A 108,609-nucleotide genomic window follows, 5' to 3' on the forward strand; every position below is an offset into this window, starting at 1 on the left:
CAAAAGAAAGGCGCTAAGCAACTCAGTGAGACCCTGTCTGTAAATAAATACAACATAGGGCTGGGGATGTGGCTCAGTGGTTGAGTGCCCCTGAGTTCAATCCCTGGTACTCCCCCCCACCAGCAAAAAACAAAAACAAGTTCTGAGCACTCCCAACAGCAAGAAGGCCAGAGAGGCTGAAATGTAAGGAGTGGGGGCAGGAGTAGCAGTCCTGCATACTCTACCTCTCCCCTTGCAGCTAAGCTTCTTTAGGGAGCAGGCCAGGCCATTTTTGCTGCTTCCATTCCAGGATATTCCTTTTGCATGTACTGTACTGTTTGCTGCACTCATTGCACTACTGAAACTGATAAGGTTACCAGTTGCTTCACATACTTCCAAGGTCAACAGGCACATTTATTTCTGATCGTATTTGATCTAACTGGCACTTGATCCAGAGGCAGCTCTGCCACACCTGATTGTGCAGGTTGTGCACTGCATAATTCTGGGAGTGTGGAGTGCACTAACATCGTCTACATGAGTGATGCTTTGCAGTGCTGTGCAGAGCAAAATCTTCATGGCCTTATTAAGTGGCCCTGCATTGATGACCACTCTCCTCTAAACTTCCCCCACTGCTATTCTTTTCCCAGGTCTTTCCTGTATCTGTGTCTATCTGCTTCATGAATATTGTTTTTAAGAGCTCAGTTCTTGTCCTTCTGCTTTGCATTAGCCACCCTTGGTGGCTGCATCCACACCTGTGGCTATAAGTGCTGATGACAGTCCAACCTAGTTCTCTACCCCAGGCCTTAGATACACTGCACACTTCCTAGTTCTGTCCCCAACATGTGGGTGTTCCATGGCACCTTAGACTCACCAGATTCAAAATAGGAATATCCTTCCAAAAATCTCATTTCATGTATTTTTGGAGAGGTATGGGGAGAAACCAGTGAGTGAATCTGGATTCTTATTCTTCAGTAACCCTAAGGTCACTCAGTTCTTCAGGATCTACCTCCTCAAAATAGCTCACAAGAAGTCTTCCAATGTTTATAATTTCCTTAAGTGCTTTTGTTTTGGGGCTCATCATTGTTCTTGGATCACTATGAGAGCTGCTTTCCCCACCCACCTCATTTCGCTCACCCCCAACTCCTCATCATCTAAACCAATGTTCTTAGATGTGACATGGGGTCTCTTACTTCTCTAACTTCTCACAACTGTGCAAGACATTCAGAACTTTAATTGATGCCTGTTGAATGAATTGCACGCAAAAGTGTGGATCGAAGAACTAGGAAATGCCAAAATAGCCCCTCCTTGTTTGGAGCTAATGTTTTGATTCTCCCCAAGTTGGAAAAGACGGATTGAATTCTTGATACCTTACTTCCACAAGAGAAAGTGCCCTTGTGAAGGGAAGGCTTTGGTAGAGGAGAGGACACTGTCCTGCTGGGTGCAGTGGTGCACACCTGTAATCCCAGCAAGTGGGGAGGCTGAGGCAGAAGGATTGCAGTTCAAAGTCAGCCCCAGAAACTTAGAGAGAACCTGTTTCAAAATAAAGAATGGGCTGGGATGTGGCTCAGTAGATTCAATCCCTGGTACCAAAAAAAAAAAAAAAATGGTGTTTTCTTTTGTATTTTTTTGATACCCGGTGATTAAACCCATAGGTGCTTAACAACTGAGCCACATACCCAGACCTTAAAAAAGTGGTAGACAAGCACTCTACCACTGAGCCACAACCCCACCCCCACCCCCTTTTTTTTTTTAAATTTTGAGACAAGGTCTTGCTAAATTGCTTAGACTCTCACTAAATTGCTATGGCTGGATTTTTTTTTTAAAATTTTTTACTTAGTTGTATATGGACACAATACCTTATATTTATGTATTTTTATGTGATGCTGAGGGTGGAATCCAGTGCCTTACACATGCTAGGTGAGTGCTCTACCACTGAGCCTCAACCCTATCCCCATGTGGCTGGCTTTTGAGCAGGAAGGATCTTCCTGCCTCAGCTTTCTGAGCCATTAGGATTACAAGCATGTGCCATCATGCCCAGTGCACTGGAATAAACCTTGAAATGAGTTAGAAACCTTGTTCAGCTACTCAGTACAGAAGGGAGAACATAACTCCTGGAAAGGGACTTCTGAAGAGGGTGGGATATATCCTTAGCAGAGGATCCTTAGCACCCAGGGCTCAGGCTTGAGCAGTCACACGGTAGTGGGAAGCTAGCTCTGTGTAGGAAGCCCTGGCTCTAAAGACAAAACTGCAGTTCGGCAGCAGAGCTTCCATGTAGGTAGTGAGGGGACCCTGATGCTGAGTTCCAGGGCGGGGGCAGCATGTTAAGGTGGTGCAGGAGGAGGAATCATCTTAGGTATGAATGATCAGTGATGGCCTTGACCCTTGATCACCAGTGGCACTGCAGAAGCCATAGATCTCTGAATGAGCTGCTTTCTGGTGCCAGAATGCTGCACTTGTATTGGTCCTGCTCTCATTTGCTCAGACTAGGAAGAGAGAGTATCAGTGCAAAATTCAGCTATGGCCAATGGATAATAAATCAGAAGAGGACTTCAGCAAATGGTGCACTCATGCATATACACACTCACAAAAGGAAATTCTCAATGCCAGTAGAGCACAAATGGTCTTCTAGAATGAATAAACATGATTTCTTAATTAAAAAATTCATTAAGACAAAAAGTGAATAATGAGAATCATTAATGTTCTGAAAAATAAAAAAAATTACACATATAGAACAAATGTCAATTGAGGTAAAAAAACCCAAACAGACAAGGGATTAGGAGAACAGATCTGGGAAACCGTGTGCACAGAACAATAGACATTCCAAAGGAAAACGAATAGCTGGGCCGCTGGTGGTGCATGCTTGTAAAGCCAGCAATTCCCGAGGCTGAGTGAGGCTGAGTCAGGAGGAACTCGAGTTCAAAGCCAGCCTCAACAACAGCGAGTTGCTAAGCAATTCAGTGAGACTCTATCTCTAAATAAAATACAAAATAGGGCTGGGGATGTGGCTCAGTGATTGAGTGCCCCTGAGTTTGATCTCCAGTACCAAAAAAGAAAAAGAAAACAAATGAATTAAATAAAGAATATAAAATGCTTTTGAGCTCAAGGCTCGATTGAAAAGTTATACTGAGTTTCATGCAAGATTAGAAAAACTGGGCTCCCTAGTATCAGGATATCAGGGTTCTGGAATAGCAAAGGCTGTGTAGAGACACCTACCCCCCAGAGCAAGGTGGGCTTAATTACCATAATATATGGTAAGCCTGGGTTGGTAAATAGGCACCTTGACTCATTAAGACTATTGTGATGGGTTAATAGACCATGCTGTTCCCAAGAGTGAGAAAGGTGGGCAGCCAATGAAGGCATCACGAAAGGCTGAAGTCAGCACCACAATGGAAAAAGTGACCCTTTGCCCAGATTCAAGATCTGGACCAGTTATTGATTGAAGGGCAGGCTAGCTCTCTTTGAAAAGAACCAATAGAATAGAGGAAGAAGGGGATTGAGAAGGAGAGATGAGGGGAGGGCATGTAAAGTACTGGGGAATGAAATTTATCAAATTATGTGATGTCCATGTTGAATATTGCTTCTATGAATAATTATAATACACTAATTACAATAATAATGAAAGAAGGGAGATCAGTAGAGTCGGGCCAGAAGACCAGGGGAGGGAGGAGGAGTGGGAAATGTTGATCAAATTATATGCCTGAACTTGCGATCCTCCTGACTCAGCCTCACTCAGCCCCTGGAGCTGCTGGGATTACAAGCATAAACCACCAGCCTGCCCAGCTATTCATTTGTTTTCCTTTGGAACGTCTATTATTTTGTACACAAGGTTTCCCAGATCTGATCTCCTAATCCATTTTTTTTAACCTCAATTGACATCTGTTTTTGTTCTAAATGTGTATTTTTTTTTAGAACATTAATGGTACTCATTATTCACTTTTTGTCTTACTGATTTTTTAACTAGGAAATCATGTTTATTCATTCTAGAATGAATATGGCATAATGTAAATATGGCAAAATGAAACCCACTTGTGTATAATTATAATACACCAATTAAAAAAAAAAGAACCTGTGATACCACTAGGATATTCAATAAACACTCCTCAAATCTTCTCTAAAGAGACCTATGGCCATATAGCAGAGTAACTGACTGGGAAAGGAGATGCCCAGGTCTTCAAGGAATCTAAAAGTCCATTTTGACCTTGCTTAATATAGTAGGGACTGAATGGAAGCCAGGAAGTTAATAGAATCCTGACTCAAGTCCTTCTTAGTGTGGTTGTTTCTTTCAGCCTTTAGCTTTTTCTGATTAATACAATGAGTTATTACTAAAAACATTGTTCTCTTTCAGTTTCCCAGACTGGAAACCTTAATTCCCAACTCTCCCTCACTCCTACATTCCATCCGTGATATCAGAACCTTTCAAATTCATTGTTTAATGTTACTATGTAGCTTTTGCTATATATCAATAATAGATTTAACCTAACATGTCACTTATAAAGCACAATAAAGAATGCTATCAATATAACAATAAACAAGAATGTTATCAGTAACATTGAAACTGTGCTTCCCCTGTTTGTCTCTGTGCCATTTTCTTCAGAAGTCACCACTCTCTTGCTTTTTTATAAAATACTTTTATTATACATGTATACTTCCCACATTTATCTTTGAGTTTTCTAAAAATGGCACTATTCTGTTCTTCCCTGGATTTGCTTTTATTTATTTGAAATATTTCAAAGACTCATTCATATTTTAATGTACAGCTGCAGTTCACAAATATACCACGAATTATTTGTTCTCCTATTGGTAACATTTAGGTTGTTTCTATTTTTGGCTATGATGAGCAAATCATTGCTATGAATATTTTTGTAGCTGTTGCCTAGTGCACATGTGCAATAGTTTTTTTGGAATATACTGAGGGATGGAATTGTTTGGTAGTATACCAATTGTTTGGCTATGTACCAAGGGGAGGCATTGTTAATATTTAATTTATTAGGTGATGAAGATTTCCAGAGTGAGTATGCCAATTTCCATCCCTACCATCAGTGTATAAAAATCTCCATTGTTATATATCACTCTGACACCTAGAACTATTGAGTCCAACTTGTTATCTGACTTGGTATTGTTGGACTTACTAATTTTTTCATTCTAGTGACTTTAGAATAGGTTTTTTTTTTTCATGTGTGATTTTATTTTATACTTCTTGAATTCATAGAGACTGAGCATCCTTCCATGTTTATTTCCTCATAGACCACCTTATTTCCTCTTTATTATTGCCCTTTTTTATTGAGTTGTGATTTTGTTACTAATTATTAGAATATTTTTATATATTCTGGATACTAATCCATGTGAATTACAAATAAATTCTCCCAGTTTGTGGTTTGTATTTTCATTTTCTTATCATTTTTTTATTTAAAAAGTTTAATATAGCTGAATTTCTTACTCTTAAAAAATGATTATGGCTTTTTTTGTGCATATATCAAAAAGTAAAAGTCCTTGCTTTTTTCAAAGTCATAAAAATACTATCCTATTAATTATTCTGTTAATTATTTAGCTCTTACATTTAAAACTTTAATCCATGTCAAGTTGATTTTTATTTATGATGTGAGGTAAGAATCTATTTTTTATACCTCACATTTTTTCATATGGGTAATTGTTACAGAATTATTCATTGAAGAACTTTGCCTTTTTCTAGTGCTCTGCAATGCCACCTGTATCATTTATCAAGGGTCCCAGGGTTTCTGGCTTTTTCTTTTGTATCATTTATCTTTTTTTTCTATCTTTGTGCCAATACCACCCTGCCAGAGTGCTCTAACTTTTTCATAATCCTTGGCCTCTGTCAGAGAAAATATCTTCCCCCCAGTTTATTCACTTTCAGTTAAACATTCTTTTTAAGCATATGTGTGTGTGTACACACACACACATTTATTTGCAAAGAATTTATAAATTCCATGAAAAAGCTGAATGTGATTTTAATTGGAATTGCATTTAGTCTGTAGATCAATTTGGGGAGAGCTGGTATCTCTACAATGATTCTTTTTTTTAAAATGTTTATTTTTTAGGTGTAGATGGACACAACACAATGCCTTTAATTTTATGTGGTGCTGAGGATCGAACCCAGGTCCCACCCGTGCTAGGCATGTGCTCTACCGCTGAGCCACAATCCCAGCCTCTCTACAGTGATTCTTATCTTCCATGAAACTTGTATATATATCTTTCAATATACTTAGATCTCTGTTATTGTTTTCATGTAAAGTTTTATAATTATTAAATTTTTTTAGGAATTTATATGCTATTATAAATTCTGTCTCTATTATATGTTAAGGTTGTTTCTTTCTGGCATATGAAAATGAAATAGCTTTTCTGTATAATATTTATATTCAGTTTCTAAATCCTTTGACAATAAATTCTTTTGGATTTTCTACATGGACAATCATATCACATAAAAACAATAGCCTTTTTACTTTGTCCTTTCTAACCCTTATATCTATTGTCTAACTTTTTTGTTCTTTTGTTTTTTGTGATACTGGGGATTGAACTCAAGGGCACTTAACCAATAGGTCACATCCCCAGCCACCCCCCCCACCTTTTAAAAAAAATATACTTTTTAGTTGTAGATGGACACAATACACCCATTTATTTATCTTTATGTGGTTCTGAGGATCAAACCCAGGGCCTTACACATGCTAGGGGAGTGCTGTACCACTGAGCCACAACCCCAGCCCCAGCCCCTCCCCAGTCCTTTATTCTACTTGCTCAGGTCATAAGTCCCTTATCCTGAGGAAGTGCTGCCACTTTGGGCCATATCCTTTTGTTCTACTCTGCGCTTAATGCTAGTGAAGTTTTCTAGTAATCTGAAGCTCTTATCCCTTGATCCTTGCCAAATAACTTAATTCAAAATGTCACAAACATAGTTTGGGTATGTAGCTTGGTGGTAAAGCATGTGAGAGGCCCTGGGTTCAATTCCCAGTATTGGAGAAAACAAAAATTGTAACAGAAATTCATTAATATGTCATAAGGACACTTCCTGCCTCAAGTTGAGCTAATGTATCTAGCTTGTGTTTTTTTTTTTTTTTGTGGGGGTGGGGTGGAGTGGGTACTGGGGATTGAATTCACTCACCACCGAGCCACATCCCCAGCCCTATTTTGTATTTTTATTTGAGACAGGGTCTTACTGAATTGCTTAGCACCTCGTTAAATTGCTGAGGCTGGTTGAACTCATGATCCTCCTGTCTCAGCCTCCCAAGATGCTGGGATTACAGGTGAGCACCACTGCATCTGGCTAATGTAACAAACTTGATAAAATAAAAACTTAAGAGAAAAATAGTAAACAATGTTTCTTTATAGTTTGAATATATGGGCTTCATCAGTTCAAGAAAATTTTGTGCTTAGTCCCCTAATAACATCTGGCAACTGCTAATAGGCTGCAAAACCTGCCAATACCACTATTATATATTTACAGTTCTCTTGCTTTTTGATGATTCTCAAAGCCAAAATATCCTGATTTTAGGGGCTGGGATTGTGGCTCAGTGGTAGAGTGCTGGCCTCACATGCATGAGGCACTGGGTTCGATCCTCAGCACCACATAAATGTAAAATAAATACATTGTGTCCCCCTAAAACTAAGAAATAAATATTTTAAAAAAATCCTGATTTTGTACCATGTTAGAAGCAAGCACAAATCAGATAATCTCCAAATTCAAACAGAGGTGAATGCCAGTACTGTCTCATTTCACTTTAATTAGCCAGTTCAATACACCATTTTTTTTAGTTTAAATTAAAAGCATAACCTAAATTTCTTTGTTTGAACAAATGATCCAACAACGATGCAAATATCATATGCATATATTCCTATAAGAGGAACCAAAGTGCTTGGAACAGTTAACCTTGGACAAACAGAAGATGGCGCCATGATTCCTGGTTGTCATGTCCTGCACTGTTTATCTCCTTGATAACCGCCATTATTTTTCTGCCTTACCTTGAACTCAGAGGTATGGAGCCAGCCAACCAGGGACTGAACCTCTGAACCCATGAGCCAAAATAAATGTTCCTCCTCTCAGTTGTATTTGTTAGGTCTTTTTGTCACAGCAACACAAAACTAACTAAAACAATCATTATATACAAATTGAAATAACAAAGTTACTGCCTTCTCTATTAATGACCTATTTGCTCTACTTTTTCTTTTTCCTTTTTTTTTGAGACTACATTGCCAAAATGTCTTGAACTCCTGGGCAGAAGAAGCAATCTTCCCATCTCAGCATCCTGTGTGCTAAGACTACAGGCATGTGCCACTGTGTTCTCCTCCACTTGTGTGTATGTGTGGAGGGAAGAGAGTAGGGAGCTCATGAAAATCAAAGTGACATCTGTTGAGAAAAGGGACCAAGGGGTAGGAAGGGGGAGGGTAGAGGAAAGTGCTGGGAGTAATATTGGCCATATTATATTATTCTTTTGTGTGCGTGTATGAAAATGTAACAACAAACCCCATCATTATGTGCAACTACAATGCACCAATAAAAACATGAAAAGGAAAAAATAAAAGTGAGGTCTTTAATGCCATAAAGTGTGGGTATGAATTCCAGCTCCACCATTTACTAGCTGTGTGACCTGGGAAGGTTACATAACTTCCTTGTGTCTCAATTTCCTCTTCTGTTAAACTGGGGACTCTATGCCATGAGTTTTGTGAGTATTAAAGGAGTTAATGCATGTAAAGTATTGGTATGTAATATATTATATTATGTGTTATTATTAATGTTGATGCTGTTAATTCTGTTCCACTTCCAACACAGGTTGGGTATCCTAAACATATGGAGTTGATGAAATTTCCAGTATAAATTCAAATTCTTTATGATCTTGTCCATAAACTTTTTCCCATAGGAGTATGCTTCCCAGTTTGTAATGTTCCACTATTTCATTCCAGCAGGAGGTTCTTGACATCAGAGGTTCTCATGGTTTTTCACTCATGGACCGGAAGATTTAATATGGCAGATATGTCCACTCTCCTAATATTGATATATTCAGTACAGTATCAATAAAAATCATAAAATGTTGTTTTCATAAAATGTAACAAATGTATTCTAAAATTTATATAGAAATTCAAAGGATTAAGGATAGTAAAGATGTCCTTGGAGGACATAGTGGGAGGAAAGACTTATACCTATTCACTTTGTTATAAAGTGATTGTAAGGAACACAATGTGGCATTGACCGGAGGTGGATAACAGACCAAAGAAATGGAAAAGACAACCCAGAAACAGAGGCCCTGGGCTTTATCCCTAGTACTGGAAAAAAGAAAAAAAAAAGTACCAGGCACACAGTAAACTTTAAATAAATGTGCTCTTAATTTCACTTTATGTTTCTTAAAGTAATTTATACTATTTTAGAAAATTAACAAATATATAAGCCGAGTGTGGTGGTGCACGCCTGTAATCCCTGTGATTGGAGAGGCTAAGACAGGAAGATTGCAAGTTCAAAGCCAGTCTCAGCAATGGTGGGGCACTAAGCAACTCATTGAGACCCTGTCTCTAAATAAAATACAAAATAGGGCTGGGGATGTGGCTTGGTGGTTGAGTGCCCCTGAGTTCAATCCCTGGTACAAAAAAAAAAAAAAAAAAAAAAAAAAAAAAAAAAAAAAGAAAAAAATAATTTAGACATGAATTCCGATATTTTGAAATTTAAAATTGCCAGTACCTGAAATTCTTTTTTTAAATTTTTTTTTAGTCAAAGATGGACACAATATCTATTTATTCATTTTTATGTGGTGCTGAGGATCGAGCCCTGTGCCTCACACTTGTTAGGCAAGCACTCTACCCCAGCCCCATGAAATTCTTTAAGAAAAAATAAAAAGATGAATGCATTTCATGATGAAAATAAGTGGATTTTTTCATTATAAGACACCATAAAGGGAATTAAAGGGCAAGATAGAGTTATTTGCAGTACATGGGAACCACCATTTGACCCAGCTATTGCCCTTCTCGGACTATTCCCTGAAGACCTTAAAAGAGCGTACTATGGGGATACTGCTACATCGATGTTCATAGCAGCACAATTCACAACAGATAGACTATGGAACCAACCCAGATGCCCTTCAATAGATGAATGGATAAAAAAAATGTGGCATTTATACACCATGGAGTATTACGCAGCACTAAAAAATGACAAAATCATGGAATTTGCAGGGAAATGGATGGCACTAGAGTAGATTATGCTTAGTGAAGCTAGCCAATCCCTAAAAAACAAATACCAAATGTTTTCTTTGATATAATGAGAGCAACTAAGAACAGAGCAGGGAGGAAGAGCAGGAAGAAAAGATTAACATTAAACAGAGACATGAGGTGGGAGGGAAAGGGAGAGAAAAGGGAAATTGCATGGAAATGGAGGGAGACCCTCATTGTTATACAAAATTACATATAAGAGGTTGTGAGGGGAATGGGAAAATAAACAAGGGGAGAAATGAATTACAGTACATGGGGTAGAGAGAGAAGATGGGAGGGGAGGGGAGGGGGGATAGTTGAGGATAGGAAAGGTAGCAGAATACAACAGTCACTAATATGGCATTATGTAAAAATGTGGATGTGTAACCGATGTGATTCTATAATCTGTATTTGGGGTAAAAATGGGAGTTCATAACCCACTTGAATCTAATGAATGAAATATGATATGTCAAGAGCTTTGTAATGTTTTGAACAACCAATAAAAAAAGAAAATGATTTAAAAAAATTTTAAAGAAGATTAGTTGCCTTTTCTATGATAAATCTTTTTAGCTAATATTGGGAGATTGTTCCTGGGAAAGGAGAACAGTAGTTTAAGTATGTCATTGACCAATTTGTGCTTTCTTGGAGCAGGAGGCCAAATATGGGAACATCTGGAAACCATGTCATATGTCAAACGGACTATTTCCAAGGTGTGTAATTTAGAATTAGGTTTTTTTTTTCTAAATAATTTTTTTTCACACGTCTGCTGCATAGAAATGGGAAGAGATGAGTTCTGAGCTCCAAGGGGCAAAATGCTTGACTAAAGGATGGAGGTGCCGGGGAGGTTTGTGGTCAAGCTGAGTTGTCAAGCAATTTCTTCTTTGCAATGCTTTCAGGGAATGAAGAGATGGTGTTTGTAGAGGCCCTCAGTCTTTGTGTCTATTCCTAAATATGCCAGATCTCTTTAGGAACTGGAGGTTAGAGAAGAGGCTGTTCATCAGCATTATGCTCACAAGGATGTTTCCTCATGGTTCTGTTCAATTCCATCTTGGTGAGAGGCACAAGGTTTCCCTTCATGCCTCAAAACATTCAAGACTGTTGAGTTGATGGGACAGATAGAGTATCCATGTCCAAGGACATCTTGTCCTTGAGAGCCTTCAACTGTGGCTCTAAATTCTTTCCTGCCACTTTGAATGGGCCTCTTCTTTCCAGGCCCTTCTTCCTATCCACTTCAAGTACCTCTTTATTTTTCTCTTGTTCTTCTCCCTCCCTCATCAGAGAGGTAGATCAACAGAAATGAGTCTATTGAGGTATAACTCTCTTCATCTTCAGTAGGGTGAATGTTCCCTTCTTTTTGTTTCTAATTCCGAATATTTAAAATAATATAAGCGGAATAAAATTGATTTTTTTTTTTTTGGTGATGCTGGGGATTGAAGCCAGGGCCTAGTGCATGCAAGTCAAGCAGTCTACTAACTGAGCTATATTCCCAGCCCTTGGAATAAAATTGATACCATTTACATGATCTGGTAGATTAATCCACTAATATGGATTAACTAGGTGGTAACTGCAGGCAGGTAAAATGTGGCTGGAGGAAGTAAGTCACTGGGAATGTGCCTTTGGGGTTTATATTTTATCCCTGGTGATCTTCCTGGCTCTCATGTACTGAGCTGGTCCTTCTGCCATGATGTTTTTTGCCTTACCTTGGCCCCAGAGCAATCGAATTGGCTGACTCTGGACATAACCTTTGAAACTGTGAGAAAATAAACTTTTCTTCCTCTGAGTTGTTTTTGTCAAGTCTTTTGGTTACAGTGCCAGGAAGCTGACTATTAATAGAGGCCTAGTTCACAGTCCTGGAAATTCAAGAGTATTGCACCTGCATCTGCTTAACTCCTTTGAGGGTCTCATGGCAGATGGCATCACAATGGTGGGTCCATGTGTGGAACAGAGGGAGAGGTCACATGGTAAGACAGGAAGCAAGAGACTGGGCAGAGGTCAAGCTCTCTCTTTTTAACAACCTGTTCTTAGAGATCTGACCCACTCCCTCAAGACCACACTGTTCTGTACACAAGGGTAAAGCCCCTTGTGTACAAGGTCCCACCTCTTAAAAGTTCCACCATCTCTATACCACCACACTGGGGACCAAGCCTCTGGCACATGAACCTGTAGTGGACAAACTATGTCTACACCTAAGCAACTGTCTTGTTCATTCCCATATTTCCAGGTCCCGGAACACAGAGAACATGTTATGCTCGAATTCAGGACCCTCAAAAGACTACCAGAGACCAAGATCGATGTAAGCAGCAAAGAGTGTTTATTGCGAGCTAGCTCGGTCCTCCGCTCACACACAGCAACTGGTGATGCTGAGAGGCCCCGAGCCCAGGGTTTGCAGCAGTTTTATACACTCTTTGGGGAAGGCAGGGACTTCACATACATCATAGCATCTCTTAGCAAATCATCACATACTGGAGGAAAATCATAAAACAACTCTAAAACATGATTAGCACATTCACTGGCGGGAACAAGTTGGGCGGGGTGATTGGTTTCTACAAGAGGGGATTCATTTGAACTGATTGGTTTAAGCCAAGAGGGGTGTTCATGCTGAACTACATGGTTTCCCAACATCATAAACTACTGGGAGGGTCATCTGGAATCCCAGGTATTTCCCTGTCTCATGCTGATTGGTGGCTGCTAGAGCTATGGGTCTCCACCTAGCCTGTCTGAGTCAGGGACACCTGGTGCAGCAGATCTCTCCTGTTATTTGTAGATAAACAACTTAGCAGGGTGGAATGTGCCTAGGAGTGCTCTGTGGGTCTTTCCAAGGACAAAGGTCTTGCCCCTTCCTTGGACAGGCTTTGCTCTGAGGTAGAGGCTGGTTTTTCAAACACTCTATAGATATTTGCTCAATAAATGAATAAGTGAAGAAAACCAACTCTTAATTGCTAGGCCCTTTCTTAGATGTTAGTGGTGAAAAAATTAAGTTGGTCATAGTGACTTAAAAGTCTGATGCTCTTACTTTAGGAACGAGGCCAGCTCTAACGTCTGGGGAAAAGTCAGTTTAGCATAGATGATATAGCTTCAAGGTTTACAGCAAAACAACTAAATTAGCAACATTTTAAAACATTATATAGATTTTTTTTTTTCACTCAGAAAGAATATTTAGTTGCTAAAGAGCACCAAATTAAGTAAGACTTCTTATGCTGTGAACTCAGAAAACTGGAGAGAATAAAAGGAAAAATTCTCATCTTCTAGCACTTGGGAACTCTTAAATATTTTACCTCCTTAGAGCCCAGACTCAAGGGTGAATCCTAACTCTGTACTAACTACAGTCCCTGGACTACTCCTTAACTTGTCTGAGCCTCAGTTTTTCTCATGTGTAAGTGGGGCATACTAATCCTCAAGTTGCTCTGCTGTTGTTAAGATTAAGGGAGCTCAACATAAAAAACAATCACCATAAAGCCTGTCACTTTGTAAATGCTCAATAAATTGCAGCAATTACTAATAATGGTCACCAATAAATATTAACTCCCTGACTTTGTTTCAAGTCTCTTGGGCTTCTCTAGTCTTCCCAGTTAACTCTGGCTTCTCAAAAGAGGGACCAAGTTCAAACCTGATTGCCAAGATTGTGCTGGCTGACAATAGTTGGACTCAGGAGCTGGTTCATTTCCTGGGACAGGTGTTGCCTTTGTTCAGTCTCTACATCAACCCACTTATTTTCTGCCACTCTTATAGCACATGCATGTGCACTTGTACGTGTGCGTGCGTGCACGCACTCTTACAGGAGAATTGGTAATAGTGAGGAAGTACATTTCTTATTAGTTACCAGAATCTTTTTGGTATTACCATACTTGAGGTGCTGTGAATGTCCATTTAATTTCTTTTTTGAATAACGAATTTCTTTCCACTTTGAGACAGTGGTTATTAAGTTATAAATACATCAGGGAGGACCAGATTTGCTGAGCCACTGAGCCTCCTGGGAAAATCCTTAGAAAACCTTATAGAAATCTTATAGACACACACACACAACAGAGAGAAGAGGATCCAGAAACCTGACTTGGATCCTCTTCTCTCTGTTGTTACCTTTCCCATAATTTATTGTGTAGAATGCTTTGGTGGTCCCTGTCTAGTCTCTGCAGCCTCCTTCAAGATTCACTTAAGATGACTCTGCTTTCACAGCATGAAAGACCAACGAAGCCATTTTTCCTAAACAAAAGGGCTCTTTCTGTGTCTCCTCTCCATCATTATGTCATACAGTGTTGCCATACTTTCTAACTAGCTATTTTTCTTCCTGTTTTATTCCTCTGTGGTTTTAATCGAAAAGCAGCCAAATGATAAATTCATTGATAAGCTTCCTGTCTCCTCTGGTGTGTCTGATTAAGACTCACTAAGAGGCCCCATGTCTCCACCTGGTAATATGCTGTGGTTGTCTTGTGTATCTTTGGAGACACAGAGAGATTTGCAGCATGTATACATTTGTTGGAGATAAACTGCTTCTGTCTTTGAAAACTGGAATTAGCTTTAGTAATTCTGAAATCTGATGCCTTTGAAATGAAAATGTCAACTGCTTAAATAATGTTCTCAAGACTAGTTTTTCTTACATAATTTCCCTGAAATGTCTGGCACAGTGACATTCATTCAATCAGTAAACATAAGGTAAGTATCTATTAAGTTAGAGACACTGGGAATATAAAGTCATATCTTTCATAATGTTTAGGAGAGTAAGAGGCATATACATAAACAATTTAAGAATCCTAGGCACAAGGGAAACAGTGTTGTGTTAGTCAGCTTTTCATCCCTGTAGACAAAACACCTGACAAGACCAACCTAGAGGAGGAAAAGTTTATTTTGGCTCACGATTTCGGAGCCTCAGTCCATGGTGGGCTGACTCCATTGCTCTGGGCCCAAGATGAGGCAGAACATCATGGTGAAAGAGCATGGAGGAGAAGCCCTGCTCTGCTCAAGGCAACCTAGAAGCAGAGAGAAAGGGAAGGAGGAGCCAGGGAGACAAGATACAACCCCCAAGGAGCCACCTCCTCTAGCCGCACCCCTCCGAGTGACCAGCACAGTAGTCCTTTCAACTATTAATCCATCAAATGTGTTAATCCACTGATTAGATTACAGCTGTCATATAGAATCGTTCCACCTCTGAACATTCCCACATTAATACAAGAGTTCACATTCAAACCATAACTTGTAACACCTCATTCCAAACCATAACAAGTGTCTAGGAGGTGAGATGGGGCATAAGGGCGGTAAGGAGGTATAGTTTCCTTTAGTTTTGGGTCCTGCCAGAGCCTCAGCTGATGCCTGTAACCAGCAAGGGTATAGTGGGCAATGCCCATATTAGGAAGGATCAACAGTAAGGGTAAAAAGAATCTGTTTACAGACTTTTTAGATGTGAAAGAGCAGATGCTCACAAAAATGCTTATTTTGGGTGTTTTTAAGCAAGTTTTCAGGCAAGACTTTTAAGTGTAGAAAAATACCACATATGGAAGACATCACCTATGAGGGGTGTCTCGCTTTGAACTCTAAGTGCCAATTGTTCGTGGGCAACCTTGGGCTAGCTGGCCCAAATCAGTTCCTTTCTTATTTGAGGTTGAGCCATCTTCTGGGCTAGAGAAGGAACTCTGGTGGTTCTAATCTTGGATTTAAATACCTTTAGGATCACCAACCACAAGAACTCAAAATTCTTTGCGGTTGGTTAATAACATAATAAGCTTCTGACCAGAGATGGTTTAATCATGCAACTAAAGCAGCACAATCTTCGTGGCCCCTCATTGCAGCAGCTGCTTCCTAACACAGGGAGGAGCCCTAACACTGTGTTCACAAGGTGTATGCTTTTTGTAAACTGCAAAAGGAAGCTGTTTTAAATTCTGTCAGCCAAGACGCTTCTTTCTTTCCACTCCAGTCTCCTCTCTGCCATGCTTTCTCTTGCACTGGAGAAGGTCAGATTAGTCAAGCCATTTTTTAAATATATATTTTTAGTTGCAGATAGACACAATACTTTTATTTTATTTATTAATTTTTTATGTGGTGCTGAGGATCAAACCCAGGGCCTCACATTTGCTAGGCGAACTCTCTACTGCTGAGCCACAACCCCAGCCCCCAAATCTCTTTATTTTGTTTACTTATTTTAATATGGTGCTGAGGATCAAACCCAATGCCTCACATGTGCAAGGCAAGTGCTCTGCTACTGAGTCACAACCACACCCCATGCAATGTATTCTTGATAGCAATGCTGTCAATTTTTTCCTGCCTTGGAGAAGTTTAATTTCACACTTTAGAGTTCTGTGATTGGTGGGATGGGATGGGGGAAGATGCTGAACGCTGCTTTTTTTTTTTATCATGCATTACTACCAGCTAGCACATATATTACCTCCTAATGCCAACTCATGTAATCCTCACAAGAATTCTGTTTGTTAGGTTCTATTGTTACTCTCACTTTATAGACAGGCCACGGAGATTCAGAGAATTTAAGAAATTTGCTCAAAGTCACTCACCTAGAGTGTGACAGAGCTATGGGTCAAGGTAGGGTGGATCTGGAATCTGTTCTGACCACCAATTGCAGTGTACTCTCCCAAGTTCACCATGGGACCCAGCTAAGTTGGTGTCCTCTCCAAAATCTTCTCTTTCATATATTTAATGAGGTTGTACAATGACATTTCCTTATGTGTCAAAGGTCTTACCTTTATCAAAGGAGCGAAGGGATCGCTGGACTCTGGCAACCATATCTATGTCTCACGTGTCTAGATGAATGTGTTTTTGATGATGATATAGAATCCAAAACTGGGTAAGAAATGGTAAACCAGGACCCCAGGAGGACAGTATCACCTCTAAGTGGCTGAGTAGATCTTCATCCCAGCTCCAGCACCTGGGTTCAAATTCCTGCTGGTTTTTTTTTTTTTTTTTGGTACTGGGAATTGAACCCAGAGGTGCTTAACCACTAAGCAACATCCTCAGCCCATTTTATTTTATGTTTTAAAATTTGAGACAGGGTCTTGCTAAATTTCTTGCTAAGTTGCTGAGGCTGGCCTTGAACTTGTGTTCTTCCTGTCTCAGCATCCTGAGTCACTGGGATTACAGGCATGCTCCACCATGCTCAGCTAAAATTCCAGTTTTATAATCAAATATTATAATTAACATGTTAACATTATAGCTATAAAGGAGACAGGGTTCATGGATGGCCAGCTTAGGGGTGCAAGGAACAGATGACAAGTTAGATGATTCTTAGAAAACTAATAGGTAATATTAGAATATATAGGGGGAAAATGCATGTGTGCAGTTGTTTTTTCTTTCTTTTCATTTGTCTGATTCTCAAAGAGAAAGACATGGGCCTGGCAGTAACGGAGAACCTGTAACTGCTGACGGGGACAATGTGGGCCCTACTTGTGGGGAGTGGAACAAGGCTCCTTCAGTGTGTGTCCCACTGGGAACTCCAGGTGGGGGATGGGTCAGTCATGAAGCTGTCTCCAACTCTGGTGGGGATCCTCTATATGAGTGTGTGTCACAGATGCTTCCTTCCTATAGCTCTCTGCTTAATTAAGTGCTGGAAGCCAGGGTGAGTGCCCTTGCCAGCAAAAAGCAATGTGAGGGCAATGTGCAAGTGCTGGGAAAACTGGAGGGAAATTGTGGGACTCTGCCCTGGCTCCACCTCTAATCCAGTTCCTAGCAACTGGGTTCGATCCTCAGTTTAAATAGTAAATGATGGCTGACTCTCCCTCTGGAGATGGTCTGCTTTCTCCCTTGTATGCATCTCTGATCTCTGCTTTTCTAAATAAACCTTTGTCTGTGTCTTCCAAAAAAAAAAAAAAAAAAAAAAGGGAAAGGAAGCCAGGAAGAGGATGCCATAAGATGGTTTGTGTGTACTGCAGTGGTACATAGTGGGGACACTGAGTTTGAGAGGGTTTGAAGAATAGGGTGGTAGCAGGTGTTGGTAATGTCATTTTTTTTGAGGTGGAGGGGGGCTTACCTTGCATATCCTTACTTCCCTTCTCACTCTATATCTAGAGGAGCATCTGGAGGTGTATTATTTTTTTCCCATTGCTATAAAAATACTTGAAGCTGGGTTCTTTATAAAGAAAAGTTTATTAAGCTCACAGTTTTGGAGGTTCAAGAGCATGGCACTGCTGAAGACCTTCTGGCTGCATCACAGCATGGCGGATGGCTTCGTGGTGTGGGTATGTGTGAGGGGGAGAGAGCAGTCATGTGGTGTGACAGGAAACCAGAGAGTGGGGAGGGGTCAGTCTTGGTCTTTTATTACAAACCTCTCTAAAGAACTAACCAGGGTACTGTCAAGAACTAAGTGAATCTCCTCTGAGGTCAGCACCCCCACTGACCTAATGGCCTCCCACGAGGCCTCACCTCTTCTCACTTCTTCTTCATGTTATTGCACCGAGGCCCAGACTTCCAACACATGAACCCTTGTCAGACAAACCACATCTAATCACTGCGGGCAGGCAGTCTCTCTGACCAAAGGAAACCAGAGTGAAGCAGCACTGGCCAAACTGGGCATATGTTCTACCTGGCTTTGGCCTTCCGCCTCACCCAGCCAATCTTTCATTTTTGCCACCCACCCTTCCTCTTGGTGTTGGAACTAAATGGGTAGGTGCTGATGGTTTTGGGCAGCATCTGCTCCCCTCTCCTTTCTTTGTCTCCAAACCTACAGCCAACCTTTAGTAAAAGACTTCTACTTCTTTTGGTCTGGGGATGTAGTTCCTGTAACTTGTATTTTGCTTTTTCTGTAGCAAGGGCTTATAATACAATTGTGTTCTGATTTCTACCAGACCAAATTCTCAATATATAAAGGGGTTAATTTGAAAAGAAATCCCAGATTTTCAAAAGTATTTATTTCGTTCTTCTTCCTCCTCCTCTTCTTATTCTTTTTTTGGTACTGGGAATTGAACTCAGGGGTGCTTAACCACTGAGCCACATCGTTAGCCCTTTTTATTTATTTAAAAAATTTTTTTAGTCGTTGTTGGTACAATATCTCTATTTATTTATTTATTTGGTTGCCGGTGGATCTTTATTTATTTATATGTGGTGCTGAGGATGAAAGGAAAGTGACCACAACACTCAGAGTGACCAAGAGAGCTTTATTGTAGCAGTGCAACAGAGGAGAAAAGAGAGAAAGAGAAGAAGAAGAAGAAGAAGAAGAAGAAGAAGAAGAAGAGAGAGAGAGAGAGAGAGAGAGAGGAAAGAGGAGAGATGGAGAGGGAGAGAGCAAGAGCAAGAGAGAGAGAGAGCACACGCGCAAGAGAGACAGAGAGAGCAAGAGAGAGCAAGAGAGAGAGAGCAAGAGAGAGAGGGGCCCAGCAGGAGGGAGTTTTTATAGCCCAAATCTAATGGAGTCTCTGGGTCTGCAAGCTGCCTTGTTGGCACAAGGGGGTTAAGAGCTTGGCCTTGAGCAAGCAAGCAGCGGGCTGAGTGTTCAGCCTTGAGCAGGGGGGCGAAGTGCTCAGCCTTGAGAGGGGGTGGGGGCTTGGGCGTTTGGGCTTGAAGCAAATAGGTGATAAAGAACCAGACAGAGAGTTTGAGTGACCAGGTCATCCTGGAGCTAACTTTGTTTGGCATGCCCTGCAGACAGCTTACTCAGCCTGTCTTGCACCTAACAGAGGATCTAACCCAGTACCTCACAGGTGCAAGGCAAGTGCTTTACCACTGAGTTACATCCCCAGCCCCCTTAGCCCTTTTTAATATTCTATTTAGAGACAGGGTCTTACTGAGTTGCAAGTGCCTTGCTAAGTTGTTGATGCTGGCTCTGATCCTCCTACCTCAGCCTCCCAAGCACTGGGATTATAGGCCACCACATCTGGCTTATTTTCTTAAGACCCCCAAATCCTGTTTTGGTATGCTAGACCTTAATGTTGACTCCTTTCTCTTTATTTCCTGGAATAATAAACTCTTTTCTCCCAATGTATCATTTGGTAACTGTCTGAAAAGGGGAATTCACATAAAACAAAAATGCAATAAAAACAAAGGATTTAGAATATTTAAAAATCCCCTCATATAGCTGTAATGGAAAGCTCAGTCCTTGTCCCTAGTGCCAATTAATGCCAATTTAATAATGAGGACACAGTTTTGAGAAAAAGGAAAAAGAAGTTTTATTGCTTTGCTAGCAAAGGAGAAACACAGGGGACTCCTGTCCAAAACACTGTGACTTTCCCCATCAGGAGGGACAGAGGGGGTTTAAAGGAACCTTAAGGGTTACATATTAGGCAAGAGACCATCCTAAGATGTTTAAGTGTGAAATAGGTATTAACTGTGATTTTAAAAAAGGGAAAATCAAAAAGAACAAACAACAATAAAACAATTAAAAAAAGAAAAAGAAAAACCAGGCAAAATTATACTTTGGCTCCTTCAGCTTCAGAAACTTGTCATTGAGGGTGCTGCCATCTTGTGGCAATCCTATAAATTGCACACCCTTGCAGCCTAGAACCACTAATTCTATAGACACAACAATTACAAACTTGTGCTTTCAGACGTTAGACAAGTCCACTAATAGATTGGATTACAGTTTGACCTTGAATATTCTTTGTAATAATTAAGTCTTTGAGCTTTTGGAACTCAGAAGTAGAACCAGTAAGGGGCTATGTAAAAACCCTATGTTACTTGAGCCCTGGGAAAGAGGGCAGAGGTGGGGATAAGGCAGAAGTCAACACAAGAATCTCCTTTGCTTAGACACACCACACTACGCACCCCTGACTGATAGTGGCCTAGGCCTGGAGTGGGATGAAAGAGGCAGGTTTATTTTTTTTATTTTTGGTACTGGGGATTGAACTCAGGTGCCCTGAGCAACATCCTCAGCACTATTTTGAATTTTATTCAGAGATAGGGTCTCACTGAGTTGATTAGTGCCTCACTGTTGCTGAGACTGGCTCTCTACTTGTGATCCTCCTGCATCAGCCTCCGGAGCCGCTGGGATTACAGGCGTGGGACACCACACCTGGCTGAGACAGGATTCTTTTTTCCTCCTTCAAGATGAATCAGCAGTTCAGAGGAGAATAAGTAGATTTTCAGGTACCTAACTACATGGCCATATGATTAAAATACAGAGTTTTTGTCATTTGACTAATGGAATTTATATTTCTTCAAATAGAATAATAATAATTACATTTCTGGGTGTGTATTACAAGAAATTCTGAAATATGTACAAAATTGATGTGAAAAGATTTTTATGATAACTCTATTTATATGAAAAAGAATATAATGAATTTCCCTTTCTACCTTCTTCCTTATTCTCATTTTCTTCTTCCTTTTCCTCTCTGATAATTACTGACCAATTGTTACCTTGAGGAAGCTAACTTTTAACATGTTCTTATTTTCAAAAGGATATGAGATGTCTACAGACTACCACTTATCAGCAAATTTAAAACTTAAATCAGAAGATTTGGTAATGCACTCAAACCCTGAACACTTGATGCAGGCTGATTCAGAGAGAGCAACTCATCGTCTTGGTCCAGGGATGAGCATGAGACCGAAGCTGGGCCAACCAATGTCTTCTTCCGGATTTATTGAACTGGAGCTGGAAGAGAGAGCTCTTTACCTTTTGGGGCAAGGAGGAAAGAGAATTGGTCTGCAGTAGGAAATGTGGCAGCCAGTCAGGAACAAGGGCCACTTGGCAATGGCTATTTCTAGTTTCCTTGGCATTACAGGCCAGTGAGTTGCCCCAGTCCCTTCAAGTAAGTCTGGCATTTAATTCATCTGCCTACAGGTGGGTTTTTGACCCTGGCAGCTCAGAGTTCTGATAGATAAAAGGGGTAGGACAACCTGATTTCTCCTGTCAGTGTTATCATCGGACAGCAAGCTTTTGCAGTTACCCTTCATTAGTTGCCGCAGTCTGGCTGGGCACAAAATCACGAGCCACCACACAGCTTGTAGATTCAAACAGCAACTCTTTATTCCCGAACTCACACCAGCCGTCTACAATCACGTTCTGGGGAAATCCACGTTCTCTGCCCAAATCCACTCCCACTGGGCTTCTGTCTCCCAAAAAATACTGTCTGAATCCCGTGAGAACTCAAGGGGAACTCAGGCAGCAGGATACGCCCTATTCCCAGCAGGAATAACCTTAAACCTGGAACGCCCTAAACCCGGATTATCCTAAACCGGGAACACCCTAAACCCGGATCCGCCCTGGTCCTTGAGCAAGGTCACCTTAGATGCAATGTCACTGCAAAATGTCCTATTTCCACTAGTCCTTCCACTAAGCAACATGGGGTACGCTGGCAAGGAAATTGTCATACCTACTTGGCTAATGGCTCCCAGCAATTAGTGATTTTCTTCTTTCTATTGGCTTTATCTTCTTTCACTGAGAAAAGTATGTGTAAGACTGTGATTTATTTTATTTATTTTTTTTTAAAATTTTTTATTGTTGGCTGTTCAAAACATTACATAGTTCTTGATATATCATATTTCACAATTTGATTCAAGTGGGTTATGAGCTCCCATTTTTACCCCATATACAGATTGCAGAATCACATCAGTTACACATCCATTGATTTACATATTGCCATACTAGTGTCTGTTGTATTCTGCTGCCTTTCCTATCCTCTACTATCCCCCCTCCCCTCCCCTCCCCTCCCCTCTTCTCTCTCTGCCCCCTCTACTGACATTCGTTTGTCCCCCTTGTATTATTTTCCCCCTTCCCCAAGACTGTGATTTAATATGTTGTGTTCTTCCTAAAAGTGTTTAAAGCTGAATGCTAGTTTTAAGGTTTGAATGGTTAGTCAGTGTCAGTTTGAAATATTCCTTGACCTCAGTACCAGTTCTTTTTTATTGTTCTCATCTGCTAGAACAAAGAGGGTTTTTCTTCCATCTCGAGGTCCAACCTCTCCCTCTCATTCTAGATCTCAATTCCCTTTACCTGAATCACCAAGTTCTGGTAACTATGACCACACCTCCCCCTCATCTGAAAAATCTCTTCTCATCTTCATCATTAACTCTTACTTTCATGTGTGTTTGGTGCAGGGGATTGGACCCAGGGCCTTGCATATGCTAGACATGTGCTCTACCACAAGCTACATCCCTAGTCCCACCTGACTCCTACTTTTTTTTTTTTTTTAAACTCAACTCTGAGATTAACTTTTCTTAGGAGCTATGGCAGAAACCAATAGTGGTCCTCCAAATGTTGTTTCCTCTTCATTCTTTACTATCAGAACCCCCTTCCTGTTCAGGGGCAGCAACATGCCCAGTCAAAAACACTGTGCTTGAATCCCAAAACTCCTTACCTTGAGATTGGTCCCAAGATACAGTTGACTCCAACAAACAGCAAGCGGAAGTCACAGGATGTGAGTTCTGAAAAAGAAGCACTCAGCTCACAGCACTTTGCTGTTCACCCCTCCCCTCTCTTTTCTTCCTTTCTGGAATATGCTTATGCTAAGAATGGCAGGGAAGGCAGAAATAAGCTGCCCAGATCCTCAACAACTTTCGGAATAGCTATACCAGTCCTAGGCTGTCCACATCCTGACTTGTTATGTGGACATAACAAGTTGTTGAACTAAAAAGAAAATATCAGTTGGACAAGTTCACTGAAGTCAGGTTCTGTTACATTCAGCCAAATGCATTTCTAATTGAGAGAAAGGGTTTGCACCCCCCCCCCCCTTTTAGTGCTTGTAATGTAAGTTCACTATTTGTATGCATTTCAGTCTGCTCTACTGATTATCATGCCCCTGTGATCAGGGGTCTGATCACATCTTAATTTTGTCTCATGCAATAAATGACATCTACTAGTTGTTGAATCAATGCTTATTGAATAAAATGAATGAAATCCGAAAGGACACCCTAGAGGGTTCTCGCATGGGATTGATTTTCCCTGCAGAGGGTATTTGGCAACATCTGATGACATTTTTGATTGTCTTAACTGGGAGATGGAAGTTACTAGATTTCTTAGACTGCACAGGGCAGCCCTTCACATCTGAGAATAGTCTGGTTCATTAATGCTGAATTGAGAAGTCCTGCTGCATGGCAGTGCACCATTAATATGTATGTTATGGATGGGAGTTTCTCTACACAAACTGCTCTCAGAAAGTCAGGGAGAGGTGAGGAGATGTTCTGCATATCCACACAATAGCATATTTCTTCACTCTATTGATATACAATTTGTGGGGCTGGGGATATAGCTCAGTTGGTTAAGTATTTTCCTTGCATGTACAAGGCCCTGGGTTCAATCCTCAGCACTGCAAAAACAAACAAAAAACAAAAAACAAAAACAAAAACAAACAAACAAAAAAAACCCAAAACAACAACAACAAAAACACACAAAAACCCCACAATTTGTAATGTGATAAGTACCATTTGATATTTAAAGTTGGAGGCTGGAGGATAAAAGGATTTTCCTTTCTTTCTTTCTTTCTTTTCTTTTTGGTACTGGGGATTGAACTCGGGTACTTGACCACTGAGCCACATCCCCACTCCTATTTTGTATTTTATTTAGAGACAGGGTCCCACTGAGTTGTTTAGTGCCTTGCTTTTGCTGAGGCTGATTTGAATTCACAGTCCTCCTGTCTCAGCCTCCTGAGCTGCTGAGATTACAGGCATGCACCACTGTGCCCAGCTATCAATAGAAGGATTTTCTTTCTTATTCTAGGAAGAAAATCTTTCTCTAAGCTAGGATTATGCACTTATTTTTTTCTTCTGCTCAGGGCAGAGGATGAATGCTGAAGAATGCCTGGAAATGCTTCTGAGGTCATGACTGACCTGAGAACAGAGAATGTGAAGCAGTTAAGGAGGTCACAGGAGCTTGAATGTGAAGGAAAAGAATAATCCTATCAGCAAAGGTTAGAGGTGGCCCATTTTCCTTCCAGGTACGTTGAACTGGTCAGGATTCTCCAGAGAACTAGAATTGATAGGATACACACACACACACACACACACACACACACATACATGAAGGGGCTTGCTTTGTAAATTGGCTCACATGATTATAGATGCTGAGAAGTCTCATGATAAGTGATCTACAAGCTGGAGAACCAGGTCAGATAGTGGTAAAAATTCAGTTTATGAAAGTGAGAGAACCAGATGGGGGTTAGGGATAGGGGCTATGTAAATTCAGAATCCTGAGTGATACTGATTCAAGTGCTAAACTTTGCTGGAAACATCCTTGAAGCCACACCCAGAAATAACATTTTTTTTCTAGCTATGTGAGCATCTCTTAGCCTAGTCAAATTGACACACAAAATTGACCATCACATGCTGCTCTTGACCTGAAATTAGTCTCTAGGTCTTCATGTCCCTACCCATCATTGGGAGGAGGCAAAATCACTGCAAGTTTACAACCAGAGAAGGGACTGGAAAGAGAGAGGAGACTGGGTCCTAGGGGTAGGTGCCACCTCCTACGTAAACCAGGCACTCAACCCATCAGGCCGATGATATCTTCTCCTTCTTTCTCCTGGAGTTTAGTTCATGGGGTTTCTAGTCACTTTTAATTCTCACATTTTGTTTTCTTTCTGGGTTTCTGCACCCAACAATGGGTCTAAGTTCTCAAGGGAATGGTTATTTTAGCCAGCAGGGCTGTTTTGACCAAGACTTTTCCTGTCGTAAATCACCTTAGTGACAGGTAAGTGGTTGGGAAGAAAAGGTGGTATATGAAGAGCAGCATTGCTAATTCTGTAGTGCTCTGGGCATATGCAAACTTGCTGTGGACCCCATCCTCAAACGAGCATATCAGTGGCACTTCACAAGAGCATCATCAGGTTGACATGGATGTCCAGGGCTGGGGCAGGGAGGGTAGACTAGATAGATGTTGCTGTGGGGGATTGTGTGCAACTAGAAAATCCCCTAAGGTAGTTCAACAGTATGAAGTGATCCAGGCTAATATGTGGATATGTGTGAAGCACCCTTAGGGATTTCCTGAAATACAGAGGCTGTGGAACTTTTTAGGATGAGGAGAACTTGTGTTGGGCGTGTAGAAGATTCCCCGCTGAAGTTAAGTTTCTGACTCGGGAGAACATCTCGGAATCCCTTATCCCTCCCCCTCCTCTCCAAAGGGGGCCAAGCCAAAGATCGACAAATTCAAAAGTTTTCCCAACCAATCCCCGCAGGACACAGCGTCTGCTTGCTGTTCCTGAGTCACCCTGCCAATCAGCACCTGCCACGTCACCTACCAATTCTTCTTAAGCCAAAGCTTGCAAGCGGACGCTCTCTGCCCTCTTCCTCTCTGCCCTCTTCCTCTTTTTTCTCTCCTCTCTCTGCTCTCTTTCTCTTTTGCTCTGCTCTCCTCCTCTCCTCTCTCTGCTCTCTGCCTCTCCTTTTCTTCTCCTTCGGGAAGCCCCCCAATAAAATCTCTTGGTTGAATCTCTTGGGTGAGTCACTCTCCTTTCAACTTGGATTAATATGACTCAGGTATGATGTGAATATCTCTAGCCTCTTACTTAGATGTCTCCATTTCTCTCCAGCCCAACTATTACTCTCAGTGTCTAGATAACCACCAACTCTTGCCTGACAACCACCTCCCCATCGTGCTGCTCCACTGTGTCCCCCCAAGTCCACTCCTGTCATTGCTGCAGAGTGATTCTTCTAGACTGGGCCTCCTCAGGTCAGTTCCAGCTTAGAAGTCTGCAGTGCTCAAGATGACACCCAGCTCTCAGCTCAGGAGGACTGAACTGTCCTCTGCTTATTTGCTGCCTAATTGTTCATCTTTCCCTAGCTCATACTCTATGATCTAGTCACATGAACATCCTATACCTTGGAATATGACAAGATTCTGTTCTTATTTTGGAACTTTCTCCTCTTTCTACCCTTTCTCACATGACTGTGTGGCACATCATTATAAAATAAGAACAGATATTTTTTTTGTTTTTTTTTTCCTTTTTGGTAATGCTGAGGATTGAACCCAGGGCCTTGTGCATGCGAGGCAAGCCCTCTACCAACTGAGCTATATCCCCAGCCCCACATAACTGGGAATTTTTCTATGAATTTCCTTGTTACTTAGGGATATCTCATCCACAAACCTCCTTTTTATAGTGTTTTTTTTTTTTTTTTTTTTTTTTTTTAGTTTGTAGTAGACATCCCACTTTCCCACTTTATGGTAGGAACTGTGTTTGAAATTGTGTCAGCTATTCCTTGCATAAGATGGATACTCAATAAATATGTGTTGAGTGAATCATTAAATAAAGAAAAGAGAAGCCAGGCTGGATTACAAAAATCTCCTCTTCTAAAACCCAATGAAATGAATATTAAATGAAAGACTAGCAAAGCATTCACCAGCAGCAAACAAACGAGGAACGAAGGCTAACCCAATGCAATCCACTCCACAAAGGTAGATAACACAAGAAGCGGAATGTTCTGAGCACAGTGTGGGACCCTATCTATCCCATCTAAGGAGTTTAAAGATATTAAACATAATTATTTACAAAGACTTTAGAGTTTTCACTAAACCTCATTTGGTAGCCTTATCATTTACCTCTCCCAACTGGGCATAGGAAAAAATGGCTGCTGAGGAAAATAGTAAAAATGTACAAGAGAGCAACTGGGCTTTTCTTTGACTAATGAAATTGAAGGAATTGGAGTCCACCCTGAAATCTGTGAGCCAGAGGGAGAGGGAAGGACTGCTATTCAGATGGGTCAATAGAGTGGAGCCTTTTTGCTTTTTGACCCAAATTTGAAAGTGAGCCTCTGCAGGCAGGCTTGTTGGCTTCAGAGGGACCTAGATCAGTAGTGGTTAAGACCAGCTAGTAAAGATTGAGAGGCATCTTTGTGTGGGGTGGGGGTATAGCAAAATGGTCCAGCTAGAGTGGGCTGCAGGAGTGGTGGCCCCAAACACAACTCTGATTAATCTAGAAGGACATAGGCTGGTCCCCTGCACCCACCTCAGATTCTGGAGCATGAGAGAACATGAATGGGACCTGAGGTTTGTAGCTACCTGTGAAGGGTAGCTCTATATTTTGGGACTGATGGCATAGGATCACTCCTTGTGGCATTCTTCACTAGAACCATGAAGAAGATGGCAGCTTCAGTGTCTCTCTTGCTCTGTTTACTCTTTTCAACAAGTTCAATAATGGTTTTGTTCTCTTAGACTCTGGATCCTCTGAGGATGTATGCCCCAGTTCACTAAAATACACCCCTCAGTAATTAAATTTCTAAATTGTCTTCCAATTCTTAGCACATTTTATTTCACATAGAGCAAGAAACTCAAGGAGTAAAGGTATTGATAACCTGAAAGACAGGTATGGTTGAAGAAAGAAAAGTAACTAAAGAGAATAGAATTTCAATATGTAAGAGTTCAGAGGGAGCAGTTACCAGGCACGAGAGGGTCTAGGGAAGGGCCATAGGTATGAGTTGATGAACTTGAGTTTCCTCATAAACTTCAACTCATCAAGCAGGTATCAGCTTGAATATCTCTTCTGAAAAGAAGTTTCCCTTACTGGGTTTGCCCTCCCACTTACCCCCCCTCATTACAACTTCTCATTACCCACTGTGTTTTGCCTTTATTGCTTTTTTACACGTATTATTAGATAATTTTTATATCTGATGTTTTGTATAACATCTTTCACCGCAAGCTAGATTGTGAACCCCACAAAGTTAGAGATAGGGTCTTTTATTCTCAGCCTCGGCACAGTCCTTATTCGCACCTGTGTAAATGTGCTAAATGATGGCTGTGTTGAATCCTGTTGGTGTGTTATGCATGATGCCCTGAAGCTCACGAATTTGACCCCAGTGAACATTCACACTTTGTGAGTACTTGTTATTTATATCTTCCCATGGTGTAAGACATAGTTTACTAACATTTTATGTTTTACATTACATTAAACTTTAAAATGTTTTGTAAATAGTAAAATAATTAAAAATAAGAAAAGGATGAGTACATGCATCAGAGATAGAAAGGATAAAATGGGTTTGGGGGGTCAGAGTTCATGATATACCAAGGTATGAATTAAGAGAGTTTCCAAAAGGTCAGGAGGGCAGAGGCAGGAAGAAAAATGGTGCCAGAGAATCAGCCATTTGGAAGGAGCAAATGAGAAAGAGGTGAAGCCCAGGGACTGGTGTGGGATGAAGAAGAGGTTGGGGAGGGCAGGAGTCCATGGACTCTATGATCCACAACCACCAGCCCAGCTTTCAGGGCAGGGACCCTGGTCCTGGGCAGCTCTACTGAGAGGAGATTGGATCTTTAAATACCCAGTAGATATAGCCCTATCCTCATCTGGATCAAGCCCCAGGTGACGTGTGTGCTGCACAGCATGGTCTTATTGGCTAAGAAAGATCCCCGTGGGGCAAAAGTTAGATTCTGTCAACCTGCTCCTTGCCCTCCATGCCTCACTGTTATGAGCCCCCTCTGTGCTCCAGGTTCTTGGCCTCAAATCATTATGAGAATGGGACAAAGACCCCCTGCCATCACCTAATGATTCCCACCCTCCCCACTCTGAATTCCCCTGTGGATTCTTAAGCTATTGGCTCCATTGTCTGCTGACTGGTACTTACTCTCATATTTCCAGCCTCCTCATGGTTCTCTGCTTGGGCCGTGAGTTCAGTCATAACATCATAGACATCATCAAAGACATCCTCCCATAGTCCAAAGGGATGAGGGTAACTGATTTGCAGCACTCTGACCTTGAATGAACCTGTAGCCTGAGTCAATCAGCCAGAGAGTTTGGCCCTTGGGAGCAAGAAAGTCACTCATGCTTTTGAATGCAGCCTTTCTGCTCTGGCCCTGATCTTTTCCGGGACCTGAGAAACATGATGTCAAAGGGCTGCTTTGCTCATATAAGGAGATATTGAAGATTCAGAACCTAATTGGCGTTTGAGCTTCAGAAAGTGGCAGACGAAGTGTCCCCGAGCACCAGAAATGGTAAAAGGTCTCTCTATTGGCTCTCAGTAAGGAGGATGTAGGGGATGTGTCTGTGTATTCCCCTCCCATTGCTGTAGACCTTGTCAGTATCCTGATGCTCACAGAGTTATTTTGCAGCTGAGGCTGTGACTTTGATGACAGGGGAGGCAGGATGGCTTTAAGCAGATATCTCATTCTCCAGGGACTATGTTTTCTCTTTAGCACCCTGGTGGGTGCTCTAGGTAAGACTCACCTCTCTTTTCTGGGGCCAACAGCAAGTGAGTGAATACCTTGGTTAAGGAACAGGTCTCTGGAGTGATGCAACCAAAGCTTCAATGTAGATCATATGTGTATGACCAAAAAGGAACTACTGTGATTGTGAATATTGGTCAGCTGGTAAGAGTGACAGGTTTTTGTAGAGAAGTGATATTTGATTTTAGACTGAGCTCAGTCAGTTTCAGTACCCTCCAATGGCTTCCTTTCTCAGGGAGCGTTTGTTTGGTCTCAGTGGCTCCCAGTTACGTGAGAAGGATCAATGACTGGCCCCAGCTCAGACTCCGGGTTGCCCCTTGCACACTGCATCACCTGGCTGTTTTTCTGATGCTTTGTAAAGGACTGTTCCATCAGGATGTCTATGTTTTATGTATTTATGCTCCTTTGGGCTGTGTGCTTGTATGTGCATGAGTGTCGTAGGTGTGGGGTGTGTGTGAGAAGTGTGTGAAAGCTTTTGTGAGGGAGAAGCGGGGCCAGAAGTGGTTCAATTGGTTGGTATGTAAAGTAAACGGTGCTCACCCCTTAAGGGTTGTGTGTGTGTGTGTGTGTGTGTGTGTGTGTATGCGTGCATGCGTGCTACTGTATGAAGATAGGCAGAGGTCCTCATGTCAGCTCTAACCGGATTATAGATAACCTTGCACCTGTCTGCCTCGTTCTGGCTCCTCTCCTTCAATTCTTCAGTCTCCTCCGCTGCAGTATAGAGCACAATTTTTCATATCTCAGTGCAGGCTCTGTGAGGAGCTTTGCCTTTGGCTTCATCTCATTCTCACCATGTCTCCTTTGTAGAAGCACCTCAGCTGTAAGATGGGACTTCTTGTTTATAGAGATGAAGTGACAGAGCATGGATTACATAAATTTCTTCCATTCCCTGCCCCAGCACTTGTGAATTATTTCCTGATCTTGCCTGGGTCCTGGCTTTGTTGCTTCCCTCCCCTGGATTTTCTGTGTTCTGTGGGGTACATTTTCTCTCTCATGCGTTCCTCTGTTCCTTTCTGTGCCGAGTCTTTCATTCAGAATGACTGCAGGCTAGGGATTGGGCTGCAGAAATTCTAGGATTTATCCTGGAGGAATAGCTCTTTCAGATTTGGGTATGTGTCCAGGCTGAGACAATTTTTTTTTTGGCTTTTTGATAACAGGGATTGAACCCAGGGGTGCTTAACCACCGAGCCACTTTCCTAGCCCTTTTTATTTTTATTTTTATTTCAAGAAAGGTCTCACTAAGTTTCTTAGGTCCTTTCTAAGTGGCTGAGACTTGCAATCCTCTCGTCTCAGCCTCCCAAGTCTCTGGGATTATAGGCCTACACCACCATGCCCAGCTGACTACTCATTTTTTTTTTTTGCACATTAAAATATTTTATTGTCATATTACAATATAGACTATTAAAGACTAATAAAGACAATTTTGATTCAGTCACCACATGACTGAAACTCTATACTTGCCTGTGTTGGACATTTTATTGTTCTTGCTATTATGAAATAGTTGCTCTGAACTTCCTTGTATTTAAATGTAAGGATCATTAATGATTGTTTCCCATAACAATACGCTGTTATAGTTTGGATATGAAGTGTCCCCTAAAAGCTCCTGTGTTAATGCAGGAGTGTGGGAGGTAAAATGATCGGATTGTGAGAGCTGTAACCTAATCAGTCCATCCTAGTTTGAAAGGACTGACTGGGTGGTAACTGTAGGTGTGTGGGGCATGGCTGGAGGAGATGAGTGACTCAGGTGTGCCTCGGAAGGGTTGTTCTTCCCTTTGACCCCTTTTGTGTCTTCCTCTCTCTCTGCTTCCTGGCTACCATGTCCTGTTCAGTTTCTGCACTATACCCTTCCTATCATGATGTTGTGCCTCACCTTGGCCCCAAAGCAATGGAGTTGGCTTGGCCATCTGTGGACTGAGACTGCTGAAACCATGAGCCCCAAATAAATGTTTCCTTCTCTAAGTTGTTCTTGTCAGGTATTTTGGTCACAGCTATTCAAAGCTGACTAAAACATATTCTTAAAGTAGAATCACTGTTTTGTAGAATGTAAATAATTTTAGGACTCTTGATTCATGGAGATTGTCTGTCAGACATGTTTATTCCAAACTTTACTTCCACTAACATGGTATTAGTATTTTTCACAGATCCTCATCAATATTTTTTTAATCAAGTTTTAAAATTCAGTTTATTAGGCAAAAACTGGTGCAAATTAACTAATTTAATTATTAATTTGTGAATTACTTGCTAATGACACTTATCCTTTTTAGTTGAGATGTTTATCATTTTTGTCATGATTTATACTGGAGCTCTTCATTCTACTACTATTTCTTCTTTTTTTAAAATTTTTTATTCTAATTTGTTTTATATGACAGCAAAATGCATTAAAATTCATATTATACATATAGAGCACAATTTTTCATATCTCTGGTTATATGAAAAGTAAATTCACATCATTTGTGTCTTCATACATGTACTTAGGGTAATAATGTCCATCTCATTCCACCATCTATTTTCTTGCCCCCTCCCTTCCTCTACCTCCCTTTGCCCTATCTAGAGTTCGTATAATCTTCCCATGCTCCCCCTCCCAACTTCACTATTAATCAGCCTTCTTATATCAGAGAAAATACTTGGCATTTGATTTTTTGGGATTGGCTAACTTTACTTAGCGTTATATTATCCAACTCCATCCATTTACCTGCAAATGCCATGATTTTATTCTCTTTTATTGCTGAGTAATAGTCCATTGTGTTTATATACTACATTTTATTTATCCATTTATATACTCAAGGGCATCTAGGTTCCACAGTTTAGCTATTGTGAATTGTGCTGCAATAAACATTGATGTGGCTGTGCCCTGTAGTATGCTGTTTTTATGTCTTTTGAGTATAGACTGAGAAGTGGGATAACTGGGTCAAATGGTGGTTCCATTCCCAATTTTCCAAGGAATCTCCATACTGCTTTCCATATTGACTGTACCATTTTGCAGTCCCACCAGCAATGTATGAGTGTGCCTTTCTGTCCACATCCTTGCCAGCACTTATTGTTTTTTGTATTCTTAATAGCTGCTATTCTGATTGGAGTGAGATGAAATGAGTGAGAGTAGTTTTGATTTGCATTTCTCTAATTGCCTGAGATGTTGACCATTTTTTCATATATTTGTTGATTGATTGAATATCCTCTTCTAAGAAGTGTCTGTTCAGGTCCTTGGCCCATTTATTGACTGGGTTATTTGATTTTTTTAGTGTTAATGTTTTTTAGTGCTTTATATATCCTAGAGATTAGTGCTCTATCTGATATGCTTGTGGTAAAGATTTGCTCCCATCCTGTAGACTCTATTCACCTCATTGATTGTTTCTTTTGCTAACAAGCTCTTTAGTTTGGAATCCATCCAATTTATTAATTCTTTATTTTAATTCTTGAGCTATTGGAGCCTTATTAAGGAAGTAGGGGCCTACTACTACTATTTCTAATATAATAACAGAAACAAGTCTCTGTTATGTAAGTGTATATAATTATAGTAGTATAATTGCATCCACTTATACCAACTCATTTAGTTGAGTGCACAACAATCCTTTGAGATAATAATGTGTTTTTTTTTTGTAATCTCAAAAAACTGAGGCAAATTAAGTTAAATCACTTGCTCAAGGTGAAATGGGTATAAGTGATATAGACAAGATTTTATTCTATCTTCTTTTCTTTTTTTGAGTCTGGATTTAATATAGTCCATGTGTTTGTTAACTTTATGCCACTATGATAAAATAACTGAGATAATCAACTTAATGTGGGAAAATTTTATTTGGTTCACAGTTTTGGAAGTTTGAGTCCATGGTCACTGGTCCTTTTGCTTTTGGGACTGTGACAGAAGCACATGACAGAAGGAAACTGTTGACCTCATAGTGGCTGGGAAGCAAACAGAGAGATAGGAAGGGTCCAGGGTCCCAGTAGTCCCTTCAAGGGCACATTCCCAATGAACCTAACTTCTTTCCTTTAGGATCCACCTCCTAAAGGTCTCCCTTCCCATGTACTGCAGGCTGATGACCAACCCTTTAGCATATAATTCTTTGGAGGGGGGACATATTAGATCCAAACTATAACATTCATAATTCCAATCCCTTGATAATCCAAGACTCTTTTTTCCTATAGTTTGCATACTTTTATTTCCTGGCATTTAAAACAAAATTGAAATCAGATCTATCGTTTATGTGTTCCTGTAGTATGGGTTTTGGTAATTACACCATTTTGGTGGCAATTAAAATGTTTCTTAGTCCCTTGTAGATTTTGCAAATTGGTAGCTGGTCTAGAGTCTTGATATACTCATGTAACACTCAACCATATTAAAATTCACAGCACATTCTATCCATGCAGAAGACCCCTTTGGAGCTCTTCCCAGTCATTTCATCCCTGCCATAATCTCATTTCACTCACCAAAGCATATTTCATATTTAAGTCTTACCATATTTAGTTTTTCCTGTTTCAGAAACCTTTTCAAATGGAATTATATACAATATAATCTTTTGAGACTAGCATCTTTCATTTAGATAATGTTTTCAGACTCATCTATCTTATTAATGTATGTTGAGCACATCCTTACTCCTTTTTTTCCCCCTGCTAATTCTTGGTTTGATTTAATCTTTCTTTTTTTCTTTTGTAGTTTTAGATGGACAGAATGCCTTTATTTTATTTGCTTATTTTATGTGGTGCTAAGGATTGAACCCAGTGCCTCATGCATGCTAGGCAAGCACTCTGCCATTGAGCCACAACCCCAGCTTAATCTTTTTTCTTATGTTGGATGCTTAGTTAATTGATTTGGCCTTTGGTTTTTTGGAATTGGCTTATTTCACTTAGCATGATAATCTTCAGTTTCATCCATTTATCAGCAAATGCCATATTGATAATTACTTTCTTATAATAGCATGATTTTTTATTGTAATGTTTGTTGTTTTGTTTACATATCTAAGAAACTACTGTCTATTTCAATATCACAAGTATTATTTTATGTGTTTTTTTTCCTAAGGATTTTATAGTTTTAGGCTTTACATTCAGTCTATGATCCCTCTGACGTTAATTTTTTATATCATGTGGTGAGGAGTTCCAATTTCTGTATTTTGCATATGGATATTCACTTTTACCATAATAATTGGTTGGAAAGACTATTCTTTCCCTATTGAATGGTCTTGGAACACCTGACAACTTTTTCTCTAATTGTTCTTTCTCGAGATTGTTTTGGTTGTCCTGGTTCACCTGCATTTTTATGTGAATTTTAGAATCTGCTTGTCAATTCCTTCACAAAAGAAAATTGAGATTTGCACAGGTATTGTGTTCATTCTTAGATAAATTTGGCTAGTAGTGTCACTTTAACAGTATTTAATTATTAATAGTCTTGAAATTCATGGACATGAGGCACTTATTTTGGTTTTCTTTAATTTATTTCCATAATATTTTCTGTTTTTTTAGAGTACAAGTTTTGGACTTCTTTTGTTAGGTTTATTCCTAAGTGTTAACTTTTTTTTGATATTATATTAAATGAAAAATTTCCTTTAATTTCATTTTTAATTACTCATTGATAGCACATGGAAGCTCAGTGGATTATTATGTGTTTATCCAGAACCATACAACCTTTCCAAACTCAGTTTTCAGTGGATTGCTTATGATTTTCTATATATAAGATCATGTCTTTGAATAGAGAAAGTTTTGCTTCCTTTTTCTCGGTATAGATGTCTTTTATTTCTTTTGCTTGTGGATTGCCCTGGCTATAATCTCTAGTACAAAGATAAGGATTCTCTTTTTTTCAGATCCTCACCAACTTGTGATGTTTTGTCTTTTTCATATTAGCCAGCCATTCTAACTGGAGTGACTGGGATGAATTGATATCTCTTTATTTTTTTAGATAGGAGATTCATTATTTCTGCAGTGACATTTTTATAGTTGAATATAAATTAAATATCTTGGTGCTTGCCCACCAAGAGATAGCTTGAATAACCAAGACTTCTGTTACCAAAATCTGTTTGTTGTGTTTTTTTTTTTTTTTTTTTTTTGTCCTTTGGGTAGTTTAGTCAGAGGTAAGACATTTAACTGGTTCACGACAGAAATGCCCACTCCTTGGTACAGGTTTTGGAATTTTTCCTGCTTTAAGCTCATTTATAATTTCTTCAATATCCTTAGGTTTGAAATCCTCATGGTAGTTATTATTTATCGGTGCATTTACACAGACCACTAAACATTCCACCGCTATAAGAGTGAAACGTTTTTTGAGTGTAGTCTCTCCAACTTATTCCAAGCTTCTTCTAAATGGCCTCCAACGTGCTCAGTTTCAAAGTATGCAAGGTGTGGTAGTGCAGACCTAAATGTGATGGTTTCCAACGGGCTTTCCTTTGTACATGGTATAAAAAGTCGCTGCTTCATATGTTCTCCTTGAGGTACTTGTAAAACTTCTGCAAACTTGTTCATAGCAGAGATGGGGAACCACACATTCTGCCTTTGAGTTAAATCCAGGACTGGAAGCAGAGTTGCTGCCCTTGTGTATAGTTTTTTTTTTTTAAACAATTGCCTCTATCCTCTGGTGTGAAATCAAATGGAGTATCTGGGTTATTCTCAGGAATCTCTCTGTGTACACATAAGGGTGGTCCTCTCGCACCATTCTGCACAGCTGTCTTGTGAAAATTCCTTATATGTCCTCCCCACGGGGTGGTGAAGCCTGCCCCCAGCCTGGAGCAACAAGGAAAAGAGTCTTTATGGTTTTGACTTGCATTTCCCTGATGATTAGCAATTCATGGTTCTGTAACTCAATGATTTCCCAGTTTTTCTTCACATTTAGCTTAATTTTTTATATTATCAGGTCTTTAATGTATTAAACAAAAACTTTTAGTATATTTTATTCTACTTTTTATTTTTGGCAGGAGAGATAGCTTGAATAACCAAGCCTGCTGTTACTGAGAAAAGTCTTCTGGAACTTTCTACAGTAAAGAAAACATCTATTTCCATGTCTGTGTCACCAGCTAGATATAAATTCCACGAAGGCAAGAACATTGTCTCATTATGTTCTGCACTTCTAGCACTTAGCCTAGGGCCTGCCTCTTTAACAGATAATTTTAGTATTAATAAAGTAGTTTTGTGTGAACTTTCAGAATCCCATTCATGTCCATCTCAATGTCAGATTTAAAAAAAAAAACTCTCCTAGGTTGTCTCCTATTCTACTATCTCCTAAACCTCTTTCCATTTATCTTTATTTTCTTTCTCAAATGGACCTGCCTAAGATCCATTTTTCTTTTCTTTTTTTTTTAATAGTGCTGAGATTGAACCCAGGGCCTTGTGTATGCAAAGCAAGCACTCTATCAACTGAGATATATTCCCAGCCCTCCCTAAAATCCTTTTTAAGTTCCGCATCTTCCTAGAAGTTTCCCTCTTTTGATGTTTCAATTGTTTTCAGTGCAAGCACACAAACCCAGGCTGAGGCCTGAGCAGTGTGAATGGGTACAGTAGAGACCAAATTCTTGCTTAGATTTAAAAAAATTCTCATTTTGCTGATCCTAATGGATATGATTCTCAGGAAAACTGACTTCTCCATTCCTGGCAGGGAAGCAGAAACCTAGGCTACTGGATAAGAAAGTGAGATGGCAAGAGTTAAGTTGTTTGGATCCTCGTCCCAGGCTAGATTAATGCAACAGGATTTTTGTCAGCCAGAAGTCTTATTTGGATAAAACAATTGAGGCAGGAATATAAATCTCTGTTATGCTGTTCTGCTACTCTGGAGAAAGCCTTTCAATTAGTTATGTATTGCCCCCATACTTGACAGTTTCTGGGGGTCAGGAATCTGGAGATGGTTTAGCTGGATCATTTGGCTCAGGGTCTCTCATAAGTCTGCAATCATTTAAATTTTATTTTATATTGGTTCTTTTTAGTCCCACATAACATTAGGATTCATTTTGACAAAATTATAAAAGCATGTAATTTGTTCTAATTCAGTCCCCAGTACTTTCCCTTCCCCCCCACCCTCTCCCTATTCCCTTTCTCTTATTCTACTAATCTTTTTGCTAATTACTTATAGTTTTTTAAAAATAGTGTCTTATGGCCAGTTGTCATGGCTCAGGCTTGTAATCCCAGCAGCTTGGGAGGGAGAAGCGAGTTCAAAGCCAGCTTCAGCAGTTTAGCGAGGTGCTGAGTGCTGCAGTCCAGCTGGGCAAAGTAACCGAGAGGTGACAAGTAACTGTGAAGGTTGAAGCAGGAACTGCTTTATTGCGGAACAGCAATATCTTACTGATTTACATAAAGCATGACTCCAAAAGCATCATCCAATCATAGCATTGCTCCCCTACAGATACAGCAATCAGCCAGTAAGGAGTCCCCACCATCTTGATGGCTCGGTGGCATTGCCTCACAAACCACTCCTCCTGGCAAACTTCCAGGCGCCATCTTGACTTGGTTGTGGCCTCCAACATCTCCCGCTTTTTGTTTTATTAAACAACAAGTATGTGGTTTAGGGACCGTGCCTGTCTTAGGTTGTCCAATACTACATATGGTCCTTACCTGTCATTGGATGGTCTGACCTCAAATCGTCAGCGTTCTGGCTTAGGTTGGTACCATTGTAATTGGATCTTACCCGTCTTTGACTACCGGCCCAACATATTTAGCCATACTTGTGGATCTTGCCTTTTCTAGGGCCATGATGGCCTGTTTAATGACCATATGGTTTCTTTTTGTTGTCTGTGTAATCTACACAAACACCATAAACAACCTGCCACAAGCAGAAGGAGGAGGATACAAAATGCCACAATACCAAGCCATTGACGGCTCTAAGTGAGAAGCCCTTGGAAAAATTGTACCACTGATGACACCGTTGGCAAAGACACCCTGGTACTATTAAGAGTTACAATTTGTTGTCTCAATAGATTAGTTAAATTTTGAAACTTTACATTCCATGTGCCATTAAGCATGGCTCCTAGTTGTCTGGAAAGATCTGCTGCTTGAGAAATATTATCATAACGCATAGAAGTGATACACAGTTCAGGTAAGTTCTATAAGTAGCTTAAAGCAGAGGAATCCATTAATATGTCTATTTCTTATTGAAGTAAACCGACTCTTTGGTTGAGCATCAGAATTCCATTTCTAAGATGATCATTAATAATGTTTTGTGTTTGTAAAGCTTGTGCTACTTGTTGAATTACATTCTTTATTGATGCAGCAGTTTGTACAGTTTGTGTGATAGCTATCGCAGAAGCTGTAGTAGCAGCTGTGATGATGGCAGCTGTAATTCCAAAGTTTCGTTTGGTTCTCAGTAATACTGGAAATTCTTCTATTTTTGTCTTCACTGGCACTGGGATGAAGGTAGGAATTCTGGCAATGATACCTGCATTCCAGCAGGCACCAAGAAAACAATTTTTCTGAACAATTTAATACATTATCCTGAACAGAATTATTAGATATAATGAAAAGGAAAGGTGAAAGTAAACAAACAGGAGTAGGTTTGAAATCTATATATTTAGTCTTATTTATCTGTACATTGGTCTCAAATGTAGTACTAGTATTATAATTGTAAGACCCATTAAACATTGATCCTCCTTTTATAAATCCTACAGGTGAAATATCCATACAAGCCCTTTGTCCACAAAGTGACCAAATATTAAATGGATCTGATGTAATGGCTTGACTAGGATTTTGATAAGTAAAATTGTTTCCTTTAAATGTTTCATTTGAAAAGGTGTTAAATCTAGGAGTAAATGTAAATCCAGGAGTTAAGTAACGGGCGGAACCTCGTTCCAAGCAACCTGACCATGTTGGTGGCCAGGTTTGTTCTGGGCTCCAACATTGCTGAGCCCAAGATTTTTGTACTGGCTCAGTGTGAGTACTCTTGCTACTAAACCTAGGAGTAACTCCCGTAATACCAGTTACATTACCAAATCCAGCATAGGTATTATTTATGGGCCAGAACTTTCCTACAGTTAGATTCCCTAATCTAATGCAAGGCTGGGTAGTATTAATAACTGTGCAATCCTATCTCCTGGTGATATTACTGAGATAACCCTTGGAGAACTAGCTATAATTTTTATCTCACCTTCATAATCGGGATCAATTACCCCAGGACTTATCATAAGTCCTTTTAGTGTAGAAGAACTGCATTCTAATAATAAGCCTACTGTTCCTTGGGGAAGAGGTCCTTTTACCCCTGTGGGAATTATTTGAACTCCCATCTCTGGAGTTAGTACTGCTCTGGTGGAGGTGCAGATGTCCAATCGTGCGCTCCCTCTGGTATATCTGCTAAGGGAGTTAACGGATAATGTGTTCTGGGCACTACCCTGATGGTGTTGCTGGGTTCCTTCAATGCCCCGTATATTTGTGGTTGTGGGCTCCGGGGCATTGGGCCCCCCTGTCTGTTTTTTGGCAACGGAGTACCCTCTACAGTAGTCTGAGAATGGCATTCACTAGCCCAGTGTTTTCCTCTACAACATTGTGGGCAAACACCTGGTATTTTTTTTTTTTTGATCATCTCCAGTTTTGTTACTTGTTTTAAACCCTCCTCCTATGGGGCAACTCCTTTTAAAATGTCCTGCTTGACCACAATTATAACATGTTTTTGGCCTGGCACCTAAAGCCTGTTGTACTCCTTGGGTTACTGCAGCTGCCAAAACTTGCCCCTGTACCACTGACTCATTAATATCTCTACACAATTTAATGTATGCATTTAAGTCTTTATGTTTCCAAGGTCGAATAGCCTCCCTACACCATCTATTGGCTTGTTCATAAGCTAGCTGTTTTATTAATGGCATTGCTTGTTCTACATCCCCAAAGACTCTGCTTGCTGTTTGCATAAGCCTATCCACAAACTCTGCGTGTGTAAAGCTCATTGGCTCCTTGTATCACCTTAGATAGCTGACCTTGTAAATCCCCTTGTCTTTGTAGGGTTTTCCATGCCTTAACTGTGGCTGAAGCAATCTATAAATATATAGCAGGATCATATCCAGCTTGTTGTTGTTGACCCTCATAAGGTCCTTATCCTAGTAACATGTCTAAATTTCTCTGTGGATACCTGGCTGCTGCATTTTGCTTGGCAGACTCAACACACAATTCCTGATTAGTAACTTTCCATAACAGATATTGTCCTCCACTTAGCACAGCTTTGCACATGCTAGCCCAATCTGCTGGTGTCAAATTTAAACTTGCAATGGATTCAACCATGCTTACGGTAAAAGGGGCTTGAGGACCATAGGCTGCTACAGCTTCTTTTAACTGCTTTACAGTTTTAAAACCCAAAGCCTGGTGATATTGTTGCCCTTCCACATCCTCAGGTACAGGGCATGCTAATCTTCGAGGTCCTGTCTCAGGATCCCATCTATCAATTGCAGAAGGTGGGGGGCCACCCAGCATATGTTGTCCCCATATACATAGGTGGAGCTGTTGGTTGAATACTTACGCCCTCTGGTGATAGAAAGGGGTTAGTAGCAGCCTTTTGTTGTAACTCCTCCCCTGATAGTCCCTCCTCTTCTGAACTTTCTTCCCCTTTCTGACTAGCTCGAGAGACTTCCTCTTTTACTTGGTCTAAGATGTCTTCTTCTTCCTCTATTATAGTCTGAACTGAAGGCTTTGGACTAAGCAAACAAGATCGTATCAACGTCCATAATGTAATGTGCCAACTGGCAGAGTTCCTGGGCTTTTCTTTTCTATCTTTTTTAAATCTTCACCATGATGGTCCCATTGTGGTATATTTAACAACGCCTCCTCTAAGAACCATGAGCTACATTTTTGTATCGTGTCAACATATGCCCTAACTGTTCTTGGTTTTACTGGGGTGCCTCCTTCCTTTAGCAATTTACTTAACACCCTTTCGGTTTGATTTTTACTAACTTCTGATCCCATATTTTCGTAACAAAGACAACACAACACGCTAAGATAAAACGAAACAAAACCACACTGTATCAATTTTTTCTATTTTCTTGAAATGGCCATCTGTCCTTTTACCCTGTCTACTCCTCAGGGGCGAGCAGCTTTCCTCCCGTCCTATCTATTTCTAGGGACAGGCAGCTTACCTTGTCACTTACCCCCGAGCATCCCAGAGTTCCCTGTATGGGCCACCACTTGCCACAGTCCAGCTGGGCAAAGTAAACTGTGAAGGTTGAAGCAGGAACTGCTTTATTGCGGAACAGCAGTGGTATATATATCTAACTGATTTACATAAAGCATGACTCCATTAGCATCATCCAATCATAGCATTGCTCCCCTACAGATACAGCAATCAGCCAATAAGGAGTCCCCACCATCTTGATGGCTTGGTGGCGTAGCTTCACAAACCACTCCTCCTGGCAAACTGCCGGGCGCCATCTTGACTTGGTCGTGGCCTCCAACAGCTGAGCAACTCAGTAAGACCCCATCTCTAGTAAAATACAAAATAGGTCTAGGGATATGGCTCAGTGGTTGAGTGCCCCTGAGTTCAATCCCTGGCACCTCTCCACCCCCACAAAAAGTGTCTTATGGATATACATGATGGTGAGATTCACTGTGGTATATTCATATATGTACAGAGGTAAATTAGGTCAGATTCATTCCACTGTTCTTTCCTTATCCCATCTCTCATCCCTCCTCTTCAATCCCTTCATTTATTCCATTGATCTTTCTTTTATTTTTTATAACTCCTTATTTTAGATTAGCTTTTGCATATCAGAGAAAACATTTGACATTTGACTTTTTGGTACTGGCTTATTTCACTTAGCATGATAGTCTCCAGATCCATCCATTTACCAACAAATGCCATCATTTTGTTCTTCTTTATGGCTTATACTCCATTGTATTTATAAACCACATTTTCTTTATCCATTTATCTATTTAAAGGCACCTCGTTTAGTTTCATAGCTTGGCTATTGTGAATTGTGCTGCTGTAAACATTGAGGTGGCTGTGTCACTGTAGTATGCTGATTTGAAATCTTTTGGATAAATACCAAAGAGTGGGATAGCTGGGTCATATGGTGATTCCATTCCTAGTTTTTTGAGGAGTCTCCATACTGCTTTCCAGAATGGTTGCACTAATTTGTAGTCCACCAACAATGTGTGAGTGTACCTTTCCCCCCACAACCTTGCCAATATTTATTGTTATTTATATTCTTGATAATGGCCATTTTGACTAGAGTGAGATGAAATCTCAATGTAGTTTTTATTTGCATTTCCCTATTTTCTAGAGATGTTGAACATTTTTTTCATGTATTTGTTGACCATTTGTATTTCTTCTTTTGAGAAATTTTTGCTTGGTTCTTTTGCTAATTGATTGATTTATTTGTTCTTTTTGGCATTAAGTTTTTTGAGTTCTTTGTATATTCTGGATATTAATGCTCTATCTGAGGAGCAGGTGGCAAAGATTTTCTCTCATTCTGTAGGCTCTTCACATTCTTGATTGTTTCCTTTGCTACGCAGAAGCTTTTAATTAGATGCCATCCCACTTAGTGATTTTTTAGTTTATTTCTTAAGCTTTAGGAGTCTTATGGAGGAAGTCAGTTCCTAAGCTGACACGTTGGAGTGTTGGGCCTACATTTTCTTCTAGCAGTTGCAGGGTTTATGGTCTAATTCCTAGGTCTTTGATCCACTTTGAGTTGATTTTGTGCAGAGTGAGAGATAGGGGTTCAATTTCATTCTGTTATGTATGAATTTCCTGTTTTCCCAGCACCATTCATTATAAAGGCCCCCCTAATGTATGTTTTTGGCAGTTTTTTCCAGTATGAGATAACTGTATTTATGTGGGTTTGTCTCTGGGTATTTTATTCTATTCCAATTGTCTTAATGCCTGTTTTGGTGCCAAAACTGTTTTTGTTTCTATAGCTCTGTGGTATAAGTTGAGGTCCAGTATTGTGATGTCTCCTGCTTCACTTTTCTCCTTAAGGATTTCTTTGGTTCTTCCTCTTCTTCTTATTCTTTTTTTTTTCCAAATAAATTTTATAACTGCTTTTATAATTCTGTGAAGAATATCATTGGAATTTGATGGGAATTTCATTAAATCTGTATAGTGCCCTTCATAGTGTGGTTATTATGACAAAATTAATTCTGCCTATCCAGAAACATGGGAGTCTTTCCATCTTCTAAGGTTTTCTTCAATTTCTTTCTTTAGTGTTCTGTAGTTTTCCTTTGTAGAAGTTCTTTACCTGTTTTGTTAGATTGAGTCCCAAGTATTTAGTATTTTTTTGAGGCTATTGTGAGTGGGATAGTTTTGATATATATTTTAGCAGATTGATCATTGGAGTATAGGAACATAATTGATTTATAAGTGTTGATTTTGTATTTTGTTGTCTTGATGAATTAATTTATGAGATCCAGAAGTCTTCTGGTGGATTTTTTTGGGTCTTCTAAATATAGGATCATGTCATCAGCAAATGGAGATACTTTGAACTCATCTTTTCCTATTTGTAATCTCTAATTTCCTTCTCTTGCCTATTGCTCTGATAGAGTTTCAAGGACTGTGTTGAATAGGAATGGTGACAGTGGTCATCCTTGTCTATAGAGGAAATGCTTTCAGTTTTTAGAGGAAATTCTTCCAGTTTTTCCTCATTCAGTGTAATGTTGGCCATAGGTTTGCATATAAACCTTTACAATGTAGAGGTAAATTCCTTTTATCACTAGATTTTCTAGTGTTTAGAACATGAATGGCTGTTGTACTTTGTCAGATGTTTTTTTCCTGGGTGTATTGAGATAATCATGTGATTCTTGTTTTTAATAAAATCTGTTGATGTGGTGAATTACATTTATTGATTTCTGTACATTGAACCAACATTGCATCCGTGGACTGAAACCCACTTGATCATGGTACAATATATTTTAAATATGTTTTTGTATGCAGTTTGTCAATATTTTATTACGAATTTTTGCAACTATGTTTATTAAGGATGTCGATCTGAAGTTTTCTTTGATGTGTCTTTGTCTGGTTTTGTTATTGATGACTGGTTTTGTAGAATGGGTTTGGCAACATTCTTTCCTTTTCTATCTTATGGACTAATTTGAGGGGAATTGGTGTTAGTTATTCTTTAAAAGTGTGGTAGAACTTGGCTGAGCTCATCTGGTCCTGGGCTTTTCCTTGTTGTAAGGCTTTTGATAGCTGCTTCAAGTTCATTACTTGATATTTATCTCTTTAAGTTTTCTATATGTTCCTGGTTCAATTTGAGTAGGTCATATGTCTCTAGGAATTTGTCAATATTATCAAGATTTTCTAGCTTATTGGAATATAAATTTTCAAAATAGTTTCTGATGATCTTCTGGATTTCTGTAGTGTCTATGGTGATTTATCCTTTTTCGTCTCACATTTTGTTTATTTGAGTTTTTCTTTCTTTTGGTTAGTTTGGCTAAGGGTTTATAAATTTTGTTTATCCTTTTAAAAAACAAACTTTTTATTTTATTGATCTTTTGTATTTTTATTTTTATTTTTTATTGGTTGTTCAAAACATTACAAAGCTCTTGACATATCATATTTCATACATTAGATTCAAGTGGGTTATGAACTCCCATTTTTACCCCAAATACAGATGATCTTTTGTATTTTTTAAATTCTCTGATTTTAATTATTTTCTGTCTTCTACTAATTTTGGTGTTGGTTTGTTCTTTTTCTGGGGCCTTGAGATGTAATGTTAGATTATTTATTTGTTATTGTGCTATTCTCTCTCTCTCTCTCTTTTTTCTCATTAAACTTTTGTTTTAATGGGTCTCAAAATTCTGTGACAGATTTTTGGTCAAGTTGTTTCCATTAAAAAGTACAGATTTTAAAAACTAATAACTTAAAACTGCCACACACAAAAAACCAGGATAGTTCACAAAACATTTTCCTTTCCTTCTGAAAGTTTTATGATGCATTGTTATCATTAACCAGTCTTTTACTATTAAACTTAAATGGCCAATTGAGACAAACAGTTCTGAGACCATTCTTCCACCACTGATTAAGATTGGGGTGGCAGGTATTAGGGGTAATATTCATTTAGTCTTCTGAGCTTTCTGGGCAGACTTGGTGACCTTGCCAGCTCCAGCAGCCTTCTTGTCCACCGCTTTGATGACACCCACAGCAACTGTCTGCCTCATATCACGAACAGCAAAATGACCCAGAGGAGGATAGTCAGAGAAACTCTCAACACACATGGGCTTTCCTGGAACCATATCAACAATGGCAGCATCACCAGATTTCAAGAATTTAGGGCCATCTTCCAGCTTCTTACCAGAATGGTGATCAATCTTTCAGCTCGGCAAACTTGCAAGCAATGTGAGCTGTGTGACAATCCAGTACAGGAGCATAGCCAGCACTGATTTGGTCTGGATGGTTCAGGATAATCACCTGAGCACTGAAACCAGCTGCCTCCAATGATGGGTCATTTTTGCAACATTGCCACATCGAACATCTTTGACAGACACGTTCTTGACATTGAAGCCCTCATTGTCTCCAGGAAGAGCTTCATTCAGAGCTTCATGGTACATTTCAACAGATTTTACTTCAGTTGTGACATTGACTGGAGCAAAGGTGACCACCATGCCAGGCTTGAGAACATCAGTCTCCACTCAGCACACAGGGACAGTACCAATACCACCAATTCTGTAGACATCCTGGAGGGACAGACGCAAAGACTTGTCATTTGGATGAGTTGGTGGCAGGATGCAATTTAAAGCTTCAAGCAGTGTGGTTCCACTGGCACTGCCATCTTTAAGGGTGACTTTCAATCCCTTGAACAAAGGCATGTTAGCACTTGGCTCCAACATGTTGTCACCATTCCAACCAGAAATTGTCACAAATGCTACTGTGTCAAAATTGTAGCCAATTTTCTTAATGTAATTGCTGACTTCCTTAACAATTTCCTTATATCTCTTCTGACTGTAGGGTGGCTCAGTGGAATCCATTTTGTTAACACCAACGATTAGTTGTTTCACACCCAGTGTGTAGGCCAGAAGGGTATGCTCACAGGTCTGCCCATTCTTGGAGATGCCAGCTTCAAATTCATCAACACCAGCAGCAACAATCAGGACAGCACAGTCAACCTGAGATGTGCCTGTAATCATGTTTTTTATAAAGTCTCTGTGTCCTGGGGCATCAATGATAGTCACGTAATACTTGCTGGTCTCAAATTTTCACAGGGAGATGTCAATGGTGATATCACGCTCACGTTCAGCTTTCAGTTTATCCAAGACCCAGGCATACTTGAAGGAGCCCTTTCCCATCTCAGTAGCTTCCTTCTCAAATTTTTCAATGGTTCTTTTGTGGATCCCACCACATTTGTAGATCAGATGGCCAGTAGTGGTAGACTTGCCTAAATCTACATGTGCAATGATGAGAGTCTTTTCCTTTCGCATTTTGGCTTTGATTTAGCGGTGGTTTTCACAACACCTAAGTTCTGGCAGCAAACCCAATGCGAAAAAGCTCATTCTATTCTCTTAATGTGTGAGCTCCATGCTATGAACTTTACTCTTAGAACTACCTTAATTCTATCCCAGAAATTTTGATATGTTGTATCCCTAGTCTTATTTACTTCTAAGAATTTTTTAAAATTTCTCTCTTGATTTCTTTTGCTATTATTCATCATCCAAAAGTGTATAACTGAATCTCCATGTATTAGAATGGTTTCTGTCATTTATCATTGAATCTAATTTCATTCATTGTGATCTGATAGAATGCAAGTATTATCTCGATTTTTTACAGTCATCTTAAGGTTCAACTACCGGTGCATCCTACTCAAACTCAGTCACATTGTTATTGATAGGATTTAGGCCTTCATGGGTTGTTGAACTGAGAACAGTTCCTTACTGGCTGTTGGCTAGAGACCTCATTCAGTTTTTTGCCACAAGAATCTCTATAACACAACTCACAACATCGCAACTGGCTTCATCAGAGTAAGCAAGCAAGAAAGCAAGATAGGTCAACAAGAGAGAAGCCAGTCTTCTTTTTTATTTTATTATAATTTTTATTAGAGCATTGTAATTATACATATAGTTGGGCTCATTCTGACAAAATCATACATGCATGGAATTTGATTTACTCCATTCCAGTCCCTGGTATGCTTCCTCTTTTCTTCCCTTTCTTCCTTCCTCCCCCTATTCACCTTCCTCTACTCTACTGACCTTCCTTTTACTTGTTAATTGGTTTATTTGTGATTGGTAGTCTATCCACATATATAAAGTTGGAATTCACTGAGGTATATTTATACATAAACATAGTGTGATTTTGTTAAATCTATTCCGTATTCTCTCCTTTTTCCTGTCCCTCCTCCATCCCTCTCAATCACCAGAGTCTTTTTGAAGCCTAATCTCTTATGTGAAGTCTCATCATTTTTTCCAAATTCTATTTGTTAGAGTCAAGTTATTATTTCAACCCTCACTCAAGGTGGGGATTACACAAGGGCATAAATACCAGAAGGCTGAAATAATTGGGGCATTTTAGAGGTGGCTGCTAACTACAGTCTATTTGTTTCTAAGATAAATAAGAATGCTTCCTAAGGGATTGAAGAAGAGAGAGAAGATTCTTCCACTGGCCTGATGACTGTGTGATCTGTAACTAAGATGGGGAGGCTGGACCCTTCCCAGCTTTAGACACATTTATATCCAGAGTTTTCAGAAGGTCTGTTCCCAGTGGTGTGTCCAGAGCTGGGTCCTACCAGCTAATGAGATATAATTGTGAGGTCTTTCCAACTCCATGTTTAGTGATGCCATAAATACTTAATGGCCACATTATGGGCATTATGGCTCATGCCTGTAATTTTAGCTACTCGGGTGGCAGAAGGATCACAAGTTTGAAGTCAGCCTTGGCAACTTAGTGAGACCTGGTCTCAAAATGGAAAAAAAAAAAAAGGATTGGGGAAGTAGTTCAGTGGTAGAATGCTGTTGGATTCAATTCTGAGTATCTCTCTCATTTACACACACACACATACACACACACAGCCACAGTGGGGATATTTACACCCCCCAAAAAAATCAATAAATGATATATGTCAGGAATTCTTTTTTCCCCAGAGTTAATTTTAGAATATTATCAGCATACCACATATGGTCTCCTAACCTTATGCACTGTGTCTGTGTCTGTCTTGCAGGTATGGAGCTGAGGTTGAAGAGTGGAGGCCACCGCTGTGAGGGGAGAGTAGAGGTGAAGCACCAAAAAAAATGGGGCAGTGTATTGAATCTCCAGTGGCACTTGAAGGAGGCAACTGTAGTGTGCAGACAGTTGGGATGTGGAGCTGCTGTTGAGGTTCTTAGAAGGGCCCATTTTGAGCCAAGTGTTGGGCCCATTTGGCTTCTAACTCTTCACTGTCAAGGGACAGAGCTAACTATCAATGATTGTGCACACTTTCAATTGAAAACCTCTGATCAATATATCTTATTCCGTGGTATGGAAATTGGAGTCATCTGCTCAGGTAAGGCCTGTAAGGTCTGGTGGGGATCCTGAGTGGGAACGCCTGTGTCATTCTTGGGAAGACTATGGAATATGACACTGTTGCCTTTTGAGTATACTTGAGCCTTCTGTCTCAGAGTGATTCCTAGAGCATTATGGACTCAAAGGAACATAAGGACTTACTTAGCCCTAGATAGTAAAGATTTCAGAACTTAGGGTCACTCCCTCCTTCAAATCTCTGTGATGCATCTTAAGAGGCAGGGAGGTGGGGATCACAGAGTCTAACTTGGAAGCTAGATGATCTGTGTTGTGAAGCTGCTCTACAACTATCTACCTTAGGACATGGAGATCTCTGTGAGTCTTTTTTCCTTAGTTATTGAATGAAGCTCTGGGCCTCAGTTTTCCCTAGGGTACTTTGTAAGCATGAGGATCCCTGATTTATGGTCAAGTCATGTTTTGGTAGAAGTATTCATGGTTCTGAAATAGAACTTGTTCAGGAATATTTAGAAGATTGGACATAAAGTCATGTCCAAGCCCTAAGAATCCACAAAGGATTTATTTTATTTTTTTAATATTTGTTTATTTTTTTTAATTGTACACAATAGTTTATTTTGTTTATTTATTTTTATGTGGCACTGAGGATTGAACCCAGGGCCTTGCATGTGCTAGGCAAACGCTCTACTGCTGAGCCACAACTCCAGCCCACACACAGGGTTTATTAAAATGCATTTGGGGTAATTCCTAAACATAATCAGAAGACTATAGGACATCCCTCATATCCCAGTCCTGCTATAAAACTTGTCTGTCTTCAATTTCCAGAATCATAGGCAAGAGTCTAGAGCCACAAACTAATCCAAAGATATTAGTTTTCTTTGACTCCACACATCTGAGCCCAGATAAGTAGGATGGGCTTCTGGAACCCAGGGCTTCAGGTAAAGGAGTATCTGTGTCTTTCCTAGGTTATCTTACAGGATGCAGCCATTTTAGCTTTGTGGGTATTGTTGGTAGTGGGTTCTCAGATTTAACATTTTAGGGAGTTATAGTGAAGTCAATTTAAAAGGGACAGTGTTTTTTTTTTTCCTTCCTGATCCTTTGATTTCTTGCTACATTGGCCCATTTGAGTTCCTGTAAGTGTTATGCTTGAATTCAGGACCCCCAAAAGACCACTGCTGCAGTCTGGCTGGGCACAAATCACGAGCCACTGAAGCAGGAACAAACTTTATTTCTGAACTCCACCAGCACACTCCACACACACTCCCTGGAAACTCTCCCGAACACCACGCAGCTCCTCCAGGAACCAACAACTGGAAATCCCTCTCCCGGAAATCCCTCCTCCTGCACTTCCCCAACCAATGGGAACTCTCTGGGAATCCCCACAAGAACTCCAAAGTAGCAGGCTGAGGCAGACAGTAAAAGTCTAATATACAACTGAATCAATCCAGCATCATCTTAATGGCTTGCCTCTCAACCAATACTATTGGCAAAATGCCAGGGGCCATTCTGACTTGGCTGTGGCTCTCAGCATCTCCTCCCTTCTGTTGAATTAAACAACAAGCAGTGTGGCTTAGGGACCGTGCCTGTTAGGTTGTCCAATACACATATGGTCTTACCCATCATTGGATGAGCTGACCTCAAGACGTCAGCCTCCTGTCTTAGGTTGGTACCACTGCAATTGGATCTTACCCATCAGTGACTACCAGTCCAGCATGCAGCTATACTTGTGGATAGGCTTATGCACCAGTGTGGGGGGGTGAGGTTCTTTGCCTCACCTCTGTTGGCCCCCAAATTTGGCCTTGGTGCCAGTGGGGGGGTGAGGTTCTTTGCCTCACCTCTGTTGGCCCCCAAATTTTAGACCATCACTTGCAGAAGGGAGGAGGATACAGAAATGCCACGACACCAAGCCAATTGATGGCTCCTATGGAAAAATTGTACCACCAGTGACACCATCAGCAAAGATATGCCAGCACTACCACAATTCGCTGCACCAACAGATAGTTCACAATGCATACAAGTGATTCATAGTCCAGGCAAGTTCTGCAAGCAGTTCAAAGCAGAGGAATCTATCAATGTGTCCATTTCCTCCCAAAGTAAATTGACTCCTTGATTGAGCATTACTTGTTGAGTTATTATTCATTGATTCATCAGTTTATACAGTTTACTGTGATAGCTATCGAAGAAGCTGTAGTTTGGTTTTATCTTTGTCTTCAGCGGCACTAGGATGAAGATAGGAATTCTGGCAATGATGGCTAAAAAAAAAAATTATGTAACATTCCAACAGGCACTAAGAAAACAATTTTCTGAACAATTTACATTATCCTGAACAGACTTATTAAATATAATGAAAAGGAAAGGTGAAAGTAAACAAACAGATCTGTTAACCTCCTTATTTGTTCACATATTAAAACAATACTCAACAGCTGTTTACCCAATTTAAATTAAACCATTTAAATCACGTGAATAAAAAAAAATTCGGATCCATTTTTTCATGAGCGCTCCTCATATATGATATGTGGACATACACACATACAGACATACAACACAAAACACAAGTGTGCACACATAACATACAACAATAAGACAATAGTAAAGGCCTTGTAGCTTTACACAGATGAAATCTCCATTGAAATGTTTAAAAACTCCACAGTCAAAAAATAAAACTGATCAGAAAAACATTAATCTAGGTCTGTATGAGCTCAAAAAATAAAATCGAACTTTATGATGTGGGAAAGGGCAATAATAAAATAGATATTGAAAAAAGACATCCTAGTTACCACCTGGGTTTGACTCTTTTTTGGATATCCCATCCTTTTTTTTTTTTAAAATTTTTTATTGTTGTTTGTTCAAAACATTACAAATTTCTTGACATATCATATTCCACACTTTGATTCAAGTGGGTTATGAACTCCCACCTTCACCCCATACACAGATTGCAGAATCACATCAGTTACACATCCATTGATTTACATATTGCCATACTAGTGTCTGTTGTGCTCTGCTGCCTTTCCCATCCTCCACCCTCCCCCCTCCCCACCTCTCCCCTCCCCTCCCCTCCTCTCTCTCTACCCCCTCCACTGTATAACCCTGAGGGTCTCCTTACATTTCCATGCAATTTCCCTTCTCTCTCCCTTTCCCTCCCACCTATCATCCCTGTTAAATGTTAATCTTCTTCTCCTGCTCTTCATCCCTACTCTGATCTTAGTTACTCTCCTTATATCAAAGAAGACATTTGGCATTTGTTTTTTAGGGATTGGCTAGCTTCACTTAGCATAATCTGCTCTGATGCCATCCATTTCCCTGCAAATTCTATGATTTTGTCATTTTTTAATGCAGAGTAATACTCCATTGTGTATAAATGCCACATTTTTTTTATCCATTCGTCTATTGAAGGGCATCTAGGTTGGTTCCACAGTCTTGCTATTGTGAATTGTGCTGCTATGAACATCGATGTAGCAGTGTCCCTGTAGCATGCTCTTTTTAGGTCTTTAGGGAATAGACCAAGAAGGGGAATAGCTGGGTCAAATGGTGGCTCCATTCCCAGCTTTCCAAGAAATCTCCATACCGCTTTCCAAATTGGCTGCACCAATCTGCAGTCCCACCAGCAATGTACAAGTGTACCCTTTTCCCCACATCCTCGCCAGCACTTGTTGTTGTTTGACTTCATAATGGCTGCCAATCATACTGGAGTGAGATGGTATCTTAGGGTGGTTTTGATTTGCATTTCTCTGACAGCTAGAGATGGTGAGCATTTTTTCATGTACTTGTTGATTGACTGTATGTCCTCCTCTGAGAAGTGTCTGTTCAGGTCCTTGGCCCATTTGTTGATTGGGTTGTTTGTTCTCTTATTGTCTAATTTTTTGAGTTCTTTGTATACTCTGGATATTAGGGCTCTACCTGAAGTGTGAGGAGTAAAGATTTGTTCCCAGGGTGTAGGCTCCCTATTTACCTCTCTTATTGTTTCTTTTGCTGAGAAAAAATTTTTAGTTTGAGTAAGTCCCATTTGTTGATTCTAGTTATTAACTTTTGTGCTATGGGTGTCCTATTGAGGAATTTGGAGCCCGACCCCACCAAATGTAGATCGTAGCCAACTTTTTCTTCTATCAGACGGCGTGTCTCTGATTTGATATCAAGCTCCTTGATCCATTTTGAATTCACTTTTGTGCATGGTGAGAGAAAGGGATTCAGTTTCATTTCGTTGCATAAGGATTTCCAGTTTTCCCAGCACCATTTGTTGAAGATGCTATCCTTCCTCCATTGCATGCTTTTAGCCCCTGTATCAAATATAAGATAGTTGTAGTTTTGTGGATTGGTTTCTGTGTCCTCTATTCTGTACCATTGGTCCACCCGCCTGTTTTGGTACCAGTACCATGCTGTTTTTGTTACTATTGCTCTGTAGTATAGTTTGAAGTCTGGTATCGCTATACCGCCTGATTCACACTTCCTGCTTAGCATTGTTTTTGCTATTCTGGGTCTTTTATTTTTCCATATGAATTTCATGATTGCTTTCTCTATTTCTACAAGAAATGCCGTTGGGATTTTGATTGGCATTGCATTAAACCTATAGAGAACTTTTGGTAATATCGCCATTTTGATGATGTTAGTTCTGCCTATCCATGAACAGGGTATATTTTTCCATCTTCTAAGATCTTCTTCTATTTCTCTCTTTAGGGTTCTGTAGTTTTCATTGTATAAGTCTTTCACCTCTTTTGTTAGGTTGATTCCCAAGTATTTTATTTTTTTTGAAGATATTGTGAATGGAGTGGTTGTCCTCATTTCCATTTCAGAGGATTTGTCGCTTATATACAGGAATGCCTTTGATTTATGTGTGTTGATTTTATAGCCTGCCACTTTGCTGAATTCATTTATTAGCTCTAATAGTTTCTTTGTAGACCCTTTTGGGTCTGCTAGGTATAGAATCATATCATCTGCAAATAGTGATAATTTAAGTTCTTCTTTTCCTATTTTTATGCCTTTAATTTCTTTCGTCTGTCTAATTGCTATGGCCAGTGTTTTGAGAACTATGTTGAACAGAAGTGGAGAGAGAGGGCATCCCTGTATTGTTCCAGATTTTAGAGGGAATGCCTTCAGTTTTTCTCCATTCAGAATGATGCTAGCCTGAGGCTTAGCATAGATTGCTTTTACAATATTGAGGTATGTTCCTGTTATCCCTAGTTTTTCTAGAGTTTTGAACATAAAGGGATGCTGTACTTTGTCGAATGCTTTTTCCGCATCTATCGAGATGATCATATGGTTCTTATTTTTAAGTCTATTGATGTGGTGAATAACATTTATTGATTTCCGTATATTGAACCAGCCTTGCATCCCAGGGATGAATCCTACTTCATCATGGTGCACAATTTTTTTGATATGTTTTTGTATCCGATTCGCCAGAATTTTATTGAGGATTTTTGCATCTAGGTTCATTAGAGATATTGGTCTGTAGTTTTCTTTCTTTGAAGTGTCTTTGTCTGGTTTAGGTATCAGGGTGATGTTGGCCTCATAGAATGAATTTGGAAGTTCTCCCTCTTTTTCTATTTCCTGAAGTAGCTTGAAAAGTATTGGTATTAGTTCTTCTTTAAAGGTTTTGTAAAATTCTGCTGTATACCCATCCAGTCCTGGGCTTTTCTTAGTTGGTAGTCTTTTTATGGTTTCTTCTATTTCCTCCATTGATATTGGTCTGTTTAGGTTGTCTATATCCTCCTGACTCAATCTGGGCAGATCATATGACTTAAGAAATTTATCTATGCCTTCACTATCTTCTAATTTATTGGAGTATAAGGATTCAAAATAGTTTTTGATTATCTTCTGTATTTCTGAAGTGTCTGTTGTGATATTGCCTTTTTCATCCCGTATGCTAGTAATTTGAGTTCTCTCTCCTCTTCGCTAGCATCGCTAAGGGTCTGTTGATTTTGTTTATTTTTTCAAAGAACCAACTTTTGGTTTTGTCAATTTTTTCAATTGTTTCTTTTGTTTCGATTTCATTAATTTCAGCTCTGATTTTAATTATTTCTTGCCTTCTACTTCTTTTGCTGTTGTTTTGCTCTTCTTTTTCAAGGATTTTGAGATGAAGTATGAGATCATTTATTTGTTGGTTTTTTCTTTTTTTAAGGAATGAACTCCACGCAATGAATTTTCCTCTTAGAACTGCTTTCAATGTGTCCCATAGATTCCGACATGTTGTGTCTGTGTTTTCATTTATCTCTAAGAATTTTTTATTTCCTCCTTGACGTCTTCTATAACCCATTGATCATTAAGTAACCTATTGTTCATTCTCCAAGTGATGTATGCTTTTTCCTTCCTTCTTTTATCATTGATTTTCAGTTTCATTCCATTATGATCAGATAAGATGCATGGTATTATCTTTACTCCTTTATATTGTCTAAGAGTTGCCCTGTGACATAATATATGATCTATTTTTGAGAAGGATCCATGTGCTGCTGAGAAAAAAGTGTAACTGCTTGATGTTGGGTGGTATACTCTATATATGTCAATTAAGTCTAGGTTATTAATTGTGTTATTGAGTTCTATAGTTTCCTTATTCAACTTTTGTTTGGAAGATCTGTCCAGTGGCGAGAGAGGTGTGTTGAAGTCTCCCATGATTATGGTATGGTGGTCTATTAGACTCTTGAACTTGAGAAGAGTTTGTTTGATGAACATAGCTGCACCATTGTTTGGGGCATAAATATTTATGATTGTTATTTCTTGTTGGTGTATGGTTCCCTTAAGCAGTATGTAGTGTCCCTCTTTATCCCTTTTGATTAACTTGGGCTTGAAATCTATTTTATTTGATATGAGTATGGACACTCCTGCTTGTTTCCGAAGTCCATATGAGTGATATGATTTTTCCCAACCTTTCACCTTCAGCCTATGTATGTCTTTTCCTATCAAATGCGTCTCCTGTAGGCAGCATATTGTTGGGTCTTGTTTTGAGATCCATTCTACTAGCCTGTGTCTCTTAATTGGTGAGTTTAAGCCATTAACATTTAGGGTTATTATTGAGATATGGGTTGTTCTTCCAGCCATATTTGTTTATTTCTGTTACTAAACATGGTTTGTTTTCCTCTTTGATTATTTCCCCCCCTTTACTGTCCTACCTCCCACTGTTGGTTTTCATTGTTATTTTCCATTTCCTCTTCCTGTAATGTTTTGGCGAGGATGTTTTGAAGAGATGGTTTTCTAGCTGCGAATTCTTTAAACTTTTGTTTATCGTGGAAGGTTTTAATTTCATCTTCCATCCTGAAGCTTAATTTCACTGGATACACAATTCTTGGTTGGAACCCATTTTCTTTCAGTGTTTGAAATATGTTATTCCAGGATCTTCTAGCTTTCAGAGTCTGTGTTGAAAGATCAGCTGTTATCCTGATTGGCTTACCCCTAAATGTAATCTGCTTCCTTTCTCTTGTAGCTTTTAAAATTCTCTCCTTATTCTGTATGTTGGGCATCTTCATTATAATGTGTCTAGGTGTGGATCTCTTATGATTTTGCACATTCGGCGTCCTGTAGGCTTCTAGGATTTGGGATTCTGTCTCATTCTTCAAGTCTGGGAAGTTTTCTCGTATTATTTCATTGAATAGGCTGCTCATTTCTTTGGTTTGGAGCTCTGTACCTTCCTGTATCCCAATGACTCTTAAGTTTGGTCTCTTAATGTTATCCCATATTTCTTGGATGTTCTGCTCATGGTTTCTTAACAGTCTTGCTGAGCTGTCTATGTTCTTTTCCAGTTGAAATACTTTGTCTTCATTGTCTGATGTTCTATCTTCTAAGTGTTCTACTCTGCTGGTAGTATTCTCCATTGAGTTTTTAAGTTGGTTTATTGCTTCCTGCATTTCTAGGATTTCTGTTTGTTTGTTTTTTATAACCTCTATCTCCCTGTATAGTTGATCCTTTGCTTCCTGGATTTGTTTGCGTAATTCATTGTCGAAGTGATCTTTCATTGTCTGATTTTGCTGTCTAATGTCTTCCTTGATACTCCAGATCATCTGAAGCATGTATATCCTGAATTCTTTATCTGACATTCCATCTGTTGCCGCTGTTACCTCTTCTAAAGTTGCGTTGACCTGCATTGCTTGTGGTCCTTTCTTTCCTTGTCTTTTCATACTGCTTGCGTATCTTTCCTGCAGGCGAGGGCGGCGGCTCTGCTCTCTCCTTATTCCAATTGGGGTGTCGTGGCTACCACGCTGGCAGGTCACTGGGCCTGTTCTGGGCGCTGGCGGAGGCTCTGTTCTGCCCCTACTCCAATTGGGGTGACGAGTGTATCACGCCGGCAGGCCACCGGGCCTGATCCGCCAGTCGGTTGCAGGTTTGCCTACCCTGCAGGCGCGGGCGGCGGCTCTACTCTGCCCCTACTCCAAATGGGGTGACGTGTCTGTCGAACCGGCAGGCCACTGGGCCTGTCCCGCTGGTCGGTCGCAGATCTGCCCACCTTTCGGGCACGGGTGGCGGCTCTGCTCTGCCCCTACTCCAATTGGGGTGTCGTGACTACCCCGCCTGCAGGTTGCTGGGCCTGTTCCTGGCACGGGCGGCGACTCTGCTCTGCCCCTACTCCAATTAGGGTGGTGTGTGTACCATGCCGGCAGGCTCCTGGGCCTGATCCGCCGGTCTGTCGCAGGTCTGCCTACCTTGGAGGCACGGGCGGCGGATCTGCCCTGCCCCTCCTACCACGCCTGCGGACCCCTGGGCCTGATCTGCAGGTTGGTCACAGGTCTGCTCACCCTGCGGGCACAGGTGGCGGTTCAGCTCCGCCCCCACTCCAATTGGGGTCACGTGGCCACCACAGCGGCAGGGCCTGATCTGGGCGTGGGAGAAGGATCTGCTCTGCCCCTACTCCAGTTGGGGTGACGTGTGTACCACACTGGCAGGCCACTGGGCCTGACCCGCCAGTCTGTCACAGGTCTGTTTACCTTGCAAGCGCGAGCGGCGGCTCTGCCCTGCCCCTCCTACCACGCCCATGTACCACTGGGTCGCGGGTCTGCCCACCTTGCGGGTGCGGGTGGCGGCTCCGCTCCGCCCCCTCTCCAATTGGGGTCACGCGGTCACCACGCTGGCGAGCCGCTGGGCCTGCTCCGGGCGCTGGCGGTGGCCCGGCTCCTCCCCTCTGGCTCGACTACAAATTGAGGAGACTCGGGTGTCTGTGCCTCACCCCCCCCCACCAGGAGACCAACTGTTTCTGTCGCCGCTGGTATTGATGAAGTTCTCTCCTCCGCCGCTTTCTGATGACATCATATCTCTGCCATGTTGGTATCCTATGCGAATGGCAGCATTCCGTTCCCCTTGCCGGGCAACCAAAGCAAAGGGTGAGTCCTGACTAGCCCTCAGCAGGACCCGGACTTAGAAGCAGTTTCCGTGGGCTCCTAGCCCTGGGCCAGGGCAGTTCTGGGAGCCGGAACTCGGCCGCTCCGTGCTCCGTGTCCCATCCTTTTTTTTAGTAACTTGCATATGGGTCTGAAGGTATTCCCACAAGCAAGCCTCAAGTTTTTTTACATTTGAAATAGGCCTTAATGGTGTTCATTATTCATTAGCCTCCAGGTGTGGGAGAATCACTGTTGCAGATGTAAGAATAGCCAAGCTGGAGCTCAGGATATCAGCTGTTATGGATTTGAGTCAAATCATCTTCTTTTTGGTCTGTAGAAATCGTTTTGGTTAATCTCTCTGGAATCCAAATCAGCTGCTGTTCTCCCTGTGGAAACACACAAACAGAACCCTGGCTCCAGACAATCACTGGGTCAGGACCTTAGTTAATCTCTCTGGAATCCAAATCAGCTGCTGTTCTCCCTGTGGAAATACACAAACAGACCCCTGACTCCAGACAATCACTGGGTCAGAACCTTTCCATTGTCCTGTTAGAATATCCTTCCAAAGTACCTTGGGCTTATGTACATTTTTTGGACACATATGCCTTTCTGCAGCACTAAGCCCTGATGAATCCAAATTTAAAAAGGTTAGAGTAAAAAGCGTTATTTTAAGTTTATATTTGGGGGATATATACCCCTTTCCAATTCCCTCTTTTTGCTTTAATAAGTACATTTTAATAGTTTGATGAGCTCTTTCAACTATGCCTTGTCCCTGTGGATTGTATGGGATTCCTGTTATATGAGTAATGCCAAATGATGAGCAAAATTGTTTAAAAGGGGTAGAAGTATAACCAGGGGCATTATCTGTTTTTAACTGTTTTGGAATGCCCACAGTGGCAAAATTTTTAAGCAATGAGCTAAAATATCTTTAGTTTTTTCTCCAGCATGAAGGGAGCCTATCAAAAATCCGGAAGAAGTATCAACTGTAACATGCAAATATTTTAATTTTCCAAATTCTGGCAAGTGTGTGACATCCATCTGCCAAATATGGTTAGGTATCAATCCTCTAGGATTGACTCCAAGTTTAACTTGTGGTAAAAAGGTCACACAATTTTGACATTGTTTTATTATTTGTCTAGCTTGCTCCTTAGTTATTTTAAAATGCTTTTGTAAAGTATTAGCATTGACATGGAACCTTTTATGAAAATTTGTAGCTTCTTCTAGTGTAGAGAAAATATGTATGTCATGTGTAGTTTTATCTGCAAAATCATTGCCCAAACTAAGGGCTCCAGGCAATCCTGTATGTGCTCTGATATGTCCTATAAAGAATGGATCTTTTCTGTCCCAGATTAGACTTTGTATAGTGGAAAACAAAGAGAAAACAGTAGAGGAAGGGGAAATCCTATCAGCACCTTCAAGGGATACTATAGCATTAACTATATACTGACTATCAGAAAATAAATTAAATACAGAATCTTTAAAAATCACAAAAGCTTGTAATACTGCATTAAGCTCTACCTTTTGAGCTGATTGTTTGGGTACCAATAATGTAAAAGTTTTATCAGGTGTAACTATTGCTGCTGTACCATTATTTGACCCGTCAGTGAATATATTTGTTTTTTTTTTTTTAATTTGTGACCTAACATTTTATTCTTTTTTATTGGTTGTTAAAAACATTACAAAACTCTTGACATATCATATTTCATATATTAGATTCAAATGGGTTATGAACTCCCATTTTTACCCCAAATACAGATTGCAGAATCTCAGTGAATATATTTGGAGCATTCATGATAGGGGTTTTTCTTGTCATTTTTGGAAAAACTACAGGATGCGAAGACCAAAAAGACAATAAAGGATTAGATGATAAGTGATTATGAAATGAAACATTAGATTTACACATGATTATTGCCCAAGTATTTAACTCATTAGCTAACTCATCAATTTGATCCATAGTATATGGAGTAATAATTTTATTGGGAGAAATTCCAAACACTCCCTTTGCTGCTTTTATTCCTTTGAGTATTAATTGTCCTACAGCCTCAGGATATCTAGTAAGAATAGTGTTAGGAGAATAAGATAAATGTATCCACAATAATGGACCTTCTTGCCAAAACACTCCTGTAGGAATATTTTTTGTTGGTATTACAATAAATAATAAAGGCAAACTTATATCAATTCTATCCAAATGCATATTTTCCATATATTTTTCAATAATTTTTAATGCCTTTCTTGCTTCAGGCATCAACATGTGGGGTGAATTTGGGTCTGATGACCTTTTAGGATATCAAGTAAAGGTCCCAACTCTCCTGTTGGTATGCCTAGATAAGGCCTCATCCAATTTATGTCTCCTAATAACTTTTGAAAGTTGTTAAGTGATTTGAGTTGATCTACTCGTATTTGAATTTTTGGTGGACGGACCATGGTTGAGGATAATAGAACTCCTAAATAATTAATTGGAAAATGTAATTGTACTTTATTGCTATCTCTAGATTATAATTTTTTAATAAGTTTGTAAGTGTGGCATAACATTCTAGCAATGTGTTTTTATCTTTGTGTGCTAATAGTACATCATCCATATAATGAAATATTTGTAGTTCAGGATTTTGATTTCTAAGTGGCTGGATTGCTTTGTTAACATAAATTTGACACATAGTTGGGCTGTTAGCCATCCCTTGAGGGAGTACTTTCCATTCATATCTCTGATCAGGACCTTCATGATTCAGTGCAGGGATAGTAAATGCAAAACGTGGACTATCCTCAGGATGAATTGGAATTGAAAAAAAAACAATATTTAATATCTATAGCTAAAACATACCAGGTTTTTGGTAAGGCAGACAATCAAGGAATCCCTGATTGAGCAGGTCCCATAATAACCATCTCATTATTAATGGCTCTTAAATCTTGCAATAATCTCCATTAACCACATTTCTTTTTAATGACAAAAATGGGAGTATTATAGGGAGATATGGAAGGTTGTATATGTCCCTCCGCTGATTGTTGTTTGACCAGGTCATGGGCTGCTTGTATCTTTTCTTTAGTCAGGGGCCACTGAGGAACCCATACTGGTCTTTCTGATTTCCAAGTAATTTTTATTGTCTCAGTGACCCCTTCTGAAAATCCAATCCATGTCTATTTATTCCTTGATCTATTTGAATTGGTGCTGCTATACCTTGTTCTTGTTCTCCTAATCTTTTTTCTTTCCTAAAACCTTGTCTAGCCATAATAGTGGGTGCATTTGGATTGATGTTATTTGTTAATGTCAAACCTAATTGATCTAGGACATCTCGTCCCCATAAATTTATAGGAAGATGATCCAATACATATGGCTGTATAGTTCCTTCACATCCTTCAGGATCCTTCCAATCTAATACCATTGCACTTCTATGGGGATTAGTTGCCACTCCTAGGCCTCGAAGCATTTGAGTGGCTTGTTGTAATGGCCAATGTTTCGGCCATTCTTGTCGAGATATGATGCTAAGGTCTGCACCTGTATCAAGTAGCCCATTAAAGTCATGTCCTTGAATATTTAGTTTTAGCATTGGGCGAGAATCTAAATTTAAAGACCACATAGCCCAATCTACACCTGTGGAGCCTAATCCCCTGGAACCTCTTTCTATAGTACAACTGGAAAATTTATCATGTAGGCTGGGTATTATTAATAACTGTGCTATTCTATCTCCTGGTGAAGTTACTGATATACCTCTTGGAGAACTAGCTATAATTTTTATTTCACCTTCATAATTGGGATCAATTACCCCAGGACTTATCATAAGTCCTTTTAGAGTAGAAGAACTGCATCCTAATAATAAGCCTACTGTTCCTTGGGGAAGAGGTCCTTTTACTCCTGTGGGAATGATTTGAACTCCCATCTCTGGAGTTAGTACTGCTCTGGCAGAGGTGCAGATGTCCAACCCTGCGCTCCCTCTAGTTCGTCTGATGAGAGATCTGATGGATACTACCCTGATGGTGTTGCTGGGTTCCTCCATGTTGTTTCTGGGTTCCTCCAGTGCCCCATATATTTGTGGTCATGGGCCCCGGAGCATTGGGCCCCCCTGTCCGTTTTTTGGCAATGGAGCTCGATGCCTTTCTCCACGATATCGTGGGTAAACACCTGGTCCTTGTCCGTTTTTTGATAATGGAATACCCTCTATGGTGGTTTGAGAATGGCATTCATTAGCCCAATGTCTCCCTCTATGGCATCGTGGGCAAATACCTGGTATTCTTCTCCTTTGATACCTAGCTTTGTTAAACCCTCCTCCTATGGGGCAATTCCTTTTAAAATGTCCTGTTTATTCACAATTGTAGCATATTTTCAGCCTGGCATGTAAAGCCTGTTGTACTGCAGCTGCCAAGACTTGCCCTTGTTCATTAATGTCTCTACATAATTTAATATATGTGTTTAAATCTCCATGTTTGCATGGTCTAATGACCTCTCTGCACCAACGATTTGCTTGCTCATAAGCCAGTTGTTTTATTAATGGCATTGCTTGTTCTGTATCCCCCAAAACTCTGGTAGCTATTTGAATAAGCCTATCTACAAATTCAGCGTAAGGTTCATTGGCTCCTTGTATTATCTTAGATAATTGACCTTGTAAATCTCCATGTCCTTGTAAAGTCTTCCATGCCCTAACTGCATCTGCAGCAATTTGTGAATATATAGCAGGATCATATTCAATTTGTTGCCATTGACCCTCATAAGGTCCTTTTCCTAACAACATATCTAGATTTTTTGAGGGTAACTGGCTGCTGCATTTCGCCTAGCTGTCTCCGTGCAAAATTCCTCATTGGCAACCTTCCATAACAAATATTGCCCTCCATTTAGCACAGCTTTACACATGCTAGCCCCGTCTGCTGGCATCATGTCTAAGTTGGTAATGGATTCAACCATACTTACAGTGAAGGGTGCTTGAGGACCATAGGTTGTTATAGCCTCCTTTAACTGCTTCACTGTTTTGAAATCTAAAGCACAGTTAATTCGCTGCCCTCCTGCCTGCTCAAGTACAGGGCATGCTAATCTTTGAGGTCCTGTCTCAGGATCCCATCTATCAACTACGGGGGTTGAGGGCCACTCAGCTGTCTCCATAGGTGGAGCTGTTGGTTGAATTATGCCCTCTGGTGATAGAACAGAGTTAATAGCAGCCTCCTGTTGTAGCTTCCCCCCTGATAGCTGTTTCTCCTCTAAGCTTTCTTCCTTTAAATTTTCTTCCTCTATCTGACTAGCTCGAGAGACCTTCTCTTTTGCTTGATCTAACATGTTTTCTACCATAGTCTGGACCTCAAACAATTTACTTAACACTCTTTCAGTTTGTCTTTTAGTAATTTCTAATCTACTATAAAGATAATGCAATCCAACAAGATAACACAAAACAAAACCAAAACAGAATGAAACAAATACGGAACAAAAAATCGTATCAATTTTCCTATTTTCTTGACATGTGCATTTGTGGTCTATTTCTATCTCTTCCTCAGGGGCGAACAACTTCAAACCTTGAGTCAACCATTTTTCCCAGTTTGCCTGAGAAAGTTCTAGAGATATGCAGCTTGAAACAAAAACAAAACAAGCACACATTGTTTTTTGAAATGGTCACCCATTCTCTCGCCTTCCCTCAGGGGCGAGCAATTTCACTTACCTCCGAGCTTCAGGCGTACCCCATATGGGCTGCCAAATGCCGCAGTCTGGCTGGGCACAAATCAGGAGCCACTGAAGCAGGAACAAACTTTATTTCTGAATTCCACCAGCACACTCCACACACGCTCCCTGGGAACTCTCCCGACCGCCATGCTGCTCCTCCAGGAACCAACAACCGGAAATCCCTCTTCTGGAAATCCCTCCTCCCGCACATCCCCAACCAATGGGAACTCTCTGGGAATCCCCACGAGAACTCCAAAGTAGCTCGAGAACTCCAAAGTAGCTCGAGAACTCCAAAGTAGCTGGCCGAGGCGGACAGTAAAGGTCTAATATACAACCGAATCAATCCAGCATCATCTTAATGGCTTGCCTCTCAACCAATACTATTGGCAAAATGCCAGGGGCCATTCCGGCTTGGCTGTGGCTCTCAGCAGACCACCAGAGACCAACATTGATGTAATCAGCAAAGAGGTGTTTATTTCGAGCTAGCTCGGTTCTCCGCGCGCACACACAGCAACTGGTGACGCTGAGAGGCCCCGAGCACAGGGTTTGCAGCAGTTTTATACATTCTTTGGAGAAGGCAGGGTCCTTCTCCACATACATCATAGCATCTCTTAGCAAATCATCACACACCACGGGAAAATCAAATGACAACTCTAAAACATGATTAGCACGTTCACTGGCGGGAACAAGTTGGGTAAGGGTGATTGGTCAGTACAAAAGGGGTATTCATTTGAACTGATTGGTTTAAGCCAAGAGGGGGGTGTTCATGCTGAATTACATGGTTTCCCAACACTTTATCAACCACCATAAACTACTGGGAGGGTCATCTGGCATCCTAGGTATTTCCCTGTCTCATGCTGATTGGTGGCTGCTAGGGGGTTGCTATGGATCCCCACCTAGCCTGACTGAGTCAGGGACACCTGGCAGGGTTTTAGAATCTCTTAGCAACTATGAGATGTTAATGCAGGTATAACTGGAGCAGCTGCTGAAAAGGTCTCTAAAATGTTATGGTAGTAACAAATGATAGATAGGAGCTGTGTGGCAGTTTCAGGGGTAAATCCCATTGTGCATTCCTTTACCTGGAGACTTTTGCCAATTCTTAAATGAATCCACATTAAGTACGTCTCTCTGGTTGGACAGTTTGGGCATGGCTGGAGGAAGAAGGTCACAAGGGTTGTGCCCTTGGGGACTATATCTTGCCCTTGATCCATCCCTTCCTTGTTGTTTTCCTTTTTGCTTCTTGGCTGCCATGAGCTGTAAAGCTTTCCTCTGCAATGCCCTTCTTCCATGACGTTCTGCTTCATCTGTGCCCATAACAATGAAGCCAGTTGATATGGATTCAAATTTCTGTAGAAATGAACCAAAATTATTTTTTCCTCCTTTAAGTTGTTTACACAGGTATTTTGGTCACTGTGATGAGAAGCTGACTAAGACATAAAATTGGTACCAAGAAATAGGGTTATTGCTGTGACTGTACATGAACATGTGTTTCCAAAGCCTTTGGAATTGGTTTGTGGGAGGAATTTGGAAACTTTTGGATCTGCAGGCTAGAGAGCCTTAGAATGTTGTTTGTGGGTGGAGCTTATTGAATGATTCTGGCGTGAGCTCAGAAGACCAGAATGCTAATAGGAATGCAGATAATAAAGATTGTGCTTATAAGGTTTGAGATGGAAATGAAAATTCTAGTGGGAATAGGACTAGGCTATTTGTGTTGCATTCTGGCAAAGAACTTTTCTACATTTTATCCATGTTCAGAGACTATGTGAAACTGAATTTAAAGGTGATGGATTAATTAATCTGGTGGGGAAAATTTCAGGGCAGCAAAGCATTTGGACAGTGGCATGGATATTTCTGGAAAATTTTAGTCATATTTAAAAGGAGAACTGGGAGCAAAAAGCAGATTGGAAAGATTTGGAAAATTTGCTGTTTGGTCAGAAAAGTGGGTGTAAAATTTGGGCCAAGGAAGTTGTGGTTGCTGAGGAGATTAGAGCCATTGAAATGAAAGGATTATTTTGCACCAAGACAATAAGAAAGAAGCCCAAGGTTATCTAGAAATAAGCGAGGGCATACCCATGGAATGCTTAAGGGCCTAGAAATGAAAGTTCATTTGAAGACTTTACTTTGACAAGAGAACACTGGGTCACCCTGCTTGCACAGGCCTGCATTGGAATATGTTTCTGTAGGAATATTTCATCCATGCTCAGCCACTCAGGCACTCAGAGACCACTGCAGCCATGCCCAGGGGGACCTGGACACTGCTTGGGTTGGCAGTGGATTATCATTCATATGGTGTTGGTTTTTCAGGCATGAAGAATGCAAGAGTTATGGGATCATGGAAGCTTCCGCCAAGATTTCAAAGAAAACACTGTGAGGCCAGACAGTTTGTCCCAGGGTCAGAATCCCTGCAGGCAGCCCCCAAAAAGGGTGATGCATGAAACTATGAAAGTGAAGCTGTAATGGAGATCCTAGGGTGTTAGCAATGCCAGGAATGAGGAATGTCTGCTCAAGAAAGCTGTAGAGAGCAAGCAGAGCCAGCCCAAGGGAGAGGCCTGTGGACTGCAACCAACAGGGCCAAAGGCGGCAGAGTTGGTTAAGCCCCTCGGGATCACATCTTGCCACCAGCTGCTCCAGATGCCAGATGTGGAGCTACAGGATTTATTGTTTGCCTTGCTGACTTTTATCTTGCTTTGGTCGCATCCCTTCCTTGACCCCATTTCTTTCTTTGGAATGGGAATGTTTACTCTGTGCCATTGTAAATTAAAGGTATTACCCTTTGATTTTTTTTTGTATGCTCTCGCTGATTTCTAGATAACCTCAGGCTTTCTTTTTAATTATATATGACAGTAGACTGTATATACATGGGGTATAACTTCACATTTTTATGATTCTACATGATGTGGAGTCACACTGGTAGTGTATTCATATATGAACATAGGAAAGTTATGTCTGATTCATTCTACTGCCTTTCTCATTCCCATCCCCACTTTCCCTTCAATTTCCCCTAATACAGTGAGCCTCCACTCCTCCTTCCCTGCCATCTATGTTCTTTATGTCAGTGTCTGCATATCAGAGAGAACATTTGGCCTTTTTTTTGGGGGGGGGTTGGCTTATTCCACTTAGCATGGTGGTCTTCAGTTCCATCCATTTACTGGAAGATGCCATAATTTCATTCTTCTTTATGGCTGAGTAATATTCCAAGTGTATATGTAACACATTTTTTTAATCCATTCATCCATCTGTTGAAGGGCTACTAGTTTGGTTCCATAGCTTAGCTATTGTGAATTGTGCTGCTGTAAACATTGATGTGGCTGAGTCACTATAGTATGCTGATTTTAAGTCCTTTGGGTATATGCCAAAGAGTGGGATAGTTGGGTCAAGTGGTGGTTCCATTCCAAGTTTTCTGCGGAATCTCCATAGTGCTTTACATAATTGCACCAATTTGCAGTCTCACCAGCAATAATGTATGAGTGAACCTTTTCACCAACACCCTCACCAACATTCATTGTTACTTGTATTCTTGATAATTGCCATTCTGACTGGAGTTAGATGAAATCTTTGTGTAGTTTTAACTTGCATTTCTCTAATTGCTAGTGATGTTGAACATTTTTTTAATGTATTTATTAACTGATCATATTTCTTTTTCTGTGAAGTACCTGTTCAGTTCCTTTGCCCATTTATTGATTGAGTTATTTATTTATTTATTTTTTATGTTAAGGTTTTTGAGTTCTTTATGTATTCTGGAGATTAATGTTCTGTCTGATTAATGTTCTGTTTGATTTTTTTTACTGGGAGATCATAGATAAGAGCTTGTCTTGAGTCATAGAGGAGATTTTGGATTTGGATTTTTGAGGAATGCTAGAACTATTAAAACTTGGAAATGGACTGAATTTTGCTTTGTGAGATGAACATGAGTTTTTTGGGGCCAAGGGTAGAATATTTTGTTTGGATCTGGAATGTCCCCAATATTTCATGTGTTGAAAATTTGACCCACAATGTGACAGTTCCAGAGGTATGGCTTTTGGGAAGTGATTAGCTCGTAAGAGTTTGAACCTCATCAGAGGATTAATCCACTGGTGGATTAGTAATTTGAATGGACAACTGGGAAGAAACTGTAGGTGGTGCATTGTGGAGGAAGTAAGTCACTGGGGTTGTGACCTTGACTATCATACCTTGTCCCTGGCCTCTCTCCCTTTCTGCTTCTTAGCTACCATGAGCTGCAGAAGTTTTCCTCTGGAATGTGAGAGATATTGTCCCCTGAAGCTGTGAACAAGGGAGGGGATGAGAAATTACAGAGAAGCATGAGACACTGTCTTGGGAACTTTGGGGAGAAATGCAGATGGTGTCATGTCTGTGGAAGCTATTGTGTCAGTAGTAATTGTCATGTCAGTGGAAGCTACTGCGTCTCACTACCTCCACAACTGACCTCTGCAACTTTCTGAGAATATTGGCATTGACTTTATCTTTGTCTTCCAGATCTCACCCAAATTCCTTTTAGTGGCAAAATCTAACCTGGAAAATAATTCTGGGATACTGAGACACATAATTCTGTAGAGAGGTGGTATTGATACCAAGGAGACAGAAACTAGTACAGTAGAGGGAGTTATAAGTTCATATGACAGGAACAATTATGAGCAGAACTGGTTTTAGAGACTTTAGACAATCAGTGGCCATCATTTCTCTTTCTTGCTCTTTGCTGGATAGGATTAAGTTTCTATGATTGGATCCCATCAAAAACACAAGGGGCTGGGGCTGTAGCTCAGTGGCAGAGTGCTTGCCTAGCATGTGTGAGGCACTGGGTTTGATCCTCAGCACCACATAAAAATAAAGACATGTTGTCCATATGTCCAACTACAACTACCAAAAAAAAAAAAAAAAAAAAGAAGCACAGTTAGTAAGGAGATTGTTAGAAGATGAGGTAGAGTGATTTTGATAAGTCAAAAACCAAAACAGCAAAAATTCTTCCCAAACTCCCTTAATCCCCCATAACTTATCTCAGAATTTCTATTTGGCATAAAATAGATTTTAAATTAGATTAAAAATGGTTGCTTGAAAACCAATTTCTTGTATATATAACTGTCTAAAGAAACTTAAATATGATGTGTAAGTATAATGCTCTAATAAAAATGATTGTATTATATTCAAATCTAGAGAAGTAACAATTATTTGGCAACTCCTTTACTGAAGATTGAAACAAACTTCATGTTTCTCAAGCATAGAAGTTAGCAGTACAAATTCTGGAAGACAAACTGCTTGGTTTCTTTCTAGATATGTATCCTGGGGAAAAATTATTGGTTATCTGACATATGATAGGAAAATAATGTTCTTTTATTTTGGCATATAGAATTTTATATTTGGAGAGGAAAAAATGTTTTAAAAGATGTATATTATTCAAATAATTAAAAGAATTTTTGCATAGATTATATCTCCCCCACTTTTTTTTGGTAGTATTTGGGATGAACCTAGGGGTGCTCTACAATTGAGGTACACTACTAGCCCTTTTAAAATTTTTTTGAGACAGGGTCTTTCTAAGTTGTGAGGCTGGCCTTGAACTTGAATGTATAATTTAGCTTGTGGTATTAGTGAAAGAAATGATACCTTTCTAAAGAAGGGGTTTATCATACTATACTGCTTCTTAGGAGTTTGCACTTGTAAACTTGCATTCTCTTCTGTTGTGTTATCTCTTAAAAAACTGTTTCTTCTTTAAAGATGATGATTTTAAAAGATCATTGCAGGAATGGAAACCTGACTAATACACATCATTGGAAATACAATTTATGGTCAGGTGCAGTGGCACATGCCTGTAATCCTGCAACCAGGAGGCTGAGGCAGGAGTATCTCAAGTTCAAGGTCAGCCTCAACAACTTAGTAAGAACCTATCTCAAAATAAAAAAAAAATTAAAGGGGCTTGCAGTGTATCTCAGTTGTAGAGCACCTCTGGGTTCATCCCTAGTATTGAAAAGAAAAAAAAGGGAGGGGGTATAATCTATGCAAAATTTTTAAATTAATTGAATAATACTCATCTCTTGAAAGATGTTTGTCTAAGTTTGTCCATGTGCACAGTTGAAATAAATTACAAGGTATGGCCTAACAGATGTATTTAGGGTAACTTTAAAAAAATAGTTTTTATAAATATTAAACAACTTCTTGTACAACAAAGTTATTATACATATAAGGCAAACTCAGAGCTTTTATACTTGCATTTATTTTTCATTTAATTTTTAAAACACTACTGTAATTGAATATTAAAACAAAACAATAAGAAGTGTAAGCATATTTTGATTGTAGTTCTTCACTCATTCACTACTGCATATAAAATGCCTGCAGTGGGTGTTATTTACTGGCCCTATTAAGAGGTCTTACACTGAACACCACCTCTGCCATGTTGTTCATCATACTCATATGCTTCTCCATTATAATGGCACTATCTTTCCTGATTGGGATCAAAGTCTACCAGTTCTACAGGATCCATTTCATCAGTCTCTTCTACTTCCTTCCTCTCAAGTAGGAGTTTTTCTAGCAGAGTTTGTCAGGAAAGAGAAAGCCATTTTCAGAAAAGTTTACCTTAAACTTGATGATTAAGCAACGCTTTTCATATGGTCTATGATAAATTGGCATAACTTTATTTAGCACACACTTTATATCTCCATACTTAACCATCTGATCTGGATGAGAGGTGATGACTATGGTTCAATTATGAAGAGTGGATATTGGCTTCTGGAAGCCACCTGGTGCTTCAACCAGCTGTAGTCCATACACATGAAAAGGTCTTCTCCTTGTCCATTAAAAATAGCAGGATCGGGGCTGGGATTGTAGCTCAGTGGTAAAGTGTTTGCTTACCATGTGTGAGGCACTGGGTTCGATCCTCAGTGCCATATAAATTAAATAAATAAAATAAAGGTATAGTGCCCAACTACAACTAAAAATTAAAAAAAAAATCTATTAAAAAATCCCCCAAACCAGAATGGTCCTTCAGATCTTACACAATGATAATATCTCCTGCTTCCAGTCTTGGCTCTTGGTCTCCTTCACTATGGAATGTTATCTTCTATCCATCTTTCATACTTTTGTCAATATGAACCTTCTAGAATCTTCTCTCCAACTATCTTCTGTTGCGGCTTTGACCTCTATCTTTAGGACTGATCTGTTCCCCATGGCCCTGGGGCTCCATGCACACAGAGTGGATTTGCTGAACCATTCCAGGTCCTAAGTGATGAATTCTTATTTGCATTCCAGTACCTCAGTAGTTGGGACAGCACTCTATTGCTCCTTTCTTGTCACCTTGGCCTTCACACTTGTCACAAATCACATTCTTTTGCATAGCCAGTTCTTTTGTTGCACCATTATTAAATCTTCTAATGTTACTGAGAGCTGATACACAACAAAATTACCTCTCCTTTCTCTCTGCATCCTTCCTCCTCCTCCTCCAAAAGCCATATCAAAGATGTCCATGGGGGAGCCAAAAACCACCATCTGCTCCACTCTCCTTAATTGCCTGTTCTCCTCCTTTGTCATATAATTCCCTTTTCTTGGCATCAGAGAGAACTTCATAAGCTTGAAAAATCCTTTAAAAATTTTCTCCTTCATTTGGATTCTTATCAGTATGGTACTTCAAGGCCAGTTTCCTATAAGCCTTTTTCAATTCTTCCTAGGTGCCATTGGGTTTGACCCCCCAAAACATCATAGTATGTGTTTTCATTCACCATTTTCTACAGCTGGGGAGAGGGCTGGGACTGGTGTGGGGGAGTGGGATTTTGTGCAGCTTGGGCAGCTGCCCCTTTTCTGCTCTCACCAAATGTTTTGAAAATTTCCAGAAATGTTTTCTCTGGCTCATAATTTTGGAGGTTTTAGTTCATGGTTGGTTAGGCTATTGATTTTGGTTTGTGGCAAGGCAGTATAACATGGTGGGAATACGTGACAGAGGAAGTTGCTTACATTGTGGTAGCCAGGAAGTGCAGGGGCCAGGGTGCCAGTACCCCCTCTAGGGCATGCCCCGGACAACCTAACTTCCTTCCATTAAGCCCTGTCTCTTAAAGGTTCCACCACTGCCCAATAGTATCACTAGCTGGGCCACTGGGGACACTTATCCAAATCAAAGCATGGTGAATTCATACTTAAGATTGTCAGTTCTGGGCTGGGGTTGTGGCTCAGTGGTAGAGCACTTGCCTCTCATATATGGGGCACTGGGTTGATCCTCAGCACCACATAAAGAAATAAAATAAAGGTATTGTGTCTACCTACAACTAAAAATTAAAAAAAATTGTCAGTTCTCATAATACATCAAACATATTTATCCTTTTACAGTTATATATTTCAGTTATCAGCTGGTAATTTTCCAGTAATTTTATTTCTTTTCTCATATAGATATGCCTAATTTTAATATAATCAAATATATCCATCTATTACTTTGTGATTTCAATTTTGTCAGAACATTTGGAAACCCATTCCCTGTTTTAATAGTTATAAAATATTTATCCATATTTTCTTTAAAAACTGATGACTAATTTTCACTTTTAAACTTTGATTCATTTAGAATTAATTTTGGTTTGGTCAGCTTTGGTGAGGGTGGAATCTAACTTAAATTTTTCTAAATAGACTATTAGTTGCTAATAGTCATTTCTTTTAGAAACTTTGCTGTCATACTTGCCTCAAAGTTTGCATGCCTATACAGTCACAGTCCTTTACCAGAAAGCACTCTAGCATATGCACAGATAATCATGAGTATGCTCAGAAACCAGGAGATTGTGCTGTGTGAAAAATTTTACTATTTTTCATTGTTACCTTTCATTCTTTTCAAAATATGTTTCTTGGGTGACCAAATATATATATATATGAAAGGATATGTATATGCATATATATACACACATACATATATACACATATATAGACATATGTATATATATGTATCCTTTAATATATATATGTGTATGTGTATGTATATATATATATATATATATATATATATATATATATATGCACATATATCCTTTAATTTCAAAACTTCCAGCAATCATACTTTTACCTGTTGCACATCCCACCCACACTTCACTTTTTTCTTCTTATTTTCAAGGTGCTGGAGATTGAACCCTGGGCCTTGCGCATGCTAGACAAGCACTATACCAATAGTTGCCACAGCTCACAACTTCTACCACTGTTGCTTCTCACTTTTTAATCTTCTTTCCCAAGCATCTGTATCTAATTTTTTTTTTGTAGTGCTGAGGATTGAACTCAGGGCCTTGTTCATGTGAGGCAAGCAGTCTACCAACTGAGCTATATCCCCAGCCCACATCTGTATCTTTTTTTTATACTTTTATTTTTTAATTTATTTTTATGTGGTGCTGAGGATCAAACCCAGGGTCTCACATGTGTGAGGTAAGCACTGTACTGCTGAGCCACAACCCCAGACCGACTGTATCTTTTAAGATTGTTTTTATCTTGTTTAAAGTAGGAGAAATTGGAAAGGATGGAGGGGGTAGTTATTAGAAAAAAGGAGCAGAGGGTGATGGAATGTGTTAAAAATGTATTTGACAAGTATTTTTAACTAAATATTTATGTCTTTCATCCATACGAGACTTTTAAAAGAAATTTTATTGATACATTATCATTATACATAATAGTGGTATTTTTTATGCCATATTAATACATGCACATAATTTGATCAATCTCATTCCCCAGTACCTTTCCTTTTCCGTCCCTCCTCCCTCCTCTCTCCACAATCAGCTTCTTCTACTCTATTGGTCTCCCTTCTATTATAATTGTTATTATTTTGATTAATGCAGTATAATTATATAGACAAGCAGGATTCATTTTTTGTGGTGTATTGAGGCTTTTGCAAAGTGGATTTTACAAATTATGAATTATTTATTTACATTCTGCTTTATCTCTCTCTCTGTCTCTCTTTCTCTTTCTCTCTCTCTCTCTCTCTCTGTCTCTCTCTCTTGCAGTGCACAGGTTTAATGTGAAAACTCAAATACTAGAGGGGCACACAGAGAGCATAATGATTGGATTAAAACCAATTACTATCATTCCTTAGCAATTGCTAAGATTCCTGTATCTCAGAAGAAAAACTCCTAGGGTTAAACTATCATCAAACTCAGTGGTCTAGTATATTCCCAGTGAGAACTCACTCTCTCCAGGTTCATAGATAAATCCCAGGTTTCAACAGAGATAGCTAGGACCACTAGCACCCTTTCTCCTCAAACACTTCGGGCTTTCTCAATATCCAGACTCATCTGTGTGCAACTTTTCCCCCCACTTACTTTACCTAAGAAGTTCATGGAATTTTTTTTGCCATGAAAAATTATCTAAGAATGGAATGTAAAACCATAAAAATGGACTAGCTATAATATTTATATTTATTACCTTGAGTCATCAGTCTGTCTATAGTTGGATATGCATTCATAGATCCAGGTCTCTTGAGTTTTCCTTGTCCTCAGTCACTTGAAGACTGGCTTCTGGGAAAGAAAGTTGATCTAAAGTTGAGCTCCAGAAGCCTCAGGATGGCTTTCAAACCTTGTCTTACTGATAGGTCTCTTCCCTCTTATATACTTATTTCTTTTTACCTCTGAATTTTTTTTCATATCTTTGCATACAAGTTTGAAAGCCCATCAATTGTGCAGTTTCCTTGAATCCTGCAGGTTTAGGTCCCTAGAAAAGGAATTCTCTTTTCTGACCAACCCCTAATTTTATGTTCCTAGGAGTCAGCCATTCCAAATGATTTCTCTTTAGATGCTTGCCCATGGAGGTCCCATTCTGAAACCAACTTTTGAATCTGTTCCTGAGATACTGTCCATGGGAAAAGAAAAATTTCATACCATTGCCTTTTACATGTTGCTTCCAAATTCCAAGACAGACATTTACTTGTTTGTTTTCTCTCCCTTAGGATTTGTGCGTCTGGTTGGAGGATATGGACCTTGCTCTGGGCGAGTGGAAGTGAATTCTGGAGGAGGATGGACTCCAGTATCTGATGGGAATTTCACATCACCCACAGCCCAGGTCATCTGTGCAGAGCTGGGGTGTGGCAAGGCTGCATCTGTCCTGGGGAACCTGCCCCTTAGAGAGGATAGTGAACAGGTCTGGGCTGAAGAGTTCCAGTGTAAGGGACAGGAACTTGCACTCTGGTTCTGCCCCAGAGAACCCTGTCCTGGAGGCAACTGCCCTCACAGAGGAGCTGTGCATATTGTCTGCTCAGGTGAGATAGCAGGACTTTAACCTCTCTGCACATTCTGTTCAGGTAAAAAAAACAAATGTCTGAGGTTTGCTGAAATCCTGTCTTCTCCTGTCAGAATACACAGAAGTCCAACTCATGAAAAATGGCAGCTCTCAGTGTGAGGGTCAAGTGGAGATGAAGACCTCTGGAGGCTGGAGAACACTCTGTGCCTCCCACTGGAATATGGCCAATGCCAATGTTGTCTGTCATCAGCTGGGCTGTGGAGTCGCCATCTCCACCCCAAAAGGAGAGTAATTTGTGGAAGGAGGAGATGGGATCTGGAGAGACCAATTCCACTGCTCAGGGTCTGAGTCCTTCCTGTGGAATTGCCCTGTGACTGCCCTGGGTGTTTCTGCCTGTGCCCATGGAAACACAGCCTCTGTGGTCTGCTCAGGTAAGAGAGATCAGGGTTGATTGGTATTCAGTTTGCTCATTGAGTGACATGTTTCTAAGAGCAGAGAGCATGGAGAGCAGACTTCAAAAGGGAGACATTCTGTGGTGAAATGTGGTTCTTCTACTGATCGTACGTATTTCAGTTCAAGTTAGGGAGTGTAAAGAGTGATGATATCTTTAAAAACATTACTACTTAAGTACAATTCATAGAGAAAAGTATAGAATCAATAATTGTATGACTTAATGAATCAAAATAGAATGTACCCAGTCATGTAACTCCAATCTCAATTAACAAAGAACATTAACTAGCTACAGAAGCTACCTTCACACCCACCAATTACTATACCCCCGGCAGGAAACCACTCTCCTGACTTGCAATGCCATAGAATATTTTAAACATTTTGTAAAATCATGCAATATATATATATATATATATATATATATATATATATATATATATATCTTTTTTAATGTCTAACTTCTTTGAATCATTATTATGTTTGTGATTCATCTATAGTTGTGTTGATAGACGTGCTTCTTCATTCACTGTTATTGCTGTGTAGTGTTCCATTGAATGACCACATGGCTGCATGTTGATCCATTCAACTAATGATGGAGATTTATGTCTTTTTTCCCAATTCTTAACTATTAAAAATAGCGATGTTACAAATAATCATGACTCAATGACTCTTGGTGCAAGTATATATGTATTTATTGTACATGTTAGACACTTGGCTTTTTGTTTTCACTCTGTTAATGGTGTTTGTGGGTGAGCCAAGTTATTTTAATATCTCATCAACTCTTTCTTGTAACCATAGTACTTCTTATGTCCTTTAAAAGAAAATTGTCTGTCCCAAGATTCCGAGTAATTTCTTGTACAGTTATTTTTATTTATCATATAATTATATAATCCTTCTAAAATTGATTTTTTTTTTGATATCAGGAGTTGAAACCAGGGGCACTTAACCACTGAGCCACATCCCCAGCTTTTTTTTTTTTCTATATTTTTCAAATTTAGAGATGGGGTCTCACTGAGTTGCTTAGGTCCTTGTTAAGTTGCTGAGGCTGGCTTTGAATTCATGATCCTTCTGCCTCAGTCTCCAAACTGCTGGGTTTACAGGCGTTTGCCACCATGCCTGGCTAAAGTTGAATTTTTAGCAAGCTAGAAATACAATTTCATAGACTCAGGACTCTTTCCTGAAAAGACTGGTTCTGCATTGCATTGCCACCTCTGTCACATACAGAGTACAGACACGTCTGAGTCTTTCCAGATGCCATTCTGTATCATTGTATCAGTGTTTATCTTGCACCAAGACCACACTACCTTTGTAGTAAATCTTGACATAGTGAATTTGAATTAAAATAACAGCTCCAACTTTGCTGTTTTTCTCCCCATTCTTGGACTTTTCCAAATAGAGTATATTTTGAATTAAGTTGTCATTTTCCACCAAAAAAAGCATGATGATAGTTTGAGGTTTGGTTTTAATCTAAAGATAAAATTCAGAGTAATTTGCTTTGACAATATGGAGTTTTTCAATTCATCTATGTGTTGTTTGTGTCCATTTATTTATATCCTTAGTTTTTTGGAGATCTTTTACATCATTGATTAGATTTTCTTTTTTTTGTTTCTGTGAGCACTCCAGTTTTTCAGTTTTGTTTTATAACTGTCTATTGCTATTAGTTGAGGTAATTTTTTGCTTTTATTTTGAATATTGAACTTGTGAGAGGTGCTATAATTAAGCCATAATTTCTAATCATATAATTGTAGATTTTGGATTTTCTATATTTGTAAATTTTCTGCAATCACGTAGTCAGCAAATTATTATAGTTTCATTCTTTTTAATTTTTATAATACTGTTTCCCATTATTTGAAGTAATTTTGAGGTCTAGTATACTACTAAGTAAAAATAGCAATAATAGATATTAATGTCATCTTTCTCATTTTAATATGCCATTCTAACAAGTGACAATTATTCCAGGGTTTTATTTTTTTCTGATAATTGTTTCTCTTCATTTTCTTCCTCATTTAATCATGTTCAAATAGGATTAATTTTTATGTCTTTTTAGAAAAATTTGGCTTAATTAATTTTTCCTGTATATTTTCCCTATAATTCATTGATTTCTATCTACAATTCTCTTTATTATTCATTACTTCTTCTTTTTTTAGTAATATAAAAAACTTTAATAGGAAATGGACAAATGGACAAGATCATAAAATATTACATATGATTTTAACGCAACTACCTCAACATTTCAATACTTGTTTGCTAATCAAATCACATAACACAAAATGCTAAATAATTCTGTTAATATTTGACTAAGATATATAAATAAATTAATGAAAATTCAAATTGTCTAGTAAGGTATGTTTAACCTTAATTATTAATACTATGTAAAGATGATCATGGTTAATACAACTTAAGCATTTACAGAACACTATTTATGTCCAATATTGACATATTAAATCAAAACATCCCAGAGAACTCAGTATCAGGTTATAAAGAAGCTTTATTTAGCTTGGTGTGGTGGCACATGCTGTAATTTCAGAGACTCAGAAGGCTGAGGCAGGAGGATTACAAGTTCAAAGCCAGCCTCAGAGATTTAGCAAGGCTCTGATCAACTTATCAAGACCTTATCTCAAAAGTTTAAAAAAAAAAAAGGTGGAGGGGAGCTGGGGATGTGGCTTGGCAGTTAAGTGTCCCTGGATTCAATCCTTAGTATCAAAAAAGAAAACAAAAACAGCTTTATTTATCACTCTATTAACAAATGCTTTAGTAATTAAGTAGAATATTAAGGTCATAGATCAAGTTTCGTATAAAAGGACTATTACTGTTCACTTAGAAAATTCATTTTCATGATGTGTCTTAGGAGGCTGAGGGTACCTTACAGACACAAAATAGGTAAATAAAAAAATTGCTTTTTTCCTCGTCAGGTTTCATTTTTTTTTTATTGGAATGAGATTTGAGGGTGGAGTACTGAATTTGGTAGGGGTTAACATATTTTACACTTTATCCAAATTAAAAAATTCTTGAAGAACAAAACGAGGCATAAATTTTACTCTATAGCACAAATCTTTGCTAAACTAAAAATAATGCTTTAAACAAAAATTTTGAGATACATCAACAACCAATAAGTTTCAAACAAAATGTAGTGATCAAAATATTTAACTATCCTTTATCAAGCTTCAACAAATACATTCAGTTTTCACTGTCTGAGCAAATCAATTTTAGTTTCTTCATAGTCCTCCATCTGTCTTTTAACATGACACTTGTTCGGTTGTTGAATTTATAATGTGATAGTATTTTAGACCAGTTTCCCTCTCCATACTTCCTCACACCAGATCTCAAATTCTTGTCTTCTTCCCAAAGCCATGCCTGTCTTTTTCTAGGTCGCTGTTTTTTAGGAGTTATGGGTTGATTGTTTGAAACATATACTCTCTTGCTTTCAGTGACTGCTGTTTTCTTTCTTTTTTTTTTCTTTCCACTTTGAAGAGTTCTTACTCTCTCCTCTTTCTCATTAAAGTCTTGCTGCCAGCTTCCATGTTTCAATTTGGATATGAAGAGATTCTTGTGAGACCTTTTTACTTTATCCAAATTGACTTCAGTTTCCGTTTCAATATCATTACCATTAATTTTATCTTGAGAAGTTATTTTTCTTGATTTTTCACTTTCCACTACTTTTGCTGCTGCCTTCATTAGAAAAGTTGATGATTTTTCATTAAGCACATAATTCACATAACTCTTAATTTTCTCCATCATGTGGTTGTAGCTGAAGTGTTGAAAAAAAGAATGGAATGTATCTTTCTGAGGGATTATCATAAGCAATTTCCTTTCTAAAGGCGTGTGAGAATTTGCATCACAAAATATTCTTTCAAAGACTTCTTCTGCTTCCTTAAAACTGCCATTTTCCATACAAACAGCTATAGCCTGAATTTAAATTAAATTCTCTATTTCTTCATGAAGTTTGTCATGTTCTTTTTCAATTGAAGCCCAAATCATCAGGGCTGATTCCAAGGGTGTAATTCGCTCATCATTTTCTTTTTTTTTTGTTGTTGTATATTTATTTTTATTTATTATTAGTTGTTCAAAACATTACAAAGCTCTTGACATATCATATTTCATACATTTGATTCAAGTGGATTACGAACTCCCATTTTTACCCCATATACAGATTGCAGAATCACATTAGTTACACATCCACATTTTTACATACTGCCATACTAGTGTTTGTTGTATTCTGCTGCCCTTCCTATCCTCTACTATCCCCACTCCTCTCCTCTCCCCTCCCATCTTCTCTCTCTACCCCACCTACTGTAATTCATTTCTCTCTCTTGTTTTTTTCCCTTTCTCCTCACTTCCTCTTATATGTAATTTTGTATAACCCTGAGGGTCTCCTTCCATTTCCATGCAATTTCCCTTCTCTCTCCCTTTCCCTCCCACCTCTCATCCCTGTTTAATGGTAATCTTCTTCTCATGCTCTTCCTCCCTGCTCTGTTCTTAGTTGCTCTCATTATATCAAAGAAGACATTTGGCATTTGTTTTTTAGGGATTGGCTAGCTTCACTTAGCATAATCTGCTCTAATGCCATCCATTTCCCTGCAAATGCCATGATTTTGTCATTTTTTAGTGCTGAGTAATACTCCATTGTGTATAAATGCCACATTTTTTAAAAAATTTTTTTATTGTTGGTTGTTCAAAACATTACATAGTTCTTGATATATCATATTTCACACTTTGATTCAAGGGGGTTATGAACTCCCATTTTTACCCCGTATACAAATTGCAGAATCACATCAGTTACACATCCATTGATTTACATAGTGCCATACTAGTGTCTGTTGTATTCTGCTGCCTTTCCTATCCTCTACTATCCCCCCTCCCCTCCCCTCCCCTCCCCTCTTCTCTCTCTACCCCCTCTACTGTCATTCATTTCTCCCCCTTTTATTATTTTCCCCTCACTTCCTCTTATATGAAATTTTATATAACCCTGAGGGTCTCCTTCCATTTCCATGCAATTTCCCTTCTCTCTCCCTTTCCCTCCCACCTCTCATCCCAGTTTAATGTTAATCTTCTTCTCATGCTCTTCGACCCTACTCTGTTCTTAGTTACTCTCCTTATATCAAAGAAGACATTTGGCATTTGTTTTTTAGGGATTGGCTAGCTTCACTTAGCATAATCTGCTCTAATGCCATCCATTTCCCTGCAAATTCTATGATTTTGTCATTTTTTAATGCAGAGTAATATTCCATTGTGTATAAATGCCACATTTTTTTTATCCATTCGTCTATTGAAGGACATCTAGGTTGGTTCCACAGTCTTGCTATTGTGAATTGTGCTGCTATGAACATCGATGCAGCAGTGTCCCTGTAGCATGCTCTTTTTAGGTCTTTAGGGAATAGACCTACAAGGGGAACAGCTGGGTCAAATGGTGGTTCCATTCCCAGCTTTCCAAGAAATCTCCATACTGCTTTCCAAATTGGCTGCACCAATCTGCAGTCCCACCAGCAATGTACAAGAGTATCCTTTTCCCCACATCCTTGCCAGCACTTGTTGTTGTTTGAATTCATAATGGCTGCCAATCTTACTGGAGTGAGATGGTATCTTAGGGTGGTTTTGATTTGCATTTCTCTGACTGCTAGAGATGGTGAGCATTTTTCCATGTACTTGTTGATTGATTGTATGTCCTCCTCTGAGAAGTGTCTGTTCAGGTCCTTGGCCCATTTGTTGATTGGGTTATTTGTTATCTTATTGTCTAATATTTTGAGTTCTTTGTATACTCTAGATATTAGGGCTCTATCTGAAGTGTGAGGAGTAAAGATTTGTTCCCAGGATTTAGGCTCCCTATTTACCTCTCTTATTGTTTCTTTTGCTGAGAAAAAACTTTTTAGTTTGAGTAAGTCCCATTTGTTGATTCTAGTTATTAACTTTTGTGCTATGGGTGTCCTATTGAGGAATTTGGAGCCCGACCCCACCGAATGTAGATCGTAGCCAACTTTTTCTTCTATCAGACACCGTGTCTCTGATTTGATATCAAGCTCCTTGATCCATTTTGAGTTAACTTTTGTGCATGGCGAGAGAAAGGGATTCAGTTTCATTTTGTTGCATATGGATTTCCAGTTTTCCCAGCACCATTTGTTGAAGATGCTATCCTTCCTCTATTGCATGCTTTTAGCCCCTTTATCAAATATAAGATAGTTGTAGTTTTGTGGATTGGTTTCTGTGTCCTCTATTCTGTACCATTGGTCCATCCGCCTGTTTTGGTACCAGTACCATGCTGTTTTTGTTACTATTGCTCTGTAGTATAGTTTGAAGTCTGGTATCGCTATACCGCCTGATTCACACTTCCTGCTTAGCATTGTTTTTGCTATTCTGGGTCTTTTATTTTTCCATATGAATTTCATGATTGCTTTCTCTATTTCTACAAGAAATGCCGTTGGGATTTTGATTGGCATTGCATTAAACCTATAGAGAACTTTTGGTAATATCGCCATTTTGATGATGTTAGTTCTGCCTATCCATGAACAGGGTATATTTTTCCATCTTCTAAGATCTTCTTCTATTTCTCTCTTTAGGGTTCTGTAGTTTTCATTGTATAAGTCTTTCACCTCTTTTGTTAGGTTGATTCCCAAGTATTTTATTTTTTTTGAGGATATTGTGAATGGAGTGGTTGTCCTCATTTCCATTTCAGAGGTTTTGTCACTGATATACAGGAATGCCTTTGATTTATGTGTGTTGATTTTATAGCCTGCCACTTTGCTGAATTCTTTTATTAGCTCTAATAGTTTCTTTGTAGACCCTTTTGGGTCTGCTAGGTATAGAATCATGTCAACTGCAAATAGTGATAATTTAAGTTCTTCTTTTCCTATTTTTGTGCCTTTAATTTCTTTCGTCTGTCTAATTGCTCTGGCCAGTGTTTCGAGAACTATGTTGAACAGAAGTGGTGAGAGAGGGCATTCCTGTCTTGTTCTAGATTTTAGAGGGAATACCTTCAGTTTTTCTCCATTCAGAATGATGCTAGCCTGAGGCTTAGCATAGATTGCTTTTACAATATTGAGGTATGTTCCTGTTATCCCTAGTTTTTCTAGAGTTTTGAACATTAAGGGTTGCTGTACTTTGTCGAATGCTTTTTCCGCATCTATCGAGATGATCATATGGTTCTTATTTTTAAGTCTATTGATGTGGTGAATAACATTTATTGATTTCCGTATATTGAACCAGCCTTGCATCCCAGGGATGAATCCTACTTCATCATGGTGCACAATTTTTTTGATATGTTTTTGTATCCGATTCGCCAGAATTTTATTGAGGATTTTTGCATCTAGGTTCATTAGAGATATTGGTCTGTAGTTTTCTTTCTTTGAAGTGTCTTTGTCTGGTTTAGGAATCAGGGTGATGTTGGCCTCGTAGAATGAATTTGGAAGTTCTCCCTCTTTTTCTATTTCCTGAAGTAGCTTGAAAAGTATTGGTATTAGTTCCTCTTTAAAGGGTTTGTAAAACTCTGCTGTATATCCATCCGGTCCTGGGCTTTTCTTAGTTGGTAGTCTTTTGATGGTTTCTTCTATTTCCTCCATCGATATTGGTCTGTTTAGGTTGTCTATATCCTCCTGACTCAATCTGGGCAGATCATATGACTTAAGAAATTTATCTATGCCTTCACTATCTTCTAATTTATTGGAGTATAAGGATTCAAAATAATTTCTAATTATCTTCTGTATTTCTGAAGTGTCTGTTGTGATATTGCCTTTTTCATCCCGTATGCTAGTAATTTGAGTTCTCTCTCTTCTCTTTGTTAGCATGGCTAAGGGTCTGTTGATTTTATTTATTTTTTCAAAGAACCAACTTTTAGTTTTGTCAATTTTTTCAATTGTTTCTTTTGTTTCGATTTCATTAATTTCAGCTCTGATTTTAATTATTTCTTGCCTTCTACTTCTTTTGCTGTTGTTTTGCTCTTCTTTTTCTAGGATTTTGAGATGAAGTATGAGATCATTTATTTGTTGGTTTTTTCTTTTTTTAAGGAATGAACTCCACGCAATGAATTTTCCTCTTAGAACTGCTTTCAATGTGTCCCATAGATTCCGATATGTTGTGTCTGTGTTTTCATTTATCTCTAAGAATTTTTTAATTTCCTCCTTGATGTCTTCTATAACCCATTGATCATTCAGTAACCTATTGTTCATTCTCCAAGTGATGCATGATTTTTCCTTCCTTCTTTTATCATTGATTTTCAGTTTCATTCCATTATGATCAGATAAGATGCATGGTATTATCTCTACTCCTTTATATTGTCTAAGAGTTGCCCTGTGACATAATATATGATCTATTTTTGAGAAGGATCCATGTGCTGCTGAGAAAAAAGTGTAACTGCTTGATGTTGGGTAGTATATTCTATATATGTCAATTAAGTCTAGGTTATTAATTGTGTTATTGAGTTCTATAGTTTCCTTATTCAACTTTTGTTTGGAAGATCTGTCCATTGGTGAGAGAGGTGTGTTGAAGTCTCCCATGATTATTGTATGGTGGTCTGTTAGACACTTGAACTTGAGAAGAGTTTGTTTGATGAACATAGCTGCACCATTGTTTGGGGCATATATATTTATGATTGTTATGTCTTGTTGGTGTATGGTTCCCTTAAGCAGTATGTAGTGTCCCTCTTTATCCCTTTTGATTAACTTGGGCTTGAAATCTATTTTATTTGATATGAGTATGGACACTCCTGCTTGTTTCCGAAGTCCATATGAGTGATATGATTTTTCCCAACCTTTCACCTTCAGCCTATGTATGTCTTTTCCTATCAAATGTGTCTCCTGTAGGCAGCATATTGTTGGGTCTTGTTTTGTGATCCATTCTACTAGCCTGTGTCTCTTAATTGGTGAGTTTAAGCCATTAACATTTAGGGTTATTGTTGAGATATGGGTTGTTCTTCCAGCCATATTTGTTTATTTCTGTTACTAAACATGGTTTGTTTTCCTCTTTGATTATTTTTCCCCCCTTTACTGTCCTACCTCCCACTGTTGGTTTTCATTGTTATTTTCCATTTCCTCTTCCTGTAATGTTTTGCAGAGGATGTTTTGAAGAGATGGTTTTCTAGCTGCAAATTCTTTAAACTTTTGTTTTTCGTGGAAGGTTTTAATTTCATCTTCCATCCTGAAGCTTAATTTCGCTGGATACACAATTCTTGGTTGGAACCCATTTTCTTTCAGTGTTTGAAATATGTTATTCCAGGATCTTCTAGCTTTCAGAGTCTGTGTTGAAAGATCAGCTGTTATCCTGCTTGGCTTACCCCTAAATGTAATCTGCTTCCTTTCTCTTGTAGCTTTTAAAATTCTCTCCTTATTCTGTATGTTGGGCATCTTCATTATAATGTGTCTAGGTGTGGATCTCTTATGATTTTGCACATTCGGCGTCCTGTAGGCTTCTAGGATTTGGGATTCTGTCTCATTCTTCAAGTCTGGGAAGTTTTCTCGTATTATTTCATTGAATAGATTGCTCATTCCTTTGGTTTGAACCTCTATCCCTTCCTGTATCCCAATGACTCTTAAGTTTGGTCTCTTTATGTTATCCCATATTTCTTGGATGTTCTGCTCATGGTTTCTTAACAGTCTTGCTGAGCTGTCTATGTTCTTTTCAAGTTGAAATACTTTGTCTTCATTGTCTGATGTTCTATCTTCTAAGTGTTCTACTCTGCTGGTAGTATTCTCAATTGAGTTTTTAAGTTGGTTTATTGCTTCCTGCATTTCTAGGATTTCTGTTTGTTTGTTTTTTATAACCTCTATCTCCCTGTATAGTTGATCTTTTGCTTCTTGGATTTGTTTATGTAATTCATTGTTGAAGTGACCTTTCATTATCTGATTTTGCTGTCTGATATCTTCCTTGAGACTCCAGATCATCTGAAGCATGTATATCCTGAATTCTTTATCTGACATTCCATCTGCTGCAGATATTACCTCTTCTAATGTTGAGTTGACCTGCATTGCTTGTGGTCCTTTCTTTCCTTGTCTCTTCATACTGTTCACGTTTCTTTCTGCTTGGTGAAACTGTTGTGCTATTGAATTTTCCCCCTATATATTTATATTGCTCTTGTATAGTTGCAAAGTCTCACTCGCAGGCGCGGGTGGCGGCTCTGCCCCTCCTCCAATTGGGGCAATGTGCCTATCACGCCGGCAGGCCGCTGGGCCTGTTCTGCAGGTCGGTAGCAGGTCGGCCTACCTTGCAGGCGCGGGTGGTGGCTCTGCCCCTCTGCAGGCTGCTGGGCCTGTTCTGCTGGTGGGTCGCAGGTCCGCCTACCTTGCATGCGCGGGGGGGTGTGTGGCTCTACCCTTTCGCAGGCCACTGGGCCTGTTCTGTCTGTCGGTTGCAGGTCTGGCCTGTTCTGTTGGTGGTCCCAGGTCCACCTACCTTGCAGGCGCATGGGGCAGCTCTGCCCCTCCGCGGGATGCTGGGCCTGTTCTGTCTGTCGGTTGCAGGTGTGGCCTGTTCTGTTGGTGGTCACAGGTCCGCCTACCTTGCAGGCGCGGGAGGCGGCTCTGCCCCTCCGTGGGCCACTGGGCCTGTTCTGTCGGTGGTCACAGTTCCGCCTACCTTGCAGGCGCGGGGCGAGGGGACGTCTCTGCTCCTCAGCAGGCCGCTGCGCCTGTTCTGCCGGTGGGTCTCAGGCCCGCCTACCTTGCAGGCGTGGTTGGCAGCTCTGCCCCTCCGTGGGCCACTGGGCCTGTTCCATCGTTGGTCACAGTTCCGCCTACCTTGCAGGCGCGGGGGGAGGGGGCGGCTCTGCTCCTCAGCAGACCGCTGCGCCTGTTCTGCCGGTGGGTCGCAGGTCTGCCTACCTTGCAGGCGTGGTTGGCAGCTCTGCCCCTCCGTGGGCCATTGGGCCTGTTCTGTCGGTGGTCACAGTTTCGCCTACCTTGCAGGCGCGGGGCGAGGGGGCGGCTCTCCACATTTTTTTTTTTTATCCATTCATCTATTGAAGGGCATCTAGGTTGGTTCCACAGTCTAGCTATTGTGAATTGTGTTGTTATGAACATTGGTGTAGCTGTATCCCTAAAATACGCTCTTTTAAGGTCTTTGGGGAATACCTGGGTCAGATGGTGGTTTCTTTCCTAGCTTTCCGAGGAATCTCCATACTGCTTTCCAAATTGGCTGCACCAATTTGCAGTCCCACCAGCAATGTACAAGTGTACCCTTTTCCCCACATCCTTGCCAGCACTTGTTGTTTGACTTCATAATGGCTGCCATTCTTACTGGAGTGAGATGGTATCTTAGGGTGGTTTTAATTTGCATTTCTCTGACTGCTAGAGATGGTGAGCATTTTTTCGTGCACTTGTTGATTCGCTCATCATTTTCAAACTGTGCGTCAAGGGATTTTCCTGCTGTAATTCTTGTCAAAAACTGACATATGTATATAGTTTTCAACTGATAAGTTGTAAGACTGGATAATCCATGAATTATGGCTTCGGCGCTGTCGCAGTTTGGGTGAAGTCCTCCGAGCAGCGGTCGGGGAAGACCCGGCAAAGAGAGAGGCAGAGGAAATCGAGCATACAGCCAGCAGCCATTGCCTTGGCCTTTCCCTCCTCTTCCTCAGGGGCCCCCAACTGCATCTGACACTCCTGGCACTCAAACTGTTCTAGGTCCTCTCTGGCCCTCTCCATCACCTCCTGAGGGGAGGACTCAGCATCCTCCCTGTCATCACGGCCCCCAGGCTCGGAGCCCACATTACTGTTTTGGGTTGAGCTTGATGTTCTTTTGCCTTCCATATATCTAAAATATTTGCATTTTTAATTTTCAGATCTTGTTTCTTTATTATATCCATTAAGATTATAAATTTGACTCCAGTCACAGTTGGTTATATATAAGTTTTAAGTTGTTGTATGTTATCATCAAGATAAGAATTTATTGTAATTTCTAATGTTTTATTCATAATTTAAGTTCCAAATCATTAAAATATTTCTAGCATTTTGTTATTAATATCTAGCTGAATTGCATTGTGAGAAGAGAAACTACTCACCATGCTTTCAACCTTCGAAATTTATTTGTGTTCTAGTATTATTTTTTATTTTTGTGGTGATGGGGACTGAAACTGTGCCTTGTGTATGTTGACAAGTATTCTACCACTGAGCTACATAACCAGTCCTTGGTGTTTTTTCATAAATGCTCCATCTGAACTTGAAAATGTATTTTTTATACTTTTTATTTATTTATTTATTTTTATTTTATTTTTTTTAGAAGTTTATTAAAGGACAGCAGAAAAGACTTCTCCCGGAGGAAGAAGGGGATCCAAGAGGTGGAATCCCTATACTTTTTATTTCAGAGTTTTATATGTATAAATTCATCAAAGTTGTTGATCATTATTAAAAAAACTTCTAGTTATCTACTCATTTTGGTCTATTTTTTCTTTCCATCAGTTATTGACAGAGATATGTAAAATTTCTTAATGTAATTGCCTGTTTCTTTTTCATGTTTTTTTTCAGTTTTATTTGCTCTCTCTCTCTCTCTCTCTCTCTCTCTCTCTATATATATATATATATATATATATATATATATATTTTTTTTTTTTTTTTTTTTATTTGTTTATTTTATGTGGTGCTGGGGATTGAACCCAGGGCCTCACACATGCTGGGCGAGCACTTGACCTCTGAGCCACATCTCCAGCCCCTGCTCCATATATTTTGAGGCTTGTTTTTAGTTACATACAAATTTAGAATAGGTTTTTAAGTTTTAATTCTATGATATCCCTTTATAATTTTGAAATATTTTTCTTTATTTCTAGCAACTCTTCTTTCCATAAAGTCAAATTTGTATGACAATAGTATAATCATACCAGATTTCTTCACATGGTATTTTTTTCCCCCATTATTTTGTGTTTGACCTGTGTGCTAGTATTTACTGTGTGGGTCTCTTGAAATTAATCCAATGTTGAATTTTGCTCACTTCTACTATACTTTGACAATCTTTGATTATAATGGATATATGCAGTTCATTTACTGTTAATGTTTTATTGATAAATTTAGAGAAAATATGGTATACTCATGTTTTTTTCTACCTTTCTTTTGTTACTTTTTGCCTCCTTATTAACATTTTTTTTTGTCAAACCCAAATATGTTTTATTATTGCATTTTCTTCTCCATTATGAACAGAGAAGATGCAAGAAGTTATATCAAATTTATTTGTATCAGATAAGAGTTGCTTTGTGGACTAAAATATGGTCTATTTTGGAGAAGGTTCCATGAGTTACTAAGAAGAAAGTGTGTTCAGCTGTTTTTGGATGAAATATTCTATAGATATGTTAAGTCCATTTGATTTATAATATTTTTTAGGTATGAAGAGTTTTTACTGTGTTTATGTCTGAATGACCTATCTATTGGTGAGAGAGCGATATTGAAATCACTCAGTATTATCATACTGGAATTTATCTGAATCTTTATTTTGAGTAGTGCCTATTTTATGTAATTATCTATAGCAATGTTTGGAGCATAAATATTTAATATTATAACTTTTTGTTGTATTTTTCACTTTACAAGTATAAAATGACCTCTTTTGTCTTTTCTGATTAATATTGGCTGGATGCCTGCTTCGTTGCTATGAGAGTAGCTACTCCTGATTATTTTTAGGCTTCATTTGAGTGGCATATCAATTTTCATTCCCTTTCAGCCTGTGGCTGTCTTTGCTTGAGAGGTGAGTCTTGCAAACAACTTATAGTTGGATCTTGTTTTTTAATCCATTCTACCAGCCTATATGTCTTTTAATTTGAGAGTTGAGACCATTCATAGCAGTATAAGGTAGGACACAATGAGAATTACTGTTGATTGGAGTTTTGCCCAGCAGATCTGATAAAAACACTCCCAGGGTGGGGTTGCTACAGATTTCTAGGAGGGGAGTTCCAGCAGCTGGATCAGGCCTTAGGGATTTTTCTGGGTGGTATCTGTTCTGGAGAAATTAGATCAACATATCCCTAGCGCCAGGCGAATGCTGGTCTGTCCTAGGAGCCTGGATCTAAGAAGCCAAGAATTCTATTCATGGGGCAGGAGAGTTGACTCTCTACAGGTCTCACACATTCTGATGCCCAGGAATATGCAGCCTTCCTTCTAATCTGCCATCTTGAAACCATGCCAGAAAGTTTTATTTTGGCTCATGTTTTCAGAGGCTTCTGTCCACGGTTGACTAACTCCATTACTCTGGGCCTGAGGTGAGGCAGAACATTATGGTGGAAAGGTGTGGCAAAGGAAAGATGCTCAGTTCATGACAGCCAGGAAACAGGAACAGGAACAGAGAGAGAGAAGGTAACTAGGATAAGATATAGTCCTCAAAGTCATGCCCACAGTGACCTACTTCCTCCAACCATGTGCTACTTGCCTACAGTTTATACCACCTCCCAGGAGTTCATTCAGCTATCAATAGATTAATCCACTTATGAGGTCACAGCCATAATGATTCAATCATTTCCTAAAAGTCCCACCTCTGAAAATTGTCATTGCTGCATTAGGGACCAAACCTTTAACACATGGGCTTTTGGAGGACATTCTAGATCCAAACCATAATGTATTCCCTGCCCCCACACATGCACAGCCTCCCCATTACCACCTGCCTCACCAGAGTGCAATATTTGTTACAGTTGATGAACCTACATTAATACATTATAATGACCCAAAGTTCATAGTTTACAATAGGGTTTTCTTTTGGTGTTGTATATTCTAAGGGTTTGGACAAGTGTATGATGTTATGTATCCACAATTACAGTATCATGTGGAGTGTTTTCAGTCCCCGAAAGTCCTCTGTGCTCTATCTATTCATCTCCTATCCCCAATCCCTGGAAACCCCTGATTTTGAGTTTCTTCATAATTTACCTTTTCCAGTATGTCATATAGTTGGAATCAAACAATATGTAACCTTTAGAGATTGGGGTTTTTCATTAATAGCATTGCTGAAATCTATCAGGTTTCTGCTAATAGTCTTCTTGAGCCCTGTATTAGTGTGTTTTCCAGTGCTATAACAAAATGCCCACAGCTGGAAACTCATAAAAGAGATTTATTTAGCTCAAAGCTTTGGAGGCAAAAAAAATCAAGGTCAGGTAGCTCCATCTATGGGGGCTTCATGGCAGTTGCATCATGGTGGGGTTATATATAAGAGGGAGAGATAACATGGTGAAACAAGAAGCTGGAGAGAGACTTAGGGATAAGGCTGATCCTTTATAACAATTCACTTTTGTGGGAACTAACCAGAGTCTCAAGAGAACTATACTAATCCTTTCCTCCCGAAAGCATCATCCCCAATTACCTAACCAGGCTCTACCCCTTAAAGATTCTACCACCTCTTAATACTGCCATGGTGGGGGTCAACCCTCCATTGCATGAACCTTTGTGGGGCAAAGCACATCTAAACCATAGCAAGGCCCTTCCAGCTTTTGACCCAAAAATAATAGCAATGTTTTAGGTAGCATCTCAGTTTTGGGATCTTGTGGGTAAAGTGGCTATGAAGATGCACATACAAGTCCTTTTGAAGAAAAGTATTTTCATTTATCTTTAGAAAATACTTTTTAATAAGGTCAATGTAAGTGTCCCAGTTAACTCTTGCTGCATAACAAAACTTCAGAAGCAACTTGGCAACTGAAAAGCAACCAACTAACAAATCAGCAAATACATTTAATTTTGGAAGATTTCATGGTCTAGAAATTTGGAAATGACTCAGTTTGGCAGTTGTCTCTTGTGGTCTTTCATAAGGTTGCACTTAGATATCACCTGGGGTCAAGGTCATCCAAAGACCTGGGAGTGTAAGCTGGATTGCCCACATGGTGACAATTGGAAGTTCAACTTGACCAGATGTCCTTTCTAGCAAGATAGTCTCAACAGAGTCAGATTCCCCCTAGAGAAACGGTCGTAATTGAGCCAGGAGGTGGCTGCACAACATACCAGCCCTTTAAGTAAAACAGTGTTACCACAAATGCATTCTGTTGCTTACAAGTAGCTCACTAAGGTCAGGTAAAATTCAAGGAAAAAGAGGAATAGACTACAATTCTCAATGAATGCAGTATCACAAAATTTTTGGATGTATTTAAAAACAAATCACTGTAGGTCTATTAAATATTCCACACAGTAATTGCAGTATTTCTAATTTCCATTTTAAAAATACATAATATAATTGTGACATTATGCATTTAGGACTTAATGAGCTTTATTCTGTATATTTTCTCCTGGTCCTTCATTTTCCTATTTCTATCTTGTGCTGATTTCATGTGTTTCAATGCCCATCCTTTGAGTTCTAATTTGAGGTATTGTCTTTTTCAGCTCTACAGATTTTCATTCTTATATATTTTTTTCTGCCAAAATTTAAGCTTGTCATTTAATTCCTTGAATATTTTAATTATGGTTACTTAGGTAACTCCACTACCTGAGTGCTTTGAGAGTTTCTTTATAATGCCTCGTCCCCTGCCCCCTTTTTTGTATCAGGGATTTGAAACTGGACTGCTTGCTTAACCACTGAGCCACATTCCCACACCATTTTTTTTTTTTTGATACTGGGGATTGAACTCAGGTGCACTTGACCACTGAGCCACATCGCCAGCTCTTTTTTCTATTTTATTTAGAGACAGGATCTCACTGAGTTGCTTAACACCTTGCTTTTGCTGAGGCTGGCTTAGGCATCCTTCTGCCTCAGCAAACAGAGCCAATGGAATTACAGGTATGCATCACCTTGCCTGGCCCCAGGCCTTTCTGTTTTTTATTTGAGACAGGGTCTTGCTAAGTTCTTAGGGCCTCGCTAAATTGCTGAGACTGCCTTTGAACTATCGATCTTTCTGCCTTAGCCTTCTGAGTCATTGGGGTTACAGGTGTGCACCATCATGCTGGGTCCCCTCTTGGTTTTTGAGAAGTCTCTTATGTCTGGGTATTTTTTTGTTCATAAAATTTATTGTAATTGAAAAGAACATCCCAGGTCTATTTCGTTTTTGAAAATTTTAATGAATAAGTTATAATTGTATATATTTATAGAATACAGTGTTATTTTGACATTATACATTATACATATGAATAATTTAAATCAACTAATTATTATATCTATTACCTCATCATATTTTTTTGTGAGAACACTTAAGATCTATTTTTAAACCAATTTTGATGTATACAATTCATTACTATTAGCTATAGTCACTGTGCTAAACAATGAATTATGAGAATTTATTCCTCTCTTTTATCTGAAATTTTGTATTCTTAGACCAACGTCTTTCCTTTCCCCATTTTTATCTATTCTCCAAATGTAGTGTAACCAAGATGCTACTAAGTTTCTGTGAGTTCCACATTTTAAGATATGCTTGAATAGTTTTAATTGGCAGACATAAAATTGTAGAAGTCCTTTCAAAAAGACTGCATTTGCTTCCTCCTTATTTAGGGGTTGTTAACCTTATTTTAAAGGATGTGAAGTAATTAGAAGTGGATACTGTTCTTCATGAGGATACCTCTATTTTTAATTCATGCTTCCGTTCATGATACCCATTTTTCTGTTAACAGGGCCCTCCTCTTTGGTTAACTCTCAATTAAACTTGTGTACTTCAGTCCTGTGAATCTGGCAGTACTTCTGCTGGGATGTTCAGCATCACAGTTGTTACTCCTGAATGGTCAAATGCCTCAGGGAAAAATGGCTCATCCAAGTCCTTTACTTATCTCTGAACTTGACTCCAAATTTTTTGTTGCCTTGAGAGCTCTATAATGCTTTCAATGAGCATCGATATAGTTCCACTTTGCTAACATCGTTCTTAGTGTTAACTTAAAACAGAAAAGTCTGTCAGAGGAGAAGCAGAAATCTCCATTAGAAGATTGGCTCTGAAGATATGAAATGATTGCTCCTTAGAGCTTTCATCTCAAATGCCATCACAAGATTATCATCTAGTTTAATTCAGTTTCCTGTTTTCTAACCCTTTCCGTAGGAAACCAGACCCAGCTGCTGCCCCAGTGCAACGACTCCTGGTCTGACCCAGCAGGTTCTACAGCCTCAGAGGGCCACACTGCCAACTGCTCAGGTGAGCAAGACCTCCAGCACCAGAGCCTCCCTATTCCCTGTGTGAATGCCCACTGACATGACCCTGTCTCTCCTCAGACAGAAGACAGCTCCGCCTGGTGGATGGGGACAGTCGCTGTGCAGGGAGAGTGGAGATCCTGCAGCAGGGCTCCTGGGGCTCCATCTGTGATGACAGCTGGGACCTGAATGATGCCCATGTGGTGTGCAGACAGCTGGGCTGTGGAGTGGCCCTGGAGGCTACCATCTCTGCTCACTTTGGAGAGGGATCAGGGCCCATCTGGCTGGATGAGCTGAACTGCACAGGAGAGGAGGCCCATGTGTGGCAGTGCCCTTCCCAGGGCTGTGGGCAGCATGACTGCAGGCACAAGGAGGATGCTGGGGTCATCTGCTCAGGTCTGTGGTGCACACTGTGCACAGGCTGAGAGGTCTGGTAGGGTCTGCAGGGTGGTGACTGAGCCCTACTTCAGGGCATGGGAATTACTGACAGGTCCCAGGGGGAGGAGGCCCCTCCCACAGTGCCTGTCTTCCCAGCAGAGAAGATGAGGTATTTTCATTTCCTGCAGCAGCAGCTGAGCTTCTGCTGACACAGTCATTCTCTACAGTGTCCATTTGAAAGCAGATCTCATGCTTCAGTCACATGTGGGTGCAAAATCTGTCTAAAATCCACTGGATTATTTCCCCACTGTTGCTGTTACAAATTACTACAGAGTTAGAGGCTTAAACCCACCCTAGTTATCTTAGATTAGATTGGAATCCAACCAAGGTCTGCCTGGGCTAAACACAAAGTGTCAGTAGGTTGCATTTCTTTGAGGCTCTGGGAAGACTCATTTCCCAGCCTTTTCCAATTCCTAGAAGCTGTCTGCATTCCTTGGCTCATGGCCCTTTCTTAATTTTTTCAAACAATCACTTTGCAACTGTCTGACCATTCTTCCATTGTCACATTCCTTCTGACTATGGCCTAAAGAGGTTATTTGTTTTTAAGGATACAGGTGTAGGGATGTGATCACATGTTTAATCCAGATAATTTGGTATAATCTCATAATGAAAAGATCCTTATCTTAATCCTCTCTTCAAAGCCCCTTTACCCCATGAGGCAACCAGGATTAGGATATTCACAGGCTTCTAGGATGAGGAAGTGAATGTTTGGGGCTCCACTATTCTGCCACTTCACTGTCCATACTGCCTTTCTTAGGGTATGTCACATGTTTACCCAGGAAACAGGATTCAGCTTTTCCTCTTTGCAGAGCACCTATGTCTATGTTCCCGCTTGTCCATTTTTCACTACATCATTAAGGTAGAAATAGAAATATGGGTACAATCTGGCAAAATCAGATAAGGAAGAAGAATTTCATTATTTTCCATGGGTTCTTCCTCAGCAGCATCAGCATTGTGTGTTCACTACCTTTGAGATAGGAAGAAAAACAAAAACAAAACCAAAACAACAACAACAACAACAACAACAACAACAACAACAAAAAAAAACAGAAAGACCAAAATATGAAGAGTTGAATGCTCACTGAGCCCTGATGTTTCCCTTTTCATTTCAGAGTTCGTGGCCCTCAGGCTGGTGAGCGAGGACCAGGAGTGTGCTGGGTGGCTGGAGGTTTTCTACAACAACACCTGGGGCAGTGTCTGCCACAGCCCCATGGAAGCTGTGACCTTGTCCGTGATCTGCAGACAGCTTGGCTGTGGGGACAGTGGGACTCTGGATTTCTTTGTTCCTCTCAGGGAAGGTTCTAGACCCCGCTGGGTGGATGGAATCCACTGTCGGAAAACTGATATCTCTCTCTGGCAGTGTCCTTCTGACCCCTGGAAACAGAGATCTTGCTCTCCAAAGGAGGAAGCTCATATCACATGTGCAGGTGACCTACTGTCTGTTTCTGTGTTTGTCCCACCCCTGCAGGTTACTGAAGGTATTTGGTGATAATTTTATTCAACTAAAGAAACTGGGGTTAGGAGTCATTAAATACATACCAACACCTTTAAGTTAGGATGAGTTTTGGGAATTAAATTCCACCTTGGTTCAGCTCTTAAACCTGTGGTCATTTACTCTGAAATGTGTCTATACCAGTCAGACAACTGCTCAGGTCAGTCTGTTGGCAGAAAATTGTTGAGAGCTCTGTAGGTAGAGACTAATTCCAGGCCAGAGAACAGAGAAGAGAAGAAAACATAGCTACTGCCCTCGTAGAGTTTATACTCCAGTGCTGGCAACACTTATTACACAGAAATCTGAGTGTCATGAAGAAGTGGAAGATGCTGGACCAGAGTTAGAGACCACTCTTAGGCAGACCCCACCCCCCGCCCTCCAGTGACCATCCCGTTGAAGAGGCATTTGTTTGTTTTCGTCTGCCACATCACAGGGAACTCCTGAGTGGTCAAGGGGCCCCCATATAATACTGATTGCATCTATGTCTTCTCAGAATTCCAATCATATGATATCTATCCTTTTATATGTGCCTCCATCCTACTTTCACAAACCAAATGCTAGAATTTGGAGCCCATTATCATCAAATTCCCCTATATCCTCAAAGTTATCCAAACCCAACTCTTCTCAGAAAACACTGGTTTCCCTGTCAACTGGAGGCTGTTTCTCTTTTAATATACTTCTCTCTTGCAAAAAACATTGCGTAGGTTTAGTCCTTGCTCTCACTAGTCATTTCAGCATCCAACTACTTTGAATGCTGTGAGGTGGTCAAATCCTCTGGGTTAGTTTATTGCTATCCTCCCCATCCTCTTGTTTGTCCCAAGCATCAGGCTCACCAGAGTCTTCTTTGTTTTGCTCCAAGGACCATTAGTAGCCACTTTAATAGCTTTAAATACAACTGAGACAACACCCTGACCTCTCATTCCATTGAGTTTCTCATCTCTAATCACCTTTCCTTCTATCCCACCTCTGCCTACCCATAAACTATTTATCATCAACAACTGTCTTTCTTGAGTTCATTGTTCCATTCTCTGACCATTGTCTCTTACCCTTAGGGTGCATAACATAGAATGCTGCTTTTCTCATAATTTTCATCTTCTTTGAGACACCCAGTTGTTTTTTTTTCCTATCAGTTTTTCAGGTCACTCTTTCCATGATTCCACATAATTTTAACCAGATTAAATAACATGATCCAACATTATAATCAACCTCCTTTAAGTACATTCAACTCCATTGCTTCTTTGTCTGTCTCACTCAGCAAACACAAGGATAAAGTCAATTAACTACTACTTGCTTGTACTAGACTAGTGAAAAGGACTAGAAAAATAGTGCATAGTTACATTGCTGGTTTAATTCTAATGGCCACTCCATGCTGCCCACAAATTCTGGGTGTTTTCTCTGGCATGTTTTTTTTTTTTTTTTGTTATCGTTGTTGTTGTTTTGTTTTTTTACTTGCTCTGTCTTGATGCTATTTTGCATATTGCTCTGTCTTGATGCTATTTTGCATATTCTCTGCTGCTATCACCTCCACCATCCTCTTTTTTTTTTTTCTTTTGTTTTTCACCATTCTCTCTTGAATGAGATCCTGCCTTACATATCACTGGGAAAACAGAAATAGTCAGCTGTGGATTCATATTCCTTTCTTCAAGTCTAGCAACTCTGTGTGTGTGTGCTCTCTGCTTGGTCCCCAGGATCAGGCCTTAATCCTTAACATTGGACAGTTCTTCTCAGGCTACAGATCCTAATCCCACTCATTTTGTGGGAAGATTTCCCTGCTTCAATTACACCCTCTTGCTCTGTATCACCCATCTCTTCCTGTCTCCTGATTCACTCCTGTTGTTATGGTTGGATCTGGAATGACCAAAAAAAGCTCCAGTGTTAAAAGCTTGGTCTTCAATGCAGTAAGGTTCAGAGGAGAGGCTTTTGGGAAACGATTGGATCACGAAAACTGTAATCTCATTGTGATCCATCAAATGATTTGCTAATTTGAATGGACTACTGGCTGGTAGCTGTAGGCAGGTGAGGTGTGTCTGGAGGAGGTACATGCCCCTGAAGTAATGCCCCTGGGGACTATATCTTGTCTCCTCTATTATATGCTGAGTAGCACCCACCTCCCCCATACCCTTCCACCATGATATTTCTGTCTTGGAGCTGGCTCAACCTCAATTGAATCCTTTTATATTGTGAACAAAAATAAACCTCTAAGTTGTTTTTGTCAGGTATGCAAGTACAAAATGATGCAAAGCTTATAATACACCCATCAATGTACCTAAGGGCTTGATTCCTGATATCTTGAGAAGCACACAAATGAGTATTCTTTCTCTACCTCACTTCCTTCTCCAGCTGCTGCCCTCTTTATCCCTCTGCCCTCCTCTCCACAACCCACATATTTACCAGTATTGCCAATAGTCTCTGTCTGGGTCTATTGTGCTGAACTCATTTCAGTTAGGTTTTAGATCTCATCACTCCTCAGAAGTGGTAAAAAAAGATGAAATCAAAAAATAAGCCTGAGTTTGTTATATTGTTCTTGACATCTTATCAGCATTCTTTCCTTCTCAAAATTATTATTATTATTTTTTGCTTTTGTTACTCTACCTCATTAAGTTCATATGCTGTAACTCCTTAGCTCAGATTCTAGATTTTAGACACTCTAAGGGATATGTATAAGATCTCTACTTTTTCTTAGTTGTACTCTCATCCTGAGCCATATGGACTTACACGACATCTATATGCCAACAAATAAATAGGTACCTCTACAGCTTAGCTCTGCCTGTACTAAAAAAATCTTGTATTCAATTTTTGCATGACATCTTCACTTGTATATATAATAGGCAACTCAAATTTAACTTCTAAAAAAGAATGCTTGATTCCACCCTTCTATGCTTGCTCCTAACCCTTTCTACCTGCTATAATTCTCCATTGCAGTAAATGTCACTACCATTGTCCAGTCACTTAAGATCAATACATAGTAGTAGTCAACCTCATTTCTCCATTTTCCTTTTCCTCCACATCTCATATAATAGCAAACTCTGTTGCTTCTATCCTCAAGTATATCCTTAATCCTTGTACTCCTTCCATGTCATTGTCAGTCCAGGGAAGATCATCTGTTGCCTAGATTAAACAAGTGTCTCTGGTGATCACCTACTTCCACTCTCTTTCTTCTATAATTGATTGTCAACCAGAGAGGTGTTCTAAAAATTAGTATCATTTTCTCCTTGATTATAAGCCTCCTTTCAGCTGAGCTTAATATAAAATCCAGAACACTTATCCTCTTTTTAAAAAAGATATTTGCTTTTCAGTTTTTGGTGGACACAACATCTTTATTTTATTTTTATGTGGTGCTGAGGATCGAACCCAGCGCCCCGCACATGCCAGGTGAGCACGTTACCGCTTGAGCCACATCCCCAGCCCTATGCTTATCCTCTTGACAAGGTCCTTAAGACCTGTTCTACAGCTTTCCTCTCCTGTTACTCTTCCACTCATGTACATATTGACTATCTTTGTTTCATTGAAGAGGACAGTGGGTTTTTAAAAAAACAAAACAAAACAAAACTGTGTTGTTTTGTTTATTCCCCAGGAAACTTTCTTTCTAATGTGTTCTCTTCTTAGAGCCTTTGCACTATCTGTCTTCTTTGCTAAATATTCTGGAAATTTTAAAGAAAAGTTGAATAATTAAATATGTCAAAATCTGTTGCAGCCAAAAAGTAAATAAAAACAGAGAGTGCCCATTAGATTAGGTGATTAGGTAATTGTATGCCACTGAGCATCCTAGTGAGAACACATTTTAGAGTGGGGAGTTTGAATGAGGTGCAAACCAGAAATAAAAGTACCAAAGAATACTAAGTAGATGAAAACTGTACAAAGTCCTTTTGAAAAGCAGAGGTATGAGGGTGAAAGAGGGAGAAATATGGTGCTGGAAATAGATTTACTTGATTACCAAGTAGATTAATGTGTTGATGTGGTTTGGATGAGTTGCCTTTAAAAGTAACACTGGCACATTTCATTGTGTGTCCCAGGTGAAAAAACAACTAGAAACCGAAATGCCAGGGAAGCTGCGGTCAGCATATTGTGCTTAGACATTGAAGGACTTCATCAGGGAAGAGGGAGGAGATTGTTCATGAGATGTTCCAGGGGAAACAGTTGTAACTGATGCATCGAAATTGCAAGGGGGGCATACTTGGGTTTACTCTAAGAATAACTAACAGAAGAACCTCATTCCTGTGAGGTCCACAAGGAAGGGATGGCCAACCCATCTCCTCTTAAACCCTCCTATCTTTCTCTTCTTCCCCAAATAGGCCACACTTGCTTTTGCTGGTTTTGTGCATAGAGGTTTGTGCAAGGAGATTTATGTTCCCACCAGTTTGTATTAGGCTTAGAGAGAAACCATTTCCTTTCTATTTTACTTAGGTTACAAAAACATTATTTATCCATTATAAGCAAGAAAGACATGTAAAAATGTAAAAGGATAACTTAGTCATATCACATCATCCTTTGTCTATTAATATTACCCTGAAGTAAATAGGATAAATGAACTGGTAAGTACCATTTCCTTCATTTTCACGGAGAAAAAATTATCAAAATTGTCAGCAACTCCTACCATATCATTTAAGATAAAAATGAATGAATTGTGAGAATTGCCCAAATATGCAGCTAGGAAGAATGTGATGATAAATACTTGAGAGGCAGATGTTTATATTCTCTTCTGTCTCTCTTTCCTCACCCCCCCCCCCAGCCTTTTTCCTATGGCAGCTAAAGAGATATTAAGCAGTTAAAATTGTATACTAAATAATTTTTTCCTGAAATAAGACATTATGAAATGAGAGGTAGGCATGTCTACCATCCTGAAGTTGATCAACCACTCAAGAGAAGTCCTGCCTTCGTTTTCAGAGATGTTCCTGCATAAGACAGAAGTGATAGGATAAAAGGACAATAATATATATCAATACTGGTTTTTAATAACAAGTGCCATGTAGACATTTATTTTCTTGGTATTATTTTGCATGTATATGTACTTCTTTTGGTTTCAGTTTTTTATAATTTTTTGTTTCTATGTTATCTCTGTGAACTCTCATGTATTATTTTTTCCTTAATATATTTATTTGAGTTTTGTGCATATATTTATATATTTTGTTCTTCCCAGCTAGCTATTGTTCTACTGTTTTTTACCTGATTTTTTTTTTGTACCAAGAATTGAACCTATGGAATGCTAAACTATTGAGCCATATCCCCAGTCCTTTTTTTTTGGTACTGAGGATTGAACTCAAGGGCACTCGACTACTGAGCCACATCCCCAGCCCTATTTTTTTTAAAGAAACAAAGTCTCACTGAGTTGCTCAGCAACTTGCTGTTGCTGAGGTTGGCTTTGAACTCACCATCCTCCTGCCTCAGCCTCCCAAGCCACTGGGATTACAGGCATGCACCATTGTCCCCGGCCCTAGTCCTTTTTATTTGTTTTGAGACAGGGTCTCTTTTAAGTTGCTGAGACTGGTTTGGACTTGGAATTTTCTTGCCTTAGTCTCCTGAATTGCTGGGATTACAGGTATGCGCTACCATGCCTGGCGCTCTATTACTTTTATAGAATATAAATCTTTTATTCTTTTGATCTGTTTTACAATTTTCTATTAAAAATTAAGTGTAACATTAAACACAAATTACTTTTGTGATCATGCATTAATTATATTTTTAATGCCCAATATTTATTACCACAAGTTATTGACATCAATTTATATTTTATTTATTACCTTACTGATTAGCAAGAATGTAAAGGAATTGCTTTTTAGCAGGGTAAGAGTTCTTGAATAAATGGAGAATAAAATTTGTCCATTCAATAAATATTTATCAAGTCCCTATTCATAACGTTCATAGAAGATTCTCCACATATATGTGGATGTGCCAGACACTGTCTTGATAGTAGGATCAGCAGGAATGAGATAAGCAAGGCAAAGTCCTTCCTCTGGTGGAGTTTGCATTGTGGGGAATAAGTGAGAGAGGGCGAGTACAAGACAGCACGTTTGTGTTTATGTTTGTTCAGAAAATGGGGAGAGTGAAAAAATGGAAACTGATGAAAATAATTTCAGCTGCTGATAGGGATATGCTCCAGGAAATGTCTTGGTAAGGCAGGACCTTAGACTGTGTGTGAAGCCTGATATCTCCACCTGTCACTTGATCTGAGCCCAGGACTTTCAAGAACCTTGTCCTGGGCAGGACCACTCCAGTTGACCCTAACTGGTGTGTCCTCACTGTTTGCTCCTGCAGGAAATCGACCCAAGAGCTGTCCAGCCACTGCTCCCTGCACAGGTACCTCATCCCCTCACACCTTCCCCATGGCTTCCAGGGGCTCCTTTCCTCCCACCAGGGAGTAAGAGGAGGTGCTGCTGCCTTTTCAGACAAAGAGAAGCTCCGACTCAGGGGAGGAGACAGCGAGTGCTCAGGGCGAGTGGAGGTTTGGCATGAAGGCACCTGGGGCACTGTGTGTGATGACTCCTGGAGCCTGGCAGAGGCTGAGGTGGTGTGTCAGCAGCTGGGCTGTGGCTCTGCCCTGGATGCACCAGGGGAGGCTGCATTTGGCCCTGGAAATGGAAGCATCTGGCTGGATGAGGTGCAGTGCAGGGGCAGGGAGCCCTCCCTGTGGGCCTGTGCTGCAGCACCCTGGGGACAGAGTGACTGCAAGCATGAGGAGGACGCTGGTGTGAGGTGCTCTGGTGAGTAGCAGGACCAGGAGAGGGGGCCAGGGTTGAAGGAGTGTGTCTGCATCCAAAGGGCTTCCCAGGCTATCCTGCTGCCCTGAGCCCTGGCTGTGGAAGGCTGTGCCTAATCTCCAGGCTTCTGGGACAGAACCATGTGCCAGAGGTAGTGGGTGGGACCCAGTGACATTCCCAGAACCATTTCAGTGATCTCATTTTCCTTCTCTTCTCTTCAGGTGAAAGAACTAGAGTTTCTCCCAAATCTAGAAGTAAGTGGTTCTTCTGCTCCAACCCATGTGATAAGGGAGACATATTTTCAGAGTCCTACACTATGAAGTCTACATATTTTTGACAAAATTATAGTAGGCCTGATGATCAGGGTTAGAACAGGCCATACAGTTTATTAAATTGTAGTAGCCAAGGGCTCCAAAGCCTCACCAATGTTCACTTTACAGAAATTCCTTAAAACCAAACTCAGAAGATCGTTGACATAGCTCAGAGCAGGATCTCGGGTGGTAACATCTTGGGGTTCAGGCAGATCCATTGTATCTGAGCTGGGGACTTCATGGTCCTGAAGAATCAAGAGATGGCCAGGGTAATTGGATTCTCCTGGGCTTATGGTCTTCTCCAAAGACTTATGATCCTTTACCTCCTCAGGCACCAGTTCAGTCTCAACCCCTGTCCCTGGTATCTCCTCCTTACCTGGAATCCTTTGCATCATCCTGGGAGCCCTTCTCTTCCTGGTCCTTATCATCCTTGGGATTCAGCTGCATAGATGGAGAACAGAGCGCCCAGGTGGGAATTAGGGATGTTGTGACCTGGAAAGTATTCAGGGAGAATGGTGGAACCATTGTGATTTCTTCAAAAGTATGTTTGAGTCTCCATTCTTATTATTTGGAAAACTGCTTTATGTACTTCAGCATTTAAAGCACTGGAATCCTTGGTCCTGGGTTGAATATGGAAACTCTGAAAAATAATAGCTTCTTGTATGGACAATGTCAGTGGAGACTGAGTATAGAATCCAGGTAGAGTCAGGACCCATCGTTTGAACTACCAGAGCAGAAGCTAAGGAAAGGGACTCTGGTAGCCCAGAGGAGTGTCTCCAACAGGTTTTTCTGTTGGTAAGGGAAACACCTCCAGGAGCAATCTCTGAACTCATTCTGCTTTCCCCAGACTTATCTACTTTTGAAGATGCTGTTGATGAGGCCCTGTACCAGGAGATAGATTACCTCATGAATCCAGAGAACGAGGACCTGCAGGACAGCCCAGGTGTGTTCCCTACCCTCCTTTCTGTTCACGAGTTGGTCATGGATATGGCAGTCTTCAGGGAGCACAGACCCCATCACTACCCAACCTATATGGCCATCCTCCTCCTAAGGCAGGAGCTCCAAGCCCTCTTTCTACAAATCTAAAGCTTCCATATTTCTTCCGAACCATGACATGTGTGTTTGCCTGTGATGTTTTTCTCCCTACCAGGAAATCTGTCTGATGACTCAGCGACTAAGTTGTCATATTACACAGGGCACCATGAGGAGAATGGAGACCCTGAATCTGCCCCAGGTAGTAGAGACAGGTGTTCCCTTGAATGGTGGGGTGAGGAGGAGGTTATAATGTGAGAAGAACATCTTCCTGTGATTAGGATGGAAAAGATATCTTCTGTCCAATTAACAACTATTTTTCTTCCTCTCTGACCACTCTGTCACCTCAGAAAGGGAAAGCTCAGTGCAATTCTCTCAGTATCCAAAGCTACTTCTATGGGATCATAGACATATATCAAATGTATTATTGTAAATTCAAGGGCTATATTTAAAACAATAGCATCTGAACCTGATCTTATAAAAAATTCCATGGTGAGAGAAAACACTGGAAGTATGATATTGACCCTGAGATATAGTAACATATGAATAATTTTGTGGCTTATATGAATATTGAGACAAAAATTGATTATTCCTGGGTACATAGAATGTGTAGTGCCTATATTTATCAACTACCAGGATCTCTTTTCTTTAGCCAAAAATGTCCACTCTAGACCTTTCCCCAAGTGGTAAATGTGGGCAGTTCTTGGAATGAGGCATGTTCAGGACAGCTCTGTGGAGATGGGAGCCTAAGGCCAGCAGAGCACTTAGGTGTATTGAAAACCCAGGCCTCCTGTGATTGGGATGGGTGGGATTACTTGTATGTGCAGTGGTTGAAAGCCATGCTTCCCTTTATCTCCTCCTGCCTCTGATGGCACATGAACAGCCTGGGTTCTCTTGGTTCCGATTCATTGCCTGCAATTGCAGATGTGTACATATTATGTGTTTCAACTCTGGGCCATATGCCAGAAAATATACCTGACACTTGTAGTACAGTAACTTTTGTTGATGTTTTTTGATATGAAACACCATTTTAGGAAAATGTTATTAATCATAATATATTGGAATATTTAGAGCATTTACAGGGTTTTTAAAAATATTGAGATCAAATGTATGCTTTTGGGACAGCCTTGGTATACTAATATGCCTATATTAATTAGCTACTAAAATCTCAGCTTTAGAACATACTTAAGGCATCATCTAGTCCAATGCATATTTTGCTTTTCCACATTATTCTTTTATTTTCAGAACAACTGGGACAGCATGTCAGTGTCACAGGATATGGTTATGATGATGTTGAAGAGTTAACTGCTTCTGAAATTCCTTCTGTCCCTGGGATGAGTGAGAAGTATTTTTTCCTAGAAAAGGGAGGAGGTGCTAGGTATTCTTATTCAGGTGAGTGGACAGCTCTGTCTATAGTAGTCTTACTTCCTTGTCATAGGAAAGATGACAGTGAAACTATGAATCATTAGCTTTTCTTTACTAGAAAAGAATAGTCATAGAATAGTCTCTTCCTTATAGTGAAGAAATTTCAACACTTAATTACAGCCATTGCATTCTGCATTAATAGAGGGTAATATCAACTTCAAATGTTTGGTTACATGGTTTCCCCAAAACAAAATTTTATAGTTCATGGATTTAACTCACATTTCTATTTAAAGACCTCCCAGATTACTTCTCATGATCTGAAAGAGTCCCTATATTTGTTGTCAGAACACATATCTTGTTTTAGGTTTAAAAAATTGAAATAAATCCAAAAAGTTTCTGCAACTCATACAAACATGTCTACATCCAACATGTGGTGGGCAGGGACTCAGGAAACACAATATGTTTCTCCTTTCAGAAGAGATGAAATAGCTGAAACAAGCCAGGAACAGGGAAGAGCTCATGTAGGTATATGAGGTTAGAAGGAAGAGACTGTTTTCTCTCATTATTTCAACGGACATATGACATTTTCCTCTAAGACCAGGCTTGCTGCTTATGTATGGGTATTGGTGGGGAAATGGTAGACTGGGATGTGGTTGAGCTGCCCTCCTTGGGCATCTGCCAGAGGACCCAAAATGTTTTCATAAATACTTTGTCAAGTAGGGTCTGTTATTGAGATACTGAGGAATCAAGACAAGTCATCTACTGCCTCCATTTTTTAAGGAATCAGACCAGCCTGCTGTGGAAGAGAGTGCTCATAGCTCTTTTGTATTCCTCACTGTTATTGACCCATCTCTCTTGTTGATATCAAACCAGATTTTGCACAGAACACTCAGAATGAGGCAGCTCTGTCTGGCCTTTCAGACAAGCTCTGGACCCACATAGGTATTTTGCAGCCACTCTGTACTTGTCTTTCCTTCTATAAGAGGTCTCTACTGCCTTGTCACTAACGAAACTTGGGTTTTCCTTACTGTTTCAGGCACCTCTCCTTAGTCTCCCAGAGAAGCTGTCAACTCTAGCATGGAAGGGACAGGATCCTCCCTGTTCCTGGGACAAGAACACCCTGGCTATGATGATATTGAGCTTGCTGCCATTTAGTTCTATTTTTTGGAGCAATCAAATCCTCAGAGAACTCATTGTGATATTGTTTCCCAAAACAAAAGAGAATTCTGTCTTCTTCATTACTGTATAGATTGTACATTTACCTACGATGGAAGAAAATTATTCATAATAAATGATTCCATGCATTATATTTTCACAATCTCTTTAAAAGTGATATTGTACCTGATATGCAGGTGAAGTAAAAGAACTTTGCCAAAATATAGTTCTAGCTATTCCAGTTATTTCTATCTTTAGTGTTACTGCATATTTATACATATATATATTTCCTCAGAAATAATAATATATCATATATGTAAAATATATGATATGTTCATGAATTTTAATATCTATTCTACAGTTTTATTGTTTTATGCCTTAAATAATCATATGTATTTTATTTTTAACTTTCCACATTTTTTATTGGTGTATTATAGTTGTACATAACCATGGGATTTGTTGTTCTATGCTCAAACATTCTCACAATATAATAATATAATTTGGCCAATATCATTGCCCAGCCCTTCTCTCCCCGCCCCCCCTACCCCTTGGGTCCCTTTTCCTCTACTGATCTTTGGAGTTTCATTGGATAACACCTTTATTTTAGTCATATGTATTTTTAAAAAAATGTTTATTCTTAAGTTTTAGATGGACACAATATCCTTATTTTACATTTATGTGGTGCTGAGGATCGAACCCAGTGCCTCATGCATGCTAGGTGAGCACTCTACCACTGAGCCACAACCCCAGCCCCTAGTCATATGTATTTTAAAGAAAGAGGAAAAATAAGGACTTTTTTTTATGTTTGCTGTTTTTAATTCTTCTAGATCCAGGTTTCCATCTATTGTCATTTCTTTTTAGCTTGAAGAATTTTTTTTTTAGCATTTTTGTAGTGAAAATTTGTTAACAAATTCTCTCATTTAAAAAAAATTAAAAAAGTTTTTATTGGTTCTTTTTAGTTATTCATCCTAAAATGTCTTTATTCTACCTTCATGTTTGAAGGCTATTTTCACTGTATAAACAATTTCATATTAGTAACCTTTCTTATGTCACTTTGGAAATATTATATTGTCTTCTTTGCTTTTATCTTAAAATATTTAATTGACAAGGAATATTCAAGGTATACAATGGCATGATTTGATATACGTATATGTTATGTAATGATTATTGCAACAAATTACTTAGCACATTTATCACCACTCATAATGTATATTGGATTTCCCAGAACTTTTTCATCTGATAAGTGAACATTTATCAGATGAAAAAGTTGGCTAACATTTTCTATTTTCTTTGCCTCTAGTCCCTGGCAACCACCATTCTACTCTCTCAAGTTTAATTTCTTTAGTTTCACATATAAATGATATCTACAGTACTTACCTTTCTTTGGCTTATTTCACTAGACATAATGTCTTCTAGGTTCATCTATGTTACAACAGACATGAAAGAATTTCTTTGTTTCTGGGGGATGAATAGTGTGTGTGTGTGTTTATTTCTGTCTCTCTCTCTCTCTCTCTCTCTCTCTCTCTCTATATATATATATATATATATTTTTTTTTTTTCACCTAATTTTTGACAAGGGAACCAAGAATATGCAATAGGGAAAGGAAAATGCCTTTAAGTGAAGATGTTGGAAAAACTAGACATTGGCATACAAAAGAATAAAATTGTGCTCTTGTTTTATATCATAAACAAAACTTCAGTTGAAATGGATTGAAACTTTAAATATAAAGTCTGAAACCCTAAAACTCCTAGAAGAAAACCTAGAGAAAAATCTCCTTGGTTTTGGTCTTGGAGTGATACTTTTGGATCTGACATCAAAACACAGGCAACAAGAGTAACAATAAGCAAGTAGACGACAACAAGCTGAAATCTCTGCACAGTAGAGAAAACGATGAACAAAATGAAGAAGCAGCGTGTGGAGTGGGAGAAAATATTTACAGACAATATATCTGATAAGGAGTTAATATCCCAAATATTATAAGGAAATCATAAAACTCAATACTAAAGTAATAAAAACAAACCCCCAATTTATGTGTTTATCTATGATCTTAGATATTTTTACCTGCCAGTTTTATGCTTTTCTTACTCCTTTTGCTATATTTTCTATCAATCAAATGTCT

General features: G+C 39.6%; 5 pseudogenes; 1 reads left to right on the forward strand and 4 right to left on the reverse strand.

Moving 5' to 3' along the window:
* The first annotated feature begins 30,111 nt into the window (after window positions 1–30,111).
* Window positions 30,112–106,630, forward strand: LOC114104832 (antigen WC1.1-like; annotated as a pseudogene).
* On the reverse strand, window positions 36,216–42,475 carry LOC114104833 (NADH dehydrogenase [ubiquinone] flavoprotein 2, mitochondrial-like; annotated as a pseudogene).
* LOC114104945 (elongation factor 1-alpha 1 pseudogene) lies at window positions 45,938–47,455 on the reverse strand (annotated as a pseudogene).
* LOC114104946 (dnaJ homolog subfamily A member 1-like) lies at window positions 70,753–72,109 on the reverse strand (annotated as a pseudogene).
* On the reverse strand, window positions 79,182–87,754 carry LOC114104816 (telomeric repeat-binding factor 1 pseudogene; annotated as a pseudogene).
* Window positions 106,631–108,609: the final 1,979 nt, after the last annotated feature.

The sequence above is a fragment of the Marmota flaviventris genome, chromosome 3, assembly GCF_047511675.1.
Source record: "Marmota flaviventris isolate mMarFla1 chromosome 3, mMarFla1.hap1, whole genome shotgun sequence".
Classification (NCBI taxonomy): Eukaryota; Metazoa; Chordata; class Mammalia; order Rodentia; family Sciuridae; genus Marmota; species Marmota flaviventris.